The 128,490-nt window shown below is 32.9% G+C and overlaps 10 protein-coding genes and 1 long non-coding RNA gene across 12 annotated transcripts; 6 read left to right on the top strand and 5 right to left on the bottom strand.

The window, feature by feature from the left end:
• Positions 1-709: 709 nt before the first annotated feature.
• Positions 710-6,947, top strand: LOC129293553 (triosephosphate isomerase, chloroplastic). Its single transcript, XM_054931568.1, has 9 exons — positions 710-1,082; positions 1,975-2,001; positions 3,175-3,244; positions 3,778-3,901; positions 4,784-4,868; positions 4,976-5,108; positions 5,233-5,406; positions 6,487-6,569; positions 6,666-6,947. Exons 1-9 carry the CDS (start codon positions 846-848, stop codon positions 6,720-6,722), a joined length of 990 nt encoding a protein of 329 aa, XP_054787543.1. The 5' UTR covers positions 710-845; the 3' UTR covers positions 6,723-6,947.
• Positions 6,948-9,625: 2,678 nt separating this feature from the next.
• Positions 9,626-10,188, bottom strand: LOC129293876 (uncharacterized). Its single transcript, XR_008589231.1, has 2 exons — positions 10,051-10,188; positions 9,626-9,963 (listed from the first exon to the last, which is right to left on the bottom strand). It is a non-coding gene; the product is annotated as an uncharacterized LOC129293876 (long non-coding RNA).
• Positions 10,189-15,390: 5,202 nt separating this feature from the next.
• LOC129293794 (uncharacterized) lies at positions 15,391-35,097 on the bottom strand. The gene is made up of 10 exons (XM_054931902.1): positions 34,719-35,097; positions 32,667-34,272; positions 30,811-32,187; positions 30,147-30,526; positions 28,001-29,778; positions 26,543-26,981; positions 16,828-16,975; positions 16,345-16,448; positions 15,906-15,997; positions 15,391-15,817 (listed from the first exon to the last, which is right to left on the bottom strand). Exons 1-10 carry the CDS (start codon positions 34,958-34,960, stop codon positions 15,741-15,743), a joined length of 6,243 nt encoding a protein of 2,080 aa, XP_054787877.1. The 5' UTR covers positions 34,961-35,097; the 3' UTR covers positions 15,391-15,740.
• A 9,988-nt stretch (positions 35,098-45,085) lies between these two features.
• LOC129293507 (probable alkaline/neutral invertase F) lies at positions 45,086-49,898 on the top strand. Its single transcript, XM_054931514.1, has 5 exons — positions 45,086-45,367; positions 46,916-47,406; positions 47,906-48,337; positions 48,652-49,210; positions 49,339-49,898. The coding sequence occupies exons 2-5, from the start codon at positions 46,978-46,980 to the stop codon at positions 49,626-49,628; spliced, it is 1,710 nt and encodes a 569-aa protein (XP_054787489.1). The 5' UTR covers positions 45,086-45,367; positions 46,916-46,977; the 3' UTR covers positions 49,629-49,898.
• Positions 49,899-52,560: 2,662 nt separating this feature from the next.
• On the top strand, positions 52,561-55,728 carry LOC129292269 (uncharacterized). The gene is made up of 6 exons (XM_054929844.1): positions 52,561-53,066; positions 53,694-53,893; positions 54,442-54,582; positions 54,683-54,763; positions 55,183-55,307; positions 55,427-55,728. The coding sequence occupies exons 1-6, from the start codon at positions 52,844-52,846 to the stop codon at positions 55,473-55,475; spliced, it is 819 nt and encodes a 272-aa protein (XP_054785819.1). The 5' UTR covers positions 52,561-52,843; the 3' UTR covers positions 55,476-55,728.
• A 2,932-nt stretch (positions 55,729-58,660) lies between these two features.
• LOC129292082 (uncharacterized protein At4g19900-like) lies at positions 58,661-60,235 on the top strand. The gene is made up of 2 exons (XM_054929601.1): positions 58,661-59,566; positions 59,684-60,235. Exons 1-2 carry the CDS (start codon positions 58,699-58,701, stop codon positions 59,764-59,766), a joined length of 951 nt encoding a protein of 316 aa, XP_054785576.1. The 5' UTR covers positions 58,661-58,698; the 3' UTR covers positions 59,767-60,235.
• Positions 60,236-64,250: 4,015 nt separating this feature from the next.
• On the bottom strand, positions 64,251-65,968 carry LOC129293056 (tetraketide alpha-pyrone reductase 1). The gene is made up of 6 exons (XM_054930858.1): positions 65,806-65,968; positions 65,545-65,714; positions 65,260-65,448; positions 65,003-65,165; positions 64,734-64,926; positions 64,251-64,619 (listed from the first exon to the last, which is right to left on the bottom strand). The coding sequence occupies exons 1-6, from the start codon at positions 65,966-65,968 to the stop codon at positions 64,457-64,459; spliced, it is 1,041 nt and encodes a 346-aa protein (XP_054786833.1). The 3' UTR covers positions 64,251-64,456.
• A 4,515-nt stretch (positions 65,969-70,483) lies between these two features.
• LOC129292208 (uncharacterized) lies at positions 70,484-74,669 on the bottom strand. Its single transcript, XM_054929772.1, has 5 exons — positions 74,213-74,669; positions 71,952-72,248; positions 71,545-71,763; positions 71,316-71,444; positions 70,484-70,906 (listed from the first exon to the last, which is right to left on the bottom strand). The coding sequence occupies exons 1-5, from the start codon at positions 74,471-74,473 to the stop codon at positions 70,691-70,693; spliced, it is 1,122 nt and encodes a 373-aa protein (XP_054785747.1). The 5' UTR covers positions 74,474-74,669; the 3' UTR covers positions 70,484-70,690.
• Positions 74,670-85,772: 11,103 nt separating this feature from the next.
• LOC129293389 (pentatricopeptide repeat-containing protein MRL1, chloroplastic) lies at positions 85,773-100,367 on the top strand. The gene is made up of 19 exons (XM_054931323.1): positions 85,773-86,203; positions 86,747-87,500; positions 87,635-87,866; positions 88,079-88,142; positions 88,221-88,365; positions 88,489-88,604; positions 88,706-88,834; positions 88,997-89,170; positions 89,317-89,481; positions 89,652-89,792; positions 90,943-91,042; positions 91,542-91,650; positions 91,730-91,821; positions 92,544-92,628; positions 92,950-93,181; positions 93,282-93,374; positions 93,990-94,038; positions 97,922-98,015; positions 99,660-100,367. Exons 1-19 carry the CDS (start codon positions 85,886-85,888, stop codon positions 99,892-99,894), a joined length of 3,327 nt encoding a protein of 1,108 aa, XP_054787298.1. The 5' UTR covers positions 85,773-85,885; the 3' UTR covers positions 99,895-100,367.
• A 189-nt stretch (positions 100,368-100,556) lies between these two features.
• Positions 100,557-108,362, bottom strand: LOC129293390 (auxin-responsive protein SAUR21-like). 2 transcript variants are annotated; one of them, XM_054931324.1, is made up of 2 exons: positions 108,086-108,362; positions 100,557-101,088 (listed from the first exon to the last, which is right to left on the bottom strand). In XM_054931324.1, the coding sequence occupies exons 1-2, from the start codon at positions 108,360-108,362 to the stop codon at positions 100,781-100,783; spliced, it is 585 nt and encodes a 194-aa protein (XP_054787299.1). In that variant the 3' UTR covers positions 100,557-100,780. The 2 variants fall into 2 exon arrangements, with proteins under 2 accessions (XP_054787299.1, XP_054787300.1); XM_054931325.1 differs by lacking the exon at positions 108,086-108,362 and having other exon boundaries at positions 100,557-101,334.
• Positions 105,791-106,036, top strand: LOC129292767 (auxin-induced protein X10A-like). The gene has a single exon (XM_054930408.1). The coding sequence runs from the start codon at positions 105,791-105,793 to the stop codon at positions 106,034-106,036; it is 246 nt and encodes an 81-aa protein (XP_054786383.1).
• Positions 108,363-128,490: the final 20,128 nt, after the last annotated feature.

Below are 128,490 nucleotides of genomic sequence, written 5' to 3' on the forward strand. Positions count from 1 at the left end.
AATTTCTATAAAGGGAAGAAAAACGAATCCTAAAAAATTATACCATAACTTTATTTAGAAGTGAATCCTAATTATATACTAACAATGTCCATGAAAAAAAAAAAATCATCGTACCTACTTAAACTATCATCATCTGGGGTGATGTTGCATCCAACCAAACCCTGACTGAATCCAAAACATATTCTCTGGCTGTTTAAAAATATAAATATAAAATATATTTTTGAAGAATTAAATATTAAAAATAAAAAGTATTTTGAGTCTTTTATAATATAATCATTATTTTTTTTAAAAGTATTTCTATTGAATATATTACTTTATATTTTTTTAAGATGAAATACTTTATTAAATAGTAGTAAATATGAAAAGATAGTTTTAATTTAAAAATAAGTAACTATTTTATTGAGGAATAATATTTAGTTAAAAATATCTTAAATTTTTGAATGGAGGAAATATTTTGTTCAAGGTTTTGAAAATCCACGTATTTTTATAATTATAATTATTGTATAAATATAAATATAAATGTTTATGACATCTCATTTAATTTAGAGATATTTTACATATTTTTTTTTCACTTAATTGGGAATTAGATTCCATGAAACTACTATTTGAGGATGTATATAACAAGCTGGAACGTGCGAGCGTGTACGAAGCCTTCCTCCTTGGTCCCTGTGGCTCTATCTGTCTTCACTTGTAAAGTTTTAACTAGAAGCCACAAAACGCAATATCTACTTAGCTTTATAAGTAGGTGAGAGGAGCAGTCTCAGTCACCACCAGCAACAAAATCCATCGCTAACGTGAAACCAAGCTAATCCAGAGCAAAGCAAAGGATCCTTTCTTCTTCTTCAATGGCAGTGACTTCAACTTCACTCGCATCCCAACTCTGTGGCCCCAAATCCATCTCTTCCACCTCCGTTGCCCCCAATTTCTCTGGCCTCCGCCGCTCATGCTCCAAACTTGATTACTTCAACTCTCAATCTGTGTCCTCCACTCAATCCTTCTTTGAACACATTCATTCCACTCTCCGCCTCTCCTGCTCTGGCAAGGGCTGCCGTGGCGTCGTCACCATGGCGGGCTCTGGCAAGGTACGTTTTCTCCCCTTCATAGCAGTTTTAGTTTTTATCAATGTTTTTTGAGGATTTAAGATCTTTGCAGTTTTTTTATTCTGCAGTTTTTTTTTTAATGTGTCTTGTATTAGGGGTTATTGGGATTTCGGCGGGCAATGTATTTCTTCCTGTTTATCATTTTATACCTTTTTTTTTAACCCGAGTCTTCTTTAGTTGCATTTAACTTCTTCTGAATCTAATCCTTTGGAAAATGGAGTGTAGATAAAACCTGGAAGAGTTGTCAGAGTTTTGGCTATGAGAATTATTTGGAATTGGCTATCTTATGAATGAGCAATGGTGCTGCTCTATGACAAATTATAATGGAAACTAGTCAGCCTTTCGCTTGAAAGTTAATAGTTTAAGGATTTTCACTTCTTTTCTATCCTTTTTTCAGAGTTGGAATGGTCATTGAACGGTGTTGTAGCCTTTGTTACCAAGTGTCAATTAGACCCTTCATCCTCCCATTCCCTTAATTAATATTAATTTCTGGAAACAAGTACTCCGGCAAAAAAATTTCATCTTGCCCAAGTTCTAATGCCCCCATAAAATACATGTATATGTATGTTGCCCCCACATTCTACAATTCCTGGTTCGGTCTGTTGGTATTGCTCTATCCACATTTCAAGTTCGAAGGGGCTTTTGTGATTGTGAGGGCTTGCGTTAGAGGTTATAATACAAGTATTCGTGAGTTAAGTTAAAATCATAACTTATGGGTTAAAATAATCTTTTGACACTCTCTTGGTAACAAAGAGATGAAAAGCGAATTTTAGATTAATCAAGCATCTATATAATTCAAAAATCCTATTCAATAAGAAGTTTGTCTTTCCTTCTTAATTCTTATTCTCATATTGTTTCTTTTTTGTGGTTTCAGTTCTTTGTCGGTGGCAACTGGAAGTGTGTAAGTATCTTCTTCCTTCCCACCTCATCCCCCCCCCCAATTATGGTTTCCTGTCCATCAAATTTTTGGGTGACTTTTCAGTTTTATTCCCTATAAAATTGCAATACTTACGGTTGGCAATTTAAATTTCGGTGCTTTCTTGATATACTTCTGCGTTTAACTTTGTCATTCTCAGCCAAAATATATATGTGAAGGTAACAGCACGGAACTTGGTTCAAGAAGATGTTTATGATCTATTTAAGAGGATTGCAGCACTGATAGACCATTTTTTCTATTCCAAAGTTTCCTTAATGTTTTGCACATTACTCCTTTATTTACAAATTTCCCTTAACATGGGGTGTTAGCTAATCTCTAATTAATACAATATGCATATGCCTCTTTTCTTTCTTCACTTGTTCTGTACTCCCTCCCAAAGCCTAAAATCGTAGCGTAGGCTGTGTAGCATTGTTTCTTATTTCTTCAACAGCAGCACCATCATAGTGCAAAATTCCTTTTAGAACTCTGAAATTACCCTTCTTAAGCAGAGAATCTTTTTGTGCATTAAACAAACATGTACTGCATGGACTACTATGTACTATCCATAGATTCTGCATTTTTATTGGGTAAAACTCAATGCTATTAGTTGGATGTATAGCTAAACTGTTGAAATGTGTAAACAGAACTAGAAAAATTCATTAGTTTATTCCTTGCTAACTATGTGAAACAAATCTAAACAAGATAACGCACCAATCTTTCCGACCTGCCATTAAATATGTTAGACAAAGCCTCATGTTAGAATAATCTGACTGTAAGATTTTCCTTCACGGTTTGACAAATATCCTTCCATCTATTAAATACTTTTGCAAATAATCCAATTTAGCGTTTCTTGATGTTTCTGAGATTAGTAATTTGTTTTTCTAGTATTTTGCTCACATTTGTCCTGCATGGGTCCCCTACTTGATTTGAACATGGATTTCTGATGCATTAATATCCTTGTTCACGTTACAATTGCTAGTTTTTCGACTTTCCATGATTCGTATCAAACTATTCTAGTGTTTGACATTTATGGGGCCTGATTGTTGCGCACATAAATTTCCTTTGCTGTATACTGAAATCATTAATGCTATGTGGTTATATTTGTTTTATTCTTTAATGTTTTATCTGCAATTAAAGGGTTTTTTTTTTTCCTTCTAGAATGGCACAAAAGACTCTATCAGTAAGCTTGTCTCTGACTTGAACAGCGCAAAATTGGAGCCTGATGTTGGTGAGATATGTTCAATCTTCAATTGATGCCTTTTCAATAGAAAGATGTAGACAATATCTAAGTAAACTCATATTCTGCTTGTTATTGACTCCTCAGAATCTTGAAGTGAAGTTGACTATGTTTTTTAAATTGAAAATTAGGTTATCTAATCATGATGACAGATTTGACTAGGACATGATATGGTACATATGCTATCCAAATGGTGTCATGTCTTGTAGTGCTGTCTATGGCTCATCTCAGAAACAAGTTAATGCAAAGAGTTTGGACATAGGGGTGTAGTGGCCACCTCAAATGCATGATTAGACTACTTTGGTAAAGAAGCTTACTGAAATGGAGTGATAACTTTGATATCTTGAGGTGCTCAACTACTTCAGTACAGAACAGTAATTGGAAGACCTAGTCATTTACGCCAAAATGATTTAAGAATAGATCTCTTGTGGCTGTCTCAACTCATGCATGGTCTGCTTTCAGTAAAAGCCTCAATTTTTTTTAGATTGCTATTTGCCTAATTTTTTTTAAAATGTTTGGTGCAGATGTTGTTGTTGCACCTCCCTTTGTGTATATCGGTCAGGTGAAAAACTCAATCACAGATCGGATTGAGATATCTGCCCAGAACTCTTGGGTGGGAAAAGGTGGTGCTTTTACTGGAGAAATTAGGTTAGCTTCATTCCTGTCAAGCTTGGCATGCTAATCAATAATTGGATTGTTTTCTGACGCAGAATATTAGGTCTGTTGAATGCTAATTTTAGATACCTTAAAAAATTGCCTTTATAAACGAACAATTTTTGGTCTGATATCATTGCACTAATTCCCTAGATTCCTTGTGCATGATGTAGGTCAATATAGTTAAGTTTAGCTTGCATTGTGCAAATGTTGTGACTTTGACTTTTATTTAAGACTGAGCTACCATAAAGTATGTACTTTTCTTCTCTTGCTTATTTTCTCTTTTCCATTGGTCTCTAATTTCCATCACAATTCCTCTTGGTGGCTCCACAGTTAAATTATTTCAAGCTTAAGATTGTTTTTTCACAATTTTTTTGAATTAATAAACAGCGTAAGTCACTTGTTTCTATTTTTCTCTCTTTCTTGTGGTTCTAGTCTGGATATGGCTATTTAGATTAGTTACTTAGTTGCTGGATGGAACCACTGGCTCTTGCTTCAATGTAATAAACTTGTTATAGAATTTAGATTGGAGAGAGAGGGGGAGGGGAGGAATAGAGAAACGAAACAGAGAGATAAAGAGAGCAAATATGAATATGTAATTCTCATTGAAAATCAAAATCTGAAATTGGGTACTCTATTGCCTCTTATTTATAGGCATTATTAGCATATGAACATATATCCTAATCTATCCAAAACCTAATAATATAATAATAATAATATATTTAAATATCAAATCCTATCTAAATCCCATTTAAATCATAAATCATATCTAAATCTATTTAAGCCCTTATTAAATCTTAATTATTTTCTCATTTATTACAATTACATAACAAAACTCAAGTCATTTGGTTACTTACTGCCACCTGACACTTGTAGTGTGGAGCAACTTAAAGACATGGGCTGCAAATGGGTTATTCTTGGACATTCTGAACGGAGGCATATTATTGGAGAAAATAATGAGGTGAAAATTTTCAGAAATAATTTCTACAGTAGTTCTCTTGGAAAATATGGTCAGTGTTCTAAGAGATGCAAAATGGTCAAGAAATTAACTGTTGCTCTGCCAACCAGTTTATAGGAAAGAAAGCTGCCTATGCTTTGAGCCAGGGTGTTGGGGTGATAGCATGCATTGGGGAGCTGTTACAAGAGAGGGAATCCGGGAAAACTTTTGATGTTTGTTTCCAGCAGTTGAAGGCTTATGCAGGTGAGGTTTTTATTGCTGAGGTTTCGTTATTTTCTGTTTCCTACCTTTTGAGGATAAATAAATTAAAAAGGAGGGGGAGATTGCAGTTCGTTTGTATTACATTTGCTGTGTTCACTGTGCGCAGATGCTGTACCTAGTTGGGACGATATAGTTATTGCATATGAGCCAGTATGGGCCATTGGAACTGGCAAAGTGGCCACTCCCGAGCAAGCTCAAGAAGTACATGTAGCTGTTCGTGATTGGCTGAAGAAGAATGTCTCTGCTGAAGTTGCATCTAAAACACGAATTATTTACGGAGGTAGATCAGTTCTGAAAATTTTAAAATTGTTATCAGACTTTCTCTCTCTCTCTCTCTCTCTCTCTCTCTCTCCATTGTTGTCTCTTAATCGAAATTTTATACTTAATCTTCTAACTGGAGTTCACACGAGATGATTTTATTTGCGTCATGAATGGTTTGCCAACCCTTTTTTTTTTTTTAAATTACAGATAAAGTAAGTTCATTTCACGGTTTTGATATAATATAAAGAGAAATTGGCTTGTCCACTTAGGAATTATCATTGATTAATCAATAGGAATATAGGAAGTGAAAGGTTAACATAGATTTAGATTCAATAGATTGATTGTAATTTGGTAACTGCGATAGTAAAACCATTGGCTGATATGGTAACAATTGTACACCAACCTCTTATTGAAATTAGATTGACCCTAACTTTCTCAGTTGAAATACTTTGCTTTGCTTAAGGTTTAGTATGTCTGACTATTTTTGAGACTCTAGCTCTCATTTGATTTTACAAGCGGGGTGGTTTAATTGGAGAAAGGTTAAAAGAATTATCTGTAATTGTAAGGTACCTGATAAGTTTAAAGGAAAATTTTATCGAACTGTTATAAGATCAGTAATTTTATATAGTAGGGAATGTTGGGCTTTGACGGGACAGCAAGAACATAAAGTTGGAGTAGCAGAGATGAGAATGTTGAGATGAATATGTGGATATACACGTAAAGACAAAATTCGAAATGAGTGAATACGGGGAAAAATGGGCTTGGTATCTATTGAAGGAAAAATGGTAGAAAATTGTTTTAGGTAGTTCGGACATGTGCAAAGAAAATCATGGGAGGCACCTGTGAGAAAAGTGAAACAGATAATTTTGAGCCCTGTCAAGAAGAGTAGAGGAAGATTGAAGAGAATACTTTTGAAGGTTGTTGAGCGAAACTTTTTAATTAACAATATTTTTAAAAACTTAATAAATGATAGAGCACAATGGCGTCATATAATCCATGTAGTTAACCCCACCTAATGGGATAAGGCTTTTTGTTGTTGCAGCTCTCATTTGATTTCAAACTTTGGAAAGATATGTACTAAACTACTTGTGTCATTCAGGATCTGTTAATGGGAGCAACTGTTCTGAGCTTGCAAAGCAAGAAGATATTGACGGATTTCTTGTGGGTGGTGCTTCTTTGAAGGTACATGACCGTATTGTTCTTTATTCAAACATTTTGATCAAGGGAAGCGAATTGAGTGTCCATTAATTTTTTTTTTAAACTTATTGTATAATACAGGGCCCTGAGTTTGCCATCATCGTTAATTCAGTCACATCCAAGAAAGTAGCGGCTTGACGAGTTAATGTGATTTTGGCAATAAAGAGTTATTTAACGATAAAACATGCCTCTTGTGGCATTACTGTTGGTGTATAATAACAGATTGGTTTTGATGTCTTTCTACTATTTCTTTGCTGGTGGTAGGAAAATCCTTCTCTTTTCCAATGAGTTATTGTCTTGTAGCAACTGGCTATAACAGGAGCGTTTTAAAGGCAATAAGTGATTTCAAATTATTGTTGCTCACTTCAATGTTAGAAAGCCTGATTTTTCTTGTTTTTCCTTTCTTGTCTTGTCATCAATGTTCAATATTTTACATAAATGCTGCAAGTCCTTGTCAAATTATAGTCCAAGATAGCTGGCTCCAGTTTGAGATTAAAGCAAGACTATTTGTGGGTCTTTTACTTAGTGTGTGTGGAGGGGGGAACCATATTTTACAATGAGCAAAACACAGAAGCAGCTTGATTCTTGTTTATTTTTGGGAATGAAAAAACGGTTACATTAATAAAGAAGAGATTACAGGCTGGTCAGATCAGAGATTCACACTGAGTGATAAATTCCTTTTATCATCCCTTTTAGCTTGACTGAATGCTTTACCTATCCTAAAAATGTTCTTTTACTCTGGTTGGGGAATGGAGATTAATGAGTTTGATTTAAACATAAAACAATGATAATTGTGGTTAAAAAAAGTTTAATATAGAAAAAATAAAAGAGAAAAGGATAAGAAAAAGTTAACTAGAATTTTTTAACTCCACTTAGCTATTTTTTAAAGGTCAAATTTCTCAAAGTCTCTCTTCCCATTCTCTACATTCCCTTTCAAATAATTCTTCACATCGCTAGACACTTTTTTTTTTTTTAATATACCAGAACATCTTAAAAATTACCCAAGATTTACCTGTAAAGTGAACACCAATTATTCACCAGCACTTAACAACGTTGGTCGGAGGAAGAGTGCCATGAAAACCCAAGGAAGACGCTACAAAGATTTGTGAGACGGCGTGACAGGGAATTCGAGAGTGAAGACACCAACAGCAGACAAGTGATCTTGATCTATCGTAAGAATTGAGTGCTTTATAAATTACTATACAGTATTACATGTTAAAATAAGTTCACGAATAACTTCACTAGTCAAAACACTCTCCTTGTGATTACCAATGGTAGGCCAGTCACGGGAGATGTTCATTTCTTTATTTACATTTTCGTCGAATTGAAATATCAATCTCATTTGCCTCCCATTATTTGCCACTAAATGAAATTACCTGCGATATATGAAAATGAAGAAACCTCTTTACGTCATAGTGTTGTGAAAATAAGTTGATGAGTGGATTTACAGAAACACCTGTTTACCGTCATTATGAATACAAAACGCGTGTCGGCGAAGATGACATTCAGCTAGGACACTTTGCATCTGCTTTTTAACGTTCAAAAGTGTATTCATATTGACAGTGCAATGCAACCCAATTGCAAATAGTTTTGCACAAAAAGTCAGACTTCATTATTGAATTGAAATGGATTAAAGCCGCTTTAGATGGAGGTTAGGTGTGTATCAAACAGCATCAATGAGCAAAAGTGGTGACATATGGGCAAAGATTTGGTGATGGGTCATTTTCTCCTTTTAATCATTCCTTTAATTGCTCCATCTCTTCCAATTAATTTTAGATATAATTCAATGTCAAAATATACCTTAATAAAAATAAAATTTTATTAATTATACTTATTTTAATATTGTCCTTATTATATTCTCTCTCTCTTTAATCTTTCATAAATAAAGTTATATTAAATAAAAAATATTTTTAAAAATAAAATAAGATTGAAAGGTATATTTAATTAACTTTATTGATATATATAATTTTATTTAAAATTATTTTATAAATTGGATTGGAAGAAATACTTTATTATAGTTAATTCAGGGAAAAAAGTTTTTTTTTATATTTTAAAGAGCGGATTCTTTATTGTCTGCCGTTAGTCAATATTTTATTGAGTTCATAAATTTTAAAGTAATCTAATAATAAACAAACTAAACTGTTTCTTCATAAAAATCAAGTTCTAATTCCACACATCTTTCTTAAACCCAGAGTTAGCGTACAATGGCAATGGCATGTTGATGATGGACTATGCTTTTAATCATCATGTAATTATGCACTTGAATAAAACATTACAGAAAAACAGAAATATGCGTAAGATTTTTTTTTTTAATATTTTGCATTCACAGCTCTCCTCAAAGTCTTCACAAAACACGCAATTTATTTGATTGTTATACGGATGTGGTTAACCTCTTAAATTAATCATGTTTTGCCCTTGGATTCTAAAACTTTCTTTCTTTTTTTTTTTTTAATTCTTTGGTGATAAACTTAACTGCAATTAACCAAGCCGCCTTTTCTAAAACCAAATATTAATCAGGCTCTGTAAACTAGAGCTCTGAAGCTTTGAACTTCCTGTCTCTCCACCACCACTAATTTACTCATCAAGAACTGGAAAAGAGAATACAAAATGTCCACAAGAATTCCATTTCACAAACAATCAAATACGCCAGAATTAGCATCATCGTCCTACACAGAAACGTTCTTTATTTACTCTGATCGGGGATAATATAGATCACACTACAACAGTACATCCGCACAAAGAGCCCTCAATTCACATTTGAGATACTATTTTCCCTTATTAATCTGTTTCATTGATTCTGGGAATCTTGGATTAAGCTATATCTGTAAAATTGCTGATGAACAAAATCCGATTCCAAGATACACATATCATAATAACAGGAAGAAAACAACACAATACATACACTTCATTCAGCACTTCTTGAGATACCAGTAACAACGGCAGCCATGCTTACATCGATAGCAAGGAGGCGCTGCACAAACCTTTCTTGGAGGTCGCATGAACAATACCAGAATCAGGATGATTAGAACCAGGATTGGTACAAGCAGAGCTGACCAATTCATTGTCGTCTTTTCAACAGCTTCTTCAGGTCCGCGCGAGAAGAGACATGGTATGGCCAGAAGCGTCAGGGCCACGAGCAAGAACAGAACAACGTTTGAAGTACAAGCGTCGCAAGGTTCATGTGATATGCTTTACAAATTACTAGACAGTATTACATGTTAAAATAAGTTCACGAATAACTTCACAAGTCAAAACACTCTCCTTGGAATTACCAATGGTAGGCCAGTCACGGGAGATGTTCATTTCTTTATTTACATTTTCGTCGAATTGAAATATCAATCTCATTTGCCTCCCATCATTTGCCAGTAAATGAAATTACCTGCGATATATGAAAATGAAGAAACCTCTTTATGTATAGTGTTGTGAAAATAAGTTGATGAGTGGATTTACAGAAACACTTGTTTACCGTCATTATGAATACAAAACGCGTGTCGGCGAAGATGACATTCAGCTAGGACACTTTGCATCTGCTTTTTAACGTTCAAAAGTCTATTCATATTGACAGTGCAATGCAACCCCATTGCAAATAGTTTTGCACAAAAAGTCAGACTTCATTATTGAATTGAAATGGATTAAAGCCGCTTTAGATGGAGGTTAGGAGTGTATCAAACAACATCAATGAGCAAAAGTGGTGACACATGGGCAAAGATTAGGTGATGGGTCATTTTCTCCTTTTAATCATTCCTTTTATTGCTCCATCTCTTCCAATTAATTTTAGATATAATTCAATGTCAAAATATACCATTCTTTGATACAAATAAAATTTTATTAATTATATTTATTTTAATATTGTCCTCCCTTCATGATTATATTCTCTCTCTCTTTAATCTTTCATAAATAAAGTTATATTAAATAAAAAATATTTTTAAAAATAAAATAAGATTGGAAGGTATATTTAATTAACTTTATTAACATGTATAATTTCATTTAAGATTATTTTATAAATTGAATTGGAGGAAATACTTTATTATAGTTAATTCAGTGAAAAAAGTTTTTTTTTTAAGAGCGGATTCTTTATTGTTTGCCTTAGTCAATATTTTATTGAGTTCATAAATTTTAAAGTAATCTAATAATAAACAAACTAAACTGTTTCTTCATAAAAATCAAGTTCTAATTCCACACATATTTCTTAAACCAAGAGTTATCCTACAATGGCAATGGCATGTTGATGATGGAGTATACGTTTTTTTTGGGGATAAAATGGAGTATACGTTTAATCATCATGTAATTATGCACTTGAATAAAACATTACAGAAAAACAGAAATATGCGTAAGATTCTTTTTTTTTTTTTAATATTTTGCATCCACAGCTCTCCTCGAAGTCTTCGCAAAACACACAATTTATTTGATTGTTATACGGATGTGGTTAACCTCTTAAATTAATCATGTTTTGCACTTGGATTCTAAAACTTTCTTTCTTTTTTTTTTAATTCTTTGGTGATAAACTTAACTGCAATTAACCGAGCCGCCTTTTCTAAAACCAAATATTAATCAGGCTCTGTAAACTAGAGCTCTGAAGCTTTGAACTTCCCGTCTCTCCACCACCACTAATTTACTCATCAAGAACTGGAAAAGAGAATACAAAATGTCCACAAGAATTCCATTTCACAAACAATCAAATACGCCAGAATTAGCATCATCGTCCTACACAGAAACGTTCTTTATTTACTCTGATCGGGGATAATATAGATCACACTACAACAGTACATCTGCACAGAGAGCCCTCAATTCACATTTGAAATACGATATTCCCTTATTAATCTGTTTCATTGATTCTGGGAATCTAGGATTAAACTATATCTGTAAAATTGCTGATGAACAAAATCCGATTCCAAGATACACATATCATAATAACAGGAAGAAAACAACACAATTACATACACTTCATTCAGCAATTCTTGGGCTACCAGTAACAAAGGCAGCCATGCTTACATCGATAGCAAGGAGGCGCCACACAAACCTTTCTTGGAGGTCGCATGAACGATACCAGAATCAGGACGATTAGAACCAGAATTGCTACGAGCAGCGCTGACAAATTCGACGTCGTCTTTTCAACTACTTCTTCAGATCCGTTCTTGAAGAGATATGGTATGGCCAGAAGCGTCAGAGCCACGAGCAAGAAGAGAACAACGTATGAAGTATGAGCGTCGCAAGGTTTCGGTTTACAGTAATAGTAGTAACCCATCAATGGAGCTCGGATGAAGGCCTGCGAAAGTTGGAATTAGGGTTGTAGAGGCTCACCAACCAGAGAGGATAATTGAAGTCAAATACAGCAATTATAGCAAGGAAAGCTGTGAGAAATTTCGCAGAAGAAACAAGAATCCGCACTTGACTTTTACACAAAAATAATAATAATAATAATAATAATAATAAAATCAGCACAAGAACAGGAGAATCATGCCCAAGATCGGATTAATAATATCAACCACACAGGACTTCTTATTGCTACTCAACTTTATCTGGTTGAGCAATTCGTGTTTCCCAGGAATGACGGTAAAGTCAGACGTTCATGCGCTAAGGGGCCGCTAAGGCATTCGGATTTGTGAATTTCCCCTCACAGAAAAAAGGAGAAGATTTTATATTTTATAAAAAATGATTATATGTGTGTGTGTGTGAGAAAGAAAATTCACATATTTTAGAGGATTTAAATTATTTAGACTCTGCTAATGAATTGAACTGTAAGACACACGGGATATTTTAGAAAATTAATTTTTAGAAAATACAGTTGACTGAAAGATGTAAGAACATTTATTTCAGCAATTCAACTCTGATTTTGACGTTTTTTTCATTTCAATTTTGACGCATTCTATTTTACAAATATAAGTAGACTTCGTGACAATACAAATTAACTCTCTTTGTTGTCACATACGCAAATTTTATACTTTTTAATTATATATTTTATATTAAATTTTAATTTCATCATTTAATTTTATTATTATTTTAATATTTTAATTCTAAAAAATATTAAACAATATCCTCTCTTATAACAAAGTTAATTTTTACTTAAATGAAAATGATTATTGATCGCTTCCATAAATGTACGGGATCACATTAATAAATTACTCGAAGTATTTCAAATGTCGAACTTACATAAAATTTACATTTTTTGCTAATTTAAATAATTAATAATTCAAAAAAATAGATAAAATGAATTATTTGATGAGAATATAAAAATAAAAATAAATCAAGAAAATAATGATGATTAAAACATAACCACTTTGGTTTAGGATTCACCTTATAGGCTACTAATTTCTACCTTTTAAATTGACTATTTAATCAATTATAGTGACAACTATTCTTAAAATGTCATTTTTCCTGAAGCATTAATGCCTTTTTAGTTAGCGTTGAATTCATTCCCACAATATCCAAACAATTAATTAAATCGTGAAGCTATAATTTAGGTCACCACAAATTTCTAATACTATTTTACTATTCCTAGCTTAGTTATTTATATCTATTTCTTTATATTTAGATACCTTCTTTACCTCCCAATCCATCAAGATTATCTATAGATTTAATTAAATGGTGGCCAATCATTAAATTAATATGAAAAATAAGAAAAATAAATATATTTGAAAAAAGTAAAAATATTTATAAATATAAATGCAAAGAGTCAAAGAAAGAAAATAGAAAACTAACTCTTCAATTGAGTTGCATCCCTATCCCAATTGGATAATTTAGAAACATATAATCTAATCAAATAACACTATTCTGAAATCACCAATCATAAAAAATAATCATAGAGAAAATTAAGAAGTAAAAAAATAACACAGTTCTAAAATCACTAATAATAAAAAACAATCGAGGAGAAAGTTAAGGAGTAGAAAAGAAATAATTATAATTTGTAAAACTTCTCAACAATCTTGCTTTCAACATTTAAACTACTTCTACAAGCTTCAAATATATCAAAGAGAATTTTTGAAGTATTTAAATAAGTAACTTGAAGCTTTTCCTCTCAATGGAGGGGGTATTTATAATTAAAATGAAGACTCATCCTCTTATATCAATGTGAAACTCTAATATATATATCGTTTACGTTTGTTCCTCTCTCTCTCTCTCTCTCTTTTTTGGAATGGGAAAGGCCACGACTGAAGCTGTGCAAAAGATAACAATTAAGTCATGTCAGCATTCAAAAAATTATTGCACTTTAAATATGAATCATTTAAAATCTTGATATTCAAACTATCTCTAATAGCATGCCAAACAAGCCAATCTGCATAGGTGTTGGCTTCTCTATAGACATGGTCAAGAATGATTATCTAATCTCTTATTATAAAATCTCTAATCTTTTTAGTTATTTTTGAAAGAGGAAAAAGCTTTTAAAAAATCAGTGTTGACGTTGATTTTAGAAAACTTGATAGTTTAGCACAAGTTAAAACCTTTTAAAATGTTCAATAATTAAGCAGTAGTATTAGGATAATAACTAAAATATTTAGAGAAGTCTTTTATCTCGTTCTTTTTAATCACGTTCGCATCTCCTAAAGAGTCAGTACACACGTTTCTTCCTTTCCCAATATCACGTTCGCATCTCGTCTTCCATCACTATTTTAAAATATATATATATATATATATATATTATATATTATGAGATTTCAAGTCACTTCCTTCACCTTTATATATAATATATATAATATATATATATATATATATATATATATATATATATATATTTCTTTTCTTTCTTTTCTTCTATTTAGTTTATTCCTTTTTTCTCCTGTAAAATAAAAAAAAATATGAGCAGATTTTGTACCGATATTTCTTTTGATCTTATACCTAAGTGATGAGAAAAAAATATGAATATTAATTAAATAGATATAAAATCTTAATAAATATAATCAAATCTAAACTAAAATTTACACCTATTTAATTAAAAAATGTCAATTACATGAAATTAAATTACCTCAACTATTATAATATAAATTACCTCATCATACCAAGAAAACAACAAAAATTATACACACATCACCGACCCTGTCATTAACTTTGACTATTAGTATTTTTACCTTGTCTTTTAAATTTAAAATCCAAGTACCTCAAGCACATAAATTTAAGCGCCTAATTTATTTTCATAAAATCAATATAGGCAGCTTATTTAATTTATGTAAGAAATTTTATTATCCAGGTTATCAATATTAATGTTACAAAAGAAACATAGTAAAATAAACTTAAATTTTAGTATTATTTTTTTAAAATAAAATTATGCTTTTGTTTATTTTTTAATTGGGGATTGCATGAAACCAACTAAATTATCGTGAATAGTACAAGTCTTTGTCATTTAAGTGAATGGCTAAGGACTCAAATCCCATTTAAAGGAAGATATTATTTCCCACGAGGTAGCGTTTTCAGCTTTTTGTTTTTCCTTTAAGTAATGTGGCGTGCCTCCCTCCCCCGGGCGGGGTCCTTTCTCTCTTCCCTTTTCGTGTTGTGCGCGGCCAGAACAAAAGGTAGCGGTTGAAGCTGTATTTTTATTTTTGGTTAATGTACGGCCTTTTCCCCGGTGATGTAGGGCTTTGGCTTTTGGGTAAGGGATTCGCGTCAATTCATGGAGCTTAAAATTGCATTACACCACACCCCCCCTGTTCATTGAGATTAAAAACATCTAAATTCCTTGCCAGAAAAGTGCAATATGCATCGATGACATTGTCACCACATCAATTCATGGGCACGATTTAGTTAGCCAAAAATGAATAAACAAAACAAAGATGACCAGTTGATTCTTAAGTAATAAACTATCCGTACACTGAGATTTAACAAAAACAATGTGTGTACAAATCAATACACTAGAATACGTTGAAATTTGAAACTCCATGTTTTTTGTACAATTCCGTTGCAAGTCTCTTAATATTTCATACGCATCCTCTATCAATCAATATGACGATCTAAACAAAACTGTCCACCTCACATGACGGGGCTTGGTTTAGGATATCTGGATTTTAACTGTAAAGCTGGAATAAATCAAGTTACTCATAGATCTATCAGAGTAAACATGGCAAGTACACCGTATGTTGCCATCTTACAGGTGGAAATACATCAATGCGAGAAGGAGAATTAATCAAGATTAGAACCAAAATTTAACAGGATCAGGAAATTAGCAAGTCACACTTTTCCTTCGTATTTGTAATTCAATTTATAATCACGCTGCAGATCTGCTAAAGTGTTTCTGCAAGGTCCCTCTACAAAACAGGAGAGAAAAAATAAGTGAAAATAAATTCTTCAATTTTGATTTCTCGCCCAAAAACTTATCGAATCAAGATTGTTTACCTCCAAAAACAGTATGAAGATACTGAAGATCATCAAGTGAGCAAGCGTCTATTAAAGCATAGACACCGGGTCTTAGAGTTTCATCTATTTCTCTGCAAAGTCACAAATGCAACACGTGGCATCAGCTAATGCTACTGAGAACAGGTAAACATTCAATAAGCCGACTATTGCTTTCAGTATAGTTAGTGCATTTCAAACGCAGCCTATCAAATTTAATCTCCCACAATATTTGCAGCTTGCTGATTTTGACATTCAAATTATGAGAATGAAAGGCTTCAGTATTTTAGGAAACTTGCGAACATCTGACATGGACGTAGATTAATGTCAGTAAAAAACACAAAGGGCAATCTTTTCTGCGATGTAGAGTGTAATCAAATTTAGGCAAATTTTTTCAGAAAATGGAAGAGAAAAGGGCAACACAGAAAAACTAATAGAAAACCTTCTGATGCCACTCCTTTTGGGACCGTATCCAGAATAAACCCAGATGTAGTTTGACAGAAACAGAGAGCATTGCCGGTTAAATATGTCTTTCTGCTGTTTTACCTACAGCATGATCATAAAAAATGGGTAAGCAGAAAATAAACAAGGCATCGTGTATCAAGTATAACCATGTGAATTTTTATGTAGCTCATTTGTGCAACCAGTAGATATTTGCAAATTAATCAAGTTGAAAACCAAAGTTCCATCACCAATATTAAGGCTTGGCAAGGAAGCAATGCCATATGTTGCAAGGCTAATTCATACAAAGAACATGTTTTTTCATACGTTGGTTGAAATAGACATGCAACTTGTTTATAAAGAGACCCAAGGCAGGAATAAGAGAAAGAAGGAAGAGTTTACCATATTAACATGCAAGAAGGCAAGGTAATGATACATTTAAGCTCAGAAAGTACGTACAGACACACTAATAGACATCACATACCTCCTCATAAACTCTTCGAAGAAAACAAGCACATTTTACTCCCTCTTCTACTTCCCATGAAAAAAGATCTTTATCATGTACCAATTCAAGACAATAAAGAAGAACAGCAACAGAAGCTTCGAGATGGGCAACGCAATGCTTGCACTCACTGAAAACATATAGAACGAGGATATTTCACTAAAGATAAACCATCGTGTCATAAGCATCAATATTAACATTTTCCGGATTCCCAAAACAAGGAAAGCAGCAAATGAGACCAAGATAGTATACATATAAGTTACGTTTAGGCAAAGGTTATTTATACTGGGAGCCAGTCAGTTTCTCTCAAGTTCATCTCCATTTCCTCTCTCTCCTGTCAGCACTATCACTCGGCTTATTTTCATCAACTGCAAACATGCAGGATGGCAGGTCCAATATTTCGAAGGTGATATCCAAAGTATATCATGCAAATGACTTGGTATCTCAATTAGAAAGAAAACAAGTGTTTAAGATATCAGCATAAACTATTAGATCATAAGATCTATCCTACAGAAAATCACTTTCTTGAATGATAACCACAAGTATTGTGAGATGGTTGGATTTCATGATTCTGGATATAGGAGTACATAATTGTTTCCCAACCGCCAGGACATAGCCTTTGACTACCAGGTACATAAAACCCAAAAGAACCTCCCAAAACATTACACATCTTCAAGTCTAATCCAGAAATCCCGGCTATCCTCAAAGCACTCATCAAACAAAAGAGGATTCTCCAGTCATTGACAGCCACCCTATTCCGGATTAAGCCTATTCCATTCTATCCCACAACCCATAAAACATCTGTGAAGGCCGGTGGGTAACTCAAGGGGTTTGAATTAGTGGGTATAGTTTTATTACTGACATTTGAGTTGTGACTTAAATATGAGATTAATGGTATGGAAATATGTATTATTGACATATAACATGTAAAATGGGTCTTTATTTATTGGGAAAAATATAGGTTTAGATCCCTACACTTCGCTTGAGTTTTGCTATACGTCCCTGCACTTTTTAAAAAAGTGTAGGAGCCAAATTCTATGTTAGAATTTATTAATGAAATTGTTCTCACTCAACAACTCAAGCTTTTAGGTTGAATTAACTCTTGACATCATATCAAAACCTCTATAAGACAAGTTGCTTAAAATTCAATGGAACCCACTCTAGATTCTTTAAATTAAATTTGGGCAAAATGCACAAGGTGCTGTACTTAACATAAGTTCAGATGGTCACTGACATGAAATTGAAAACTCTACGACCAACTGATTTAGAGTTGATCCTTGACATTAAAACCAAGATTCAGGCTCAGCTTATCACATAGCAGGCCTGTTCTTTCTCCACAATTCCAAGCCTCAACAGGTTTTCACCTGAAAAGGCTTGTTAGAGAGTAAATATTATCGAGTCTTCACTTGTCAGCTTAAGCTTTTAAATTGAAATGATCCCTGATGTTTCCCTTCAGAATGTTAAGAGGAAATTGATTGTATATAAATTCAGATAAATATATTCATACTTTAATTTTTTTTTTTGGGTCATAAATACTACAAAGGGATTAAGCTTATGAGTTATTCAATAAAATTATGGGAAAGAGTGATTGAACATAACTTGAGGTTGGAGACTAGCAATTCTAAAATTAATTTAGTTTTATGTCGAGAAGGGAGACTACAAAAACGATTTATCTACTAAGAATTAATGGAAAAGTATCGAAGCAAGGGTAGAGATTTACACATGGTTTTCATTTATTTGGAAAAAGCCTATGATTATGTATCCAGAGAAGTACTTTGAAATGCTTTGAAAAAGAAAGGAGTTCAGGTTGTTTATATTAGAGCTATACAATATTAGTATGGGGGGCAACAACCAGCATACGAACATCTGGCGGTGAGACATAGACTTTCTGAAGTTATTGAGCCGAATTACTCTGGTATATTCATCCGAAGGTATGTACAGCAATATATACATAAGCAAGACTGATCATATCTCCGAGAATGATGGAGACAGAATCAGAGGAGTATATCAGGAAGTGAATCGCGTAAATCACTCTGTTATAACTACCCAATATCTCTCCCAATAATAACATATATTTACATTAAATAATTACTATTTCTAACCACACTCCCCCTCAAGTTGGATCATAGATGCTAATCATATCCAACTTGCTAATACAATTATCAAACGCTGGTTTGTGTAATCCCTTGGTGAGCACATCTGCAGCTTGGAGTCTAGTTGGTAGGTAGATGAGGCACACGACTCCTTCCTCAACTTTTTCCCTAATGAAGTGTCTGTCAATTTCCACATGCTTGGACCTTTCATGTTGGACAGGATTTAGCACCATACTGATTGCAGCTTTGTTGTCACAGTAGAGCTTTAATGGAGGAGCAACTCTGACATGTATCTCATCCATGACTTTTTACTCTCTATGTTCTCAATCTCAGGAGCCCCTCTTAGTTCAGATTCTGGCTGTACTTCAGGCATAACAGTCTCTCTTTCTCGCCATTTCTTCCTTGAGTAAGTGATTGGTGTCTTTTCCAGTGCATTTTCTGCATTTTTATGATGCTTTGAAGGACTTTTCACCTTAGTTTCTGGCCTAGGAGATTGGATTCTGAGTTCGGTGGTATGAGGGACAAGAGAATGAGGGACAAGAGATTCAGAATCAGTATGATACTGAGATTGAGGATTTTCTGAGTTTGGTTTTTCTGGAATAACAGGACCTGAAACATCTTCCAAATGCTGAAAGTCACTCCCTCTCTCCCCCTGAATTGAAGCATTTGGGTAAAAGGGTTCATGCTCAACAAAGGTAACATCTCGACTTACGTAGAGTTTTTTAGTATGAGGGTCAAAACACTTGTACCCCTTCTGTGTTGAGGAATAACCAAGGAAGAGACACTTGACAGCTTTAGGATCCAGTTTTTGAGAATGGTAAGAGTGAACATAGGTGGTGCAACCAAATATTTTAAGAGGTAGGTCAGTGGCAAGATGAGTGATGGAGTGAGATTCTTTGAGTTTCTCAATTGGTGAAATATAAGAAAGAACGCGACTAGGCATGCGATTGATTAAGTATGTTGCTGTAAGAATGGCATCACCCCAGAAATATTTGGAAACGTTATATGTGAATAATAAACTCCGCCTATGTTTATAGCCGGTCCCAAACCCGGGTAAAGGAGGAGGGTTGTGTTAGGCCATCAACAGCCAATGTAAAAATTTGTTGAATCTATCATGAACATGGACAATAGACGTTATAATGTTAATGCTAGGTCGTTGCCCGTAAGTAACGCGCTGCATGGCTCGAGTACAGTGATAAGTGAGTTAGAGCCGCTGCATCGGCGCCCGGATGTAGTATTAAATGAGCAAGGGCTACCGCGTCATTCTGGACGCACGCGGCTAAAGAAGTTAGTCCATAAGAGCAAAATTAGATTTGGTACTTGGAATGTTGGGACATTAAATTGTAAATCTGTAGAGGTTGTAGGGGTTATGATTCAAAGGAAAATCAATATCCTTTGCTTGCAAGAAACAAAATGGCGTGGAGAAGGAGCTAAGGATATTCAAGGTTTCAAACTTTGGTATACAGGAAAAGTAAGTGCACGCAATGGAGTAGGCATCATTATAGATAATGAGTGGAAGAAGAACGTTGTAGAAGTTAGCAGAATTGGAGACAGAATTATTTCTTTAAAAATGATAATTGGACGTGAGACTGTTAATATTGTTATCGCTTATGCGCCGCAAGTCGGAACAGAAGCCAGTCTTAAGGAATTATTTTGGGAGGATCTGGAGGGGTTGATTCGACACATACCACAGAGTGAAAAGATTTTTATTGGAGGAGACTTTAATGGGCATGTCGGGAGGGAAGCTGGTCAGTATGCGAGGGTGCATGGTGGTTTTGGTTTTGGAGAGCAAAACAATGAAGGGCAAACTCTTCTTGATTTCTCATTGGCGTATGATTTTAAGATTGCCAACACTTGTTTCAAGAAGAGAGATGAGCATCTCATCACTTACAAAAGTGGAGCCTCAAGGTCGCAGATTGATTTTCTTTTGGTTAGGAACACAGATAGAAAACTTTGTAAAAATTGTAAGGTGATCCCTGGAGATGCTGTAACGACACAACATAGGGTCCTAGTCCTTGATGTGTGTATTATGAGTAAAATCCAAAAACGTCGACAAGTAGTAACACCAAAGATTAGGTGGTGGCAATTAAAAGGTGAGAAGCAAGATATTTTCAAGCGAAATCTTTTGGATAAAGGAATTTGGGATTCTCAGGGAAGTGCTAACATCATATGGGAGGATATGGCTAAAAAGATACGGGAGGTTGCAAAAGTAGTTTTGGGAGAATCGAAAGGTTCTGGTCCGAGAGATAAGGAGTCTTGGTGGTGGAATAATAGTGTACAGGACAAAATCAAGTATAAGAAGAACTGTTTTAAAGCCATACATTTGTGTAACAATGAAGAAAATTGGAAGAGGTACCATATGGCTAAGAAGGAAACTAAGAGAGCTGTGGGTGAAGCTCGTTCCAAAGCTTTTGAAGAATTTTATAAGAACCTTGAGACGAAGGAAGGAGAGCAAAATATTTATAAGATTGCCAAGAGTAGGGAAAGAAAATCAAGAGATCTAGAACAGGTAAGGTGTATTAAGGATGAAGAGGGAAGAATTTTAGTTACAGATGATGAAATTAAAAATAGATGGGAGACTTATTTTTCTAAACTTTTCAATGATGGAGAGGATTCATCTAGTAACTTGGAGGATTTAGTAACTGGTGAAGGAGAACAAAATTTATCATTCTATCGAAAAATACGTGATAAGGAGGTAAAGGAAGCTCTTAAGAAAATGGCAAATGGTAGAGCTAACGGACCTGATTGTATATCTATCGAAGCGTGGAAATGTTTAGGTGAAGAAGGGGTGAGATGGTTAACTAAGTTATTTAATGTGATTTTACGGTCCAAGAAAATGCCTGATGAGTGGAGGAGAAGTACATTAATTCCTATTTATAAAAATAAATGAGATATTCAGAATTGTACTAACTATAGAGGGATTAAACTCATGAGCCACACAATGAAATTGTGGGAGAAAGTAATTGAGCACAGGTTGAGATTGGAGACAAGTATTTCTGAGAATCAATTTGGTTTTATGCCAGGTAGATCAACTACAGAGGCAATTTATCTACTAAGGGGATTAATGGAAAAGTATCGTTGTAAAGATAAAGATCTACACATGGTTTTTATTGATTTTGAAAAAGCTTATGACCGTATACCAAGAGAAGTGCTTTGGAAAGCGTTGGAAAAAAAGGGAGTACGGATTGCTTATATTAAAGCCATACAAGATATGTATGAGGGGGTAAAAACTAGTATAAGAACGCCTAGTGGTCAAACAAAGGATTTTCCTATAAAGATTGGACTACATCAGGGATCATCTCTGAGTCCTTATTTGTTCAACTTGATTTTAAATGTTTTGACGGAACATATTCAAGAGGAAATCCCGAAATGTATGCTCTTCGCGGATGATATAGTTCTTATAGCAGAGACAAGAGAAGAGGTTAATTGCAAACTTGAGTTATGGAGGAGGACATTGGAGTCGAAAGGTTTTCGTCTGAGTAGAAGTAAGACGGAATATTTATATTGTAAATTTGGTAAAGGACTATTCGAAAATAATTTGGAAGTGAAATTGGGAGATCAAATTATACCTCAAGTGGAAAAGTTTAGATATTTGGGAGCCATTATTCAAAATGATGGCGAAATCAGTGGAGATATTTCACATAGAATTCAAGCTGGGTGGTTTAATTGGAGAAAAGCTAAAGGAGTTATTTGTGACCGTAAGGTGCCTAATAAACTTAAAGGAAAGTTTTATCGTACTGCTATCAGACCAGCAATGTTATATAGTAGTGAATGCTGGGCTCTAACGGGACAGCAAGAGCATAAAGTTGGAGTAGCAGAGATGAGAATGTTACGATGGATGTGCGGACATACACGTAAAGATAAAATTCGAAATGAGCACATACGTGAAAAAGTGAGGGTGGCACCTATTGAGGAAAAAATGGTAGAAAATCGGTTGAGATGGTTTGGGCATGTACAAAGAAGACCAAGGGAGGCACCAGTGAGAAGAGTGGAACATATAACTTTGAGTCCGATTAAGAGAGGTAGAGGAAGGCCTAAGAGAACACTCTTGGAAGTTGTTGAACGTGATCTCTTAATTAATAATATTTCTAAAAGCTTAATAAATGATAGAGTACAATGGCGTCTTGCAATCCATGTAGCCGACCCCACCTAGTGGGATAAAGGCTTGTTGTTGTTGTTGTTGTTGTATATGTGAATAATAAAGCACGAGCAACTTCTAAAAGATGTTTGTTTTTCCTTTCCGCAATGCCATTTTGTTGAGGGGTGTTAGGACAGGTGCTTTTATGAACAATTCCATGGTCTGCTAGAAACAGATCCATGGTGTTATTGAAGTACTCAGTGCCATTATCAGTATGAAGCACTTGGATTGTGGCATCAAATTGGTTTTTTATCATAGTATAGAATTTGGAGAAAACAGAGGGTACAGAAGACTTATCTTGTAATAAGTAAACCCAACACATTCTGGTGTGGTCATCAATAAATGTAATGAACCATTTTGTATTAGTACGATTAGTAACACGAGTAGGACCCCACAAATCACTATGGATTATGGAAAAAGGATGGGTAGACTTATATTCCACAGGCTTGAAAACGGATCTGTGATGTTTAGCAAGTTCACAATCAGTACAATGAAATGAAGAATTTTTATTGGCTAGAAATTCTGGAAACAAACGACATAAAAACTGGAAATTTGGATGACCCATTCTCCTATGCCATAACATAAGATCCTTAAAGTCTTTATTTTCTGATGTAGATGCAACACTGCACTGGATTCGAGACCAAAGACTACTCGCGGTAGATTCACCAAGATAGTAGAGACCATTATGCTCCTTAGCACTGCCAATCATCTTCCCCGATGAGAGGTCCTGAAATATACAATGAGTAGAACAGAAATGAGCCCAACAATTAGCTTGTTTAGTCAACTTACTAATGGACAGTAAACTACAAGCCAAGTTCGGCACATGTAAGACATGTTCTAATTTCAAAATTTCAGAAATAGCGACACTTCCTGTCCCTGCTATTGATGAGGACGTCCCATTTGCTGTGCTTACTGTTTCATTTCCAGCATTAGGAGCATAGGTGCTGAATAGTGTAGAGTCTGATGTCATATGGTCCGTTGCCCCAGTATCAACAATCCATTTGAAGTTATTAGTAGAAGTAAGTAAGGCATGATTACCTTTATAGGCCACAGATGCAGTATGATTTTGTTTCTGCCTTTTTTCATTCTGCTGGAGCATACTGAGCATCTCGAGCAACTTACCGAGTTGTTCCTTATCAATCTCAGGCACCGGTGGGGTTGATTCTGATTTATCTGGTGGTACATCATGAGAAGTCTGATATCCTCGTGTCTTTCCTTTCCTCGGCTTCCAATCAACTGGTTTGCCATGTATATCCCAACATGTCTCACGAGTATGTCCAGTCTTCTTACAATGGTCACAGGTCACCTTTCCTTTTTGGGTCTTCTGACTCGTGTCATTGCTCTTGCTCACAAGTGCAGCCGAGTCCAATGCTGGTTGCGCGGAAGTGGGCCCCGGAAGCATAACTTTGCGTCTTGAAGCTTCACGACGCACCTCAGAGAATACTTCTCTGGTTGATGGAAGCGGTGTACGACTCAAAACTCGTCCTTGTACATCATCCAAAGATTGGTTTAGACCGGCAAGAAACTGAAATACTCGTTCATTTTCCATCTGCTCCCTATACCGTGTTGCATCTTGGCTACTTGACCACTCTAAGTCTGTCATCAGGTCCAGTTCTTGCCAAATAGCATTAAGTTCTAACCAGAAGGTCGTGACATCACGCTCCCCCTGTTGCAGTGTCCATGCCTTCATTTTAAGCTCATATATGCGAGCCAAATCCTTCCCATCAGAGTAGGAGTCTCGCACAGCCTTCCAAATTTCATGGGCTGAGGGAAGAAACATAAAGCTTTGCTGGATTTCTGAAGCCATGGCATTTATCAGCCACGATGATACCAGCGCGTTTTCCGTGTGCCACTGCTGAAACTCTTGCGTCTTGGATTCTATTGGAGTTTTCGATGAGCCGTCCAGATAGCCCATCTTTCCCCGACCTCCAATCGCGAGCTTCATGGCCTGCGCCCACATACGGTAGTTCGCACCGTTAAGCTTCACAGAGACGAGATGCACCGAGGACCCTTCATGGTTGGTAGTTGATCCTATGAGACCACCCACCTTGCTCGGATCGATCTTAGAGGACCCATCATCAGTCGACATCAGAACAGTGTCAGTTGGGTTCGCCTCACTCTCGGTACTATCTGCTTCGAAGCTCTCGGTGCCGGATTCCACTGGAAAGTGTCGCGGCTCTGATACCATGAAGTTATTGAGCCGAATTACTCTGGTATATTCATCCGAAGGTATGTACAGCAATATATACATAAGCAAGACTGATCATATCTCCGAGAATGATGGAGACAGAATCAGAGGAGTATATCGGGAAGTGAATCGCGTAAATCACTCTGTTATAACTACCCAATATCTCTCCCAATAATAACATATATTTACATTAAATAATTACTATTTCTAACCACACTTTCCTATAAGAATTAGACCACATTAGGCATCATTATTGAGCCCTTATTTGTTTGATTTAGTTCTTGATGTTATGATTGAGCATTTTCAAGAGGAAATCCCCAATCGGATGCTTTTGCAAATGATATAGTTCTCATTGCAAAGTTAAGAAAGGAAATTAACTATAAACTAGAGTTATGAAGAAGAACCTTGGAGTCAAAGAGTCTCCGTCTGAGTAGGAGTAAGATGGAATATTTGTATTATAATTTTGATAAGAGATCAATTAGTAATAACTTGAAAGTAAGATTGAGAGATCAGGTCATACCTTAAGTGGAAAAGTTTAGATATTTAGGAGCAATTATTTAATATGATAGAGAAATTGATGGAGATGTTGCACATAAGATACGAACTGGGTGGTATAATTGGAGAAAGACTAAAGGGATTATTTGTGATAGAAAGATAACTAATAAACTTAAAGGGAATTTTTATCGAACTGCTATATGACCAGCCATATTTTATGACAGTGAATGTTGGGCTTTAAAGGGACAACATGAGCACAAAGTTGGAAAAGTAGAGATGGATATACAGGCATACAAGAAAATATAAAATAAGAAATAAGCATATACAGGGAAAAAGTGGGTGTAATAGCTATTGTAGGAAAAATATTAAAAAATCATTTGAGATGATTTGGCTACGTTTAGAGAAGGTCGTGAGAAGCACCGGTGAGAAGAGTGGAACAGATAGCTTTAAGCTAAATAAAAAAAGGCAGAAGAAGACCAAAGAGAATATTTATGAAAGTTGTTAAATGAGACCTTTTAGTTAACAATATGCCTAAAAGTTTGATAGATGATAAAACACAATAGTGTCATATAATCTATGTAGCCGACCCCGCTTAGTGGGATAAAGCTTATTGTTGTTTGTTGTTTTCTTAATTTAATATAAAAAGCTAGGCCAGGATTTTATGACTAGGATGAGTATAAAACTTTTGCCTCATTAACATCACATATGTGGCCTTTCTATTTTTGCATAATTAGATCACATAAGCCACTATTCAGACTTAAAATATAAACAAAAGAAGCATACCTTTGGTGATGCTTAATAGTGGTGCACAACAGTTGACAACATGCAACAAATAGGTTTAATGAGAACTGGCTATCTACGTAACGTAAATTCACTGCTTCTACTTGATGAGAGATTTGCTCTTCTGAAATCATCAAAGGATCAGATGAGCCATAATCCTTAGAAACTCTAAGCTGATGAAAATTCTGAAAGAGTGCCGCAGGGATTCGTAACAAATGGCCTATATGCCATGAATCCATACGGAATAGAGCATGTTTCCTTGAAATTGTAATTAGTACTTCAACACACATAAGAATTGCTGATCCTGGATCTGGACTATTGACAACTTTTGACGTTGAATCCCCATAAAAAATTAGTGGACTCTGTAAATGCAGAATAATGTTGAAAACAGCAGCTGCCAGGCACTGAAAGTGTCTTTTAACCAACTTCAAGCCTTTACGACCTAAGAAGGAAAAAATGTCAGCATAATCTAGATAGGCAAGTATTTTCAAGCATTTTGCATAGAACCAAAACACAGTTTATCAATAGGACAGTAACAATCTTTCAAGTCTCGTTCTGTGCAATATCAGTAATTGAAGAATTCGTTTGTTTAGTTTTTCTTTATGATAAGTCATCACAGTGAATATGGCCACCATAATGTGGGCACTACAGAGAAAGTTACAAGGAAAAATCATCCAATTATTTGAGCATCTTGATCACCGATGAAGCATATGCTTCTCCATACACACCAGTGAGCATACAGTAAGTGTTAAAATCCCATTATTTATGCCCCAGATTTTTCTCTGCATTTACTGTACAAATGTCAACATTTCATTTTCTCTCAATTTCCTATTCTACGAACCTTTTTTTTTTTGGAACAAAAACTGTTCTACGAACCTTTGTTTCTCATTTATTTTTCCAGATTTTTTTTCATATTTTTTATAAAAAAATTTCAACAGATGGAACAAATGAATGGCTATAATATTGAAAGACAGTAATTTCTCCTAAATATGAATCGTGAGATATCTAATCTGTTTGACTGATTACTTGTTATAACATAATACATAATCACAAAGCAATCTCAAGTGCAGATTTCCTTCAGACTTGCTTAAATCAAAGATAAGCAATGGTCATCACATGAAAATACACTCTTTGACCTCCTCCCTATATTCGGCCTTGTGTTTGGAAATGGAGCCTCAGCCATGATCTGTCGTCATAAATATCCTATTTCCACTTCTCCATCAATACATCACCCATACCAAAATTTTATACAAATGATGTTCCTTGGATTTTCAGAAACCAAGTGAGCAAGTATTTCTTTTTCAACATAAAGTAAAAACAGTTTCAACGAATTAAAAATTCTGACATAAAGTGCTACATTTTTAAAATAAAATAAGTGAAAGGCACGACAAATGAAACAAAATGAAACGTTTATTTTTAAAATTAACACATAAGCTGCGCTCATAAATTCTGACATATTACCTGAGACAAATTCAAGAATCATGTCAAAGCCATCAATGCCAGCTGCAACAACTGGGGAAATTTTGCCCCCATCTGTGCTAGTCTTTATGTCATAGTTCATAGTGTATCCTTCTCTCACTCCAACTAGAGCTCTTTCAACGGCCTGAACAGCAGATAGAAGATGCAACTCTGATGGCTTCTCTATATAGGCTTTAAATGACATCCGCAACCTAGCTTTGAATTCATCCAAGCAAAGGCAGTACAATTCACTTGAAGAACTTGCCTCAAAGGACCTTTCATGAAGTTTCTTTGCACTTGACTGTCTCCCATGGGAGGTTAGAGTAGCTCGTTTTCCTTGCAAAGATATAGTCTTGCCTATTGCCCTCAAGTATAACTCTATCAAGTTAGTATATAATTTCCTGGATGAGGTAGGATCAGAGAACGGAAAATAACTTGATAATTCTCTCAGATAACTTAGAACACCATCTAACAAAAGAAAAGCAGGTTGTTGAGGGACTTCAGTCATCTCTACAAATTCTAATAACAAGACTCGTGAAATTTCAATAAAAGTAGGCACAACACTTGACAGCAAGGAAGGGCTATCTTTCTGCAAAACAAGCTTCAAAGGAACTGCGGAAGAAATTAAAAGTTGCCTCAGTAAGAAAGCTACTTCAGGGTGATCATCTTTTAGCAAGCTTTGCAACAAAGGCTTATTCAGACACTCAGGCTTCAAGGAATCAGCCCTAACCAAAATACTTGCAACAGAGTTTTCACATCCTGGTTCCAACAATATATCTGGACTACTGGCACCTTTAGAGTCATTATCAATGGCTGATGAACCTGAGGAAGTAATTGTATCTTTATATTCCTGTTGAATACCGCTTGAGGCACCAGCCTTAGTACACGAGCACTCAAGGGTAAAACATTTTGCACTCAATGAACACAAGCTTTCAGAGGGGTGATTCTTATCAGCAAGTAATTTATGGACAAAAAAATCAACTACTTCCACAAGAGCATATATACAAGAATTTACAATAGAAGTATGTTCATTGTTACATGTCCACACTTCTTTATGATGACTTCCTTTCACATATGTATGGTCCATCACAGAAGCAAAGCTCCATAAAATTCCACTTAAGCAAGAGACTGTAAAAGACAATTTATTCATATTTTCATAAGAAATACCAAATCCCACACTGCCAGCCTCATGGGCATCTTTTAGAGAAACAAGTATGCTCTGCATCTGCTCCTTCAAATTGTCAGTCATGAAAGTTAAACTTTTCAAAGCATTAAACTTGAGGAAATCAACACAGGCAGCGGCCGATGAGGATGGGGGTGCTAACATGTCAAAGCCATTGCAAGCAACAGGCTGGGAGGATTGGGGTAAATGATCTTTTTCATGAACAATTCTGTAACTTGACATCTCTTCACTAGGCTTCTCAGCTTCTTTATCAATAGGAAGTGCATGAATAATTTGATATTTCACTATCCCCAACAAGACATATGATGTATGATCCATTAAAGAGAAAACCATGAATTTAAGAAGAGTAGTATTTTTAGCAGAGAATTTCTCTATATGCCCCAGAATCACAGAAACTGACTTGAAAAGCCATAAAACAGGATATGTACTTCCAGAGATGATCAAATTTGGTAAGGATTGATCAACTTCCGCCTTCTTGCAAAATCCCATTATTATATACCTTAATGCCTTTCGGCAGGAGACAAATAATCTCAATAACTCATAATAATGATCCTGGTTCACTGTATCCTGAAAGTGTAACAACGAAATGACAAGAAGCCTGCAAGATATAAGTCAGAAAGTGAGGATCATTCAATTTAAATGCTCCAACGATTATTTCCAGAGAACCCATCAAGCAAATGACAAATAAATGCATCTTAGATATTTTTATCACAGATATCTGGATTTTGTTTCCTTCTGTAAGGGTTGTCAGTTTCACAATAAACATATTTGAAAATTTCAGCGATGCAAGATAAAACAAACAAGAGTTTCCTATCAAATAGGTGAAATGGTTCAGTCTTTCTATTAACAATATAAAATTACTCAAGCAAAAGCTGTTCTAGACTCTAGAAAGGAAAGTTATCTGAACAGGAACAACTAAAAAAATGGACTAGACCATATGGAAACATCCAGCAGAGATGTGTGTACCTTTCAAGGTTGAATATGCAGTTAACATAAAGTGAAAATGATCTTTCATTTATATCTGGAATACGACATAGAAAGCTCAGTAAGCAGTGGCAAATAGCAAAACTTTTGCTGGTGAGAGGAGAGGCCTCTTCTTCTCTGCCAAAATCTGCAGGCAGCTTGTCACATGATTGAGCTATTGACATATCAACTGGAGAACAATTAACTGGAGAGTCCTCTTTTCCATCAACAACAATTACTAAGTTGTCAAGATCTTTTATAAACTTGCGCCAGTCAGGTGACCTCTGAAGACTGACATCTGAATATGCAATATTACTAAACAGTGGTATCACAGATTTCTCTAAAGCACAGCAAATCCTTTTTGCCAGATTCCTGCAGGTAAACTAAAACAATAGTATGGAATGAAAAACTAGAACTGTATCATAAGGATTTAGAATGCCATTAGGGAATTCAACGAGAGACAAATAGAAGAATTGATAGACAGCAGACCAAAATTGACTGAAAGATTGGTGAATATCTATATATAGTTTCTTAGTAGTTAGCATAGGAAAGTGCACATGCATGTGGGTGCACGTGAGAGAGAGAGAGAGGGAGGGAGGGAGGGGGAGAGGGAGAGGGAGGGGGGGAGAGAGAGAGCGAGCTTCATGTACAGCCAAAAAAATCTTACCTTTTGTTCATACAAAATTGAACTGCTTAAAAGTTCTGACGATATCTGTGGTAAAGCAACTCCTCTGACCCTTTTATACTTTTCAATCTCGGGCATACCAAGCTCCTGGAAACTGCTTGAAACACAGTGAAGGGAAGCACAGAGCAGATGTGTGAAGAACTTCTTTAACTGCTTCTTGGAAGCATGATTGCCCCAAATATCAATATTTTTGCATAGATTTGACCAAATGGCTATTGGCAATAACTTATCATATGCAACACAAGTTCCTAGATTCCATCCATTGTTTTCATGAGGATCTTGAGCAGTTATATGTTCACAATTTACTTCATCAGTACGGAAGAATGGTGATTGATACACACATGATAAGTTCTCCATCATAAAATTGGTAAGTCCAGCTGCCTCTTCTTCTATTGACTTGATTCGTGAATTATAATGAATATTTTGCAAATACTTGAACAAAACAATCTGCCTGTTCAAGTCAACAAGCCTCTGAAGAGTCATAGAGTGCAATGTATACACCAAAGGATAACTGTCAGTTAAGCAATCCTTGAGATAGATAGCAGAGATAAATTGTATAACAGCAAGAAGTGAAGCACAAGGTTGAACAATCCAAGAAAAATATTCCATGTCTCTCCCATCAATCCTCTCCGTCAACTCTTGTGCAGTGTATGCTATGAAGTCCCCCAATTCAGCAGACATCTTGTTAGATAAAACAGGAGGCATAAGGCTGATTGCTTGCCTATGTAAGCTTCGGCAGGATACAAGCAACTGAAAAAAGAACAGAATGACCCATTTACTGGACCTAGAAAAGTTCTTCAGAAATTTTCTCTTTCCAGCCACCTGATCAACAGTGTTTCCCATGACATTTGAAAGGAAGTTGCAGATATTTGGTTGCTGTCCTACTAGAGTACTCAAGTAAGGACGCATTAGTTCTATTAGTTCTTTTATAGAACCTCCAATCAGATTACTGTTTCCTTCAGTGACAGTGAGTGATTCTAGCACTAACGAATACAGCCTAGACAAACCCCTACCAAAAAGCACCGCTCGCAGGTTAAAAACTTGCCTTGCATGTTTTACACTTCGATTATTAAATTTTTTGCCAATGACAAATGAAGAACAATCTTTCAACCACATGAGCGATTGAGATATATCATCTGTTAAATGTCGGATACAACTGCTCACATGACCTTCTGGAATGGATTGAACAGCTTTATGAATGGCATTGATTAAGTCCTGTGAAGATAGTAGCCTATCCACTGATTGTGAATGAACTTCATTAGACACAGGAGTCAAAAACCTTGAAGTTTCTTCAGTATCATCCCCATGACGTATGGTCAGTCTAATAGCTTTGCACAATGCTAAAATAGCAAAGTCCACCTACATCAGTTAAAAATGTGTAAGAACATGCCTGAAATACATCTAATGAAATAAAAGGTAGCAGATGAAAACATGTAACAAGCAGAATAAACAATAATTATAACAATTAAAGAATGGCTTCATCCAAACCTTCCATCCCATATACCAACACTCTAGGATTGCAATTTAACACAATAAGCCGGAAAGAGAATAAAAACACACAATGGCAAAATAAACCATAATTATAACAATTCAGGAATGGCTTCACCCAAACCCCCCTTCCTCCATACCAACACCCTAGAACGCCCAATTTTTATTGAGCTTGTGGCTTGTTGGTGAGAGCATTCTGCCATCATCTAATAGGTCATGAGTACAACATGGCAGGAGATTCACTAACAACCATAAGGGGACATAACCAATCCAAAATATAAGAAACGGAGTGGACTTTACTGAGGAAAAATGCCATCTTGTAATGCAGAGCTCAGAGTTAAGAAACTAACCCGGCGAAGTTGACTGTAGATATTGATTATTTGACTCCCCAAGCCTGATATGCTGGAAGATAATGAACATTGATCAAGGGCATCTGTAAAAGTCCCACTGATTCCTAAGCATGCTAACACTGTAAACCATAAGTTCACCAGATCTTCTCCAATAACCTCATATTCAATTTCCAAAAGATACCCTATAGCAACTAGCATCTCATTAACTGATAAAGTAAGTGTTTCCATTTCTATCATGTTACTTACATCATAATTGGGAAAGCATAGCAAAGTGGTAGAACATGACATTAGTACATTATATATTTTCTTCAAAAAATTAAGACAAGCTCCTCCAGTCATGTCCTCTGTCCTCACATACACCTTCTCTTGCATAAGACTAGCAAGCAAGTTACTAATAGATTTTAGTATACCATGAAGCACTGACAACATAAGTTTGGTGTCAATTTTAGCTTGACTATATTTATCAACCTCAAGTAACAGAGGCTCCATAATGTGAAACAAAAAATTAAGAAGTGATTTTTGAGTGTCAGGAGACACGTTATTTGAGCTATTCTCCCCTGATTCTAGTTGTCTTGTATCTCTTGTACTCTCCATTCTCTTTGTTGCTTCATGCAGCACTGAGGTTCCCTTGAACTTTCTGGCAGCATTGACATACAAATGAAATAAAAAACCTATGCTACCCATTGCCATTGCATTTTTTCTTGCTATAACTTTGTTCAATACATCAAATAAATGTCTATGATAACTCCTAATAACTGCTTTTGAATCTTCTGATTTATCATCACATGAAGCAACATTCATCTCTAAACCATGCAAGCTAAAGAATCCATCAATATGTACTGGATGAAACAGCCCATACGAAAGAACTTCTTCGACCACCTTCAACAACCTCTCTGTCCAAGGGATATTGCTTTCATTTACCTGAAGGTTCAACTTACCTAACAATTGCAACAGTGGCTCAAGAAGTTTATCCACAAAAGTATGAAATCCATTTTTCCTAGCTGGATGAACCCTCAAAAACTTGGAGAATGGCTGAAGCACCAAACACAGAAAGTGTAGAGAAAATTCACCCATATTGGTCCTATCAAGATGCTTAGTATACATTTTTTGGACAAGCTCAAGAAGCACACAAGCTGTCGTAACCCACAACTCCAAATTTTCATTTGACAACCCACCATGGGAGGAGAATACCAATGAAACACAATCAAGGACAGCACCATACAATCTGTACCTTTCACCAGGTATAAAAGATTCTCCTGAACAGATGGAGGATTCCTCCAGCAGTGATAGAGCATTTTTGGCAATAAAATGAACGGGCCGTAGGAGATTTTGAGACATATTCAGAGAAACGTCAAACTTCAAAGACTCCTGCAAGCAGAACTTGAATATCTCCCAGCAACGAAGATCCATATATGCCTCAGCTCCCCCAACCTGGGATCTTTTTCCATCACTCGGATTTTTTGTAAGTAAAGAAATCAACAGCGACTGGATCCAATCATTAAGGAGATATAACAGTCTGGGCAGTTTTATTGTTTCACAATCCTGATCAGCGGGATCACTCTCGTCGATTCTTGATTGCACAAAACTGAAAGCTAATTCGATCTTCCTGCATTAACACAAACTTGTAGTGGGAAAGTGACAATAGAAAATCTCATCGTTCCTTTGGATGGCTCACCAGAGGCAAGGGAAAAAAATAGATAAAATATACTTAAAAATTAATTTATTTGACAAAACAAGATATGTACAACTGTATAAGGCCTTTGCCCCCTTGGGACTTTTGATCACTCCCTTACACATCTTACCAGGAAGAAAATGCTATTTCTGCTGGCTTTTGGTTCATTTTTGGAGCATGTGCTCAATGACTTGAATAGCGTTATAGCACGTCTTCTTTCTGGGTTTATGGGGTTATCAGTAACAAAGTTTTACCATGGCATGTTCGAAGAGTTGGAAGAAACTAACTTATGTAATGCAAAAGAAGTACTGGATAGTTATAACTAGTCTATCAGTTAATTGAACGTGATGACAGGAAGGGGGAAAAGGGGGCAAAAGAACCTCTGGAGATCAAGTTGCTTGTTTTGGATGCATAAAATCAACTGAAGGTTCTTCCATGGAGGGAAGAATTCAAACTCGTCGGACAGGGAGTCTCTCTTCTCTGATTTTGTGTCATGTTCCGCTGTTCTCAATTCGATTCTCTGCGCTTTGGAAAGCCGTTCGGTTTCCCCGTGGCTTCTTTGCTTTCGCTTCTTTGTTTTATTTCGGGCTTTCATTTTGACTTCCAGTTCCGCATCAGCCATGAATATTAATTAACAAGCAGGAGATAATGAACTATTAAAAAGGACGGAAGAAAGCCAAGTGATAATATCTCAAACCACGAATTTGGATGGGAGGGTTTAGAAGCAGCGAAGCAGGGTTTTAGCTCTTTCTGACTTGTTTCTTTCTCTGTCTTCTCTTTTTGGTGGTGGACTCCCTCTTGCTGTCACTGTATTCAACAACGGGCAACAGGCATCACAACTGTGAATTTTTTTTTTTTTTTTTCCCTGCGAGCTTGTCGCTAATTCTTAAACTTTTGACCAACATAAAGCTCAACATAAACGTGGTGCATTCCAGTTAAAAGGTGAGAAGTGAGAAAATTTTTAAGTAAAATCTTTTTGGCTAAAAGAATTTGAGAGCTTAAGGAATTGTTACAATCTTCTGAGAGAATACAACTAAAAAGGTAAGGAAGGTTGCCGTAAAAATTTTGGGAGAATAAAAAATTCTTAGCTTGAGAGATAAGAGTCCATGGAATGATAATTTACCAGGAAAAAGTCAGATATAAAAAACATATTTTAAAGCCATTCATTTAGGAAGCATTAATAAAAATTAAAAAAATTATCATATGGTTGAGAATAAAATTAAAAAAGTTGTGAGTAAAGCTCATTTTAAAATATTTAAAAAGTTTTACAATAGTTTTGAGACAAAGAATGAAGAATAAAAAATTTATAAAATTACTAAAAGTAAGGAAAGAAAATCAAGAAATTTAGAACAAATAAGGTGCATAAAGGATGAAGAAAGTATTTTGATTACAGATGGTGATATTAAAAATAGATGGAAAACATACTTTTTCAAACTTTTTAATGATGGAGAGGGTTCGTTTAGTAACTTGAAACATTTAGTAACTCATGAAGGAAAATAAAATTTATCATTCTATCAAATGATATGCAATAGTGACGTAAAGGAAGCTGTAATCTCCTTACTCATTTATATATACTAAACTCAAATTCTCACTTAAATCGAGATTAATTCAAAGTAATGAACAAGTTTTTCAAATTTGCAACTTGAATTATAAAAATGGAATCCCAAGTTTTGAAGATTCAAAGCATCTCAAAAGGTCTTACAAATGATAAATCAGAGTTTAATTATTGTATGAAAGCTTGGGATCATTAAAAGAAGGATTAGTGCATTAGCATAGAATCAAAAAACATGAAAATTTTACAGAATCAGAGGTGTGCACCACAGCTCATAGTACTTGCACTATGGCTCGTTAAACAATGTGCCACGACACATTGCACATCTCATGATAGCAAAATTCTGCTATTAACTTAATAACACTTAAGGAAACTTTTGATGCACCCTAAATCTCCGTTGGATGTTCGATTGACACAATCTAGGTGTCTATAGAAAGCCTTTTCTAAGCTCTAGTTAAGGACTTTGATTTCACACTCAAATTATTACCCATTCAAGAATTAGACAATCATTTCAAAATGCTCACTTTTTCAACAATTTACACAAAACTAAGTATCCAAATCCCATACCAAAACCAAAAGCCATAAATACTACCCAAACCACATGCAAGAGACTAAAATGAACTTGTGCAACATACCACAACATTTATAATACTTATTAATCACATTTTTATTACTCAACTCCTTAATTTCAAAAACAAAAGGGGAGCTCAAATTCACATTTCATCAAATAATCCACAAAAACCATATGTTATAATTAACTCTTATTTGCACTAGTATTTTGGCCTTGCTATAGATATCACAATTCCCATACATGTACTTTAAGGCCCTAAAATACACTTTATGATTCATAAAACATATAATGCAAGTAAGTTTCAAATGGATTAGTCCTAATTGGCAATAACATTCATCATATACACATATATATACTTAAAAGATAAAAGAGGCTTACTACTAGGATGTCAATCCTATGCCTCAAGTTGTTTTCCTCTTTCCAATTCTCTTGAGCTATTTCTTGTAATGTTGAAGATAGTAGGATGAATACAACTACTCAGTAACCAAGATCCAGCTAACTTATACTAATACACGTCAATTAATTTAAATGCAAGTGACATGCTATTAAGCAATTTCAATTCATGGACATATTCAAGAGCATAACTCAACATTTTATTCACCATAAGGCATACATATGAGATAATGATCAAGATAATGCCATTTCATGTATATAGAAGAAGACTTTCACATGTTCCATTTCACTAAGATCACAATACAAACAACCATGTGTCCTTTTTTACTATATGCATGATCACACCTCTCTTATATTTTCCTTATTCCTCTGACACAAAACTGTGGGATATATACACATTAGGTTCGTCTATACAGTAAGACTACTCTAGCCAAAACACTTGTGAGACGTTACACAGCTAAGACTTCCCATCTCACTTATGGGTCACAGCTTCTCCCATTTCTCTCACTATAAGGGTGTTATTCTCTCTAAACTAGCTTCCTTATTGAACAAGTGGATAGATAGTTAGGTTTGAGTCTCTTGTTAAACTAGTAGGACAGTCACTCATTGAACAAATGGGACAAAGTGCAAAATGAATTCAGGCTAACCATCGAGCTCTAATGGGAGCCTTATCACGTGAATTTAAACCTCTACTTTTCTTTCTAGGCGAATTCTCACTTCTCATGATCATATAGTGTAAAAACATGCAATAGCTCCTAGCATACAAGTGTTCACTATTTAAGCATGCACAACATCATCATTGTACCCATCTCTTATATGAGATCACGTTAATATACATAATTCAATCATTAAACTCTTCATATTTGTTGAACTCCTCAATTATACTTTTCACTGAACTCCACAATTATCAATTCATTGAACTTCACAATTCCTATTTCATTAAACTTTAAAATTTCTATTTTATTGAACTTTGAAATTTCTATCTCATTGAATTATTCACAATCAAGTCATTAACTTTACTTAACACATAATCATTGAACTCACTATCAATTCATATCATTGAACTCCAAGAAAACACATCATAGGACTTCACTTGCCATATTTCATAGAATTTGCATACAACATGTCATTAAGATTTGCAAAATCATGATAGTAGATTTCTCAAGTATTTCATGCCATAATTGCAATTTATTAAACTTCACACTTTTAAATTATCAAACATCAATCGATAAAATTAATTAACAGATTAAAGCATAAGGTAGAATTCTCCTGATTATCTCAAACTTTTGAGAGGTCAAAAGTTTTAGTCCTTAAATACTCACTTTCCAAGCTTCTATAAAGCTTAAATGATGCCAATAATTTCTCTACAGTAAATCATAATATACTTTATCAATATCCATTTTTAGGCTAATTTTCATTATTAACTCAAACACTTCTTCACTCCTAAGATTCATTTTCCACTTATATAAAAATACTCATAGGATTTTTTAGATTCCTCTAACTCACATTAATCTCACGAAATTCTTATATAGCAATAAATGAAGTCACATTGTCCCAACCATCTCAAAAATAGTGGATTTTCCCTCATTAATGAACTCTAACAACTGAAAACACATATGGCTAAGAATGGTAGATTCCATTAGTTTAATCAACTCCCATTAATTTTATTTAAATTAATGGGTTTGGACCCAAAGCCTTTATGGATCAAAAATCATCATTCTTAATTGAACCCTAACTTCCAACATAAAAAAAATGGAAGAAGGTAGAAAGATTTAGGCTTGAAAAGGTTACTTTTAATGTTTATGATCCCTAAAACACCTCAAATCTTTGAGTCTTTGAAGCCCTAACACAGCTCTTCAGTTGCTTCTTTGTGTACCTTTGTTTTTTCTCCCTTTTCTACACCATTTCACGATCTTATTTCTGCAGAAAAGTGACCATGCGCTGTGGCAGACTCATCATGCACCATGGCTCTTGGCATAGAGAAGTCTTTCCCAAGAATATCAGCAAATATACGTCGCAGAGGCCCATCCACAAGTTAGAATTCTCGTGGCAGCCTATCCAAAATTAGAACGTCCCCTTTTCTAATTTTCTTCTTCTTTCATGTTCAAGTAACCCGACTTCACTTCAGAGCCACATCTAAATTTAAGTTACAATCAAACATACCCATTAGACCTCTGTGGCCACACACCTCACTAACTAAACCTAATTAATCAGTTAAAAATTTAAGGATGTTATAAAAGCTCTTAATAAAGAGCCAATGGACCTGATTGTATCCTTATTGGAGTGTGAAAATGTTAAGGTGAAAAGGGAATGTGATAGCTAACTAAGTTATTTAATGAGATCTTACGGTTAAAGAAATACTTGACAATTGGAAAAGAAGCATCTTGGTTCAAATTTACACAAAGGAGATATTTAGAATTGTGCTAACTACAGAGAGATTAAATTTATGAGTCATATATAAAATTGTGGAAAAAAATAATTGAATATAGGTTGAAATTGGAGACTGAAATTTTTGAGAATTAATTTGGTTTCATGCCAAGTAAGGCGACTACATAAGTGATTTATCTATTAAGGGGATTAATAAAAAAGTATTGATATAAATGTAAAGATTTACATGTGGTTTTAATTAATTTGAAAAAAGTTTTTGACCATACACCAAAAGAAGTACTTTGAAAAATTTTGAAAAATAAAGGAGTCCAAATTGTCTATATTAGAATTATACAAGATATGTATGAGAAAGCAACAAGAATGTTAGGATGTGAAATAAAGAACTTTCCTATAAGTATTGAACTACATCAAGGATTATTTTTTAGTCCTTATATTTTTGATATGGTTCTAGATGTCTTGATTGAGTATATTCAAGAGGAAATTTTCAAATGCATGCTTTCCAGGGATGATATAGTTTTTATTGCAAAGATAAGAGAAGAGATTAATTATAAACTTAAATTATAAAGGATGACATTAGAGTCAAAAGGTTTCAGCCTGAGTAAGAGTAAGATGAAATATTTATATTATAATTTTGATAAGAAATCAGTAATAATATGAAAGTGAAATCGGGATAAAACATTATACCTTAAGTGAAAAAATTTATATAATAGGAGTTATTATTTAACATGATGGGGTTATTGCATATAAAAGACAAGATGGATGTTTAATTGAAGAAAAGTTAAAGGAGTTATTTGTGATCATAGGGTACCTAATAAACTTAAAAAAAGTTTTATCAGATTGTTATAAAACCAACTATGTTATATGATAGTAAATGTTGAATTTTAACAGAACATCAAGAGTGCAAAGTTGGAATAGTAAAGATAAAAATATTGAGATAAATATGCAAGCATATGCATGAAGATAAAATTCAAAATGGGCATATATAAAAAAAGTAAATGTAGCGCCTGTTGAAAAAAATAATAAAAAATTACTTAAGATGTTTTAAATATGTACAAAAAAGATTATGGAGGCACCATTAAGAAAAGTGGGATCAATAATTTTGAGCCTTATTAAGGAGAGTAAGGAAAGGTTAAACAGAATATTTTTAGAAATTGTTGACCAAGAACTTTTAGTAAACAACATTCCTAAAAACTTGATAAATAATAGGACACAATAACATCATATAATCTATATAATCAATTATACCTAATGTGATAAGGCCTGTTGTTATAATTTTATTCTTATCTTCCATAATTTATAATGAGTTACTGCTACGTCATGTTACATGGTGAAAAGTGTCAATAACAAGTGTGCATTTTACTTAATTTTAAAGAAAGTAAGATAGGGTTCACTGAAACGGACAAAGAGCAAGAGCATAGCTCGAAATGAATGAACAGGCGAAAGAGGACTAGAAAGGTGGCAATAAATCTAACCAATAACAACAATTTATTCTTAAAAGTATTCCAGCGCAATGCAAGGCACCTAGGAAGTAGACTCAAAAATAAAGATTGAGTTTAAAAAACGGAGCTTAAAAATTTTATTTAAATAAAAATTTGAACTTAAAAAATTTAAATTTTTGTTAAAAAATAAGCTTCTAGGCTCGATCCTAATAGGTCATGAAAAAAATGGGGTTGAATTTAAGCAGCCCTTCAAGCCTTTTTCCTAAAAGATTGATGATTTTTTAAGTAATTTATTGTCAAAATAATTAATGTTAATTTTTTTGCCATTTATTATAACACAGTATTGATAGATTTTTTAAAAATTTCTTAAATATGATTACTTTATAAGTTAGGTCTATTTTTTTATTTTGATTAATGTTGTACTTTATGATATATATATATATATATATATATGAGTTTTTGTATTTATTAGATTAGATTATATTTGATAAAGTTGATTGACTGAAAATTTTTATTTTCATTTTAAAATTTGATTAAGATTTTATATTGATACTTGTATTTATTTATTATTATTATTATTTTAAAATGTTTTAAAAAATAAAAAGGTTTTACTGGCCGGCCCTATGCCATTGAAATGCGAAAGTCAAAAGAGATTTCTTTCTTGAATCTCAATTGGCACACTGCTGTTTGGACTATAAAATATGTGATAGGTCGAAGGTTATCTAATGTAGAGTTACTAATCCTGAATCATATGGAAGTTAAGCTTTTGCAAAAATGCATCTGAATGACTTCTTCCAAAGAATATATAATGTTTTTTTAGAAATTCCGTTTCATCCAAAATGTAAAACCCTGGATAGGTTTTATTTATATTTTTTTAATTATGCCTTTATTTTATTATATTTCACCTGAGTAACTAATCAAAGTATTTAAAATAAGTTACATGTTATATTTATTTTACTAAAAAAATAAGATTAGAAAAATGTAAAAAAATTTAGAAGATTAAAATTTTAACTAACTGTTTTTTCAAAAAAAAACATAAATTATTTAATAATAACTTGTTTTATTAGAGAGAACAAGTGAACTATGTCCGGCCTTAATAATTCATAATCTCTTTTCGCCACATTTCCAACAAATAGAGTCTTTGCTGTGAAGTCCAATTGAGTTGAGCGTTCTCTAATGAAATGATTTAGCCTAGCTAATCAACACATGCAATCATATCTTCCAACAAATTCACTATATCCAAGGAAGAAATCTATTAGAAATTTTAGTAGATAATATTATTTGAGTTATACGTGAAGACATTGTCTTTTAAAATTATTTTGACACACAAGTTGATTGCGGCAACTCACCAAACAAACTCTTATTCTATAGAAAATAGAGTGCCAAAACAATAAAAATATGCAAACTGAAAAGAAGAACTCAAGAGATGGAAGATGAATACTTGGAAGCTCAAGAGTTGTATGTTATGAACTCTCATTTGGAAATTATGGTGAATGACTTGGTTAAAATCATGCATGAGAACACTAACCTTAAAAGTTATTAATGTTAGGCACTATTTAACACCATTAAAACCTTTTAGAGTTTATAAGTATTTGAGCATTGACTTTATATTAAGAAATTCAACAATAGAAATTACATATTTCAAAAAACTTGATTATTGAGTAAGTCAATTATTACTTATTACAAATTTCTAAAGGTTAATACATTGAATTATTAATCACCATTATTGCATTTGCAAAATTTTAAGGGCTTGGACATTAAATTTGGACTCTGAAAATATTTTTAAAGTCTGCAAAACATTTTCAATAAAAGAACCCCACATCACATTTTAGTCACATACAGTGTATATGCACATTCACTCTTTTTGATTCATGTCATTTGTCCAAATTTTCATCTTAGTATGCATATATTGAGGTCCTATTTGGTTAATAGAATGCGATAAAATTGATTAAAAAAATTAAAATAAAAATACACTAAACCATTATTTTTTCATAGTAAATATAATAAAACTTATTAATATATATTATAAATGTAAGAATTATTATACCTTTCAAAAATATCATAAATTATAATTCCTAACTCTGTAAATTAAATTATATATCTCCCTTATAAATGTGCTAACTCATCCATTTTGATCATTTTATTTTTATTTTTATTTTTTAATACATTCCATTCCTTTATAATAAGACTTTCTGATATTGGATAATGACTCCATTCCCTTGTAAATGTTTATCTAAATCCAGTAAAACTCTTAAACTTAATCCATAACATAAGAGGTCATACATAAATAAGATTGCTTATGCCGGTAGACAATCACTTGAATTTATGAATTTGCGTACTTTGAATGCTAAATGCTTGAAGGGAGCGTAAATTCAGAAGTTTTTTTTCTTTTTCTGGACAAGTAAATTTATAAGTTCAAATGCTAGTATTTAACACGTAGATAAGGGAATCCTACAGGTTTCAATAAAAGAATACATCACTGAGAGATTGCAAATACGTTATATAAAAATAAAAATTACTCTCTCTCACATGCATCTGTAGAAGAAGCTTTTTAATGTCATGACGTGAAATATTTATCATTTATATACAACTCATGACATAAAAAGGTATAACAAATCTCGAAGAAATATGACAAAGAAATAAAATCTGATTAATTTTTCTATCTTAAATAAATAGACTTAATTATTGTAATTATATCATGCAACCAAAGAATAATGTTTAAGTTATCAACAAAATTAATAATTAGCCATTGCCTTGCAGTTCGAACCCTTGAAGCATAATCAAATTTTCAATCGTTTTTGGCATGCAACAACAAAGCTGATTAACACGTAATATTATGTTCAAATTTGTCAAATCCGCATTGGTAACGGTGAAGGGAGTTCAGTCATTATAATTTATTTTCTTTTTTCAAAGAAAGACCTTGGTCCTTTGTAACAATGTTAGAATTTGCAGTCCTTCAGCATAAGCAATTTCCAATTATAGTCCTTCAGAATAATTTTCAAGATTTCCTATCATTACCCCTCCATTAAAAAATATAAAAATATAAAATATTTTTAGTGTTTTAAAAAATAACATTTATATTTTTTAAAAAATACATGTAATAAATAAATTACTTTATATTTATTTTAAAATAAAATATCTTATTAAATAAGAATAAATATAAGAAATAATATTAATTTACAAATAATTAATTATTTTATTGAAATAAATTTTAATTAACACTGCCTTGTATTGTTTAGAGAGTATTTTTTTTGATGAGAAAGAATATCTTTCACCATCGGATAGGTCATGTGCCTAATTCTCATTGGCCTCCAGTCCCAGATACAGAGAGGGAACCAATGCCAAGGTACACTGATTCAAGAATCTCGTGATTGATGAGATGAACTATGCTATTCATTTAGGCAACAATGATGCTACATTTTAGGAGACAACGATCAAACCATTTGTATTTATAATTTATTCATAACACAAACATTTCAATATTTTCAATTTTATTGCTTTAAAAAATCATTAAAACAATTTATCATTAGTACTTCTATTTTTTAAAAAATATTACAATAATGTTTTAAATTATAATGAAATGAAAAAAATAATTAATGGAATATAATGAAATGAGGTGAGACATGGTGGAAAGGAACGGGGCATTACATTGGTTGAAAGTTTTATTAGAAAAATGAACCATTTTATTTAATCATTATTTAAGAATTATCATACAATTAAAATTTTGAATAAGATATAATTATATTTTTCAATTTTAAAACAAGAGGAAGTGAAATAGTAAGAGAAGATGAGAAGAGTAAGGGTAAATTTATAGCGATATTATTTATAATAGTTCATTTCATCCTTGACCTTCTAAATTAGGGATAAGAAAAAATGTGTTTAGGAAAGATAAGGAAGGGTGGGAAGGCCATTGCAAATCATTTCGCTTACTCTTAAATATTTTTCCTTTTAAACAACGGTATAAAATTTCTAGCATCCCACTTTATTCCATTCTATATCAGAGAAAACTTTCAAACACTATCTTAGGATACCACTAATAACAACATTAAAGAATATCCTAGAAAAAATAATTTTAATAAAAATAATAATTTTAATACGTCATAACAAAAGTTAATAATTTTGAAATATTTAAATTATATTAAGTGTAAATCGCTCCATGTCATGGCCAACCTAGCGGACTTACAGTTACACTGCAGTGTGCCAAACAAGAACGCACTGTGTGTTGGCCGTTTTGCGTGGTCTAGTAGCAAAGACGTTATTCCTCTCAAGTCTGAAACACGCCCCATTGCGCAGCAGCCTGCGCCATTACGTGTGTACTTTTTAAAAGACGCATTTTCCTTCTCATTTATCGCGAAAAAATTGTACGAAATATAATGAACCGCGCATTCTAGAATTCTCCTTCCTTTCCTCGCTGCTTCTCACACCCCGTCACACTTCAAGTGTGCGTGTTTTACCAAAATATCTGCCCGCACGAACAAATCCGAACCAAAAGCTACCCCCTGGCCCGTTGTTCACAGGCTCATAGCCCCCTTTTCTGTTATTTCATTCACATGGACGTTCACGGGGGTCGTGCTTGCCTTCTTGCTATTGCATTATCGTGGAAGCTCTTCGCTCTTCCTGAGAAAAGAACCTTTAGTTATCTCGTTTTCTTCTCTGTGCCGCCTCCTCGCTCTTTTCGAGTTCGGGGTTAGTTTTTCTGTTCTTGAATTTCATTGTTCTTTCTTGTATTTTGATTGCATATTCAGCTGTCATGTGCATTGTGTTTGTGTTTTCGGATTATTGGACTTTATAAGATTGCATGAATCTTGCGGCGTATTTGGTTCGTTCACCCGTGGCATGAGCTTGATTGGAATAATGTGCAAGCCTTATAATAGGTTGCTATAGTGGAAGTTCTGTTTTATTTGGTTAAGTTGCTCAGGAATCTGGAAACTGAATTCAGCTAAGAAGAAACGGTGATTTATCAAGTTTTGTCTCGTTGCAGTCCTTGAAAAATCATAATCACATGTCTGTTTTGTCATTATTACATGGTTGTACAGTGCTCTTTCATCTAACAATTTAAATGCGCTCGTTCCAATGGGCAAAACAAAGATTCTAGTAAATGGATCGATGTTTAAAGAACATTCCAGTTAGTCTTTAGTTGATAGGGACTTTGCCCGTATGTTAAAACAATTAGCCATCACCAATTGCTTCCTCCTTTTATTTTCTTTCATTTCATGCTTTGACCGGAGACTATTTCTTTTTAATTTTGGCTTGATTTCATCAATGGTTGTTCTCCTCCTTCTGTTGTCAAAACGGCATCAAGTATACACTTCAAATATCGTGGGATGTTTTCCAGTTAAGAAGTATTTTGTTCTAAAAGTGTAAAATATAAGTAGACCATTACTTTAGCTTCAATCCGTGGTCTGGAATGCTGGACGTACGGACCACTGTGTCGTTTAATTCTTTTGAATGTGACAATCAGAGCAAGATCTGCTTCAATCATGTTGGATTTTCAAATTGATCACCTCTTGGCGGGTGTTTGTGATGCTTAATAAACAGGAGTCATTTTGAATATTACATAGTTGAACAGCAACAATAACAAGCATTATCTCACTAGATAAAATTGGCTACATGAATTGTATGGCATTATTGTGCTTTATCATTTACCAAATTTTTGAGAATATTATAAACTAAGATGTCTTAGTTAATAACTTTTATAAGTGTTCTTTTTAGCTTTTCCCTAACTTTATTAATAAGGTTCAAAATTATCTATTTCACTCTTCTAATTAGTGCCTCCTGCAATCTTCTTCGTCCAAACTATCTTAAACAATTTTCTACCACTTTCCTCTCAATAGGTGCTACACCTATTTTTTTTATATGTACTCATTTTGAATTTTATTTTTACATGTATGCTTGCATATTCATCTCAACATTCTTATCTCTGCTACTCTAACTTTATATTTTTACTGTCCCATTAAAGCTCAACATTCACTACCATATAGTCTCTGTTATTTACAAGATCCATGACTTTATACGATATTGGAGACTCATAAGCCGTCAAACTGAATGGATTAACCTAATATGCCAAAAAGTTGGAAGTCTTGGCAGATTTTACTTGGGTTTATAAAGTTTTCAAATCATAGAATTAATTAGTTTAGGCATAGTTTTATATTTATGTTAATTATATGTCATGAATCTTACGAAACTTCTTTTTTTTTTTTTTGGGTCACTAAATCTTGCGAAACTTAATTGCAGGTTTTTGAGCATACTACTACAAGTGCAATACTCTTCTAAACCATTAAAATTGTGGGAAGTGCATGCCGTTTTCCATGGATGGTTCACACAACGGAAGTTCTGAAAAAACAGATTCACAAGATAAGGACACAGAAATCAAGGATCCTGACGTTTCAAAACTGTTTGAGAGGCGAAAGGCGAGTATGAATGTTATAGACAGGCAGAGATCATGTGAGGAAAGGTCATTCAGTGAACTAGGAATAGAAACTTCTCAACGTCACTTGTACAGAAATGCTGAGAACACTCATGGCTCGGGGGACAATCTTGATAATGCTCTATCTCCAATGCAAAGATCAGTTACTAATGCCCCAATAACACCAGCATCGGATCCACATACAATCATACTTGAAGGTTGGGAGGCTCTGAGGCGTTCCTTAGTATATTTTCGCGGTCAACCGGTTGGGACAATTGCTGCCTTGGATAATTCTAAGGAGAATCTGAATTATAATCAGGTGCAAGGTCCTTGTGATTTCATAATTGTATCTGAATTTTCATTTGGGGAGAGGGGATGTGTTTGCAAAATCTAATAGACTCTTTGTATCATACTAACACCACTTGGGATGAATATAATGATTGTAAGGCACATCATCTTCCACCGATTGTTCGGTACCTAAAATAGATTGTTTGGCTTCATTTTCTTTTTTCTCCAAGTTATTTATGAGATGGACCTCCAGTGTGTAGCCACTCAAACACTTGTAGCTTCTGGTTACACATTTACATTAAAGCCATGATTTCTCATAAAGCGATACTTCTAATTCTAGGAATTTACGCTCTTACCAAATAAGCTAGCATATTTTTTAACGGATGAGTCTTTTGCATGTTTCCCTCTTGTCATTGTTTTCCTTCTATTTTTTACTGGGTCAGGGAGTTGACTGCTATATATTGCTCTTACCAAATCTTCCCATTTTCAGTGATGGAAGATGTTGTCTAAGGTACTATTTGTGTCCGTAGGTGTTTGTAAGAGACTTTGTTCCAAGTGCGTTGGCCTTTCTGATGAAAGGGGAACCTGACATTGTTAAAAACTTTATACTGAAGACTCTTCGCCTTCAGTCGTGGGAGAAAAAAGTTGATAGATTCCAGCTAGGAGCAGGAGTGATGCCTGCTAGTTTCAAAGTATTACATGAACCAGTCAGAGAGCTTGAGACCTTGATAGCAGATTTTGGTGAAAGTGCAATAGGAAGGGTTGCTCCAGTCGATTCTGGATTTTGGTGGATCATACTACTTCGTGGGTATACAAAGTGTACCGGAGACACATCCTTGGCTGAACTCCCTGAATGTCAGAAGGGAATGCGACTGATTCTTAGTTTATGTCTTTCAGAGGGGTTTGACACGTTCCCAACTCTTTTATGTGCTGATGGATGCTGTATGATTGATCGTAGAATGGTGAGTTCGTACAAATTTACAACACCTGATAGTCGAAATGAAAACCAAGGCCTTCAGTTGTAGGATGAGATTTTGTTTTTTTACCAGCAATTGTAGGATGAGATTATTCTTAGATATTGTCCTCCCTTTAATGGGGAGAAGAAATAATTTGTGTGCCGACTGTGACATCAGCTGAATCAAGAGTCCATAAAATAATTATGCATCAGACTGACATTATACGGTTATTTTGAAAGGGGATATTTCTTGCTCTTTCATTCCTGTATAATGTTTACTTTTACTCTGTCCTACTTTTAATTGATGATACATGGTTTCAGGGTGTTTATGGGTATCCCATTGAAATTCAAGCACTTTTCTTCATGGCTTTAAGATGTGCCTTGCAATTGCTTAAGCAAGATGACGAGGGAAAAGATTTTGTGGGACGAATTGTCACACGCTTACATGCCCTAATCTATCATTTAAGAAGCTACTATTGGTTGGATTTGAAGCAACTTAATGATATATATCGCTACAAAACAGAGGAGTACTCACATACTGCAGTAAACAAGTTTAATGTTATCCCTGATTCTCTTCCGGATTGGATTTTTGATTTCATGCCTGATAACGGTGGCTACTTTATAGGAAATGTCAGTCCTGCCAGGATGGATTTCCGCTGGTTTTGCCTGGGAAATTGCGTGGCAATTTTGTCGTCCCTGGCTACTCATGAGCAATCCATTGCAATCATGGACCTCATAGAATCACGGTGGCAGGAATTAATTGGGGAGATGCCAGTGAAAGTTTGTTATCCAGCTTTAGAAAGCCATGAATGGCGTATCATAACTGGATGTGACCCAAAAAATACTAGATGGAGTTACCACAACGGCGGGTCTTGGCCAGGTGCTGTTCTGCCCTTGGCTACCTTCTGCATGGAAACATGTCATCAAACTCATAATTAGTTGTACCCTAATTCTTTTCTCCTTAGTACTTCAGATTATTAATGTGACTATTGTGGCTTTTTCATTCAGTTCTTTTATGGCTTCTCACGGCGGCCAGCATCAAGATTGGACGACCCCATATTGCGAAGCGAGCCCTTGAGATTGCTGAAGCCAAATTGTTGAATGATAACTGGCCAGAATACTATGACGGAAAGTCTGGCAGATACATAGGGAAGCAGGCGCGTAAATGCCAGACCTGGTCCATTGCTGGTTACTTGGTGGCCAGGATGTTGCTGGATGATCCATCCCTTGTAGGCATGGTATCATTTGAGGAAGACAGACATCTCAAGTCTGTACTCAGGAGGTCTAATTCATGTTAGCTGTTGATTCTTTATGGCTGATTTTGACATGGAAAGGAGTGGAATGGTGGAGTTAGAGCTAGGAAGGTGGAGGCTAACAACAATCTGGTTCGTCGTTACATTTGTCATTTCACAGGTTTAAGCATTAGTCTCCAATTATTGCCCCGATTTTTCGCCAAATTAGGCGTACACAATCGCATGCAAGCAAAGCCTTACATGGATGCTTGATGTTTCAAAACTATAAAGCTAGAGTGCATTTCTTAGAATATTTGTTATTAAACTTTAGTTGAATTTTTATCCCATTGTTCATTCATCAAGTAATTTCAATTGATTGATTTTAAAATTCAAATTAACAAGTTCATTAAATTTACACGATTCACTGGCTAATTCATTCTAATTTTCTTAATATTGGTTAATGTTTTTATTAGTGTTGTTGCTGCTATCAGAAGCAACTTGTTGCAGCTAGGTGCTTGCTTGGTTTAGCCTTTGAAGCTTCAAAAATTTGTTTGAAGTCGCAAAACGCGATTTTATGGTAAACAGATATTGTTTGGTTTTGTTTCTGTAAATTTTTTAAAACCATGTTTTACTTCTAAACCCTATTTAAATAAAATCAACTTTGTATCTATAGCACCCTAATCGAAAGGAATTTATTGAAGTCTTCAATACTCCAAAGAAGATTAGTCTCTATTGTTCACAGCTTCACGCAGTATACTTGTACCTCATAAAAAACAACGTACTTTGTCATGCTTTTGCATGAAAAACATCCTATTCAATGTTTTCTAGTAGTTTTCTTTTTTTATTATGCCCCTTGCATATGTACTCCTTTTGATATTTGTAGTTTGCAAAAATGTAACCTATTTTTTGGTACAAGGTAAAACTATAACTTTTAATCTCTACATTTTTTAATGATCAATTTAATCCTTAAATTTTAAATCAATCAAAAGTACAAATCAGTTTTTTTTCTTTTTCGTTTACTTATAACAACTCAATGGTTATAGCCTGTCGAGTCAATATAATTTAATTTTTATAATTTTTTAACTTAATAAACTATAAAGATTTAATTATGTTGAATTAAATTTTAATAACTAAAAAGTTTAAAAACTAAAAGTGATATTATCGCTAATATTTTATCAAACACTTTGTTACTTAAATATGTTACATTATTACTTTTCCTATTTATTTTTATTTAAACTGTGATGCCTGAAATTTAAAATTCATACTTTATTTGAAAATAAGTTTTTTTTCTCGAAGATTGAAAATTACGAGACCTCCGTTAATTTGAAAACATTGAGGTATTTTAGGAATGTTAACTGATAATATTGGTTTATGAATTAATTGGAAATGTATAATAATAATAATAATAATAATAATAATAATAAAGGGGGGCAGTGTCATGTTCATAACAAATTTATCTCTTTACAATGTACTCCAGTTAAGAAAACCAGCGTTAGACACTAGGGGATCCACATCCCTTGTCGCGCTCATATCATATACATCCCTTGCTATATATTTTTTAAAAAAATTAATTATTTAATTCTTGTAATTTTAATTTAATTATAATTCAATTCCTCAATTTTAATTTATTATAATTTAATCTTAAAATTTTTGACTCGATTATAAATTAGTCTGTGAACTTTACTTCTTATAATTTAATCTCTGAAATTTTAACCTTTTAAATATTTATTTTTATATTTAAAATAATAAAATTGTAAGGATAAAAATATTTTAAACTTTTAACATTCATAATATTTATAAAGATTAAAAGAGTTTAATAATTTAAAATTAGTAATAAATTTTAAATTATGTTTAATCTTTATATTTTTTAAAATATAGGGACTAATATTTAAAAGGTTGAAACTTCAGGAATTAAATTATAAAAAAAAAAGTTTAAAGATTGATTTATAATTGAGTCAAAATTTTAAAAATTGAGTTATAATGAATCAAAATTAAAAGACTAAATTACAATTGAATCAAAATTATAAAGATCAAATGATTAATTTTCTCTATTGTTAACTCTTCTTATTATTTATAGTTACTTTTATCATTTGAGAAAGAGTATATCTTTCTATTAAATGCAATTATATTTGAATATGTATTTTTTATTTGATTGTTTTTAAAACTGTTTTCAATTTTTGTTTTTAAAAACAAAAAAATAGAAACACCTTTATGTTATTTTGGTTTTATTTTTTTTGTTATTAAAATATATTATATTTAATTATTAAAAATTATACTTACTTTGACTAAATTTGATTATTAATTATTTTCATTAACTACCTATAACAAATTATCATTATCAATTCATTTTAATTTTAAAATTATTTTTTAATTGACATAACTGAACATATTTTCATTTTATTTTGCTTTAAAAATAATTTTAAAAATTATATTATAAAATAATTTTTAAAAATAAAAAATGAGAACATAAACCAAAAAAACTTTAAATATAAGCATTTTTTTTAACTAGAATTCAAATATTAATTTATTATATTATGAGAAAATTATTCTTTTTACTAAACCCAACCCTATTAAAAATTATTTGACACTTGTTAATCACTTTGATCATATTTTAAATTGTATGTTAGAAACAAACTCAACCAGATCTCTTCAACCAAATCAATTAATCAATATCAATATATTAATGGGCGTAAAGTCGAGGCTAGTTTTTAATTATGTGGTGTGGTTTAATAATAACAAACCTAAATCAGCAAAGTGATGAAATAATCTTAAATGGAAGATAAAAAAGTGTTAAAAGAAGACTTTTTTCCACATATTTTTTACCAGTTTTTTTTTTTCAGATCTTGAGCAGTTGAAAAAAAAAAGTAAAAAAATCATGCGCACTTAAAAAACTTGAAGGAATTTCTTTCTAGAAAAACTTCAAGCCAAAATATAATGAAATTTTTTTCTTTGGCCAGCTAAAAAAAATCAGAATAAAAACAAAGGTTAACATGTTACATACTTTCATCTGTTCTCATCTTCGATTTTGTCTTTTCGGCCTCGCTCGCTGTTTCGGCCGAAGATTGCATTGGCTCGAAATCGCATATCCATCCTCTTTGAGAACATGAGATTCCGAAACTGAAGAACTTCACCCTCACCAATATCTCCTGGAACTGTTACTTCAATTTCTTTCATTTCTTGCCCATAATCTCCCTACAGTCAATTCTCTCCTTCGCCGAGGGGCTAGAAAGAAAAGGGGGGGAAAAGGAAGAAGAGAAGAAGAAGAAGACGACGACGACCTCATGAGGCCTCAGAAAAAGCCGATCCACGCCTTGGCAGCATGGGTGAGGCGGCAACCCCCAAAGGTGAAGGCTTTTCTGGCCGTGGTTTCGGGTATGGCGGCTCTTGTGTTGCTTCGGTTCATTGTTCACGATCATGATAATCTATTTGTCGCTGCCGAGGCCGTGCACTCCTTAGGAATTTCAGTCCTCATTTATAAGCTTATGAAGGAGAAGACATGCGCTGGTACTAGCAATCATTTTGTGGAAATTCTGTCGGTGGATTTATTTGATTGATTGAGAATTTCTTGTTAATCGTTGGAATATGTTTGATTAATCAACAATTGGTCTAGCTATGAGCAAATATTGTGCGATATTTTGGTGTTCCGTTTTTGGGTTGTGTGAATAGGGTAGATTGATAGAACTGCCCCGCTTATTGACCAGCTTTAGATCTTTCCAGCCTCTCTTGACTTGTATATAGATAGTGAGAGGGGTGAACCTTAGATTCCCTTGATGCTTAATTGGAATGCTCGGAAAATTTGGGTTAGGAAAAAGGATTTTTTTTTTTTAATATTTCTGGATTAAGGTTTTGGTTCGTGTTACTGGTATCTACATGCTCGAGCCTGGATGCTTCTTCGTTAACCTGGGACTAGTTCTTTTCAGTGCGGAAACACCAGAGTACTTTTGTTTTTTTTTTTCATTTTTCTCATTAATTTAATTGGGACGAATATAATTTCTTATAGGTTCTGCCTGTGTCACGCAACATACAATGAGTTAAGATGTTGATGCTTCATGTTTGTATCGCTAAGGTTTCTTTTCCTGCCATAACTCCCATGCCTTCAAGCCTTTTATCCTGGTATTCAATGCTGTACAGGACTATCACTCAAATCTCAGGAGTTAACAGCTATATTTTTAGCTGTTAGGCTGTACTGCAGTTTTGTTATGGAATATGATATACACACCCTTCTTGACTTAGCTACTTTAGCTACAACATTGTGGGTTATATATATGATTCGTTTCAAACTGAAGTCCAGTTACATGGAGGAGAAGGATAACTTTGCAATATATTATGTGGTAAGTTTGCTATTGTTTTGGAGCATTTACCATACATACATACATACATATAAGGAAGGTATGGTCCCAAGTTTCAAAATGCAGTAGTTTTCTTGTAGTGTCCTTATTCTTTAAATGGAAGCCAAGATAAACAAAACTTTGCAGCTTCAGTGTTTGTGTTTCACATGTTCTGATGCATTGAACATTGGAATTTATTAATGATGCTGACACTAAAAATACCTTGTGGACGCTTAATTACTTTTTGGAAGATGGTGGGTTTGGGATGTTCTATTTAGTTTTCACATGGCTTATTATGATGTTCCTATTGAAATATAACCAGTTGCCATGGCATTATGTTAAACCTGCTGCATTTGTTTTCATGTGACTCTTCTCTCCCTCATCCCTTCCCCCTTTCTTGTTGGCGTGCTTGTCTACATGAAGGATCTTAACTGTGCTTTCTTTTATATGTAATTATGCAATGTTGTTACTGATAGTTGATTGCCAGCAACTCATACACTTTACATTCTATCGGCTGGGTTCATGTCCTCCATCTTTGAAATTGAATGCAGGTGATTCCATGTGCTGTGCTTGCGTTGTTGATTCATCCATCAACTTCTCATCATTTTGTGAATCGGATTTTCTGGGCCTTTTGTGTATATCTAGAAGCTGTTTCAGTACTGCCCCAGCTGCGGGTCATGCAGAACACCAAAGTAAAATTTTTTTATTTAAAAATTATCTTCCAAGGTTCTGCTTTTATGGGATCTAATTCTGTTACTTTCCTATATAACTTATTTTCTAATATTATTCCAGATTGTTGAGCCATTCACAGCTCATTATGTATTTGCACTGGGTGTTGCAAGATTCCTGAGCTGTGCTCATTGGGTTCTTCAGGTATGGCTCTGTGTTCATCTAAACTAGTCAACGGATTAGTTGTCTCTTGATTCATTTGCACATATGGCAGCACTTGTGCTGCTGATCAAAATCAATAAGAGGACATTTTTGGGGATGGCTGTCTCTCTATCTCTGAGTGAAATATATACACAATTCTTTAAGGATTAGTCTCTTGTAAATTTTCAATGTTATAACAAAGTTGTCCTTCTCCAGAAACTACTGCATGGATATCTGTACTTCTTTATGCAATTTTCCTTTTCTACGTTTACATTTCTTAACCTGATATAGACATTCAATTTGTTAGCTTAGGGTCGACAGTTGAATTTGCTGCTTCTCGAAGCACAATTTCCTTAGTTACATAGCTTATTGGGACTTTCTTATATCTTATTTCGCTACCAACTTATTGTTTCATGCAATAGGTCTTGGATAGTCGTGGACAGTTGTTGGTTGCCCTGGGCTATGGTTTATGGCCATCAATGGTTCTTATTTCTGAAATTGTTCAGACTTTCATCTTAGCAGATTTCTGTTACTACTATGTCAAAAGGTTGGTTGAGTGCATTATTTATTTAGTTCTTCCCTTTCACCGCTTTCTTTTGCAGCTTTTTTATTAGAGCATGTAAAGAACTTCCCAGCATGACTTTTGTGATATACAATTGAATGCAGTGTATTTGGGGGTCAGCTTGTGCTGCGTCTTCCTTCTGGAGTGGTGTGATTGAAAATCTGCTTCAGTGCAAGCTCCTACTGAACTTTAATCAGGCGTTATGGGTTGGTCATCCTCTTTGGAATCCTTTTTGTGTCGATACACCATTTTGGACCCTGGGAAGAAGCTGGTTGTTTGCGGAATTGGGCATGTTAAGATAAACTAATATATTTATGCATGTAGTAGGGTATGATTAACTCTAATATATGAATTATCACTTCTTACTTAGGTCCTTGGAAATGGATTTCACTTTTCAGTTCTTATAGCTCCTTAAGTGCTCTAGCTCTAATTAATTATTACAATTGAAATCACAGTGAGAATGCTGGCCATGAGTTACCAAACTTCATTTCAAAACGGACTTGTGTGGTTTCACCAATTATGAGCTCCGTCAGAAAGGAACTTTCTGGTGCAGAATAACTCTGAATAATTCATCATTCATGGAGTTAGAATGTTCTAACATAACAGGAATCGGACGTTAGTGTGATCACCTCCATATTATTAACTGTAGCATCATTTGAAATGATTGCTGCTTCATCCTCCTCTGTCATATCTAGAGAATCCCCCAACCCTGGTATGCGCACATAAAATCCAGAAACAAGAAATAACAAACTCGGAAACTTTCATGGTCTTTGAATATGCGCGCAACGTGGCTGATGGCATTCTCCTCTATCTTAGATCAAGCTTCTTAACTACTCCATTTTTAATTGTTAGAGAAATGAAACTGACTTTTTATTTATCTTTTTTTATAGGTAAAATTATCTATTTTAATAAACATTTATTGCTCATTTTTTTAGAGGTAAAGTAATAAATTTGGTTACAAATTATTTTTCAAGGAGCATTTGATAGCGTAAACTATTAGATAATTTAAAATAAATTATGAACTTTTAGAAATGGAGTATCAATAACCTGCTATTAACTTTAACTGACAGATGTTATGTGGAGCTCACAATGACATATAACATGACATATCAGCATGATAAAGGTGTAAATTTAGTCAAATTATTTTTCAAAAAACACTAGATAGCTTATATTATAAAAAAAGGGACCATCCAACATTTTGTCCTCAATTTTGACTAAATATTATTTATTTTCATGCTTATAAGGCCTATAAAGTATTAATTTTTTCAATCTTCTTGCTTTCATTCTCAATTTCAGCTTAAGAAGAAGAGGTTTAAAGAGTTCTTATCTGAAGACATTCACAAAGACGACACTAACAAAGTAAAAAAAATAATTCGTGACTAAATTATGTTAGGATCAAGCTTTTTTCATGCATAGTAAAATCAAGCTTCTACTTCATTGACATCATTCTTGTGAATGTCTTCATATAAGAACTCATTAAACCTCTTCTTTTGGAGTTTATATTGTGAATGAAGGCAAGAAGATTGAAGAGATTAATGCTTTGTGAACCTCATAAATATGAAAATAAATAGTGTTTGGTCAAAATTGAGGGGAAAGTGTTAGATGATCCTTTTTTATAATAGACGCTACTCAACGCTCCTCAAAAAGTAATTTATGGCTAAATTTGCATCTTTACTATGCTGACGTGTTGTACCCATGTTGTGCCATGTGTTATTGAGAGCTCCACATAACGTCCGTTAGCTAAAGTTAATGGCTAGCTATTGATGCTCTATTTTTAAAAATTCGTGATTTATTTTATATCATCTAATAGTTTGGGCTATCAAATGCTCCTTGAAAAATAGTTTGTGAATAAATCTGTTACTCTACTCTTTTTTAAATTACCCTTCATAATTTATACTAATAAGAAATAATTAATATATGTTTATGTTGATTAATATAAAGCATTTTGGTCTACTTTTTTTATTTTTAAACATAATTATTACAGTTAATTGACTTTTGTAAACTGTGTAATATAATTTTTTTCTTTTATACTTACTCCATTAAAAAATATAGGATATTTTTTAAAGAGTTTGATGCTAAAAATGTAAAGCATTTTTAGTATTTTAAGGTATACCTATTGCCTTTTTCTCAAAAATGCCCCTATTGATAATGACTATATATTTACTATAGGGTGTTTAATAAAGGTAAATATGAAAAGATGTGATTAGTTTAAAAGTAAGTAACTACTTTATTGAAGGGTGAGATTCGATTAAAAATGCCTCATATTTTTTAATGAAGTGAGTATATCTTTGAATTAATGGCTGGGTCCTACTCTTGCCATGGTTTTTTTAGCAGTTTAGTTATATGTGTAGTTTTGGTTTTATAATCTAGTATCTGTGTTAAAAAAAAAAACATGGGAAATGTTGCTTTTTGTTTGTGAGAAATTAATTTTCCCCCAATTGTTATAATTTCATCTAAAGTGTATTCCAGATAGCCATGTCTATTGTCTCCAAGTCTTTCCATTCCGGACTCCAGAAATACGGAAGGCTACTACTATTCACGGTGGAAATATCAATGAGTGCTCATTTGCCTTAAATATTAATAATGACTCATGGCCAAATGGGAAAATGACAAAATGTTAACTGTGAATCAATTATTATTTTGTCACAACTAATTATTATTTTAGATTATCTTCTAATTTAATGCATCATTATTTTTTATTAATTTAAGATAGTTTAAAAGATTAGATATTTTAACACATTATCTGTTAAATATAAAAATATTTTGTTGAGAGGTTTTTTGATCATTTGCTAATCCTTTTTCTTGATGAATTCATTATTTCTACCAAATATCTGAATAAAAATTATTCATATTTCCTATCACATTAACTAAAAATGATTGCAATGCTCCAATTTCACCAATTTCATTCCTTCTTTGATTTCCAATTTTACATTCTATTCTATTAAAAATCTTTTCACCAACCAAAGGTAGAAGAAGAAGAGATCCAATTTTTGTGAATAAAATGCTCCTGCATTGCAGCGCTTGGCAACTCCGCCACTGTTTGACGGCATGAAATATTCCTTGGACCTATTCATGCGCGGAACGGTGGTGACTTTTTTTATTTCTTTCGTTATACATACATACATATATATATATACACATACATATATATGTATATGTATATATTTTTCCAGGTAAAATATAATTTTCATTCAAAATTAATTTTCAGGTTAAATAAAAAAATTAATTTATTTTTAAAACAACATATCTTTATCCTCTTGACGTATTTCATTCAAAATTTAACAATATAGTCACCAAGTCACTAACATTTAAGCATTCCTCCTCCTCCTCCTCCTCCTCCAAGCTTTCATTTTTACCTGTCACGTAAAGCCCTAAAATGTTGGGAAATCTTCGATCCCGGCGTCGTCCTCCTTATGGCACGTATATTTGTGCGGCCGTTTCGTCCATTCTTCTCATGCTTTCGGTGTCTTTCTTGTACACTAGCCTTTCTCACTCCCATCCTCATTTCCATACCCACCTCTACCACCGTACCTCCAGAGCCTCGCTTCACTCCGTCAACTGTGACTCTCTCCTATCGGATTCTGTCGATGACAACATCTCCGGCACCGAAGACAAGATCGACGCCCTCGACGTCATTGAAGAACAACAGGAAGATGACGATTTGAAGAATATCGAATTCGAAGAAGAAGATGAGCCGTTCGAGCAAATCAAGGTTTCTGGGCATTTCTTTGATCATTTGAGCGGGGTTATTCGGAGGGTATATGACAAACGTTCGATTGAGGCATGGGAAGATACTCAGGCTGGGTTTTTTGTGGGAGCCGGGGTTGAGGATCGGAGCAAGGCAGCGTTTGGCTCCGACGATGTACCGGTGGACGATCTGGTGAGGAGAAAAGCGACTCAGGTGTCGGGGATTGAGGATGCGCTGTTGTTGAAGGTGGGCAAGAGGGTTTCGCCGTTAAGGGAAGGCTGGGGTGATTGGTTCGACAAGAAAGCTGATTTCCTGAGGAAGGACAAGATGTTGAAGTCGAATTTTGAGGGTTTGAATCCTGTGCACAATCCGATTCTGCAAGACCCAGATGGAGTGGGTGTGACTGGGTTGACAAAAGGTGATCGCATTTTCCAGAAATCACTTATAGATGATTTCAAGAAAGTCCCATTTCCATATCTCGGCTCCACAGAGACCCGAGATTCGTCCAAGATGCAAGGAAAGGAGGCTAAAGTAGAAGAATGCGATAGCAAGACAGGTAATGTTGGTTGAGTGATAGTGTGTAAGTAAATATAACATCAAAACAAGTAGCAAGACCTAGCAGCTAGAAGACTAACACAGTGAACATATTGATGCTTTGTTACTTTGGCTGTAGGAGGTAAGATGTTCCCAGTGGACGACACTGATGTTGGAAAATGCATCCCTAAAATTAGCGAAAAAGCTCAAGAACATCGGTGACTGTGCCAGCTAAAACGAAAAGTGAGAGTATTGTCGCTGAAAGAAGACATGGCAACCGAGTTCTGATAGTTATTGTCAAAGAAGTTGATCATATACTTCAATACCAAGGAAAGGAAATGGTGCCGCAAAGGACATTCAAGAGTAGGAAGGATCGTGTTCTTGAAGCAGTATAGTGTTGCGGAATTGACAGAAACGACGTTGAACCTGCACTTCTTTCAATCAATTTCTCTTATAGATGCAGTTAGAAATTGAGTTTCACCCTCTGATGTCCATGCATTTGTAGTTTACCATAGCATGATCTTTGTCTTTGTCTGTCTGTGAGAAGGATATCTGGCTCACTCCTTTCACATGTGCCCTCTATCGAAGTAACTCAATACCCCCTTGATGTATTCATGTCTTTGAAGGAGGAGTAATACAAAACAACATCATTGGACATGAAACTCACGTTCCTTGTTCATAGTACATTAGAAGTTATGATGTTATTCTCAGATATAATTCTTTCCATTTCAATATATTTGTATTATATAATTTGTTCGATGACAACTTATAAGTAATAAAATATATTGCCGCATGGCTTTTAGTTCTCATGGGATTATATGATTGATTAGGAACTAGATTTATAGCCTTTGCCATGATAATGTTTTAGCTTTTAAGAATAAAAATAAATATAAATATTAAAAAATTATTTTAATATTCTTCTAGTAAAATATATTATTTTTTTCCGTTATTTTATCTTAATAATAAATTTTTTTTATTTTTAAAATTTATATTAATCTCTTTTAAAATTAATAATTACAAGTTACAAAATACAAATATGTCTTCAAATTTTAAGTTTTTATTTTTATCTATTTAATTATTAGTTGACAGCTAAGTCTCATATGTTAGACTAAAATACCAATCTTGATATAGTCATTTAATTTTTTTATTTTAAATTTATTAGTTATGCAAACTAATTTATTTGGTATTTATTTAAAAAATTAAACACATACTACATCTTTTTTAAAAAATATAAGACATTTTTAAATGAGTCTTACTCCTAATAAAATAGTTACTTGTCTTTAAAATAACACCATCTTTCTATATTTATCATTTAATTGAATGTTTTACTCTAAAAAAAATATAAAATAATTTGGCTAAATTATACATTACTCTTCTGAACTTTGTCTCGTATATACATAACTTTTTTAACCTTTAAAACTTTATAATGAATCCCCCTCAACTCTTATATTTATACAAATAACTCTATATGATTAATTTTATACATTAATTATCTACATATAACTTAAAGTTTAAAAAGGTTATCCATATATCAATTAAAGTTTGGAAGTTTAATGCACACAAAAATAAAGTTTATGAGGCATATAATTAATGGTTAGGGGATTATTTACATAAATCTGACAACTCAAAGAGGTTTATTATTAAGTTTTAAAGATTAAAGAGGTTATTTATACATGGTTCAAAGTTTAGGGGGGTTGTATGTAATTTAACCAAATAATTTATTCACTAGGGACACTTTTTTTTAAAAAAGGTAATGATTACACCTTCAAACATTAAAAATATACTATATTTTTTAACATGTAACCCCTAAAAGATAATTGCTAAACATGTTTATGCAAAAAAAATTAATGGACTGAAAGATAAATTAGGCAATATAATTTATATTTATTTTTATTTAAATTTTATAATTTTGGTAAAATATTTTTAAATTATTGTCATAATTAATTGTTAAAAGTTTTTTTGTGGTAAAAAATTGTTGAAGTTCCTTAAATTAGGAAGCAAAGATAGACAAATAGATTATGAGAGTAAATTAATAATTTAAATTTTTCAACATAAGTAAAAAATAAATTAAATATTTTAGAATATTTAGCATAATATTCCTAATCATATTGAAAATGAGACTAAAGTAAAAGTTTTAAAAATAAAGAAGAATTTTTTATAATTCTAATAAAACAAAGGGATGCCAATGTATTTTACTCTATAATTTATCAATTTGTGAAAATTAAAATATAAAGCGTATTTTATTTTAAAATTTTTTATGTTTGTACATATTAAAAATATAAATAATAATTTATTTTATTTTAAAATGTATTGTCCCATGCAAGTTAAAATTCAAGGAACAACAACATTTTTTTTTTGTTTCTTAAGATATCACCACATCCAGCAAGTATGAAACTAAAATTTTAATAGGATGATATCCCTAAAGAATTGCTTCTATTTTACAATAAACTACTTTTATACATATTAAAAAAATAATATTGTTTTTTAAAATTTCACACCTCCCGTAATTTAAAATATAATCTAATTTGTTCTTTTTCAAAATGTATTGTCCAATGTATCACTTTAAGAAAAATAAAATATATACTATAATGAATCTACTATAATTTATATGATAATATTATTTATAAATCATAATTATAATGGCTCTAAATCAAGAAAATAATATAATCCATATTTTAATACTATTTATCAATCATACTTACAAGCATTACAAGTAGCACAATAACTATTAAGAAAAGATTAGGTGTGCAATGAAAGATAAATTTATTAATATTATAGCCCTTACTTTTTTTGCTCAGACTTGAGGTACATAATTATATCAATATTTTTCATAGGTATTCAAACCACAATCAAATTTTACATACATAATGGATTTTTATACCTTATGCATTTAAAGAATATAAAAAAACTTATTATATATATGCTCACACAAACTATTTTAATTTATTACCCTATATTAATAATAAATATATAAAAAATTATTTTTATCTAAATCATGTTATCCCATATAAATTTTATTATATATCTAACACTTATTATTTTTACTAAAAATCTTATGTTCACTTATAATTTTTACTATGGATCTTATATGATCTTTAAAATATAAAAATCTTATTACTTTTTACAAATGAAAATTTATATGGAAAATGTTTTTCATCCTAAGTAAATAAATTTTATTAATTAAATTATAGGTCCCACAATTCTTTTTTTAAACCAATGGTAATTTTGCATATCTAACAACTATTATTTTATTAAAATTTTTATATTCATCACCAATTTTTTCATGAATTTTACATGATTTCTTAAAATATAAAAATCTTATTTTTTTTACACCTTAGTTAAATTTTTCAAAATTTATAAATGTAGATCCCACTTACATGTTCTAATGGTAGGTCTCACACACTCTTTTTTTTAAACCACACTACTCTAATTTTTTTAAAATTAAGTTTATTAAAATCTTTCATTCTCTCCATTCCTCTTAGAGCCACAATTCATACCAAACTTAAAATATTTAAACATATAAAAAATTTATAGCGGAGCACAAGTCTTGACACTTCTAGCATTTAAATTTATTTAGACTTTTTTAACTATCTCAAATTATTAAAAATTATTTTATTTTATTTTTCTTTTTATTGAGTCCATAAACTAGGTCTTTGAATATTTTTTAGACCAATTTATATATTTAATTTTTAAAAAATTTATAAAATAAACACATTTAAATAATAACAATTATTTTTTAGTAATTTAAATAATTTTTATACGACATTTATATTTGAATAGGGGTATTTTAATATAATACGCGTGACTTAATGGTCAATTAATAGTTAGGTAGATGAAAATAAAATTTTAAAAATAGAAGGGAGGTTTATATTTTATAACTATTCATACTAAAAAAATGTTCATATAGTTTTCAAAAAATAGAGGAGACGTATCATTAATTAAAATAAAAATAGATAAAATATTTTACTCATTTGTAATTATAAATATCATATTAACAGTTTATTTTTTATAGGTCCCACATGTACCTCTTTTACCATAAGGCCCACATTATTCTTTATCTTTTTTATTATATCATATTAAAAAAATTAACAATTAAAAAGTATAAAAAATAAAAAGCCGGATGGATACTGTAAATCTATATTACCAATCGATGACATTTACAATATATTGTGGATGTAGATTGTAGATGTAGATGTATGTACAGCTTGTTGGATTGACAATATAATCAATTATTGGGGCTAAATAATCAATTTTTAGAAAAATTATTCGAACAGCCAAAAAGTATGATAATTGATTATTGAGCCAAGATTACGTTCTAAAATAAGTTTTAAGAGATTACTTATATATTTAATTTTATTTTTAAATAATATATTTTACTTCTAAAATAAAGTTTAACAGATTTAATAATATTAAATACAACTTCATCAATAATTTAATTTTAAAAAGCCATGTACTTTATGATAATTTGTACGGCTGAAATCAATTTCAATATCCAAATAAATTAAATTATAATATATTCAATTATAATTAAAATTAATCATATTAATCAATTATTTTTTTAATTAATTATAACCAATTGAAATCCTAAAAGGGCCTGTAGTAGTTAATGGGGAAAGGTAAAGCGTTTTACTTGACGTAAAGAAAAGAAGAAGGTTCACGCTTGTTCCGCAAATATCAATACGCATGTAACTGATGATACTGTCAGATAAAAATAATACTTGCCCACCATCATAAGTGCGAGGCGGATAATCAGATTTTGTATGATATGTGTGTAAGCGGATGTAATTGGTTAAAATGAGGTGAAAGAAAATCAAGTAACACATTATTTCAATACCATTCAAGTTGGGGTGTATGCTAAGAATCCATTGTGAGATGGTGTGAATAATGCTCGATGGCAAGTTGAAAGTGTTGATCATGATGTTGATGCCATGGAGGGGCGGGGAGGAAGATGGCCCTGTTGCTCAAGCGACAGAACGCAATCGTCAAACATTTCCTCGACAGTCTTGAACTCGAATCCTAAATTTCTTATCTTGGACGTGTCGAGTTCATAGTAGGGTCTATCGAGTTTCTTAAACCTGAAAATCCAACAAAACCATCAATCATATTAGCATATTATAATTAATCACGAGACATGAGAATCAGCAACAGAATAATAACAAAAGCAACATGTCTAGCATATACAGACGAGCCTTGTGGGGATGGGGAGCCAAGGAAAGCGGACTGCAAGCAGAGAAGTTAACTCGTGGTTATCCAACACAGTGGAGCTGCAAAGGTATCGACCAGAGGCTGCTTCATTCTCGTAAACCAAGATATGGCAAAGTGCCACGTCATCAATATGAACGTATCCCATCCTTCCATGCCATCCGAATTTCTCAGTTTCCCCTGCACATCAGATAATCACTCGTTTAAATTATTTTTCTGACAACAGACACACACACACACACACACAGTGTAGTACCTTGGAGCAAGCCGAGGACATCAGATGCTGTGGAACATAATTGTGGAGGCAAGCTAGGTCCAATAATGAATGATGGCAGCACTGTCACCAAATGGATCCCATTGTCCCTGCAGAAATCCCATGCTGCTCTCTCTGCCAGTGTCTTTGACAATGCGTACCATAGCTTTTTGCCGCAGCATGTACGCGCAATGAATGAAAAGTGATGGAAAAGCAGGAGCCGGAGCCAAGTAAATGAATATATAGAGATAGATAGGCACCTGAAGTTTCTCGCACAGTTGGGTGGAGCTCCAGGATGAGTCATCGAGAGGAATGCTGGAATCGAAATCATCTCTCACCCTCAAGGCTGAAGAAGATGAAGTCAAAACCAGGCGCCGAAGTGACTGGTTCTTTCGACATGAACGTAGCACATTAAGAGTTCCTTCCACTGCTGGCTTCAATATCTCTTCCTTTTTCATCACAGACGCGTACAGCCGGATATATATGTCGAGTCAGAATAGGTATCATGCATATATATCATACATACATAGATGTGATAATGGTACCTTGGGATCTGAGGAAGGTTTGAGGACAGGAGAGGCAGTGTGGAAGACGCCGGAGCATCCCATGATTGAATGGTCGAAGCTGCCTTCTACCATCAAATCAGCTTTCACGAGGCGCAGATTCTCCTTTGCCCCTTCCAGCCTCCATAAATGTTGTAATTTCGTCTCATTTCCTACACGTGCGTAATTAACAGCACCGCAAGTTAATTAAACAGAAACTGATCAGAAACGAAGGTACGTACGTGTATGTATGTATATAGGAACCTAAATCTCTGACAGTTGCAGTGACGTGATAGCCAGACGAAAGAAGTCGTTTAATGAGCCAAGAAGCCAGAAAGCCAGAAGCCCCAGTCACGCACACTCTGCCTTTGAATTCCCCATCACTCCCTGAAGAAGCAAGAGCCATGTCTTCCTCAATAAACACCATCTTTTTACTTGCATCTATATATATACCCCATTTTTTCCACATTCATTATAAATGGATGCTTGCATGCATGCATGTGCTCTCGTCTCCTCACAAGTCCTTGATGACCAAACTAGATCGACCTTTGTCATCCCCAAACGTACGCGCATGGGATCCATGACTTAACCACCTAGCTTCATGAACACGGCTTACATGTTAGCGGACGATCATTAAAATACAACTATGATTAATAATATCAGTTTGCATTTTAAAAGAAAAATGCTGCATGCATGAAATGTAAATATTGGAACGTTGCAATAATTTCCTAAAATTAATACTCGCCTTGCGCTGCAATTCGCTTTTTGACACCCATTTTTAAACATGGCAGAATAACGAGTAACCCAAAATTGTATTTTTTAGACTTTAGGCCTAACAACATTGCAATCATTCCTCTTGTTAGACCATGCTTGACGGAGTTGGTTTTCCTCTTCTACAGAAGAGAGCAGAGGAGGGATTATTGTAGATCTGAATTGTTAAATTGGATTTAGTTATTTAAATTTAATAATTTTTAAAAGTATAAATTTAATTTAAACAGTTTAGATTTGCAATGTTGGAGTGGCGGAGGGAAAAAGTAATGGAGAGAAAATCATCCGATGCATGATGGGGTTGATCATATTTACATGATTAATGATATGGGGTAATTGTCTAGACTATGCGTCTCTAATGTGCTCTTCTCTAATACCCCTGTAATGTCCCAACTTTTTAATTTTGTTTCTCATTTCTTTCTTGAATTATTAGCTTCTACATAAAATAAAAGAAATTTAAATATCTTGATGTCCCAAAATAATAAATATTTGTATTTGTTATGATTTTTCAAAAATAAAGGATGTATTTGTGACTTTTCCTTTTGAAAATCATAACAAATACAAATTTTTATCATTTTAGGATATTAAGATATTCAAATATCTTTTATTTTATATAGAAGTTAATAATTAAAAAATAAAATTTAAAATTTAAAATTTAAAATATTATAAAAAGTATTAGAAAAGGATACATTTGAATGCCTACCCTTAATTATACGTTAACAATGATTACTTGTATATATGGTCAGAAAGCGACTAAACACTAACAATAGTTTTAGACTGACCTTGTTAGGCCCAATGCGACCTAATCATTGAGCCTATCATGATGAAGTCCAAAGGCAACAATCAGTATTAAAGTGATTCATATGAAATTTTATCTTAGTATTTGTGTTATTTGTTTTTTTTTTTGGTGTTATTTCATAAGGCCGTACCGACAAAATAAATTAAGGAACATTCCTGTAAATAACTGGGAAAAAGAAATTGTTGATGGAGAACAAAGGGCAGTTCTCTTCCGCTAAGTTATTATACTTACGGAAGAGCCATGTTGATTAGTTAATTAAGGAATATTAACAAAAAAGGATTTAATAATTGATTAGTTACGTTAATTATATACTCAATAATTTTGTGAAGGTTCTTTTAGGGTACATTTTAATATTTGCATCGATTTGATTATGTTGTTGCAATTAAATAAAACGCTTAACTGTTGCTAAATGCAAAGCTTAAGAAATCCATTTTTGTTTTCTTTGTCCAAGTTCAATTGCAATAGGTCATGAATGGTCTCGTTTCTTCCACTATTTATAGCGTTTGGTTCTTGGTTCTTCCCCCCCCCCCCCAACAAAAGGATGAAAGGTCAAATACTATAAATATTAAAAGAGTATTAGATGTACAATAAAAAGTCATAGATTATAGTAAATATTATAGCGTTTGGTTCTCGATTCAACTCAAACAATGGAACAGTGTGTTGGAATCGAAAGCCAACATATATATTTGGTCATGTTGGTCCCCTCTATATATAATTAAATGCAAGCAAGACATGGTTGGTAATGCACGACAACCTGTAAAAGGAAACCTCTTTATTTCAAACACGAAGCATCATCAGGGATCACACGGCATATGACAGTTAACTTTTCCTCTGTTTATAGATTTCATGTATAAATTATATTACATTGCATAGGGGAAATCTAATTTATTATCATGAAATACATCATCTTTAAAAATAATATATCTTTATTATATTATATGCAATGCAAGTATGCAACCCCTTATCATACTTAAAAGAAAATTGCTAAAGGATAAAACTGAAGGAAATTAATTAATAGCCCATCATTTTATACAAGTGATATTAAAAGAGACGGTCAATTTTTTTTTTAGAAAATAATTTATACGTATAAGACCGGATGGAATGTCATTTAGATTTTTAAATGATATTAAATGACTGGATGGAGTCAGACTTTCATTTATTTCTAATTTTTTTATAAAGATATAACATAGATGAATAATTGACGAAAGAGCAGTGAGACAAAAATGGGCGGCCACTTAAATTATCTTGACTGCTGAAGGTGAGAAACGTGGATGGAGCTGTGGCCTTGACACATTGCCTTTTTGATTTTACCCAAAAAGGAAGCGATCGGCATCAAAGACGGGAGATGATGCGTGCGCATTAAAATACTGAAGACACGTTTCGACTTTTGATTGGCTCATTCATGAAGACGTGTCGTCGAACCACTGGAGTGAAATAAACACGACAGAACAATTCGGCTGACCTGATGTATACCGGCCGAGAGGCCCCGGAAATTTAAAATAATAATAACAATAATTTATTAATAAAATTACCCCTCATTATTTTACTTCTCAATTTAAAAAAAAAAGAATTTAAATTGTATTTAATTGGTTTCATTGATATTTAATTTTAAAAAAAATCGTGTAAAATGTAACCGAGTAGTAGTATTAAGGGGAGAGAAATAATTGAATCTCGCCGTCTCATTATTAATTCCTTCTATTTCAGGTTAGGAATAGATGGTGTCGAATGTCAAGCTCTACAATGCATTAATTCCACAGTCGATAGGCATGGAAATCAACTAATATCATATCGCATTCTACAAAAACAACTGGGGAGAAAAACTTAAGCTACTTCCATTTTTAATTTCTTATGCTCATCCTCTAACTCGTTTACATATATATTCGAAATACTTAAAGTGCAAAAAAAAAAACAGTTATTTGATTAAATTTCATCAATGTTTGAATCTCAACACTTCACGCCTTGTCACTGAATTATGTACTATACACCAACAAAACATATATACTTAGTTTTTTTTTTTTTATTGTCAGAACTTTGGAGTTCTCTTTTTATAATAAAACTTTGGAATTATAACATTGGGTTCACTGGCTATCCATTTATCAATCTAGAATGAAGTTCTTACTTCTTGAACACAAGTTTTAGTTTGCCAAAGAATAAGTTGATTTACAAATTAATAGAACTAAGTTGAGAACATTCAAATATTTATTTTAAAATTTTATATGCTAAAACTTCAATATAAAATTCTTAATAAATTCCAAATTATATAAGTTTCCTCAAAAATTATTTTTTAAATCATTCGGCAGCCTCAGCTTGATCAAATTCACAAGTTTTAGTGTGCCTAATGGTGTGACTTGTTATAAACTTTTCAATTTCATAAATCCAGATGTTAAGCTGCATCAAGTGAGGATTTTGAGCGTGCATGCGAATCAACAAGTGGATCTCTGTGTATCTGTATGGTGACTTCCTAGAATGATGTGCATTGTGTGTAGGCAACAAATTTAACTGTTAATTATACGTAGTTTCAGTACTTCTATGCAAGGACTTTCATGCCATTCGAGTACTTGACACTGATGCGTGGTGAGATCCTCCCGCACATGCTGCATCCTTTTGCCACACGGTGAGGAATTATAAAGTGAATTTAGATTCCACGAGTAATCTAAATTTATTTATTCAATTAATATCTTAATTATAATCATTAGATTTCATAAATATTTAAAAATTAATATATATTTTCTTCTAAAAGTTCAAAACAATTTTTACAATCAAAACAATATCCAAATATGTTGTCTCCTTCTAAAATTTAAAATTGAGTACTTTTTGAATATTATATTATGAAATTTCTTACAACCGTTCAACTAAAATTAAATAATTATTATCATATTTATTGAACCGGTAAAATTAGACCACTCACTTGATCAAAATCTATTACAAACTACTATATGAATAGAATTTTAAGATAAAAGAGTGACATTTAAAATTCTCTTAAGAGAATTTATCTCAATAAAAGCCCACAATTTTGCATCAAATATTATTGTATGACAACACATATATGTTATTAAAATTGAGCCTTAACTTGTACATTTTGTTAAAATGTATTTAATAAGTTAAAGTTTAACTTTTAACAACAAATATATATATATATATATATGTATGTATGTATGCATGCATGCATACATACATATATATATATATATATATGTTTTCACAAGATAATACCTGATGCAAAATTGATAAACTCTTATTATAATAAATTATCTTAAAAAAATCTTAAATGTTATTCTCACTTATAAATAGCTATTAGAAAAAGCTATGATATTAAACATTTTCCCTTTAATTTTGCCATCAATAGCGCAAACGAAGTCACCGTACACAACTGGATGAGACCAACAAGACCAACTAGGCACAATGGCCATTGAGCCTCCGCAGCTTTCCATATTTTCGTATTCATGAGTTACACCCAGAGACTCAGCGTACAAAATCACTTTTCAAAACACAGATTACATTAATAATGATTGTTTACGTAAGTTAAAAAAATTATTATTATTATCATACTTATTTCTTTTACCCATCACATACTTGAGAACACTATGCCGTTTCACTAGATGGCTGCAAGAGCGAAGAGGAGGAGCCTAGAGGCTCATGCACAACTGAATTTGAAGAAACAGATATGGGATTTCCCTCTAACTGCAACATGATACCCCCCAGTATTTCAGTTAATATTTTCTTGAATTCGTCGTCTTTAACCATCTTTCCATCATCTGCATTTATCATCTTCAAAACTTCGCCAATAACCTTATCCATCTGCCAAATCAAACACGTATATTTTTCAATTATTTGTTCAGGAATACACGAAATATGTCAAGTCTCTACTGGAGCAAAAGTTGTAGAAGACAATTTCATAGGAGACAATAAAGTTAATCAAATAAGAACACTTCGACAAAATTGAACTGCAATGGAATTTTATTCTAATTAATACCTTTAGATGGATTTGACATCATCCTTTCCAATTAATTTTACTTCATAATCTTCATCTTATGCAAATGGGCTCAGGAAAATGTGACAATCAAATCTTCAACAACATTTGCAGCATATTTATTGCTTTGTTACTAAATGATATCCAGTACACAATGTTTGATAGAAGTTTAAATAAGGAAATAAATATATGAACGTGAAGTAAACTTAAAGGTGGATTGGGTAGGGACAAACATACCTCTTCAATTGCACCAACTGGAGGCAAACCAGCAGAAGGAGACACGACATCAAGTGCCACCCGCAGATATTCCTTTGACAGTTTTCCATTGCGATCTTTTGGTATGTTTTCTAAAGCTGAGTTCAAGGTCTGCGTCCACCAAAAGTTGCAAATTATACATAAGGAGGTGCATGCAAAGGTTTATCAGTAATTGGAAAGGTTTCTCCACGGAATCACAAATTTAATGAACCTTGTCTAATTCAAACTTGTTGGACAATAGCCTCTTAACGCCGCTTCCATCAAATGTGTTCTCACTGTGAGCAACAATGACAGGTTGCTCCTTCAGATGATCAGCCACAGCCGATGCTACTTTCTTAAATTCCACAAAAAATGTCTCTTGAGAAGCAGGTTTATCCCAATCTGGGCCAGCTTGAGATTGTAGAGCTGGTTCCACAATGTTATTAAAAACCTGAACAATAAAAAGTAACCCATGAGGGAGAAGCAAAAGAAAGAAGTTTTGAGAAACATTTTCGTTTATATGGAAGATGAGAATCTTGGGTAAAAGGAAAAAAAAAATATTCATGCTTTTATCAGTAAAAATTGTTAATTGTGACAGATTCTTCATGAATATCAGAAAGAGTTGTATACAATAATTACCCAAGAATCTGAAGTGGGAGGAATCCCTTGCTCAACTGAGAGTTTTTCCAGAGCTCCAATTATGTGCTCACGGAGTGAAGCATCAGGAGAATCAATCTGGGAGAACATGGAAGCCATTTCTGCTTCATAACTTGGTCCACTAACAAACTCAAGGAGATCTTCCCCATCCATACGAAGTATCACTATTGGGTCTCGTTTCAGCCCAGCAGCCATGCCCAACAGAATGTCTGAGAGTACCTCTTTGAACTCAATCTTGTTCACTTTCTCTTGCTTGCCATGGGTGAATTCGTTCAAGACCTAAATTTACAACAAGTGAAGATAACCCATCATCTCTTCATGTTTGGAGAACATGTGTAGAAAAAATGAAACGCAGTGTCCAAATATTGTCAGACAACATAACCAATAGTACAAGGAACAAGTGTTACCGCACCAACGACATTGTTCCAAATATATACATGGATCCTACGGAGACCTTGGGCAATCTGCCCCTAGTAACTGAAAAGCAGTTTTTATTTTGATCCACTGTACCATCTTCGCCTTGCATGAAAGTAGTGACTGCAATAATTCATAAATCGTAGCCAACAAAAAAAGGGGAAAAGGTCAAAAGACCTTCCATTTATTCTTCATTTATCGGGCCTTTTAACACACAGCACAGCTTATCAATATTTATTGCTATTTTCTTTCTTTCTTTGTGATTATGTATCTCCTGCATTATATTATTGATTGCCAAACCTTAGGGCATGGTAGGTGGGAAATTTAATTTTTTCTCTAAGTTTGCCACTAAAAGAACACTTTTGCTTGTAGCAATGCCTTCAAAATGCAGCGAAGGTCCACAGAGTTCATGATCGACAATAATAGCGTATTGACTTTGTTACTCTGAAGTCTAATCTTTCCAGTATTTTCTTTGTCGTCTAAGAGTTCCTGTATAACATAATAAACGTCTAAATGCCATCTTGACATTTTTTTCGTAGCATTCGTCAGCAGATTCCTCCCTACAGGTGATAAGGAAAAGGCCACAAAAGGCAAAGTTGAACAAGAAACCAATCAAAACCAAAAAGCAATGTCCCACGAAACCGACCAACCTATCACAGTAAGACGTTTCTAGGGGCAGCTAGAAGTCAAAAGTTTGAGAAAAGTTGCTTTGTGAAGCTCCAAGAAGGAATTTACACCCATTGCTTCCTCACGGCTTAAGAGAATCAATTTTATGTAAAAGTATTCATTTCAAGCCTCGTTATTCATCATCAGCCAAAGCACAAAAGACCAAATAGGTTTTTGCCAGTGAGCCAAAATGCATGGAAAGTGGCCCAATACTTTTCCACCCAACAAAGCTGAAGACACAAAGCAAGGATATAATAATACTAAATCAACAACAGACATGTGAACTGAAACAAATCTGATGATGATACTGACGACGTCATTATAGTGGTGGCAATTTAATAATTTTTCCGCCATGATAATAATTTATGGAGAAGAATTAGGAATTTAGAATCCGGATTACAACAAAAACATAACCCAAATCAAAAGTCAAAGCATTTGTAAAACTTTATCTTCTGAGCAATGGATTTTACACTTAATACCTGTAACATCCGATTTACCGTAGGATTTGTAAACAGAGAACTTGAGCTCTTATAAGTTGGAGCTCTCAAACATTTTATAATATCTCAAATTTCTGTATAATCATATGGTACTACGTTTTTACAAGTTTTTAAGTGATGGTGCGAGTCTTGAGACCGATAGACGGAAAAGATACTAAAACTTAGACAAACCCCTCGCCTTTGTCTTCTTTAATGAGATTTGATAGATTCATACCCAAGGACCTTCTAATTCTGACTTAATTGTTTCTGCTTACCTTTTTTCCCCTCTCGCAAATGAGTATATATTGTATAATCCATAGGAATTAACCAAATAAAGCCATGGCATATTCATTTTTTAACTCATCCACTCAGCAACTAAAATTCCAGGCCACTGCACTACCATGTATAACATAGCCATTTAGTCCTCAACAGCTTCCACAACATTCAAGTTGTATAAATATACTATACAACTTATTACGTTCAATGTCACCCAAAAGCTAAAACCAGGGAAGCAAGAATTTTTCAGAAAGGAAACTGCACGGACATTTAACACTGAACACGATATAAACACTTCATGTTCATGTTGTGGTTAAATACTATGTCTCGTTGTAAACTAAACCATTTAGGGGGGGGGGACAGAAAGGCATGAAGGGAACAAGGGGAGGGAGATGAGAAACGATGGCCTACCTCAGAATAGATGTGATCGGAATCGGGATTAGTACCCTGAGCGGGCAAGCCTAGAGCGGCACCAATATCAGCAACGGCAGGTTCAAGCTCCTTCACGGAGAGCTTCCCATCTCTGTCTCTATCCAGCTCCTGAAACTTATGGTCCACGAAATCGCTGAAAACTTGATCGTTTCCAACTAACTCCATAATATTCGAACCGTCCAGAACCTGTCCATTTCCACCACTTTTCTTCTTTGGTGTGTCTGAACCAGAACTCTCCATTCTCTACAGTGAGATCCAATAACTGCTAATCTGAGAGGATTTTGCTCTTTCTTGTGATTCCCGTGATCTGTGAACTTCACGGCTTCTTTAGCTGGCTGGTCTCGTGAGTCGCCCACGAGCTAAAGCGAGAGCCAGAGCTTCTGGCTTGTGTGTGGCTATGGCTTCTCTTCTCGAAGCGTCGTTCCCATTTATTAAAACCGGAGAAAGAAGAGACGGTGAAAGGAGGAATCGTGGGTGGGGGGTGTACTAGTCAGCAGCTGAGTGGGCCCCACCCGCTGGGTCCCGATACACAAAAAGATATTTTAATTGAGAAAATGGCAAACATAACATGTGCTGGAAAATTTAGGCCGTGTTTGTTTGGCGATTGAGTTAAAAATTACTTGATTTGGGCGGATGCTGCATGATTAAGAATTTATCTTAAGAAATCTACTATTTCCTTCATTCTTAATTGCTCAAATAGAAAAAATATTCTATTTATAAGAATTTCCATCAACTTTCTTTTATCTTCATTAATTTTTGGTGGAAGAAATCACATTATTAAAACATGTATGTATAATAAAAGGATAATTAAAAGTTTATTAAAATTTGATATTTTTTATTTCATTAAAACATGATGAAAAATGGTCTACAAATAGTATGAGGAGGGATATATGACAAAATCTTGGATGATATGGTATTCAAAGTATAAAGCAATTTATAAACTTTGAGGTACAACTTAAAATGTTCATGGTGAATGAATAAAAGATCCTGACCTGCCTAGAAATAAAGTTAAAATAATTATATATGAGTTAAATTACAGATGGACGGCTTGATCTATAAGATCATTAAAGAAATTTTTATTTAAAAAACTCGTATAATGAAAAGGGGGTTATGTCATAACCCTCATTTATTCAATTATATTTTGAGTGATGTGTGGAATTAATTAAATAATTGTGTCTTGTCAAAGAAAAAGAACGGATGGAGTGTGATTATGAAAGACATTAATTTACCCCCTTGATCCGGGGGAACAAAAAGAGAGGGAGAGACGGAAAGGAAGAGGAAAGAATGGAAAAGATTAGGCCTTGTACACTGCATAGGGTTCCCTCATTCACGTTCTTAAGGCACGTGATGAGAGTATTTTTATTGATTGAAATACAATGGACAAAACAAAAAAATATATTTTTTGGCCAACAAGCAAATTCCCTTGCATTAGAGACCGAGTCTCAATTTGTCTGTTTTAATTGTGGTTTCTGTCTTGTCAGTAAAGATATTGTAAAAGAGGTGGAGATTTATCCTTGCGGTGGATGTTAAAATGAAGATGGTTCCTATTGATTTGGTGGAAACACTTTGATGATCTCCCTTGCCTCGCTTGTTGCTTCTTCACAGACTCAGTATTATATTGAGGATGCCGTTTGGCTTGTCATTCTAATCGCTTGTTTCAAAAAGGCATTCATCAATTCGTCTGGACTAAATTTTTACTTTTTTTTGTCCCTTTTTTCTATTATTGGAGTTTTTTTCTTCTTCTTCTTCCTCTTCTTTTTAAGTTTTTGTGTGATTGGTTGTATGGTAATAAATTTTTTTAAGTATTATTTTTTGGCTTTTAACTATTGGTATGTGTACTTGACTTTTTTTGCTATTAATAAAATGGACTCTTTTTTATTAGCAAAAAAATTCTATTTATTTCCTCTAATTCTATTTATAATCACTTTTAATATTTTCATTAGAATTAAGAAAACTTTAAGCTCTATTAATTTTGCTTAAAAATTTAAAAAATTTATCTCTATTAAATATTTATATTTTAAAAATAAAATACTTTAACATTTAATAATTTCATTAATATTTAATAAGAATAAAAAGATAAATGTAAACACAATAATAATTAAATTGTCATATTCCATCGCCACCCAATAAATGAGGAGTAAGTGCTCAGCTAACTAAGTACAATTTGTGTTTTTTTTTTTTTTAATCTGTCCAAAGTGCAGACACACGCACTCTATTGAGAAGGCCTGCCATAATTAGTTTTTCCAAGATTTGAAATAAAAAAAAAAAAGGTCAAAGCAGGGGACTTGAAATACAATTAATATATTTTCATATCCTGCGTTATGATTTAAATCATGTAAAACAAAATGTTACTCTAGATGTCTAATGCATTCATCTATTATTGTATCTGATCTACTATACAAGAAATCATGCTTTACATATAGGTAAGGTAATCCCAGTTGAACGAGTCACTAAACGTTCTAATAAGCAATACATATTTTTCAAATGTGCATGCAGATGGCTGATCTACCATACAAGAAATCATGCTTTACATATAGGTAAGGTGATCCCAGTTGAACGAGTCATTAAACATTCTAATAAGCAATACATATTTTTCAAATGTGCATGCAGATGGAATAACATTCATTGCAAAAGAAGAAGTGAGGATCTTAAAACTTGTAAAGAAATTTTCATCTATCACTTTCATAATCAAGCTCATGCGTTTTTCAACATAACTATGCTGTCCTTTTGTTTCTCAACAACGAAGGTTTTGATTAGATTGCTTCTCAGTAAATCTCATGTTACTACTCTACACCTGTTTTTGGGTAACTCTGTTCACAGCATGCTTATCCGTATGTTTGTTTTAGTTCTAGCCATCAACACCCAGTGGACCACGATATTACAAAACTTCTAATTTGGATAATTTTAATATCTGTATTGTCCAAAAATGTGATACATGTGGACTATCTTTTCTTGCTAATTTTTCTTCTTATGTATTATTAATCTTTTTTTTATTATTAATATATTTTTATTTTTTATAAAAAAATTGATGTAACAAAAATTGAAATGTTGAGTGATAAGATTATAAAATCATGGTTTGTCCAAAAAATATTGTAAAATCATGGGACCCTAGAGTAGTTAGTACGATATAATTTAGGGTGATGAGTTTGTGGCCACGACACGTGGGGCGGTGGCAAGGCTCCACTTAAAAAGATGCACACCACTAAACGCCAGAATTCTTTTTCCCTGCATTTGGGTCAAAATGGGCCCCACAACTCACCTCCATTTCACTTACGTGTCGCTTTTCCATGACGTTCAGCACAAGCGCCCTGAACTGAGAAAACCTCGAACTATCGGCCCAACATTGGATAGGATACGCTACCTTCTAGATACTCGTTGAGAAGTGTTTTTATCATTAAAATATAAATCTTAAGAATACAATTAATAGATTAGAATATTGATATTGATTTTATTATCAAATATGTCCACAACAATGCATTGAAAGTTTGACGTTAGTGAAATAAATGAAGATATAACGTGGAAATGTTAATAAATACTTATTGAATTTTTAAATATATGCTCCACCTGGTCTTTAATATAAAATAAACATTTTTTGTCAATAATAAGAGGAAAATTTTGAAAATTTTTTGTAATACAAGGTAAAGTTAGAGAAATATAATTATTATTTTTCCAAATTTGCCCATTATTTATTTATTTATTGTCATTTAAATTCCTATACAATAATTAATCATGGTTATCAATTGTATAGAAGGAGAAAATAAAAAATAATAATTTTAAGAATATAATTATTATTTATTAATGAGTATGAAATTGATTAAATTTATCCTGTATTAAAGATCGAATTGAGTAGTTTGAAATGAAAGAAGTGCTTTCTCAGTTTAAAAGTATAAAATATTTTTAACCAAATCAAATCCTCTAATAAAATATAATTACTTGTATTTAAATTAAAACTATCTTTTCATATTTACTCCTATTTAAGGGTGTTTTACTTTAAAATAAATATAAATGACTTATTTAAGAGGGATACGTTTAAAAAAAATACAATAGTTACGCTTTGAAATATTAAAAATACCTTATATTTTTTAACATATATTTTTTAACGGAGAGAGTATAAGTCAATTTTAAATAATTCACACATACAAGGACAGATAGATAAACGCTAGTTTAAGCATTAGTGTTGTGATTACAAAGTTAAAGTAGTTTTTAAAATCTTTATCGATGTGCTTGGCAAAAGAGAGTTAAGGGGGCAAAAGGAGTAAGGAAGAAAAGTATACATTTTCTACTGCTAGTCTAAAGAAAAAAAGGAGGGGGGGAATTGAAAAAAAAATTAATATGTAGAATTTACATGTTTTTTTCTTCAACTCTTTTAATAAAACAAGAAGATTTTGGAAAGAAAGCGCAATTTCCCAATTTACTCACAAATATTTTTGTTTCCCACCTTTCGTTAATTATAAATGTTAATTTAATTTTAATGTAATTAGAAAATTTGTAATTTAAAATTTTCAAGTAAATTTTTGCTTAAATGCCTTGTATTTAGTTGTAGTTTAAAAATTTTAAATTATATACACATAATTTTTTGCCAACATTGGATAAAATAATCTTCAATAATGATTTTATTGAACATGTACTCCATATATTTGGATTCAAAATGAAGTGATATTTAATTAAAGTCCAAAATAATAGAAAACGGAGCACCAAGCCTGGACAAGTGAAGATTCAAGCTCAATATATCATGAAATGAAGCAGAGCCTAATCCATTTAAAGGAAACCTCTTTGATTAAGTAAGTACTTAGTCGTGGAGGAAATGTGACCCATGAGACTTGAAATGATTAAGTCAAAAAGTTTGTTATTCAAATGTGAGTTGCTTGAGGTGCTCTGAATTTCACGAGCCTATGCTAGGTGGGGACGGATATTTCAGCATAAGCATCCAAGCTCCTTGTTTGAAGACATAATGGCATCAAAGGAGAATTATAAACAGGGTTCACCTAAAGAAAGAAAAAGGAACAATGAACATAGACGCTAAAGTTTTGTCACTCTATTTACCTTCTACATTGTTGTGCACTTAGGATTTTATCTCTTCTTTTTTTCCATTCTTTGGTACTTCTACAATTCTGTGTAGACTGGCACCATTGATTAAATTGCTTTCCTTCAAACATCTGTTGCATTTTCACATTTGGGTAACTCAAGATAAGGAAGCTTGAGAATCCTCATCCACATTGATACTCCTATGTCTTTAGCACATTTGGAACTAGACAACCACATGAACAATATAATAGAAATTATATAAATACCAACTATCTTTTTACCTTTGTGGTTCATTGGCAATGAACCACTTGGCATAGGTTCAAACGTTGGTAGATGAAAATAAAAAAAGAATACAAATTATATAAATGATGGGGTGAAAGGATAAATTTAAACATAAATTATAACTTCAAGAGTGTCTGAGACTTTGAATTCATTTTTGGTATAACATTTTCCTTCAACTTTTGATAGTGATGCAATCTAACTTTTAATGTTAATAAAAAATAACTTTAAATGTTAATTAATAAAGAATAACCTCAAAAATTAAAGAAAGGGATAAAAAAATTTCTCAATGATTTATTGTAATTTTTTGAATCATTTGTTGTAACTTTTTTTGTCAATTTGCTCAATTATCCTAAAAAATATGATAAAATATTAAATTTTATATTATGTAATTAATTTTTTTAACATAATTTGATTCTTATTGTCTATATAAAATTGATAATTTTTTGATTGATTTGAAACTATTTTTGTTTTAATGTTTTGAGAATTGATGTTTGTAAAACATGTTTTATGAATAAAAAATAAAAATAATTGTTTTTATTATATTTTCCTATCCTTTAAAATAAAAATTTCAGAATATTTAAAAGATGTTCTGTTTTTTTATTTTTAAAATAATATTTTTTTTATTCATAACACCTTTTAAAACTATGTTATCAAATTTTTTTTTTAGAATAAAAAGTTATTTTAAAAATGGATTGCCAAATACGTCCAAAATCTCCTCCTCTTTCCTATTCCCTCGATTTTCTCTCATCTCATCCTCTTCCATTCATATTTTCTCAAGTCAGCCAATGGCGGTGTAAAGGGAAAATTTTTCAATCAGAAGTAGCCACCCTCTATTCCCCAAAAGCTCGTACTACAATAGCGGCCTTGTATCGATTAGTATTACAGCTGGCGACTCAAAATCAATTCACATTTCTGACCCAAGATTTCGTCACTCCCTACGCATACCAAAGCCCTCCAATCCAATATCCCCCCCCCCCCCCAAAAAAAAAAAATCAAGAAAGGGGGAAAAACAGTACGGACTATACTAGTCATTACGCTTTTTTTTTTTTTTGGATAAATATGCTAGCAGTCATTACTTGAGCATAGTTATGTTATCCCCGTCCGTCCATTTATAGTAAATCAATCGTTATAATTCAGAATATAGGCGTGTGTTTCCTAGAGTTTGAGAATATTATTTATTATCCACACGAGGTTGGCTTTTGCGTTATATGCTGATATAGTGGATGTGAGACCCATGGCACCAGAGTTACATTATGTGCGGATACTCGCATAACTTGCTATGCATTTTGCATTTTGATGTTGGAATGTCAAAGTGATATGATTATTGATTCGTTGGTTTGATAAGTTTTTACTTGTCCCCCCCCCCCCCAAAAAAAAATATACAATGACCGTTTCAACTATATTTTGTCGGACCGACCTAGCATATTTAGCTCCTATGCTGGCCATCCAATCACATCATGTGGGTATTAAAAAGCTGGTGAACCATGCGTTCTACTTTTTGAATATTCAAACTATAAAAGGTAATAAAGTGAATTAAAACATTATAATAGGGCGATATAATTGAATTGTAAGAGCGACTGTGAATCCTGCTCGCATGCATAAAACATAAAGAAGCCACAAATATTTATGGTTGGTAAATGGTGCAACTCTGCATAAACTTGAACTTTATTTCACATTAGATTATTGACACAAATTCGATAAACGTTGTTCAAAATTTGCGGGGGAAATGATTAGATTATCTGAAGGTGGTGGTCCTTAACGGATATTTTTGTCGTCCCGATGTTAGTGGGTCGGTTGATTTTGGTCCAACCCGGTGGATGTTTGTGGCTCCATGAATGGGTAAAGGGTCACACTTGGATCTTGGTCGTCTTCATTATTTAATTTACTTCCAATATATATAATTGCACTCAAATAAAATTAAAAAAATTAATCTTTTAATTTTTTAATTTTTAACTCACTTATAATTTAATCCCTCAATTATGACTCGCTGCGACTCAATCTTTCAACTATAACTCGTTGCGACTCAATCCCTCAACTTTTGATTTACCAATAATTTGGTCTTTATTTTTTATTTTTTTAATTTTTTTATCAAATAAGAGAGATAAAAAATGCTCATATATTATTCTAATATACCATCCTCTTACTCATTGATGTGAAATTTAAGGTAACATGAACAAAAATTAATAAAAATTCAGGGACTAATTTGTAAGTGATTCAAAAGTTCAGAAACTGATATAGGCAAGTCATAGTTGAGAAACTGAATTACAAGTGAATTAAAATTTGGAGGACTAAAAGATCAATTTTTCAATAAAATTTTAAAATTTACCATCTATCGTTAAAAATTTGTTGAGATTTTAACTTTATCCCTTTAGATATATAACGTATTTCAATAATATATTTTTTCACTAATATCTAATGTGAATAAGTGGAAAATTTTGTGATAAAAAGTCAATAATATATTTTATAAATATTTCTTTCATTAAAAAAGGAAAGACATTTTTTGAATGATTAAATATTAATAAATATAAAAATATTTTTAGTATTTTGAGGTGTAATTAATGATTTTTTTTAAAAATACCCTTAGTTAATAAACTAATCAATCATTCACTTTTAAGTGAGATATCCTATTAAATAAAAATAAATATAAAAAATAATATAAGTTTAAAGATAATTAACTAATTTATTAAGGAGGTGACTTATTTTAAAATATCTTATATTTTTTAATAATAGGAGTGAGAAAGAAGACTCATATGAGAATCAGTATCTTCTAGCATATTATTATTATTTTTGGGTAATATCTTCTAGCATATTTTAGTGTGATTGAAAAAACGAAAAGGACCGAATGGGATGCCCAAGAAGAAAAGGGACAAAGCAGGTGGGAAGAATGAGGATTAGGAGTTAGGACCAATAGATCCATTTAATGGTGCCAACAAATCATAATAAACTGGAGAAGAAAGACAAAGAAAATTAGATTAGATTTGAGTAACTATAGACCATCTCTAAGCTAATCCCTTCTCAGTCTCAATCGCTTTAGATTTAATGTCATCCTTGATACATACTCAAATGTGTTCTGACAATGTTTTAAACAGTGTTTTTTATGCTTGGTTTGGATGAAAAAGAAAATATGAAGAAAAATAAAAGGAAAAGAAAACTGTTGATATGTTCTCTCCTAGTATTCTTCACTCTAATTTTTCCTCCATCTAAATCAAAGGTTAGTGTCCGGGTCCTAGAGTAACATATAGCTGTCCTGGGCCTTTGGTGGCACATATTAACTGGCCAAAATCCGCTTATTTTTCGAATTTTGGGCTTGCATATCTTAATGGGCCAGGAATCTCGGCCTTTAATGTCCCTAGTTCACTCGACGCAGGGTTCACAATTTCACATGCGGAAGATCCTCCATCTTCCATCACGCCTTGTCAAAATCTGTGCTGCAGTAACTTTTCGCCAGCAGGACGTTGCTTGTATTGAAGGAAAGAATGTGCCAATGTGGTAATAATGTGCCCAAATAGCCAATGAAAATGGTAGGAGCCTAGCAAGAAACCTAAGGACTAAGAAGATATGCTATTTGAAGATCATGATCGCGACCGTGATAAGCCAGTCAATTTGTACCAGTGTTGAAATCTATAAAAACATGATTACCATTAACTTTCCGGCTATCTATGAAACTCTCACAAGCCACTTCACCACTCTCACAATTATCCACGTCAAGTCTGATACATCTTGTTTCAGCAAATATCCATCTAAGAAGTTTTTAAAAATGATATCGACGACGTGTTAGAATTGCACTTGTCTGGGAGTTGGAAGGATAATTGTAATTCATAATTGTTGTTGACACGCTGATTTTAGTAGGTAATGTCTTCACATATTTCAAGTTGTTTGGTGCATGTTGATTATTAAATGGGAGAATAATGACAACTAGCTTAATTCTACTAAAAAAATATTATATTATTTTTATGTTGGTGGGTTTTTGAAAATTTTTAAAAGTTAAAAGATTATTTTTGTTTTTTAACTTTTCTTTTAAAGTTCGTGGAGACCTTGAATTTAATTATAGATCGTTTCTATTCTTAAATGGCCATCATGTGAGTCATTTTTATTTTTGACATTAACATATTCAATCATTGTTATGTGGGTCCTATTATTTGCATTTTTAATTTTTTTTACAATGGTTAAAGATTATTTTTGCTCTTGAACTTTTCCCTTAAAGCCTGTAGATATTTTAAACTCAATTTTAAGTCATTTTTATTCCTAAATATTTTAAATTATAATTTTTATAATAAAATATTACATATAAGTCTCAATCTTCTTTCCCTCCCCTTTCTCTCCTCCCCACTTTCTCTTTCATCCGTTGCCCCAATTTTCTTCTCCACACTTTGTAGTAAAACAAGTAATTTTGTACAAGTCTAAACAAATTTAAAAAAAGTTATGGCTGGACTTAGTAGAATAATTATTTTAAATGTTTGGGCCAATTAGAACCAGCCCAAATGGGCTTGACAAAATTCAGGTTAAGCTAGATTGAATTCGAACTTGATCCAAATATTTGAATGAAAATTTTTTATGACATAATATTAATCATATATTAAATATTAATTAGTCATTTAATTTATTTTACTAAGGGACCATAAATTTTAATTAAATAAAATGGATTAAAATTTCTATATCATATATTAATTTTTTTTTAATTTATGGCCTATTAGTAATATAAATTATATAATTAATTAATATTTAATATATCATATATATAAAATAAATTTTTATTTAAGTAAGCACAAATAGGTTTGAACATTAAAAATAATTATTTTACGAAGCTTAATCCTAACTCTTTGAATTTATTTGAGTTTAGTTCAAATTAATAATTTTATTGCAAAGCGTGGAGAAGAAGACTAGAAGAATGGAGAAGAAAAAATGTGGGGGAGGAGAGAGAGGGAGAGGAAAGAGAAGATTGAAACTCACAAGTAATATTTTATTATCAAAAATATAATTTAAAATGTTCAAAAACAAAAAATGATTTAAAATTAAATTCAGAACATTTATAAATTCTAAGGAAAAAGTTTAAAGATAAAAATAATTTATAATCCTTATAAAAATATTAAAAAATGCAAATGATGAGACTCATAAAATGCGCCCATTAACGTTGAGGACAAAAGTAATTCATATAAAGACTGTTCAAAGATAAAAATGATTCATAATTAAATTTAAAATCTCTACAGACTATAAAAAATATTTAAAAATAAAAATAACTTTTAATTTAATTTTAAATAGTGTGTATGCTTGATTTAGGGTGGTTGAGATTGCAAATTGATAAAAATTAAATGTTGAGTTGTAAAAATCTTTCACGTGTGTTTCAAAGACGGGGATTGGATGCAAAATTACAAGACTCTCTTGCATATCGAGTTATAAAAATTGGAACGAAGTTCAATTAAAAAAAATTAATTACTTTGATAAATTTGTCCTTTTAGTTTAATTTTTAATGTTAATATTTTAGAATATATATTTTAGTTTAAATTTCGCTCTCGAGCCAATTTTTGTTGACAAACAATAAATATAAATTGCTGACAAAAAATAAATATAAACGGATAGCATAAAGTTGATGTAATTGATAAAATCTCAACAAATCCTACAATGCAATATAAAACAACTAAAATTTGAGCAAGATATCTGCCTAGAACTAAAATCTAAAATACTACTGAATGTTTTTTTTTAAAGAAAAATAGAATTACATCATCGTGAAAGTTCTTTGGACAATAAACTTGACTAGTCCACTCCATTGCGAAATGAAACTTGCTTTTAGTCTTTGACTAAATAAATATTCCTTAGAGCACATTTTAAAAGATTTTATAGTTCTCAATATAAAATACATGGATAATTATTTATTATTATTTTTAATTTTACCATACTATAAATTTAATTTTACTTTTCATCATATACAGTGTATTTTTATTTTATTTATTTTATTTTTAATAGAAGTAAATTTAATTTAATTTAATTTTAAGATATATTTAATAAATTAATTATCATTTATTGATTTTAGTTAATTAGTTAAAATCACCTTATAATAATATTATCAATTCTAAATTGGTAATCATTTTGTTTTCTCGTCTTCAGTCACTGATATTGTTCCACAAATTTTTATATGGTCTGAAACGAATCCGGCCCATAGTCCCAACGGAAAACCAAAAATAGCGCCACGTCAGCAACGTTTTGGATCAGCATCATCACTAGCATTTGTTTCTCTCTGGTTTCAGAGAGCTCACTCCCTCCTCTCCTTCCTGCTAAAATTGCTAGCCCCCTCTCAACCTTCACATACATACTCTCTTTTTCTCTTCTTCCTTTCTCCCTTCCTCATCCATGGAAGTTAGCCTCACTTCCAATCACTATACTCTGAGCTCAACCTCACGTTCTCCTTCTGCTTTCTCTCTTTCCAATCTCCGATCCTTCCGCTCGCAGTTCCTTGGTTGTTCTCATAATCTCAGGCCTCCCGGATGTCTTAGCTTTAGAAATAATAAATGCAAGAAATTGCGGCTTCTTCAACTCCATTCTCCTCGTTTTATCTTCAAAGCATCTTTGAGTTCTCACTCCGTCGTCGTCGTCGTCACTTTAGTTACTTTATCTGCCGTTTCTCTTTTCTACTATAATTACATCAAGAGAAAGAAGAACCCCAGAGAGGTAAGCGCCCTAATATATATATATATATATATATAATTTGTTCTCTGTTAAATTTTTGTTGCATTGGATTTGAGTACAGGATTTCTTCACGCTACTTGAAATTGATCTTACGTGCTTGTGATATTCATTTATCTTGTGGCATTCTGCTTTCGTTTTTTAAATGTTCCTTTTGCGCCATGCAGAGACTTGTCTCCCTGTCATGTATAAAACAGTACTTGAGATGAGTTTCGAGACTGGCCGATGGTCATGGTTACACACATTTAGAGATGTGTTGATAGTTGAAATTTTTACATATCGTCCAACTTATCCATAGTGACTGTTAGTCAATTTTATATTCTTAATACATTCTCAGTTTCTCACCTTCCTAGTTAATTATGACAGATTTATAACTTGAGATTGATAAATTCTTCACTTAACTACATTTACTGCTATAGATTGGGCAGCGCTGGTAGTGTTCAATGATTGAAATTTTATTCAATTAATATATTGGTGATTGGATCATTGTATATAATTTCTTCCATTCTAACGTTGACACTGCTTTAGATACTGGGACAACCAAAATTTGCATTATCACAGCAAGGAAGTAATATTGGGAACCAGGGCATCGAAAGTCAGATTCTTTGTTTTCAGGAATTTCAAGGGGAGAGCTTGCTTAAGGAAATTGGGATATTGGAGGATAAATCTGACAAAGAAAATGATGATTTTGAGGGAAAAGAGGCCCAACTAACATATTGGACATCTCCTATGGTGCAAGAAGGGGCCGTTGCGACTAAGAAGTTAGAGTCACCTTCTGATGTTCTGACCTCTAGCATTAACAGTGCTTCATCTTCGAACAGGTCCAAGGCTGTAGAGGAATCTTGTGTGTCCATGGAATTCCAATCAAGTTCTTTTGAGCCTCTGTCTTTTGCTGCAGAGATGACTAAACTACAAGTGGAAGAAACAAGGGATAACGTTCTCTCTGATTCTGAGCTGCCTATAATTATAAATAAATCTGAGCATACTACTTCTTTGGATCATGTAAACAATGCACTCACAATAGTGAAAGATAATGCTAAAGAAAAAATTGAACTTGGTACCATCAGTGCCAATGTCCTAATTGGCGAATCTGCCAGGCAAGAACTGTACATGTTTTATCAGGTAAACATGTCTTCAACGGGATCCATGTCACCACTGAGTAATTTAAAATCGTCATCTTCTCATGCTTCTTTCATGAAGAAAAATGAATTGCAATCCACGATGGGGAATATTGTTTTTAAAGGACCAGAATCATTAGAAGAGGTTTCTCTACAAATTGCAGGTAACACCATGAAAGAATATGTAAGATCATCTTGTTTCATTGCTGGTATAGATGAGAAGACAATTTTACAATATCAAGATAGGCTGGTTAAAATTTTGAGCTAATTTTGGCTTACACTACGTTTGTTGAATTAGAGAATGTTGAAGGAGTGGAACCTAGAGCGAGGTATAAAGAAGGCTATCTCCAGCAAAATAATTCCTTGAGGAAACGTAGCAGATCTCTAAGCAACATGGGAGAGACCAATCTGGATCAGAGAAGTAACAAACTTCTTCCCCGGAATTCCAACTCAATCAGGGAGCATGTTGATCAAAAGAATCATCATTCTCAATATCTTAGAACATATAATTCTTTGCTAAAAGATGGAAGGTAGTATCTTATCCCTCACATAAACGCTACAGAGCAAATGCTTTTCTCTGAGAGTATTGCTTGTTCAAGTGTCTTTTAAACAAAGAAGTGATGTCATATTGTTATCTTCTATCTGTTGTTTCTATCATATGAAGATAATGTGCATTCTGACCTTCTTTTGCTTTAGTTTTTGACCTTGAAGAGCTTATACAAAAGTTGATTGAATTTGCTAGGTTACATGAATGTGTTGAATTGCTTAAAGACATGGAAATGAAGGGAATTTTAGATATGACTAAGGTATATGCACCTTTCAAGCTGTTACTTGATATTACCTTCCTTTTTCAGTTTCTCATGTACTAAATTTACTGGACGTAGGTTTATCATGCCAAGTTTTTTAACATCTGCAAGAGACAAAAGGCTGTTAGAGAAGCTTTTGATTACGTTAAGCTTATTCCAAATCCAAAATTGAGTACATTTAATATGCTCATGTCTGTGTGTTCAAGCTCTCAATATTCAGAAGGTAAGTTCATTTTTCATCATTTTTTTACTTAGCTCGTACATTCCCTGTATAATGTTCTTTATATGTTGCTCTTACATTCGTGCTATTTTCAGTTCTTGAGATTGCAATTTTGTATGTAATTAGGGGCTTTCCAAGTTCTGCAGCTTGTTCAGGGGGCTGGATTCAAACCTGATTGCAAACTTTATACCACTTTGATATCAACATGTGCCAAGAGTGGTAAAGTTGATCAGATGTTTGAAGTATGAAATCTTCCTTGAAAATTTTGGTTGATTACCATAATGTGGTGATATATCTTTTTCTAAGCACTTTATCTAGTTAATGTGTTTATTCTTATACTTAGGCATTTCACAATATGGTTAATTCTGGAATTGAACCTAATGTTCATACCTATGGGGCACTAATTGATGGTTGTGCTAGAGCTGGGCAAGTTGCTAAAGCATTTGGTGCTTATGGGATAATGAGGTCCAAGGTACATTAGTTGCAACATGATGCTTTGGAAAATTCATCTTTAGCGATATTAGTTGATCATCCTAAGCCCTACATCCTTTTCTTTGTCAGCAGAAATTGCAGCATGACACCTGACTTTAATACCAATTAATTTACATGTTTATATGATGTTTGCATGCAGTAGAAATTGAAGCCAGATCGTGTTGTATTCAATGCACTTATAGCTGCATGTGCTCAGTCAGGAGCAGTGGATCGTGCTTTTGATGTTTTAGCAGAAATGGCAGCAGAACTGCAACCTATTGAACCAGATCATATAACTATAGGTGCATTAATGAAGGCATGTGCAAATGCTGGTCAGGTGCAGTTTCTTTCTCTCTGTTTTCTGCCCCATAGCACACAATAATGGCTGGTTAATGTTGGGTTATCATTTTTTATAGTTTTTATGTGTGTTGTGTATTTCTTCATGGTAATTTATTTCATATCACATTAATGTTCTTTCTATAGGTTGAACGAGCACGGGAAGTGTACAAGTGGTTAGATCAATATGGTATTAAGGGAACCCCAGAGGTCTACACTATTGCCATCAATTCTTGTAGCCAAACCGGAGATTGGGAATTTGCATCTAGTGTATACAGTGACATGAATGGGAAAGGGGTTTTCCCTGATGAGGTACTTTGCTAACATTTTCTTCTTCAGACACTAAATAATTTGCATCTTTTATGGTTTGAGAAGATAATTATGTCTTTTGTTTGTGTGACGGTATATGGAGTGGATTCTTATGGTTAGATTTTTCTCCTCAATAGCATCAATTTATCTCAAATTTTTTACTGATCATGCAGATGGTTCTGAGTGCACTAATAGATGTTGCTGGACATGCTGGAAAGCTAGATGCTGCCTTTGAAGTCCTACAAGAAGCTCGTAGCCAAGGAATACATATTGGAAAAATGTCATACAGCTCTTTGATGGGAGCCTGTAGCAATGTATGTATAGTCAAGGAAATATTCTGCTTGAGTTGGTTTAAGAGAGATAACCTACTGAGCATGGTATAGAATGGGATGCCAAGATAAGAAATCAGTAAAATTGATTTAAAAATAGCTAAGCATATTCCAAAGTATAAAATCTGATGGGTTTCACACTTGCATTGTTGTAATAAACTGTGTCTCTTCCCTCTAAAGTGAATCCTTGCAGCTGCAATCATGGTCTGTGTATCCTTTTTCCAGGTTTCCTTTGTAGTTAAGAAATATTGAGGTTTGCCTGTACTTGAAAAAACACCGAACATGAGTTGTTATACCCCAAGCAATTCTGTAGTCATCCCATGCAGAAGATTGAGTAGTAAACGTGGTAAAGCCATTGTAGTTTGGATTTTGCAGATCTAGATCAAGGCTACAAGGAAGGTAAAGGACACTGAAACAGAGTAGGGATGCGTGGTATAGTAGAGTGGATTTGATTGATGAACTCAACAAAATAAAGTTTGAATTTTGAATCTCTATTGCGGGACATTAAACAAAATATTTCATTTTATTTGAATTATTACTACCATAAATTGGGGGAGCTTTAATTCTTTAAAAATGTATAGATCCTGGGGATTAGTTACAGTTATGATTTGACTATAATTCTTAGGGTTTCTAGTATTCTAGTTTTTTTAAATTTTTATGGATCCTGGATATTAGAGTTAGGAAATATTGTTTCATTTACTGTAGACATGTAATCATATAGATAAGCATAATCATTGGGATGATGATGAGCCATAATGATAGAGACTCTTGCTACATGTATATAATGATTTGCTCATATAAGTGAAATTATTTTTTTCAGCCATTCCCTTCTACACAGGATATCATCTTTACTGTGGAACTTAAGATGCTTGGTTTCAGTTAGGATTTCTTGTTCTTTTGAATAAATCTGAAAATAAAATTTGAAGGAACGTGAATCTAAGCTTTCTGAAGTCCAGAACCCTGAGAAAGATACTCTGATAAACTAATAGCATAGGAATACAAATTTTCTCAAAGTTAAAGCTGAACCTCATTCACATTTTCCCACATATTTTTTGTTTTCTTGGTTGTTCTTATGCTGCATTGAATTCATAATGCTAAAAAATGTGGTACTGACCTGTGTAACTAATATGTCCAGGCTGGAAATTGGGAGAAAGCATTGGAGCTATATGAGGATCTTAAGTCCCGTAAATTAGTACGTACTGTTTCAACAGTGAATGCTTTGATCACCGCACTGTGTAAGTTGAAATGTTTTTAAGATTTCTTACTGTAGTTTACTGACAGTGACAACTGTGATAAGGATGACACTGCATAGTAAAAGGAAATTTTTTTCAGATAATTACAAGCCTATCCTGCCATTTAGGTATCATTGTTTATTGAATTGAATTATCTTCTTCTTCCAAGATAGATCAAATTAAAAAGAACAGATTTTGTTCCTATAATTGTGACTTTGTATGAAGAGAAGTTACATGAGCAGTGGAAAATGCAAAAATATTTTTTGTTGCAAAGAATTTTTTACCTACACTCGATTTTTGTTTAGTAAGAAAAATGATGACTGATAACAATTCTGCTTTACCACTGCAGCATGGTTACTTCTTACTGGCCCCCCCGCCAAAATCCCAAAAAAAGTTCCATAGCTGCTGAGTCATTTTTCTGTCCTGCTTTTTTACATGGTTGAAGTACTTCTGTATGATTTACATTCTTGATTTTAAGTAACATTGCAAGAGTTCCCTACAGGTGATGGGGATCATTTTCACAAGGCTATGGAGGTTTTGTTTGAAATGAAAGGATTGGGCTTATGCCCAAACAGCATCACATACTCAATTCTTATCGTAGCAAGTGAGAAGTAAGTGATCTGAGAAGATTTCATTGCCTAATATTTGTGGACTTTCAACCAATTTTCTGTGTTTCCTGCTTCCATGTAGAAAGGACGATCTGGAGGCAGCTCAAATGCTTCTATCTCAAGCCAAAATGGATGGTGTTTCCCCTAATCTTGTCATGTGTAGATGTATAACTGGTGAGCGATTGAGATTGATTAATTTTTATTTCTAGGCTTTTATTTTCTTTGTCAGCTTAATCAATATTTTTTACTTCTTTGAAGACATCTGAAAAGTATCTTAAAAATATTTTTATTTGATATGAAATTGTGAATTCCAAAACTTTCTTTAGTAGCCGGTAACTAATATAATGCTGAAATATCAGGAAATAATTGTCGTTAGTAATAGGCATGGTATTTATATTCTGAAAAATTAGATCCTTAGTCCACCTTTTAATTTTAGCTGAAAGATTATCATCGTTACTTCTAGGGAAGATTTATAATTAAAAGATGGCTAGAGAATTTTTTCTGAAGAGTTGTTCATTTAGTCCATCTACATATTGATGAAGGCCAAAAGCAAAGAAACCAAAATTGCTGTTGTACGTAAAATTGACGAAGCTACTTCTTGGATCTAGACCTAGTCTGCCAGATTGAGAGAACTGGTAATGAAGGAAGATTCAGAAGTCATGATGAACTCTCATCCCTCCCCATTATTTTTAAATGAATATTCTATTTATGAATTATTGATAAATGTTATCTAACATTCAAGTCATGATCTGTGTGGCTCACAATTTGTTATTCATGGGTTTAGCCCTTAGATCTCTATGGACTCTGGTTATTTTTCATCTCAAAGCTATACATGTAATTAGCATAGAGAATTCCTCCATTTACATATTCTGATTGAACTTTGATGTCTTTGAAAGGGATGTGCTTGAGGAGATATGAGAGGGCTTGCAATGTTGGTGAACCATCTTTTGACCCAAGACAACCACATGTTAATAATAAGTGGTATTCATCCCTTAAGTCTTCAATTTTTTCCCTGTTAAACCTGATTCTCTGTCATAACTAGTAATGAAGTAAGATAGATAATATCATTTCTAAGTTCATGTAAGAATACTAGTTTGGATCCTGAAGGTCTCACATTCTCACATTCACTTATTTGGTTTTGACATTATCATCTTTTCAAATTTATGTACTTCCTCTTTAGTGAGAAAAGTATACATTTTTGCCTGCTATGATTAGATGCCTTTTTCATTATGACTATTAATTATCTAAGGCTACTCTTCTAGATGATTTTCTTCATTAATTTATTTGGATTCCTGCTCTTAGGACATCCCTGGCCTTGATGGTCTATCGTGAGATCATTAGAGATGGTATAGTGCCTACGAGTGAAATTCTGTCACAAATTTTTGGATGCCTGCGTCTCCCTTATGATCCCTCTTTGAAAAATAGTCTTATTGAGAACCTGGGAGTAAGTGCTGAAACTTCAAAAAGCTCAAACCTCTGTTCATTGATTGATGGCTTTGGTGAATATGATCCTCGTGCTTTTTCACTACTTGAGGTCAGTAGCAAGCTGAAGTTTCTAGTTCTACACACATCCTTGCTCTTAAGTATTGTAAACATCAGTTGGACCATTGGATGATGCTGCAATCATTTTGTAGGAAGCTGCTTCTCTTGGAATTGTTCCATTTGCATCTTTTAAAGTGAATCCCATTGTTGTGGATTTAAAGGAATTGCACAATTTTACTGCTGAGGTGAGCTTTTCTTTCTAAATACTGGTGCAATGGCAGTGGCTGTTGTATAGAAGTTTGCATTTTTAATAAAAAAAATATATCTAATAAAATTATACCAGAATCATTTTAAATATGATTATGCATAAGATAAATGCATTTTTATGTGCAGGAGGATTATTTTTACCTTTTATATTCATCACTGTATCTATTGGAGAGACATAAGTGGTAGTTGACCATTCCAATAGCCCTAGTCGTTCTCTACTTACATACATTGGTGCCAATTCACTTGTAGTTCAAGCAAATGTTCTGTGATTGTATGCCCCGTGCTGTATCCTTAAGTTTTATCTCATAGTCACCTCATTTTATGGTTTTTGAGAAAGACATATCTACTTTTTTTCTCCATGATATTAATTTACTAGCCGACCCCACCTAGTGGGATAAGGCTTGTTGTTGTTGTTGATATTAATTTACTAATCTTAATAAATTTGATAATGACTTCTTAAGTAGTAGCATGTCTTTTGTATGCATAACAAATGCTCACACAAAGATATGCAAATGTGAACATGTGGGTGCATGCAGATACATGATGCCAAAATTTTTAAATCAACCTACCTAAAATCACTTAAATTTTACCAGGTATACCTGTTAACTGTTTTGAAGGGTCTCAAGCATCGTCTTGCAGCAGGTAATATGTTCTATTTTAATATCATAGCATCACTATTGAGTATTGGAGTTTCTCAATGATAAAGTTTTCCTTCATAAAATGATGTTTCCTTGTGTCATTTTTCCATCTGTTTTTGTTTCTGATTCTTGTGTGGAATTGATTGACGGTTTTAGTTTCAAATTAATGGAAAAACTTAGGAAGTTGAAGCAGCTGAAGAGTTTTCTTAAAGATAATTTCATCTTGTCTTTTGACTTTTGATTCATACTATCTATCAAAAGAAATTCTAAATTGTAAAGGGAATATTAATATGTCATTGAGCTTCTTTCATTCCTTCTTGTTCTTAAGTCAATAATATTTACTTTTACTATTCAAATAGTTCTTTGGTAAGGAAGATGTGGTAAGGATAATGATGCTGATGGGGATATGATTTATTGTGTTTATGAAAACAAACTGTAATATTGCCTAATTACCTCCACAACTTAACAATAATATTATACGCTACCATGGTAATTGAGTTAACCACCTTAGCCACCTTACCATGGTAGAAAAGAATTAACTGCAGTTAAAATCATAATAGACAAAGAGAAGACCTGGTTTAAAGGTCTGCTATGATTAAAAGAATTTAAACATAAAATTCTATAACTTTAAGTATACAACCAACAATAGTTCCGACTATGGTAGAATAGTTCCCACCATGGTAGATAAGGTTAAAACCATTTTGAAAAGCTAGTAGTATATTAGAAAAGATTTAAACCTGTTCTAAACAATCAAAACAAATAATCAAATCATTGGGATCCCAAGTCATTAATATATTTCAAGCATAATAAGGCCCACTTAGTCACAAATCAGAGCTTAAAAACATTTGGAAGTATGGGATACCCTTTGGGTTGGAAAACATAAGTAAAAAAGGCTAAAAACTTCTTGTCACAAAATTCTGGGGTGTCTGCCATTGCTCACCTCAGTCCGTCGCAGTGAAACCCCTTTTGTGCCGTGTGCACTGCACAGAGATGACAACATTTTTTGCTGTCAAATGCCTAGCACTGGAGGCGAACTTCCAATGCCCCCGGGCTTCCATCCAACATTTGATTGTGTTGATCTAGGTATTTATAAAAAACTTATTCAGTGAACTAACCAATATCACTAACTAATGTCACTGGTATCATTTCAAAATTGCATCACATGCAAGAGTTGGACACTCATAGTGTCCAAAACCCAAACTATGTGCCAAAAGCCTAAGCAACCATTTAAACCAAGTTTCCAGGACTCAGGACAACCTGTATAATGTATCGCAACATAGATAATCATCATCCATCTCATTTTCACCCCTCAATCTTGATTTTAACAAAAACCATAGGGGAGCCAAAATAGGATAATCTCATAATTTATCAATTATACAACAATCCAAAATAACCATAAATCTACTTGCATTAGTATTTATACCTTGTATAACATTAACAGTACATACAACGATGATGGGCACTAAATGCAAACAATCATCACAAATAATATGCATTGGTGCAAGTAAACCAAAAAATTGTCCTAGTTGGTAATCAATCATCATAAATTACACATATAAAACCAAGAGGTAGAGGCATATAGTAGGAATTGCAGATTCCTATGCCTCAGGTGCTTTCTCGTTAGGTTTCCTAGAGCTAGAACCTGTAATATGTAGAATAGTGGTGAATAAAACTATTCAATAAGTAAAGGAAAACTCTAAATTATGCACATGCAAATTAAACCAATTAAGGCATGCAAGTGGGCTAAAAAGAAATTATTCCAAAATTTAGTGCAATATCAAGTCACAAAATATCATAGTATTACATTACATCACATGATGTTACAAACATATCATCAAGAACTCCTTATTCCCTCTATATAATATTGACTGAATCTGTGGGCTGACAATTCAGTAGGATTGAGTCTGTGTGAATGGATTAGCCTAAGCTCACTAATCATGAAGAGCCACCTAGCCAAAGGTGCTATACTCACTGTTGGACTATAAATGTGTCGCGTGTTCCACCTTTCACCTAGTCCAGGGTGAGGTTAAGGATAGGGTTTAAGCAACCTACGTTTATACATTTTTAGGCGAGATTCAGGAAGACCTAACCCTAGAACCAAAACACTGGAGCCACCCATAGCGTTGGTTAGATAATTCCACGTGGAAAATAAAGTGCTACACCTCCTAAGGCATCCTCTTGCCTAATGTATGATCAAGCAACCATGCACAAGGCATCACCAAGCATACTCATATGTCATGCATAGTTAAACCATCACAAACTAACATGTACTATCACATTCTCAACTAATATTCAATGTATACAAATCTCTCATTTTAAAGATAAATGTCATCACAAATTCTTATTCAATCATAACATATAGCTTTTCTATAAGAAATCTTTCACATTTATATAAGACAAACCACACTTGCGTAGGAGTTATAAAACAATAAGTGAGTTCATTTGAATATAAAACATATGAAGCATGTTTGCATACGCCTAATCTAATCTAACAATTACTAGCAAGATAAATAATTCCCCTATTACCTCAAATCTTTGAGAATTCAAAGGTTACTCCTAACACCATTTGCTTCTTGAGCTAGGATTGAGCTCAAAATTATGTAACAATATTAATCTACAATTAGCAACAAACATCTTCACTAATAATCCACTTAAATGCCAATTTCAACTCCTAAACTCACGCTTTAACAATCCAATTTCTCAACCACAAGCTTAACTTCACAACCAATGAGTTTATTAATTCCTATAAACTCCATTTAACTCCCATTAGCTTAAGTAATGACTAATATATAAGACCTAGCAACTTAAAATCTCACTCAAAGTGGCTAGGGTTTGTCCAAAACTCTAGATCCAAACTTATAACCTTTTAAAATCCTCAAAACTACATATGGAAGTGTTAAATAACTCTCACTAGTTTCATTAAAACCATTGAGTTCAGATCCATAGCCCTAGGTCTGAAAATCATGCTCTCCTAACTCCAAAACCTAACCTAAAATCGTGTAGAAGGAAGAGGGAGGGATAGGAAAGACATACCTAGGTGAGAGCAAGCCTAAAACACCTTTAAAGTGCCCAGAATGTGATGCCCTAGGAGACTCCAAGATTCTCTTGTCACCTTCTCTATTTCTCTCTTCCCTTTCTTTCTGTTTTCAGCTGCGCATAAAAGTTGATATTCAAAAATTTCGACCTTCTGCCATGGCACATGGTGTCTCTGCCACAATGGATGGCATAGAAAGGGCTTGGACCAGTGTGCTCTCCCATTTTGGGCCCATGTGGCCCAAAATACTTTCGGACCCAATCCAAAGGTTGTATTCAATACAATTAGGCCCATTAGCCCTCCATAACTATTATTAAACTCCTTAAATACTCAATTTTGCCCAATTGTCCTTGGTTAATTTATATAATCCAGGAATTAAAAACCCAAGATGTTACATGAACCCTTTATATTTTTATTGCTACATCTTCCTTCTTTATGAGGATTTATGTCTGGCATTATTCTTGGAACTATCGATTTCTTCTGTAGAGAAGGATTCATTTTTTCAGATCTCTGCAGTCCAGTGTCTTGTAGAGATATTTGTTTCAAAAGCATTTTTAATTGTTGTTAGAGGTTTAGAAAGCACCAAGCATCTGTCATCAGCATCGTCTATTTATTAATCACTTATTGATAATTTATGTTTATTACTTTTGGTTCTCCACTTCACCTCTTGACATGCTATTTCGTGATTTTATTTTTCTTAATAATCTTTCTTTAAATAAATTTTACTAGTCACTGATAGTTTCCAAGCTATGTTGTTACAAACTAACACAGGACATGCAGTGGATGAATCTTTTGCATCATATACTGAAATGACCACCTGCTTTCCTCATTCTCTGTTTGTAATCTTTTGCAGGCACAAGGTTACCCAACTTAATCATCTTATTGCCTGTAGAGAAAACAAAAGTTGCAACTTCCAAGGGGGAGAAATTTGTTAATGTTTCAGGAAGGTGAGAGTTCTCTATTACAATTTCACTCTCACTAGAATTTCATTCTACTTTCAATGTTGGTGCCTTGCATCTGCAACAGGCCATTTTGTTCAAGCATGCAAGTATGAGCTACTGACCAAATCTGTTGCTCTAGAAGTTCCCACTAAATATTATCAATTATCGTCAGTTTATATATAAAAAGCTGAAGAAAAAATCATCAATCATATCTAGGCTGATATCCTAGATATTCAACATGTGAAAGTTCATGTCAGCCATCGTCTAGGCTTTGTCTTTGTCATGTCCACCTTACTGATCACTTATCACCTACTGTCCAAGAAGCAAAGATGTTGCCAAGGGCAGGGAAACATGACAAATTTTCAATGTCTGTAGTTATGTGTATTCTTGCTTCACCTACAAGTGTTGTTGACACATGTCAGACATTCATGTGGCCAAGGTTTTAAACAATGGATTGGTTAATAAACTGGAGATGGCATTGATTCAAGGGTTAGAGGTTGAATTGGTCCATACTATACAATTTTTTTTAAAATAATAACAAGATTAAAATGGCAAAATGTGTTAATATAATTGAAGTAAAACTAACCCAGTTGATATGCTAGCTTCACGTCTAATACCAGTGTTGTTAACACGTCTCAGACATACAAATTCTCCTCTTTTTCCTCTTTGTTCTTCTATTGATATGCTTCTTTGTGCTCTTCTCTCTTCTGCAGTCTTCTTCATCTGAATTTTTTCCTTTTTTTTCCTGTGTTTTTTAATCTTTTTTTAACTAACCTGGTGGAACTGGTTAGCCCACCGGGTTGGCCAGTAAAACTGAATCAACTGGGCTGCACTGGTTGGTTACTTAGCTGGTTCATTCAGATTTCAGGACCAGTTACATGGCCGGTTCACCGATTGAACTAGCTGGTCCAGTTTTCATATGCTGCTTCTTTTTTTAAGTGTTCATGTTTTATAGCTTATTGTATATGGTGACAAGAATTTGTGCAATGAATATCTTCCAAATATCTTTATATGAATTTAAGTCTATGGTCAAATTTTCATGAGCAAATCAAAACTCAAGTTTTGGTTTGTTGGTGTAAACCTCTAGTATTCTTTAAGTGCTAGAACCTTTTTCTTCTCCTGTGTGTTTTGCTCATCCTGGTTTGACTGAATTTCTTTCATGCAATAGAGCCTGCAATCTGTTTCACCATTAATCCAAATATTCAGCTTCTCTTATACCTCAATTACTGTGTTTTTTTGACTGCGTTCCCTATTTCTTGTTCTGATTTCCACCATATTTTAACAAGACAGCAGTCACAGATGTCCAGCTATTGCACAATAGCTCTAATTAAAAATTTCCTGAAGGCATCCTGGTTTGAACTTGTTCCATTTTTTTACTATAACTAGCAATTTCCCGTGCATTTACACTGGATTATGAAATAAAACTGCTCAAAAGAACATTTCATGTGATAAATTTCATGTCATAAATACTGATAAAGGGTTATGTACTTATGCATTAACAATGTAATTTTATAAGATTGATATTATATAATTAACAGTGAACTTAATAAATTAAATGCATACTCTATAATATTTTCATGTTCAATTTTTTACTTTAATATATTGACTCAAAAAACAATGCCAAGATGATGCAATGTTTCGGTTTGACAGGGTTGGCCAGGCAATAGCAGCGCTATTGAGGAGGCTGAGAATACCATACCAGGGCAATGAGTCATTTGGGAAGATCAGAATTATTGGAGTAATTTTGAGAAAATGGCTTCAGCCAAAACTTGCATCCCCTTTCAGTGGAAAACCAGGTGACTTTAGCTTGTTGCAGTCACGACTGGGCAAAGGTATCCGTCTTCAACAACGAAACATTCGAGCCAGCAATCTGTCCTTGGATTAAAAGTATATGTAAATTCCAAGCAGTAGGACAACTTGGTTGTCTGATTTTTTTACCTTAGATAGACTAGGGTTCCTGCTCGGCCTTCCTATTTATGCCGCCAACTTTAATAATCTGTCACTAGAAGTTGATAACGCCTTCATCCTAATGGAATTATTCCAAAAGTGTTGTAAACCAACGAAAGCAGACTAAACCTAAGATGCTGAGGTCACTAGAGCTGGGAGTGGAGAGTGTGAAAATATGCCAGCAAATTTCACTTTGATGAGCAGCAGAGTCTACCTCCATAGATGTCACTGGACCCTTGTGATTTGCCTCCAGATATGGCCAAGGTCTTTTGCAATGCGGATTATATAAATTTATGACTATAGAGATGCCGATTTATATGCTATTATACTACAGGTATTTTGGCAGGGGCTCTTCATATGTAGACTGTAAAGAAAACTTAGCAAAGTGATTATTTTTAGATGATTTTGATATGGAACTTCTCTCTTATGTTCCATCATCCAGCCTATAACCGACATTTGGCGCCCTTTAGATGTTTACAATATTATGAAGACCTTTCCATTTTAAAATTGGAAAGTAGTGGTTGAAAAACGTGAAAAACTTGCACCAAGTAAGTCTCAACTAACAATGTATGAACTTGGGAAGAAAATTAAGAGATCAGTAATATGTAATTAGGGAGGTAGAAGTTACATTTTGTCGACGGAGATGTTGCTTATAGATTCAATCAAAAAACAAAAGAAAAAAAAGGGAATTTGTACAATAAATAACATATTCTATCTGTGACAAGCCCGAAGATAGAAGAAAAACCCATTGAGGGAAGAAAAGGGGAATTGATTCGGTCATCAAAACTTGGGAAAAAAAAAATGAAAATGAAAATGCTGATCTTTCACGAAGCTCGGAGTTGAGAGGTAAGATTGATGAATGCATCTTCTTTGCAAGGTATTGTGAGGCCACCCATTGGATGGTTGAAGCCAAACTCTTCCTCAGCTCTATTTAACAGATCAAGAAATGAAGGATGGTTCAAGTATGATATTGGAACTACAAATCTCTTCTTTTGAAACTCTCCAACATAAACTGCTATATGCCCCTTGGGAACATTGGACTGGTTTCTGCTATGAAGATGCTGTGACTTGAGTATTTGCTTTGCTCCAAGCACCATGGAAGGAAGACGAATGCCCATTATCACTGGCCTTGCTCTCTCACACACGCACGCACACCCACACGGACTTTTGTTTAGAAGTGGATTGAACTGTGTGAAGGATTTTGGTGTGGATTGATGAAGCCGTAGTGGTGTTTGATTTAAATTTATAGTATTGCAGCCTGATGATTATGAATGACAGAGTGGGTAGCCATGAACTTGCAGAAAGGGTCATGATAGGTGACTGCCAAGTTGAGTTGGCTGCCAAAAGAGGTGGGACCCACTTGCTGAAATTCATCAAAGCAGTGAAGCACTCACATGGCTTGGCTCAAGCATCTCTCAACGTAGCTTCATTATAATATATCCTACTTAGGATCCAACTCAGTTCAGTTAGAAAGGCTCTCTTTTGTTGCAGTTAAGTCATAGCCAGCTACAGAAATCATAATGCCGTACACTGAAAGGGAGATGCGATGGCTTATACCAGAACAGATGTGACACCGTTGGAAAGGTGTTTATTTGACCAGTTTTCCTTTTATAAATTGACAAATTTTATAAATTTTTATTTTAATGGTTTCAAGTCAGAGAACCGGGGTAGCAAGTTTTTATAGATCAATTCCCTAAGAAATTTTTTGTCCTTATTTTAGACTTTCAAATGTTTTAATCTTTATTTAAGTTTGATTCAATTTTTGATCCTACCTATGATCAATATTAAGGATCAGTATCTTGATAATATTATTTTTGAAGTGATTGTGAAATCAGGCTTTAACAAATATAACCCTATGATGTCCATTAGTGATATGCCAGAAAGAAAATGCATTTTTCTGTTACTACAATAATTTTATAATCATCAGGTTTTGTTTTGTTTTTATAGTTTTTTTTTTCTCAGTTTCTGTAGTTTCAGTAAGATTTGGTGATATTTGTTATCCAAGTCCTTAGATTGTAAACGATGAAAAAGACTACAAGAATTAAAAGCAAAATCTAATGAAATTATAGAGACTGGTGGTTGTGTTTTCCTTATATTCTTATCCATCTTTGAGGTTAAATTTTTTATACAATTATGGAAACATGCTCCGTCACATGAATATGGTATATACGTATAGAATTTTGTTCATCAAGTACTTTGAATTCGAATCTTGGTTGATAACATTTATTAATTTCCTCTTCATATTATAAGCCTGACGCATTTAAAATTTTTATTTGGCAGTGCAAGATGAATGCGTGGAAGAGGACTTAGAAGTCTGAATAGCATCAACGCATGTGCTGGAAGATCTGAAATGAAGTTAAAATAATCAGAAAAATTACTAGTTCTTTGTAAGAGTCTGAAGAAACCTGAATACAATTATTGTAGAAGACAAAATATTAAATAAAAAAATTGATAATATTATTGTTTAGCAAAATTTAGTTATTTAGATGCCAAGAGAATATTAATAGGAAATAGCATCCTATGCATGGTGCAATGCATGTTTATCAGATTCAGAAGGTCAATCATAGTGTTTGATCTGGATAATAATCACAATCTGCGAGGCAGCCAGAATGTATCTTAGATATCTCTGACTATTTATTATTTTTTTTTTCATGTAATTTACATTGAAAAAGCCACCTTTTGAATCAGCACACTTTCACTTCAAAATAACATAGTCCACTAATGGAACCCCCTTCACTATTTTATTGAGATGAATATCGTTTTGACTTGTAATGTTTGATGTGATTTTTATCATGCAAATTCCAGATGTCTTGCTATGATTGAACTGTGAAAATATATTTGAATCTCTCTCTTTCTCTCTCCTCCCACCTCTCTCTGCATAATGCAAATAATTTCTGTTGCCTAAAATATCCTCTGCTATTAACCCGGCCCAGGTTTCTTGCCTTCATGGAGGAACAGAGAGGCCCATAATGTAGGAGCATATTATCTGCATAAAAAGTTTAGACATGTGTACAGTAAACAGGGGGCAAGCATTCTCAATCCTTGGATCATTTGTTGATCTGTAATAAAGAGATTAAAGACAGTGCCATATGATGCTTCAAGTCCATGCTTCTTACTTAGTACAGCCTAATTTAGTAGTCTGTAAGATAACGATTTTAAAGGACTCAAGTTTCAACATCAGAAAACTAGCCAACAGTTTCTAAGCCTCATCTAAATGCTTCTGCTGGTGCCAGATCAACATGGAATAACGTATGGGAGGACTTGATTCTTGAGGATTTGTGGGACAAGCATTAGGTGTCAACCACCTTGGCTGTTCGTCATGAAAGTGGGCCATTTTGTCTAAGAATTTATTTGGTGATCCTTGATGGAGACATCAAAGACAGTACCATGTGATCTTTGATGCCTGTGCCTCTAGCATTTTTGAAGCCTCAAATATTTCCCATAAATTCCTCTGAAATCATTAACTCATTCTCCTCCAAATAGCAATTTCAAACAATAGGGCATGTGACCACTTCTGAGTTGAGAACTATTGTCTTCCAATAGGCCCCAGCATGATCACATGATGGATTTCTGCATACCCATTCTTGTATATATATAGATTTTTGCAGGCATTTTGAGGCAACACAAATATGTCACATCCTAAAGCATCTAGACTTAGAGCCTTCCTCTTTATATACAAAGCCATTTTCCCCTTCTCAGCATAACATACAAGAATGGGTTTTCACTTACCTGGTATTAGAAGGGCTTCCCTTTCAGCGAACCTTGCATCTTCAAAAGGTGAAGATGTGCCTAAAGGTTATCTGGCAGTGTATGTTGGGGAGAAAATGAAGAGATTTGTGATTCCCATAGCATACTTGAACCAACCTGCATTCCAAGACTTGCTAAATCAAGCTGAAGAAGAATTTTGTTATGATCATCCAATGGGTGGCCTCACAATTCCTTGCAATGAAGCTGCCTTTGAGAATATAATTTCTTGCTTGAATAGGTGCAAGCAAGTTATTGTTTAGATTGGATTGACAACTTAGTGATTGTTGATTAGTCAACACAATTTTGTAATGTAGAAGTTCTCATGGTGTATAGGATTTTTTTTTAATCCCTCTTGGAAATTATGAAAACACTCATGAATTTCAATAATTTTCCCCTCAAATCTCATCCTACTCTTATGATCAAAGTTATTAGGCCATTGAATATTGACGAAAAGCTGTTCTTTTTCATAACATAATGGCCTTTTTTACTTTCTACATTTTGAAATGGTTGAATTGCTTAGGGAGAATCACATTCAAGGACTACTTAAACAAATTATTCACAGATAAGGATTAACAACAAGTTCTATTTGAAAAAAAAAAACAAGTTCCATTCCCATTTTAATAACAATTCATTTCGTATTGGTCCTTATCTATAAGCAATTTTCTTGAGTGGTCTTTAGATGTGATTCTCCTAACTGCTTATACATAGCTTTTACTTACTAGGATCCTTACAATGACTTATTTGGAGTTTTAAAACTTTTGCAGTGAAGTATAAGTAAATCCGATATTCTTTATATAAAATACCAAAAAAAAAAGAGTTAAATACTTTCTATTTCATAACCTAATTTGATCTAAAAACTATAAAAGTGTAATTTTTCTCCTCCTCACTAATTTAGTTTAACAAAGGATGATCTAACATCAATTGGAAATGAATAAAATAAACTTCCTTCTGATATTGTTTTGCTTGAGATATTTATGGACCAACCCTCTTTGCTGTATTGGGGCCACTGAAGTAAATCCTATGCGACAAGAGATCATCTTTCATCTAAAAAAAAATGAAAGATATGATATGAGAGCTCAAGTTAAAATTGAAATATGTAAATACAAGATAATTTCCTTGCTTGGCCATAGCCACTTTTTATGGATTTCAAGTATGTGGTTTACTTGTTTCCATATATCAACACCATAGAATTTAACTTAGAGAAAGTAGTCTTCGTTGGTTACCAATCTCTCCTTAGAACTCAAATGATACTTCAAATCTCTTAGTAAAGCATCATTATCGAGTATCACATGAGCTTGTTATAACTATCTTCACTGTGTACTCTGACATAAACCCAACTAACATTAAAATCCTCAAATTCATTGGTATATTTCTTTTGTTTTATCACTAGTGGGTTAGGAACATTAACATGAATTAGGTTGCATGAATTAGTGATGGTAGCTATCAGTTGACATATTAAGATGAAATGCTTCATGCCCATGCTTCTTTGTTACAGCTCATTTCAATAGCCTACAAGATAACAACTTTGAAGGAAACCAGTTTCAATAAAACAAAAGGTGCCAACAATTTCTACACCTTCATTGAATCTTCTGTTCCATGTTAATAGTTGCCTGATCAATACGGAAGGTCCTGGCTGTTGAGGATGTCTATCATGAAAGTGGGCCATCTAGTCTCACAAATTTTTTGATCTTTGATGAAGACATTCATGACGGCATCAGGTGATATTTTATGCTTATGTCCCTAGTATTTTTGAAGTCTTAAATACTTCCCACAAAGTCCTTTGAAATCATTCACTTATTCTTCACCAAATGGCAATTCAAGACAATAGGTTTCTATTTTTCCTGGTCTTCAAACGATCCAAGACAACAGCATGTGACATCTCGTGAGTTGTGAGCTCTTGTCTGCCAATAGATCCCAGCCTCATTACATATCCAGTGGTTTTCCACTTACTTATTCTTCTATTTATACTAATATATGCGCACATTCAGAAGCAACACAAATCTTTCACATCCTAAAGCATCAAAGCACAAAGCCTTCCTTATTGCATACAGAGCCATTTTGTCCCCTTCACAACATAAAGTCCAACAATGGGTTTTCGCTTACCTGACATTAGAAGGGATTCCTTTTCAGCAAACCTTACATCTTCAAATGGTGGCAATGTGCCAAAAGGCTATCTTGCAGTGTATGTTGGGGAGAAAATGAAGAGGTTTGTCATTCCCATAGGGTACTTGAATCAGCCTTCATTTCAAGACTTGCTAACTCAAGCAGAGGAAGAATTTGGTTATGATCATCCAATGGGTGGCCTCACAATTCCTTGCAATGATGGGTGCTAGCAAGTTATTGTTTAGATTAGATTGACAGCTTAGTAATGTTGAATATTATAAATATTTTTTAGTATTTCAAAAGGAATTATTCTAAATTAATAATATTAATTATTATTTAAGTCTATTTATTATTTTATAATATATAATTTAAACAACATTATTATTTGAAACTGTTTTTTAATTGTGATTAAGGTGGTTTTATTGCCCAGCATTATGAGATCTACTTATAAAAGGCAATGCTTGCCACAAGTTCAGAGAGAGCCTTAGTACTCTCGGCCTTTCTCTCTTCTTCTATCGGATTAGTTTATTGTGTAGTTACCTGAGTATATTTTGTAAATTTTGATTGTTCTGTGTCCCTACTTTTAGTAGGAAGAGTCTGTTTAATCCTGGGGAGCTGCTGCGTGATCAACCCAGTGTGGTGGAATAACTCTTAAGGACAGTGTCCTTGAGCACGACTCAGACTAGATTTCACCAGCGATTGCCAACAAGTGATTGCTGATTATTCAAGAGAGTTTTATAAAGTAGGAAAATTCTTATGGTGTATAGGATTTTTCTTATCATTCTTGGGAGGGGAAAATACTCATCTGAATGTGAAATTATGAACATAGTTTATATAACTTTTTTTTATGATTTCCCCCTCAAATCTCACCCAGTTCTTAAGACCTAAGGTATTAAGCCGTTGAACACAAAATAATGAAGACTTAAAAGGCCGTTCTTTTTCATAGAAAAATGGACTTTTTTACATTTTAAAGATGCATCGATGTGTAAGTAAATCCTAGGATATTATTCAAAAAAGATGCCAAAAGAAAAAAGAATCAGAGACTTTTGTATTGCACACCCAAGTTATACAGTAAGACTGAAAAGCATAATTTTTCTTTTAACTCAACAAAGGGAGATCTAACATTAATAAAGAATGAGTGATTCAACCCTGTTCTGAACTTATTTTGCTCGAGATCCTTGTAACAACCCTTTTTGCTATACTGGATCCATTGAAATAAATCCTATGCGATAAGAGATCATCAAGATGTATGAATTTATATTAAAGTATGAATCTGTAAATAACTGATAATTGTCACATTTATCTAGAGCCACTTATTTCTAGACTTCATAATGCATTGTTCACTTGTATCTTTGGTAATTTATTACTCTCTTCTTATATGTTATCTGGTTCTTCAATTTTTGAAGAAGAGTATTTACTTTGCTCCAAGCAAAATGGAAGGAAGAAAAATGGTTTGTTTATCATGTAAGGTCATTGGTTCCTTCTACAATCCATGAGCAAAAGAATCATAAGAAAAAATCATAAATATGCAATTTTTGTTAACCCTCGAATTTTTTGTTTTAATAATACAGATGAAGATGATTCAAGCAGGTTTACAAAAAAGTCAGGTTCATATTCAACTTTTGTAGTATATGTGATCATCAAGTGATCAAACTCTAAACCTAAGAAAAAGAAGGGCCAAATAATCAAACATCTTTTTACATGTGGCACATTTCACAAATTAAACAAGTCTGTCCTGCATTTGATGTTATAACTATTGCCGTACTCAACTTTTCAAATGACTGCAATGTTTTTTGAACTATTCATGTCCGTACTTCACTTGGAATGTTAAATTTTAATATATTTTGGATGCATTTACATGAAATTATTACACAACATTTTGTCATTCTATTGAGAGTATCCTACGATTTACCTGTACTTTGATGCAGAAGCTTCTTTAGGATTCCAAATAAATTCTTGTCTAGATAAATGATGTGTTTGAGCAACTTGACAAATCTAAAGTGTAGAAATTAAGAGAGATCATAACCTTACAAAAAATATTATGTTGAGTTATCATTCATCAATGTTCAACTGCTTAATTTTGCCAATGTTTAGAGGTCAAAGATATTTGATTAAAGCTACTGTTTATATATTTCTCATTGGAATGGTCAATTTTCCTCCCCAAGAAATGTAGGAAAAAATCTTTACACCATAATAATTTGCTTACATTACAAAATTATTTCTGACAAATGACTAATCTATGTCAATCATAAATGAGATCTAAACAATAACTTGTCAACAACCGTTCAAACATGTAGTTATATTCTCAAAGGCATCCTTAGTGCAAGGTATTATTAGGCCACCCGTTAGATGATCAAAACCAAATTCTTCCTCAGCTTGACTCAGCAAATCTTGAAATGCAGGTTGGTTCAAGTATGAGATGGGAATCACAAACCTCTTCATGTTCTCTCCAACATAGACTGCAAGATAGCCCCTTAGCACATCAACTCCTTTTGAGGATGCAAGGTTTCTTAAAAATGAAGTGGCCCTTTGAATTTGAGGTAAACGAAAACGCATTTTTTTTATAAGGAAAGGTCTCAACAGCTTTGTATACAAAGGAAGGCTGTCAGTTGTGATGCTCTGCGATGGAGATCTATGTGTTGCTTCGGAATGCATGAATCATCAGTATATATAGATGAAAGGGCATTAGAAAACCATTGTCTAGTGATGAGACTGGGTCCTATTGGCAGACAAGCCCTCAAAGTTCACAAGAGGTCACATGATGTTGTCTTTGAGGTCTTTTAACTTGAGCCCTACAAAGTACAAAAAGTACAGCTAATGTGTTTGATCACATTAATTGCAAAATTTTTAGTCAGTGGGCATGAACCACAATTTAATGTCCTTCAAATTGTAAGCAACTCCTCGTGAGGGTGTTTAAGAGTTCTTTCTACCAACTAATAGGGCCAAACTTTATGTACTCTCACAAAGAGCTGCTTAAAATTCGATGAAAACAAAAGTGTGGTTCACACTAGTAAGAAATTCAAAAATTAATATAGGTTTCTCTTTTCCTTCCAAGTTTCAAACACATCAATATTATTTCATGCTGGGTGCTTGATTGCCCTTGAGATGAGAAAGACCTCTATGACAACAACATGTGATCTCTTGTAAGTTTTGAGATCTTGTCTACCAAAAGACCCCACTTTATCAATCATGTAGCCAACTATCTCCCTCTCATCCTTTTAGCTATATATTCTCGTACTTGCAAGCAATCTGAAGCAACAAAAATCCTTCCCAACCTAAGGCATTAGAACACAAAGGCTTCCTATAAACAGAAATAGCAATGGGTTTTCGTTTACTTGGAATCAGAAAGGCTTCTTTTTCAGCAAACCATACATCTTTAAAAGGAGCCAATGTGCCAAAGGGCTATCTTTGTGATTCCTATAGTGTACTTGAATCAACCTTCATTTCAAGATTTGTTAAGTCAAGCTGAAGAAGATTTTGGTTATCATCATCCAATGGGAGGCCTCACAATTCCTTGTTCACAAGAGTCCTTTCAGGATATAATGTCTTGCCCCAGTGAGGGATGAAAAGCTATTATTTCGATGAGACTAGCGACATAGTGATTAGTCAAGAGAGTTCTGTAAAGTAGGCAAATTCATATAGTATAGAGATTTTTTAATACCTTCAATGGAAAGTGAAAATACCCATTTGATTGTGAATTTTATGAACAGAGTTTAAATCAATTTATGTTGTTTTACCTTAAATTTTCATTCAATTCTTAACAGTAAAAGTATAAGTTGTTGAACAATGATGTATGATAACTTTACTGAACAAACTATTATTTTTCATAAAATTATAATCTTTTTTAATGTACTCCTAAGTTGACCATACATCTGTGGGCTTTGTCCTGCCCTATTAGAACCAGTTAATAATTCACTTGGGATCTTAAGGCTTTTGCAGAAAGACGGATTTAGGCATTTAACACACAAAAACATGTGAAAATTTTCTCCAACAAGCTAACGGTACATTCAAAACTAAGTCTGCTCACTTCAACAGAATGCTTAACATAAATATATTTACCAATTATCAAATAAGCAAAAACCATAATTTTTTGGGTAATACTCTTTTCGTCCCAAATCATAAAATATTTTTAGACAAAATCATATATATTAATAAAGTTTATTATATACATTTAATAACCCTATTTTTTTCAAAACAAAAATACAAACTTTCAAAAAAAAAGCCCCTAATTTAGTACTTTATTTGTTAAAGAATATTAAAGAGAGAAAATATATGAGAAAAGTAATATTGAAAACCTCATTTTTGGATGTTGAATCTCTCCCAAAAATCTCTTATAATTTGATATGAAAGTAATACTAATTAAGACAAATTTGAATTCCAATGTTTAGAACTAAAATTTTTGGGAAAACATAATTTTGGGCTCCTACATTTTATTCAAATTTTGCTATAAGTTTTTACATTTTTTTTCAGTGTTCTAGTTTTCTATACTTTTATTTTTTGATCTTTTAGAACCTAAAATATTTAAAACAAAAGTGTAGGGATCTAGAATACTGAAAAAAGTTTAGGAACTTATAACAAAATTTGAGTAAAGTGTAAAGATTCAAAATTATATTTTTTTTCAAAATTTTTCTTATAACTAGCTTAACCCATGCACAATATTGCTCATCTATGAGTTTTTAAGAAATTGCAGGCAAATCACAAGAAACAATAAATGCACAATAGCTTTGTTTTAGTTTTTATTTTTATTGATGATATTTAAAAATAGATAAAAGAAGAAATTTTATTTTTCAAAAAATGGAATTTGTAATTAGATAAATGATAAGAAGTACTCAAAGTGAAAAATATAAGAGAAGCTCAAAACAGAGCATGATAATGTAAATAAGACTTCGAAACTCCATACCCATGAGATAAAAAAGCATACTACACTGTTTAAATTCTTGTTTGGATGAGAGACATGGTTAAGCACAATGAAGGACCGGCCTCCTTGTATCATTAGTAGGGGAAACAAAAGACTAATATTATTTTTAGGTTGCATTTATATGAAGAAAATTATAGATTTATCTTCAAAATTTCACTTGTGCCCTCTAAAAAATTTCATTTTGGCCCCAACTCTAAAAAAATTGAATGTTTGACTTCATTTATTTTTTAGAAATACGAAACATACATATCTAAAGATATTGTTTTCTATGAAATGATAATAAAAATATATTAGTTCTTTAGTAATTGATTTTACTAAATATTATTTTTATATTAATTTAATAATTATTTAAAAATATTTTATATGAACTCTTGATATTTATATTTGGTCCAAAATTTGCCTCCACTAATTAAATTTTCTAGGTCAGTCACTGTTTGAGCAACTTGACAGATCTATAGCGTAGAAAGTGAAGGGATCAAAACCATATGAAAAAAAGTATATTGAGTTACTATTCATCAATGTTCTGCTACTTAATATCACCAATGTTCAGATCTCAAAGATAAGCTTGGGAAATACTATGTAGGAGATAATTAAAGTCACTATGTATATATTTACCAAATGATCTCCTTTCCTCCCCAATAATGGTAAGAAAAGAATATTTGCACCATAATAATTTGCTTAAACTATAAAATTGTTTCGACAAATCACTAATCTAAACAGTAACTTGTCAATAGACGTTCAAGCAAGAAGTTATATTCTCAAAGGCATCTTCAGTGCAAGGAATTGTGAGGCCACGCATTGGATGATCATAACCAAACACTTCCTCAGCTTGACTGAGCAAATCTTGAAATGCAGGTTGGTTCAAGTATCATATGGGAATCACGAACCTCTTCATTTTCTCTCCAACATAAACTGCAAGGTAACCTTTTGGCACATCGACTCCTTTTGAAAAAGAAAGGTTTCTTGAAAATGAAAAGGTCCTTTTAATTCCAGATAAACGAAAACCCATTGTTCTTGAAGAAGAGAAAGGTCTCAACAGCTTTATAGATAAAGGAAGGCTTTGTGTTCTGATTGCTTCAGGATGGAGTTATTTGTATTACTTCAAAATGTTTGAACCCATCAGTATTATTGATGAAAGAGTATTAAAAAAAACCCAAATCCTATTTATATACAAGAGCTCTAAGTTCACAAGAGGTCACATGGTGTTGTCTCTGAGGTCTTTCTTAAGGACCACCTAATACCCTGCAAAGAATACAACTGATGTGTTTCATCAAATTAATAACAAATTTCTAGTTAGTATGAGCCACAATTTAATGTTCATTAACTTGTAAGCAACTTCACGTGAGAGAGCAATAAGTTTGGTCCCACTATTAGGCTAACACTTATATTATTTACTAAAGATATGAATGTAATTATTGCAAGTATTTATGAAAATTTTTTTCCGCCAACTAATAGGGCCAAACTTCATGTACTCTCACTAGGTGTTGCTTAAAATTTGATGAACATAAAATTGTGGTTCATGCCAGCTAGAAATCTGGCAATTAATATTGGTTTCTCTCTTCCTTTCATACACGTCAATTTTATATCAAGTAGGGTACTCGATGATTCTTGAGATAAGAAAGATCTCCAAGACAACAGCATGTCAACTCGTGAGTTCTCAAGCTCTAGTTTATCTGTAGGCCCTACTTCATCAATCTTCTAAACAGCCAAATATTTTCAGCTTATCATTTTATCTATATATGCTCATTCTTTGGGGGAACTCAGAAGCAGCACAAATACTTGCCATTTGAAACAATAAAACAAGAATTTTCCTCCTCACAAAGAAGGAAAAAAATAATGGGTTTTTGTCTACCTGGAATCAGAAGGCCTTCCTCATCTGCAGCCCAATTTGCTTGGAAGACCATGGATGTCCCTAAGGGCTACCTTGTAGTTTATGTTAGAGAAAAATTGAAGTGCTTTGTTATTCCTATATCATACTTAAATCAACCTTCATTTCAGGAATTATTGAGTCAAGCTGAACAAGAGTTTAGCCATGATCATCCCATGGGTGGCCTTACGATTCCTTGTAAAGTAGATGTGTTTATAGAATTCACTTCTCACATGATTGGATTTTGAATTAGGTTGAAGGAGAGCAAAATATTAGATTAGTTGAGATGAATTTGTACAGGAGGGAATTCTAATTTCTAGTGATTTTTTCCCCTTTCCTTGCTCTTAATTTGTATGCCTTCCTCCGAAAGAAGAAATTTGTAGCATGAATGAGAGAATTGTAAGAAGACATGAATAAAATTCGGTTATAATTTGTCAAACATTAGTGTCTTTTAGTATATGAAAATATTTTTAATATAAGTAGAAATTCACAAATCAGAAAATGCTCCAAATAACATAATAACAAAGCCCCTATCTGTATAAAAAAAATCTGTATGCTCTCTTTGAATATATGTCAGGAGAAAGAACCAGAAAGGGTCACCAAACTCTAGCGGAGGGACTATCACTTGCATCGAACATGGAAGTTACACCACTTTGTGCCAAGTAGCATAAGCCAATTGTTGGTATATTTTTTGTATAACATGTTCTTATAGGCTTGTTCAGAGCATCAAAAAACAAATGTATCTCATCATCACCACTGAAGGTTCTCTTAATATGATGCTTCATCTTATTCCACTATAACAAGAAACTTCAGGAGCTAATTAAGGCATAAGTTTTAATGATTCTTCCATTATGCAAGCCAAGAAGCATCCAAGTAGCCAACCATTTCTTGCTTTTCCTTTTACCTATATATACTCGTATTTGCAAGCATTCATAAGCAATAGAAATCTTTTTCATCCTAAATCTTTTAAATGCTATTTAAGTCATCTCTTCCTTGATTTAATAAAAGTACTTAGAAGAGAAGAGAAATTTTATTTTTTCATTTTTGTCATAATATTTGGGCAAGTACAAAAATATGTTACGATTCACCTGCACTTTGGTGTAAGAGCCTCTCTAGGATTCCAAGTAGATTCTTGTTTAGTTGAAAGATATGTTTGAAAAACTTGACAAATATGAAGTGTAAATTAAAAAAGATCCTGACAAATATGAAGTGTAGAAAGTAAAAGAGATCCTAACCTTATGAAAAAGAATATATTAATTTATCATTCATCATAGTTTGAGACTAATTAATGCCAGTATTTTTAAAGCTCAGAGACATTTGCTTGGGAAATAAGAGATAATTCAAATAACTTTTGATATATTTCTCATTTAAATGTCAATTTTCTCCCAAAGAAGGGTAGAAAAAAATCTTTGCACCATAAGAATTTGCTAACATTACAAAATTATTTTGACTAATGACTAATCTATGTCAATCATAAATGAAATCTAAACAATAAGTTGTCAGCAGCTGTTCAAACATGAAGTTATATTCTCAAAGGCATCCTTAGTGCAAGGTATTGTAAGGCCACCCATTGGATGATCAAAACCAAATTTTTCCTCAGCTTGACTCAGCAAATCTTGAAATGCAGGTTGGTTCAAGCATGATATAGGAAACACAAACCTCTTCATTTTCTCTCCAACATAGATTGCAAGATGGCCCCTTGGCACACCAACTCCTTTTGAAGATGAAAGGTTTCTTGAAAAGGAGGAAGCCCTTTAAATTTGAGGTAAACGAAAACCCATTTTTTTTATAAGAGAAAGGTCTCAATAGCTTTGTGTAGAAAGGAAGGCTTTGAGTTGTGATGCTTTACGATGGAGATATCTGTGTTGCTTCTGAATGTATGAACCCATAAGTATATATAGATGAAAGCTTATGCAGAATCTAGTGATAAGAGATGAGACTGGATCCTATTGGCAGACAAGGCCTCAAAGTTCACAAGAGGCCCCATGATGTTGTCTTTGATGTCTTTCTCAAGGACTAACTTGAACACTACAAAGTAAAAACAGTACAATTGATGTGTTTGATCACATTAATTACAAGATTTTTAGTCAGTATGAACCACAATTTAATGTCCACCAACTTGGAAGCAACTCCCTGTGAGAATGCTCTAGAGTTCTTTCTACCAATTAATGGGGCCAAAATTCATGTACTCTCACAAGGAGTTGCTGAAATTTTGATGAACATAAAAGTGCGGTTCACATTAGCAAGAAATTCAGAAATTAAATTAGGTTTCTTTTTTCCTTTCAAGTTTCAAACAAATCAATATTATTTTATGCTGGGTGCTTGATTGTCCTTGGGATGAGAAAGACATTTAAGACAACAGCATGTGACCTCTTGTCGGCCAATAGACCCCACTTTATCAATCATGTAGCCAATTATCTCCCTCTTATCCTTTTAGCTGTATATTTTCATACTTGCGAGCATTTTGAAGAAACAAAAATCTTTCCCATCCTCCAGAAATGAAAAAAGTAATGGGTTTTCATTTTCCTGGAATCAGAAAGGATTCCTTTTCAGCAAACCTTGCACCTTCAAGAGGAGTTGATGTGCATGACGATATACAAGTTATGAAGTTCTGATTGGTGGAAACAAATGAACCACACATCATGAAATCTAGAAACGACTGACTATAGCTTATTAAGGTACTTGTATAGTATTTGCTGCTCTCTAGTTTCAGCGGGGGTCATATCTAGACAAGTAAGGACCTTATAAAAAAAATTTATTGCTAAATCAAGACTTGTAGTACTGAAACATGGAAAAAGGAGTACTGAATTTGGAAATATTAATATTGAAGAAATCTTAATTTTAATATTAATATTTTTATGAGTTCCTTACTTGTGATTCTTCCTATCTAACTTTCATGGGTGAAAATGATCTTATCATGTTGGCTATAATTAGCAGTTTTAAATTCCAATGGATTAATTAAAGTTGGCCCATAAAGATCTCGGACAAGACAATATTGAAACATGGTAGATTCTTTCAATTGCAATTTATGTCATATCTTCCTTGATTAAACAAAAGTACCTTGTAGAGGAGAGAAATTGTGGGGCTATTTGAAATTGTTTTTATTTTATTATTCTAAGAACTGGTGTTTTGTAAAACATGTTTTGAGAACAAAAAAATAATGCAAATAGATATTTTTCTCATTCTCCCTTATTCTTCAGAACAATAATCCTAGAACACCTAAAAGTTGTTTTTATTTTTCGATTCTTCAGAACAATATTTTGTTTTTTTGTTCTTTAAAACACATTTTGAAAACACGTTATCAAACAGGTTTTTTTGTTCTTTTGTTCTGGAGAACAGAAAACTGTTCTCAGAATAGGTTGCTAAACAAGCCCTGTATTTCTTTAGTTTTTATCATGATGTTTGGGTATAAAGTACAAAAAAAATTTAACATCCACCTGCACTTCATTGCAAGAGCATATCCAGGATTCCAAGTAGATTCTTATTTAGTTGAAACATATATTTGAGAAGCTTGACAAATATGAAGGGTTGAAAGTACGAGAGATAACTTTACTATGAACACTGTATTTTATCCGGATATTTTTTTTAATTTTAAAAAAATAATAATAAATTTAACAAAAAAAATTTTAATAATATAGATAAAATAAAAAGATAAAAAATTAATTATTAAGTAGGGATTGATTTTATTTTTAGCCTAGCTGATATTCTATTAGTTAAAATTTTATTTCTTCTAGTTGGTTAAAACAATTAGTTTAAAAAATTAAAAAAATAAATTTTTTTAAAATTTTAAGAAGTAAGAAAATTTATGATTAAAAAAAGATTTTTCTATTTTACATGATCTTTCTTTTTGAAAAAAAAAAAAAGAAACCAAAGTCAATCAAAATTTAAAAATGATAGTTAAAACAAACTTAACAAAATTTTAAAAATTAATTAAATAAAACTTTCTTTTTAATTTTAATAAAAAATTTAGGTTTGAAATAAAAGATCCTTCATTTTAAATTAAAAATGTAAAGTAATATATATATATATATATATATATATATATTTCATTTTAAAAAAATAATAAAAACTGAAGGTTAAACGCTGGTCCTTCATTCCAGCCCTCACCCCATCAGCCCTTCATTCAGAGCAGAAACGCAGCACACACAAATACTTTCGGCCATTTCAGAGAGAAAAACCAAACGAAAACTTAGAGAAAAGGAGCAGAACAGAGACAAAAAGAAGGCAAGAAAAAAAGGCTTCACTTGGCAGCAGACTTGCGTACGAAGAAGCAAAGAGCAGACAGAGCAGAAACATAGACGCACGCACAAAGCTTTACCTCTGAAAAAATGCATGCACAAAGAGAAGAGGCGCAGAAAACAGAAGCCGGACACGAAATGCAGAGGAAGGAAAGAAAAGTGAAAAAAAAGACAGAGAACGCAAACTCGCATAGGCAAAGAGAAGAGACGGATATCGAGAGCAGAAATGCAGCAGGCACACACGAAAAACGCAGCCGGATGCAGAGAAAAGCCAGACGTGCATAAAAGAGAAAAAGATGGTAGCTTCAACGATAAAACAGAGCTCTCACGCAAAGATCTAAGGAGTGGAAGACCGGGTATTTGCTTAGAGGAGGAGGAAGAAAAGGAAAAAGAGAGAGCAGCGGCAGAGATGGAATAGGCTTTGAGAGAGAGAGATTTGGAGGAGGGACTAAAGATTTGAGAAAGGATACTGAAAAACACGTCCAAGAAAGGGAGAGCAGAGTATGGTTGTCTGATTGACTTTCCCAGAATGTACTGCTGTTGTTGTGGTCCGTTAGGTTTCAGTGGCCATTGGATTTGATGCTGGGATTCTGTCTTGCTTGGAATACTTGGAAGCAGCCCCGTGGGCAGAGGACGAAGAAGAGAAAGTGGCCTCACTTCTATCTGAGCTACGTCTTAAAACTGCTGGGGAGGTTTTGAAGAGGGTTTCAACCGAAGTTACAAATAGAAATGAAGAGGCAAATGATAATGAGGAAGTTCTGCTAAAACTTATTCATGTGGTACTTGAAGGGAAAGATGAGAAGGCTAGGCGTGAAATGATGTCAAAGATGCTTCGTGAGAATTCATCTCAAAATGATCTTCGCAAAGAGTCCTTATACTCCGCTTCTTCCTCCTTCCCGTCCATCTGTGGCTGACTGTAGTTCGTCTGCCATTGTGGGTACGCCAAAGTTGTTTTCATTGCTGCAAGAGGTTCGATTTGCTAGTTCTTTCTCCCTCCTCTACTCTGCTATTGGGTTGCTCTGCTTTTCTTTGTCCTGTGTTGTCCCTGTTCTAATTCTTGCACCAGATATGTGTAAGTTTCTGTGTTAATTATGCTGTTATAGAACTAATCCTTGATGTGAATTTGCTTGTGTTGAAATAAGGAGATTTGGAAGCTTTAAAAGTTTTAAATATTAATAATGGATATTTAGGAAGATATTTAAAAATGAAGTAGTTTTGTATTATTGTATGAACATTGTCGCCCATAAGATGTTTGCTAAAATATATAAAAGAAGAATTGAAAAGATTCTTATGCTTATTAGATTAAAGTTAAATTGGATCTAAAATATATCTTTTTTAACATAAAAGAGCATATGAGCTGAGTCGGATTTTTTTTATATCTTTGTTTCTTAAAGTTAAGGCATCAACTTGATTTTGATATTCATGAGATAAATTGAGTGATTGATGATAATGATAATATATGAATCTTATTTATTTTAATTATTGAATGCTATTACAATTATTCTCATTATTCCCTTTCAAAATTATATCTGAGCATTAAGCTAATTTGAAAATCTTGAAAAACACATTCTCAAGTTAAAGGAAGAGAGTTTTTTTCTCTATTCCTTCAAATGCTAATTCATATTATGCACCGATTGTAAATGCAAATATTTCGATTACCTATTTGACATGCGAGATTTTAAAAATTTTCACAGGCATTTAGAATGATTTCATATCGTGTAAATTAATAAGATTTCACAAGTGTGAGGATCAATTTTGTGTACATTAAATATGGATTCCAATGACCCACCATTAAAATTAATTCTTTTTTATAATTTAAATTAATAAAATATTTAAGTCTCATGTGAGATTTCAAAAATCTTCGTAGAGAATTAAATTAAGTGCATTATCGCATTCGATAATAAATCCTCACAGATGTCATGATTCTCAATTTATATGATAAATAAATAATTTTTGTAAATAAAATAATAAATATTTTTTAATTAAATTAATGTATTTACATAATAACTATAAAATCTTTTAGTTATGTGAGATTTTTAAGTCTCTATAGACTTTTAAGATAATTATATTATCATATGAGTCAATATGACTCTACAAATATAATGATTAAGTTTTTTAAAAAATATATATAAATTATATACATGCATAATAAATCAATTAAATTAAAATATATTTTAAAAAAATTATTTGATTCTTTCATGTGTGAGGATTTTGAATCTTCACAGATATTTAAGATAATTATATTACCATATAAATCAATAAGGCTTTGCAGGTATAATGATTAAGAGTATTTAAAATAAATGTATGTGTATACATGCTTGAGAAATTATTATTAATACAAATAAATAAATTAAGTTGTTAAACTCTTTTACCGTGTGAGATTTTGGAATCTCTACAAATATTTAGAATAATTGCATTATCGTATAAGTTAATAGGGCTCTGCAGGTATAGCGATTCAATTTACAATAATAAAATATAAAATAATAATAATAATAATAATAATTTAAACTCTTTACCTTTTTCTTATTCCAAAAAATTCAAAAATAGAAAAAATAATTGAAATTAAATTACTTTTTGTAATTTAAAACATATAAAGCAAATTTTTTTAAAATTTTTTTATTTGCAAAATGGTGAATTATTTCTAATTAATTTCTATTCAAAAAATATTTTCACCAACAATTTATAATCATGAACTACGTGGACTTTGATTCCCATCGCAGGGTAAGTAGGCGTCAAAGTCTAATTTTGAGTCAAGTACTCTCTTATAAATAAATAAATATTTTTCATTTAATTATTATCATTTTTTTATATATCAAACATATGAATAAAAAATGAATAATTAAAAGAACTTTAAAACTATATTAATTTAGCACAATGAACTTCAGGTAGCCGTTTTTATGAACGAATTTTGTAGGGTGCCTAACATTTTTTCTACACTCAATTGACTTTCAAATCTGTGTCTAATTTCGAAAATCATTCTTATCTCCCTTAAATGATTTCTCAAGATCTTTCTTAAAATTTTAGTGATGGCTCTCTATTCAGCCAGTTTTTGCCCTGAAAGATGGAACTTTCACCCTTACATACCTTTTGCGTCGCATTTTCGGGCACGACACTTATGAAAAAGAAAATATTGAGTTATCAATGTTCGAGACCGGTTAATGCCGCCATTTTTAGAGCTTAGAGATATTTGCTTGGAAAATAAAAGATAATTCAAGTCACTGTTCATATATTTCTCATTGAAATGGTCACCTTTCCTCCCGAAGAAGGGTAGGAAAAAATCTTTACACCATAAGAATTCACTTACACTACCAAATTGTTTTGATTAATCATTAATCTATGTTAGTCATACTTGAAATCCGAACAATAACTTGTGAGCAGCCATTCAAGCAAGAAGTTACATTCTCAAAGGCATCTTCATTGCAAGGAATTGTGAAGCCATCCATTGGATGATCATAACCAAACTTTTCCTCGGCTTGACTCCGAAAATCTTGAAATGCAGGCTGGTTCAAGTATGATATGGGAATTGCAAACCTTATCATTTTCTCTCCAACATAGACTGCAAGATGGCCCCTTTGGCACGTCAACTCTTTTTGAAGATGCAAGGTTTCTTGAAAATGAAGAGGCCTTTTGAATTCAAGGTAAACGAAAACCGTTGGTTTTTCAAGGAGAGAAAGGCCTCAATAGCTTTGTGGTGATAGAAGGCTTTGTGTTCTGATTTGCTTTTGGGTGGAGATATCTGTGTAGCTTCTCAATGCTTGAACCTAAAAGTATATATACGGGCACGTGGAAAACCAGTATCTATGCGATAAGAGCTCAGACTTCACGAGAGGCCACGTGACATCGTCTTTGAGGTCTTTCTCGAGGACCAACTAGCACACCTTACACCTTCAAAGATATCTAGTCCGTATGAACCACAATTTTCTGTTCGTCAACTTGTCAACAACTCCTCAAGAGAGTGTTCAAAGTTTGTCCCCATTTGCAGACCAACATTTATATAATTTGTTAGAGATGAACTTGATATGAGAAATCACACCTTTTTTTAATCTTGCTGATTAGCAACCATTCTCTGTTAATTGATTGAATCCCCAATTAAAGGACTACTTGAGGAAGATCTGCCAGCAAAGTACTTTGAAAAATGAAAGAGAAGGAGATTTGTAAACCTCATAACTCAATTATTATCCGATTGAATTAAGGACTTAATTCTTATGTGGCACACATGCTCCAAAAATCTCACATTTTTCTTAGAAATCACAGATTTCCCCGTATGATTCTTGGCTATAGTACCTGATTTTCATTAATTTCCTTTATCTTCTCTTTTGTTTATATTATTATATTTATCCCGATCTGTGACTTGATTATGTAAGTATGTTTCCACTACTTCTATTACTTTTTTTGTGAAATACTTTCATTACTTTATTAGTAGCGTATTTCATGGGATTAGATTCCGCTACTTTTCCTTGATTTATGGCTTATTTTTCCGAATTCAGTGAGCTCAGTCAATTGAGAAATCCTTGTGTGTATGATAATGTTAGGCCCAAAAGGTTCTTCGATTGGATATTATAGAAAAAAAGATATGGAAGAACAACTCAACTAATCCCAGATGTAGAAACAAACAAAGACCACAACTTTATGGAATAATTGAGTTCTAGTCTTGATTTATGAATGTTTGATTGTTTGATCCCTCTGATCATCTGATTGGATGAGATTTGCGGGAAAAGAAAAGGAAATAAAAGAAGCTTATGGTAAATCCTTATAAATTTCTCATTCAACTGCCCATTTCCTTAGCAAATTAAGGATGGCAAGAAAAATAAAATCTTTACATAAAGAATTTGCCTACTTTAAAACATTATGTTGGCTAAACACTAATTTTTGTCAGTCTTATCCAGACAACAATGACCAGCATCTATTCAAGGAAGAAATTATGCTCTCAAAGACATATTCTTCACAAGGAATTGTTAGGCCACCCATTGGAGGATCATAACCAAATTCTTCCTCAGTCTGACCCAGCAAATCTTGAAATAGAGGTTGGTTCAAGTATGATATAGGAATCACGAATTGCTTCAATTTCTCTCCAACATAGACATTAAGATAGCCCTTTGGCACATTGACTCCTTTTAAAGATGAATTCCTTCTGATACTAAGCAAATGAAAACCTATTTTTTTCTGTGTTAAGAAGAGAATGTTCTCAGATGGTTTTATGGGAAAGAAAGTCGCCCTTGATTCTGGATTTGAACAATCTGTGTTGCATATGAATGAATGCAAACTGTAAGTATATATAAAGATGAAAGGATAAGTGCAAAATAGCTTTCCGATGAGAATAGGACCAACTGGTAGACAAGGATTCACAGCTCACAAGAGATTACATGCACTTGTCCTAGATGTCATTGTCAAGTATCAATTAGTATCTTATCTGAAATAAGAACTTGTGTTTGGGAGTGATGTCGGGAAGAAATATCAATGAATAGGCATATTATGTCTAGTTAGTGTGAACCAGAATTTTATGTTCAGAAAATTAGAAACAAACTTGATCTATGAAACCACATCTCTTACTGACACAAACTTTTCATGTTTAGGTTTGTATTTGAAAGTATTTAGACAGCTTATGAATTTAACGTCAATCTGTTCTGCTTAGCAAGCACATTTTGTTAACTTTTCTTATATCATAATTCATACATGTCCAATGTTGTGGGGAGACCTGTCCAAATGAAGAGTTCTATCGTGAAGGTTATTACTATTCATAAAGGTGAGAGCAATGGGATATCTACACTTTGCATGAAAGAATAAAGGTTATTATTATTCATCTAAAGTCTGAGATTCACAAAGGTTATTATTATTCAAAAGTCTATGCTCAGATACATGAAGGAGAGAATCTGCTGCAAGAAACTATTAACAACCTGGAATTTCAGATCAGTAAGAACAATGGGACATCTACACTTTGCATGAAAGAATAACTACTATAACCTTATAAAATTAAATTAAGTTACTTTGGATTTTAATGTTTCAAGAAAGAATAAACTCATCTATCGCTAATACTATTGTCCTTTGTCTTCCTTGTTGTGCAGTTCTTGATGAGTATGCCAAAAAAAAAGAAGGGGGTAGAATCCAAAATGACTAAAAAAAAGCTTAAGTGGAGATATTCCTGTGTGTTTGTACACCCGCGGAGCATAAATTCAAAAGAATTGAGAATTTTAAGAGATTGAAGTTTAAATAAAAAAAATTTTAAAAAAAAGTTTCTTGACTTCTTAAATCTTTCATGCTCATTTGGCCCAAAAATAGTATTTTGTGCTTATGGTTTTCAATCATATTCGAAGTGGGGTTGAATACTAAATATAAGTATTTTTTTCAGCATGGCATTGAATATTATCCTTCCCAGTTATATCTAACTCTATTCATATTTCATGCTTGTAATTAATAGTTATCCGTTTTTTAATCAAGAAGGCCTAAGGTTCATAGTGATTGGAGCTTTATTTTTTTGATAAAATAATTGGAGCTTCTTTTATGGCCTAAAAATGGGATTTCTTTTGGTCCGGTGATTTTCTTTTGGGGGCGAGTACGACAAGTGATGTTGTTGTTGAAATTTGAAAATACTTAACAAAAAATAAGAAACATCATTGGCAAAAACTTATAGAAAGATGTTAACAAAACAAATGGAAAGAGGCCCAAATCCAATTCGGCCTATTAAGTAATATATTTTTGGGAAAACTTATTTGTATAAATCAAATTTCTAAGTGACACTGAAAAAAAGGATAATCTCTTTCTATCATTTAAAATATTGATTATGTATTATTTTTGTTAGTTTTCTATTTTGATATAATTATTTAATATTCAATATTAATGGGTTAAATTTAAGGAGTCTGATTGGAATAAATCTCTTAAAAATGTTTTTTTTTGTATTCATATTCATATTTAAGAAGTTATAACCCCCCTTTATTGTGTTTTTAGTAATTTTATTTAAAGGGCTTGTTTGTTTTAGCTTATTTCTTAAAAATCACCTATTTTTTTTAAAAATATGTTTTATAATTTTTTTATTATGTTTGTTTAAACTTTTAAAAATAATTAGAATAAAAAAATTGATTATTTTAAAAAGTTACTTTGAGTATTTTTTTAAAAATAATTAAATGCTGTAGATGAGAGAGAGTGTTTTAAATAGACGGGATATGCAAAAATATCATAAAATTTTAAAATAATATAATAATAATTTATTTTTAAAAATAAAAATCAAGAAAGAAACCATAAAATTTAAAAATAAGGAGAATTTTAGTTAAGGACTTGGGAAGGCACATGATTTCTGATGGGTCCCTAAAGAATTTGAAACTTCATTGAAAATAAATTGAATGCAGAAAAGATGAAAATACCCTCGGTTCAAATATTTAAAAAACTAGCTCAGTTCGCATGTGATAGCGGGAGAAACAGCAAGATGTTTTTCTGAAGAAAGAACCACCATCGAGGTTTTCAAGTTCTCGTCTCCATCTTCATCTTCATCAAGCTTTAGACTTTTTGGTTTACATCCTCAACTTCAACTAGATTTCAGTTGACATTTTCACTTCCTTTTTGAGGGATTTTGTCTTTCACTATCAATAGCCTACACTCAATACACTCAATCGCTGATATCTTTCTTCCTTTCAATAGTAAGTTTGTTCTTCATTTTTCCACTATTCATGCAAAGCATTTAGTGTAGGGACTTTTCTACTTGTTGGGTGTGTTAATTTTTGACCCTTACTTACCCGCGTGATCTACATTTTGAAATTGGAATATGATTTTAAAAAATGATGAAGTTAGTCTGGTGATTTGTAATTATTGTTAAATAATTTACTAGTTATTGATTATAATTTAACAACAAATATGATAGGTTGTTGGTTTATAAACTATAGAAAACAAAATGATAAGTAAACACAGGAAATTAATAAGACTGACATATGAGATTAATAAATGATATTGAATGAAATATCTATTAGATGCAAATTTTATGAAAGTCGATAACAAGTAAATCAAGGTAATTTAAGTCTTGTACAAGATGTTAACAAGTGGTATTAAATGAAATATCTATTGGTTGTAAATTGTATGAAGTTAATAACAAGTAAAGTTATAGAATTCACAAGTCTTATATGAGATATTAACAAGTAATATTGAACAATAAAATGATTGTTGGTTGTAAATTATATGAAGGTTGATAACAATAAGTCTAGGTAATTTACAAGTCTTATACAGAATATTAATAAGTGATATTGAATGAAATATCTGTTGGTTGTAAATTGTATGAAACTTGATAACAAGTAAAGATACAAAACTTACAAGACTCTAATTGGAGAGCAAAAGGAACATGCTTCAAGGTCAAATGGCATATATTTGATACTAGATTCATGGTGGAATATATTGTTTTTAATTTTATCTTTACAAAGGATTTTGTTTGACAGAAGCATTTTTTTAACATATGTATTGTTGTAGGACCAAATGATTCGTAATACAAGATGTTGGGATATGGATAATAACTTGAAGCAAATTATGCCAGAGAACATAGGTTACAATATAGAAGAGTGTGAGTACATATTTGCACAGATGTTTTTTGCTAACCATTGGTTATGCTTTATGATGGAACCAAGCACTTTGAAATTTTATATATTGGACTCAATGATAGGCAATGAAGAAGAGAAGGTCGAAAAAAAGGAGAGAAAGTGGAGAAGGTGGCCAAAGATCTAATAGCTTGTGGAAAAAGAATGATGGCTAAAGACTGTGTAAGATTAAATGTGTTAATAAAACAGTACATTGTTAACTCATGATTTGGTTAAACTAAGGTTGATAAATTTTATTATGTAGTGAGACAATTTCATTCAAATATTGATGAAGGTTAAGCCAAACCTGTTGGAGTTATTTAAGAAAGAGCCCAACTATAAGGTCATAATTGTGATAGTTCATAAATAAGAAACCACGTGAGTTTTATGATTTAAATGTTAAATTGTCATTAATTGATTTGCCATTCTCAACTTAGTTTGTTTTGAAATTACACAATGCAGATATGAATGTGCCTTCATGTCATCACATGGTTGAAATACTAGCCTAATAAAAAGCACAAAGACTAGCCAACCTACACAATGCTTAAATATACACAGGTATATTTTCAAGGATGTATTTAAACATTATATAGTTAAAGTTATTGCAAGTAAAGTTAGAAATGTATTAATCTTATTAATAATTGTTTTGTAGGTTGAGTTAGTTGCCTTAAGAGTTGACTTGTTTTGATACCTTGTAGACCATCCATGTAATGCAAAATTAACAGAAGCCCATCTATTCATTTCAAGTATCAAGCCACCCTAAAAGAAAAGGCGATGACCTCATTGAGGATCTTTAATATCATTTTGATTTGTAATATTTGATGGCATGTATTTGACAATTGCTCTTTTATAATTAGCTTAATTTTCAATACTTGTAATACTTGTAACCTGCCATATCATTAACATTAATACTGGTACATATTTACTTATTTTTATAATTTACATTTGAAAATGCAACTGAAATTTACAGGTGAAATGGTGAAATTTGCAAGTGGCATTGGAGAATTAATAAGACCTATTTCGCCACCTGTCACAACATGAGCTGTATGATGGATTATTATTCCTAAATTAACCATTGTTATTAGTAAATTAACAAATGGAGTTTGGCAAATAACAAGTATTGATTCGGCATCAAGGACCACATAACTTTTATGATTCAGACATGAAATTTGCAAGTGGTATTGGAGAATTAACATGAGAGATTAGGCAATTAACAAGACCTTTTTTGCCATCTGCTAACTATATGACCTATAAGATTTAGGCCAAGTTGTGAGCATGCTGGATTATTTTTCCAAAATTAACCACTGTTATTAGAAAATTTACAATTAGAGTTAGGCAATTAACAAGTACTTATTCTGCATCAGAGACCACATGACATGTATGATTCAGACTTGAAATTTGCAAGTGGTATTGGAGAATTAACCCATGAGATTAGGCATTTAACAAGTACTTATTCTACATCAGGGATCACTTGACTTGTTTGATTCAGACATGAAATATGCAAGTGATATTAGAGAATTAACACGTGATATTAGGCAATTAATAAGTACTTATTCGCCATTTGCCAACTACATAACCTATAAGATTTAGGCCAAGTCATGAATATGTTGGATTATTTTCCCAAAATTAACCATTATTATTAGTAAATTTATTATTGAAGTTAGACAATTAACAAGTACTTATTTCGTATCAAGGACCACATGACTTGTATGATTCAAACATGAAATTTGCATTTGGTATTGGAGAATTACAGGCAAAGTCAATGCTAACTATTTATAACTAACATAAAGAAAATAACAAGTGATGTAACTTGATTAACATATAGCATATATATAGATTACCAAAAAAATTCATACCGGTACTTGTGAGAGTATGCCATAAGGTACCCTTATAGAGATAGCAACCCATTACAATAAAAAATCATATAGGTTGTGCAAATATACATAAGAGTTGCTTTTTTAAAGAACAAAAAATCTGAGTTCATATATAAAATAACAACAGCTATATATACAACCAAAAAATTAATTATCAATCAACCAATTTAGCTAGGATTGGAATTCTTGCAAGTCTTCCTTATATGAACAGTCTTACCACATCTGGAGTATTGATATACCTTTGTGTCCTAGAATTATGATTCTATCCTTTCACTTCTTGGCCTTCCTAGAGGTCTACTAGTCGTAAGTGGTTGTAGTAATACTTTAGATAAATTACTCAAATTTGAGACTATCTAGCCTAAGAATGTCATGAGTTTCAACTGAAATCATCTTGTGATAGTATATTTTCTATTGACAACTAAGTAGATAACATTCCCCAACATAAGAATATGCATTCCCATATATGTGCTTTATCGCCATACATGCATGTGGACATGGTAACCCACACATCTGCCAAGCCTTACATAAGCATTCATATAGGGTAAGATTCACACAGACATCTCCTTGTAAGTCATGACTCTGAAAGTGTTCAAGCCATGATCTTGTACTGGCATTCTTTAAGCTCTTGTGACATTTCTAATTAGTTTTGACTCCATATTTGGACCGATGTAATATCTCCAATTTCTCATGGCTAACTTACTTTTATATAACTATTGAGCTAACTTTTTCCTATATTCATATATCAGGACAAGAACGTTATACTTCATTTCATTCACCAACCATGCATCAAATGATTCTGCAAGGTTGGCAGTAATGTTATCCTATCTCCTATGAGAAAACCTACTAAGTACTCAGCAATCAATATCCCTATGACTTTTCAACCATTGTCCCAACTGTGGACAAAATGACATTAGATTTCCTATAGTCTCATTGAAATCCACATCCAATCTTGCATAGGCCATTACATCTAGCAATTTTTATGCAGTCTCCTTAGTTTCGCTACTAGTCTTTCTCTTTCCCTAGGTGATTTTCAAGAATTCATAACTATAGTTTTCATTTACATACCAATAACAAAAAGCATGTCTTTCGCCCCCAAAAATAGCTTGGATAGTAGCTATAATTGCATTATGTCTATTGGACACAATCACTAAATGAAGATCTCTTGTTATATCCTTAATGTTAGACAAGAACCATGCCTACTCGTCAAAAGTTTTTCCACTAACAATGGCATAAGCTAG

The sequence above is a fragment of the Prosopis cineraria genome, unplaced genomic scaffold (genome assembly GCF_029017545.1).
Source record: "Prosopis cineraria cultivar Desert tree isolate PC_DT_omini unplaced genomic scaffold, ASM2901754v1 PC14, whole genome shotgun sequence".
NCBI classification, from domain to species: Eukaryota; Viridiplantae; Streptophyta; class Magnoliopsida; order Fabales; family Fabaceae; genus Prosopis; species Prosopis cineraria.

Bases quoted from the DNA above. Each gene is read 5' to 3' on its own strand.
- LOC129292269 (XM_054929844.1), top strand. From the start codon at position 52,844: ATGAGGCCTCAGAAAAAGCCGATCCACGCCTTGGCAGCATGGGTGAGG. The intron at 53,894-54,441 runs GTAAGTTTGCTA...AATTGAATGCAG, and splicing joins ACTTTGCAATATATTATGTG to GTGATTCCATGTGCTGTGCT. The intron at 55,308-55,426 runs GTTGGTTGAGTG...AATTGAATGCAG, and splicing joins TGTTACTACTATGTCAAAAG to TGTATTTGGGGGTCAGCTTG.
- LOC129292082 (XM_054929601.1), top strand. From the start codon at position 58,699: ATGTTGGGAAATCTTCGATCCCGGCGTCGTCCTCCTTATGGCACGTAT. The intron at 59,567-59,683 runs GTAATGTTGGTT...CTTTGGCTGTAG, and splicing joins AGAATGCGATAGCAAGACAG to GAGGTAAGATGTTCCCAGTG.
- LOC129293056 (XM_054930858.1), bottom strand. From the start codon at position 65,968: ATGGTGTTTATTGAGGAAGACATGGCTCTTGCTTCTTCAGGGAGTGAT. The intron at 65,715-65,805 runs GTTCCTATATAC...ACGCACGTGTAG, and splicing joins TGCAACTGTCAGAGATTTAG to GAAATGAGACGAAATTACAA. The intron at 64,927-65,002 runs GTACTACACTGT...TCTGATGTGCAG, and splicing joins TGTCCTCGGCTTGCTCCAAG to GGGAAACTGAGAAATTCGGA.
- LOC129293390 (XM_054931324.1), bottom strand. From the start codon at position 108,362: ATGCGTTTTCGTTTACCTCAAATTCAAAGGGCCACTTCATTTTTAAGA. The intron at 101,089-108,085 runs GTTGACAAGTTA...TGTGTGAGAGAG, and splicing joins AACTACATGTTTGAACGGTT to CAAGGCCAGTGATAATGGGC.
- LOC129293794 (XM_054931902.1), bottom strand. From the start codon at position 34,960: ATGGCTGATGCGGAACTGGAAGTCAAAATGAAAGCCCGAAATAAAACA. The intron at 34,273-34,718 runs GTTCTTTTGCCC...GTGTTAATGCAG, and splicing joins AAGCAACTTGATCTCCAGAG to GAAGATCGAATTAGCTTTCA. The intron at 29,779-30,146 runs GTACACACATCT...TATATCTTGCAG, and splicing joins TGCATATTCAACCTTGAAAG to GCTTCTTGTCATTTCGTTGT.
- LOC129293553 (XM_054931568.1), top strand. From the start codon at position 846: ATGGCAGTGACTTCAACTTCACTCGCATCCCAACTCTGTGGCCCCAAA. The intron at 3,902-4,783 runs GTTAGCTTCATT...TGACACTTGTAG, and splicing joins GCTTTTACTGGAGAAATTAG to TGTGGAGCAACTTAAAGACA. The intron at 5,407-6,486 runs GTAGATCAGTTC...TGTGTCATTCAG, and splicing joins AACACGAATTATTTACGGAG to GATCTGTTAATGGGAGCAAC.
- LOC129293389 (XM_054931323.1), top strand. From the start codon at position 85,886: ATGGAAGTTAGCCTCACTTCCAATCACTATACTCTGAGCTCAACCTCA. The intron at 91,651-91,729 runs GTAAGTGATCTG...GCTTCCATGTAG, and splicing joins CTTATCGTAGCAAGTGAGAA to AAAGGACGATCTGGAGGCAG. The intron at 93,375-93,989 runs GTGAGCTTTTCT...AAATTTTACCAG, and splicing joins TGCACAATTTTACTGCTGAG to GTATACCTGTTAACTGTTTT.
- LOC129292767 (XM_054930408.1), top strand. From the start codon at position 105,791: ATGGGTTTTCGCTTACCTGACATTAGAAGGGATTCCTTTTCAGCAAAC.
- LOC129292208 (XM_054929772.1), bottom strand. From the start codon at position 74,473: ATGGAGAGTTCTGGTTCAGACACACCAAAGAAGAAAAGTGGTGGAAAT. The intron at 71,764-71,951 runs GTAATTATTGTA...TTTATTGTTCAG, and splicing joins CTCCCACTTCAGATTCTTGG to GTTTTTAATAACATTGTGGA. The intron at 70,907-71,315 runs GTATGTTTGTCC...TTGATTTGGCAG, and splicing joins CAGTTGGTGCAATTGAAGAG to ATGGATAAGGTTATTGGCGA.
- LOC129293507 (XM_054931514.1), top strand. From the start codon at position 46,978: ATGCCGTTTTCCATGGATGGTTCACACAACGGAAGTTCTGAAAAAACA. The intron at 48,338-48,651 runs GTGAGTTCGTAC...ACATGGTTTCAG, and splicing joins GTATGATTGATCGTAGAATG to GGTGTTTATGGGTATCCCAT. The intron at 49,211-49,338 runs GTGCTGTTCTGC...TTTTTCATTCAG, and splicing joins CAACGGCGGGTCTTGGCCAG to TTCTTTTATGGCTTCTCACG.